This window comes from Corvus moneduloides, chromosome 12 (assembly GCF_009650955.1).
Source record: "Corvus moneduloides isolate bCorMon1 chromosome 12, bCorMon1.pri, whole genome shotgun sequence".
Classification (NCBI taxonomy): Eukaryota; Metazoa; Chordata; class Aves; order Passeriformes; family Corvidae; genus Corvus; species Corvus moneduloides.
This window is the reverse complement of record NC_045487.1, coordinates 4,784,657-4,914,363: the sequence shown is the minus strand read 5'-3', so window position 1 is coordinate 4,914,363 and position 129,707 is coordinate 4,784,657. Positions and strand designations below refer to the sequence as shown.

General features: G+C 40.2%; 6 protein-coding genes and 1 pseudogene across 17 annotated transcripts; 3 read left to right on the top strand and 4 right to left on the bottom strand.

Annotated features, from left to right (window-relative positions):
* Window positions 1–17,190: 17,190 nt before the first annotated feature.
* Window positions 17,191–32,101, bottom strand: CMC2 (C-X9-C motif containing 2). 6 transcript variants are annotated; one of them, XM_032121699.1, is made up of 4 exons: window positions 32,016–32,101; window positions 25,552–25,688; window positions 21,362–21,433; window positions 17,191–19,452 (listed from the first exon to the last, which is right to left on the bottom strand). In XM_032121699.1, the coding sequence occupies exons 2-4, from the start codon at window positions 25,630–25,632 to the stop codon at window positions 19,378–19,380; spliced, it is 228 nt and encodes a 75-aa protein (XP_031977590.1). In that variant the 5' UTR covers window positions 25,633–25,688; window positions 32,016–32,101; the 3' UTR covers window positions 17,191–19,377. The 6 variants fall into 6 exon arrangements, with proteins under 6 accessions (XP_031977590.1, XP_031977591.1, XP_031977588.1 ...); XM_032121700.1 differs by having other exon boundaries at window positions 31,955–32,045; XM_032121697.1 differs by having other exon boundaries at window positions 31,754–32,024.
* Window positions 32,102–32,237: 136 nt separating this feature from the next.
* CENPN (centromere protein N) lies at window positions 32,238–41,782 on the top strand. 2 transcript variants are annotated; one of them, XM_032121694.1, is made up of 11 exons: window positions 32,238–32,478; window positions 33,064–33,253; window positions 34,384–34,429; window positions 34,991–35,047; window positions 35,466–35,542; window positions 36,577–36,753; window positions 37,455–37,556; window positions 38,120–38,177; window positions 38,597–38,709; window positions 39,313–39,436; window positions 39,775–41,007. In XM_032121694.1, exons 2-11 carry the CDS (start codon window positions 33,083–33,085, stop codon window positions 39,888–39,890), a joined length of 1,041 nt encoding a protein of 346 aa, XP_031977585.1. In that variant the 5' UTR covers window positions 32,238–32,478; window positions 33,064–33,082; the 3' UTR covers window positions 39,891–41,007. The 2 variants fall into 2 exon arrangements, with proteins under 2 accessions (XP_031977585.1, XP_031977584.1); XM_032121693.1 differs by lacking the exon at window positions 39,775–41,007 and adding an exon at window positions 41,587–41,782 and having other exon boundaries at window positions 32,396–32,478.
* Window positions 41,783–42,572: 790 nt separating this feature from the next.
* Window positions 42,573–57,441, top strand: ATMIN (ATM interactor). Its single transcript, XM_032121691.1, has 4 exons — window positions 42,573–42,798; window positions 47,857–47,982; window positions 48,946–49,145; window positions 50,084–57,441. Exons 1-4 carry the CDS (start codon window positions 42,586–42,588, stop codon window positions 51,912–51,914), a joined length of 2,370 nt encoding a protein of 789 aa, XP_031977582.1. The 5' UTR covers window positions 42,573–42,585; the 3' UTR covers window positions 51,915–57,441.
* A 2,535-nt stretch (window positions 57,442–59,976) lies between these two features.
* Window positions 59,977–61,686, bottom strand: LOC116450111 (annotated as a pseudogene).
* On the top strand, window positions 61,388–74,907 carry PPP1R3E (protein phosphatase 1 regulatory subunit 3E). The gene has a single exon (XM_032121695.1). It carries the CDS (start codon window positions 67,298–67,300, stop codon window positions 68,249–68,251), a length of 954 nt encoding a protein of 317 aa, XP_031977586.1. The 5' UTR covers window positions 61,388–67,297; the 3' UTR covers window positions 68,252–74,907.
* Window positions 74,908–81,185: 6,278 nt separating this feature from the next.
* Window positions 81,186–88,675, bottom strand: GCSH (glycine cleavage system protein H). The gene is made up of 5 exons (XM_032121696.1): window positions 88,539–88,675; window positions 85,115–85,194; window positions 84,027–84,090; window positions 82,337–82,468; window positions 81,186–81,761 (listed from the first exon to the last, which is right to left on the bottom strand). Exons 1-5 carry the CDS (start codon window positions 88,657–88,659, stop codon window positions 81,664–81,666), a joined length of 495 nt encoding a protein of 164 aa, XP_031977587.1. The 5' UTR covers window positions 88,660–88,675; the 3' UTR covers window positions 81,186–81,663.
* A 198-nt stretch (window positions 88,676–88,873) lies between these two features.
* On the bottom strand, window positions 88,874–127,821 carry PKD1L2 (polycystin 1 like 2). Of its 6 annotated transcripts, XM_032121684.1 has the most exons (45): window positions 127,481–127,817; window positions 126,889–127,076; window positions 124,466–125,107; window positions 123,763–123,927; window positions 120,977–121,162; window positions 120,092–120,202; window positions 119,521–119,668; window positions 118,714–118,943; window positions 117,668–118,072; window positions 116,468–116,566; window positions 115,698–115,747; window positions 114,502–114,607; window positions 113,700–113,907; window positions 112,983–113,103; window positions 112,587–112,728; window positions 111,878–112,078; window positions 111,546–111,691; window positions 110,876–111,070; window positions 109,935–110,060; window positions 108,518–108,700; window positions 107,370–107,494; window positions 106,440–106,566; window positions 105,419–105,553; window positions 104,527–104,752; window positions 104,059–104,252; window positions 103,378–103,608; window positions 103,055–103,156; window positions 102,674–102,852; window positions 102,179–102,325; window positions 101,468–101,667; window positions 101,086–101,312; window positions 100,355–100,568; window positions 99,180–99,408; window positions 98,182–98,413; window positions 97,642–97,738; window positions 96,815–96,955; window positions 95,926–96,111; window positions 94,890–95,217; window positions 94,665–94,798; window positions 93,630–93,757; window positions 93,133–93,293; window positions 92,244–92,454; window positions 91,620–91,721; window positions 90,335–90,466; window positions 88,874–89,539 (listed from the first exon to the last, which is right to left on the bottom strand). In XM_032121684.1, exons 3-45 carry the CDS (start codon window positions 124,914–124,916, stop codon window positions 89,414–89,416), a joined length of 7,587 nt encoding a protein of 2,528 aa, XP_031977575.1. In that variant the 5' UTR covers window positions 124,917–125,107; window positions 126,889–127,076; window positions 127,481–127,817; the 3' UTR covers window positions 88,874–89,413. The 6 variants fall into 6 exon arrangements, with proteins under 6 accessions (XP_031977575.1, XP_031977577.1, XP_031977578.1 ...); XM_032121686.1 differs by having other exon boundaries at window positions 102,278–102,325; window positions 124,466–127,076; window positions 127,481–127,818; XM_032121687.1 differs by lacking the exon at window positions 95,926–96,111 and having other exon boundaries at window positions 124,466–127,076.
* Between the last annotated feature and the right edge of the window lie 1,886 nt (window positions 127,822–129,707).

Genomic DNA, 129,707 nt, shown 5'->3' with positions numbered 1-129,707 from the left:
ATATCCATTCAGCTGGGATATTGAACAGACATGGGGACCTTCCTCACAGACATACAGAAATAAAAGGCCTCTGTTTACTCCTTCAACAAGACCAAAATATGTATTAAAGGAGATTCAAAGCAAAAGTAAACTGTATTTCAGAAAAGCCTATGTGAATGGAAAATCAGGTACATTGTTTTAAGTATCACAGCCTTCTCTGTGACATGACGATGCTGGTGTGTCTGAGTTCTTCTGACTCACATCTTTTGTAATATGTCCCATACAGGCAAGTCACTGTCTTCCAGTCCCACTGTCTTTTACATGAATTCACAGGAATCTGATGACACAGAGAAGTCTGCAGCTGGTTTTGGTGGTAAACTCCCTCCCTGAACATCCATGTGCAACACTCCATGCACGTGCTCCTCAATACTGTGCACAGTGACCCTGCCCAAGGAGATTCAATCTAAAAGCTGTGTGGCAGAACAGTCATGGAGCGTGAAGGGAGACAGGAAATGTGGTTCATGCCAGCATTCAGTACTGCACCAAGTGGAAGCACTCACTTCAGCAGCCTATAGATTCACTGTAGTTAAATTTATAATATTTCAGTGCACAGGGCTTTCTGTTTTTTTCCTTTTTAAGGCTAGAAAATGAGGTTACTGTGGACAGCTCAGGTATCTTGTAGATGCTGCTGTGGGATTTGCAGTACCAATTAACTTTCCCAAGTAATGAGGTATAATTCCCCCTGAGAAAGCCTGTTTCATCTGTGATATACTCCCCACAGAAACATGGAAATCTCACAGCCAAGGCTCAGATTCATGAGATTTTGGTGGGTTTTTTCAATATTCTTTGAGAAGCTACAGGAATAAAAATTTGACATGGAAGCCCTTCTACTGTTTTCTCTTTGGGAAAAACACTATATAATCCTTGAAAAGTGTTTTAACAGTAAGAAAGGTAACAATATTTTATAATCAGTGCCCATATAAAACTAAGTGTATTAAAAAGTGCAGACAATCTCTGCAGAAAACAATGAAGATAAACAACAGTTGGGAATTAGTTTAGGGCTGCTCCTATAAGACGGCTCAGTTTCTCTCATATTAAAGGTAGTGAAATTAAAAATTTACTCTGGCTTTTATTCACTGCCACTGTAATAAAACACCCCAACAACTTGGCAGCAATATAAATGGTTTCCCATCAACATGAATAGTGTCAGTGTGTGGACCTCTATCTACTCTTACTTGAGCTCAAGTAAATCAGAAGTTAACCACTTCAATGTGAATTACAGTGATACAAGTTTAAGAAGGAAGGAATCAGACCCGGACATTGATTCTGCATGGCCTTTGCTAATGAAACCAGCTCTGTCATTGTTTATACCCTCACTGAATGCTCTCACAATCATTTGGATACAATAAACAGTTCTTGCAGATGGCTGACTGCTAAAGAGGAGGAAAAAAAAGAGGTGTATAATGGCCACACTAAAAGGCTTTGATAACAACACACCAACTTCATAAACTTTGTGTCCTACAGTAACACAAGTGAACATTCAGCCGACTACAAGAAACAAAGGAGAATGTGGATGACTTCATCAGCCATTAAGTCTGTTGTGCCCTGATCTAACAGCATGATTCAAAATTAAAATCAAGGAAATTTGTCAACAAGCATTTCCTCAGCTCAGAAGAATCCTCAATTGTTGTGGCTTTTCCTCTGCACCCATTTGGGAGTGTCACATAGACAATGAATGGGGAGGATTTGGAGCAGACCATCACTTTTTACCAATTCCAGATCAATAAAACCAGTCACTGAGGCAGAGGTTCAGCCTGTATTGGGTTTAATTTACTCTGGGGATACAGAAATACGCCATCACACTCCAGCAGTTCCATCTCTTCCTCCTGCACCGAGACATTCCAGGCTTGTTCAAACACAGCAGAGCAGCCTATGTGAGTCTAAGTCACAGCGGTCCTGAGAAGTGAAATCCAGAGTGGCTTTCTGTGGCTGTGGAAAGATGTTCTTCAGCAATGGGAGTTACGTGGAGAGTCAAGAACAGATTAGATGAATATTCATTATTCAAAGTAGGATTAAGAAGTAAATGGTGGTTTCAGGATGTAATTTATGAGGGAGAATGACACAATCCCATACCATTTAAAGAGTGCCTTCTCAAACTGCCCCCGTACTTTCACACCCACACTTTTTCCCTTCCCTTAAATGTTAAAGAGCTGGAGAAGAGGCCTCATGCACAGAAACTGCATATGGATACCTACCCATTTTTTCATATATTTGTGAAAAAAATCTGAGCTCTGGAACATGCAGGAAAAAAATGGCACACAGAACAAATTACTTCAAGGCCTATTTTACTCCTCTAGCCAATAAGTATTTCCAACTCATACACGTGGCAACATACTATTTTTCTGATCCAGAACCTTCTCATATAAATACCAAGCCAGTTTTCAATACCAGTAAGAGTATTTCATACACATCTTAACTGACTTCACATTTTGCTTATCAATGGATTCAGTCATTTTTCAGCAATTAACCTGTTGAAGTGTTATTTTTAAAACTTCTGCATTTAATCTGATGAACTGCAACATAAACTAAGATGTTTATTCTAGTTTCATCCTTAGAAATCTACTTTTTGGCAGGTGTTCAAGGCAGCAAGTGTTTCTATAAACTGCAAGTGCAAATATGTCTCACAGAATGCACTGCAAACAGAGGATTGAGGAGACATTTAAGAAAACACAACTGAACAAAACAATGACCTCGATTACAGGGGTAATTTGTTTTATACACCAGTATTTTTTATATGCCAGTATTTGTTTCTGAACAAAACTCTATTATTTCAGGGCACTCTGCTGAATAGTGTAACAGGGAGTTCTCCTTGTACTCCAAATTTTCTGGCTTTTAAGGATCTCAGTCTAACAGAAAATTTCAGGATTTAAAAATAAAATCAACAGAGAAGAGAAGAAAGAAACCAAATTAAAGCATGGAAAGTAACTCCAAGCACTTTACCCATGGCTGGTAATCTCCACTCTATAGACATGGGTAAAGCAAAGGAATGGAGTTAACCTGCCTAAACTCACAGCCCAAGTCACTAGGACAGTCAGGAACAGAACACTAATTCTCCCTCCTCACCTAAACTACAGCTCTTAGAAATGGGAAAAAATACTCACAAAAAGCCTATTCCTATAAAGAGAGCATAGGAGAGGACAGTCTCATTGAGGTAAATACTCTTTTGTGGAGATTACTGCTTGTCTCATCAATACCCCAGGGACCACCTTGTCTGCACCCATAATTAGGGCAAGCCCCTGTGTAACTGCATGAGGTCATGTTTTTCTTTCAAGCAGCAGTAAATTATCATGCTTGTTATCACTCCTCTATACAGATCCTCTCAAAAATTAAATTATCTCTAGGGCATCCCTTGCTATTTTGTCATTTTCAGTATCACTCTTAGTGTAGTAAGAAAAAAGGCCAAAAGATTCAGTATTTAGAGTGTGAGAAACAAAAATATTAATGCATTAAGGGGGGGAAAAGAGTGAAAGAAGTAGATCATCCTGGAACTGCCAATTTTCTGTATCCTTTGAGGATTAGATCCAAGCTTATAATTTCTGTGAGCAATTATCTAAATAGAAATGCTCTAATTGCACTAGGATTGTGTTTTCTCTGGAGTGTTATTTCTTTCAAGTATCCTGCTGTTTATTTATATTCAGCTAAATAAAAGGTGTGCTGAGTTACCCAGTGATTTACACTGCAGTAGGGATGTTACCAGTGGTACACAGGAGACAGATGGTGTAGCACAGAAAGCCCTCTAGGCTGTTCTAACTTACTAGAACTAAGCCCATTCCAGTCTCTGTCTTCTAAACTCACAGTTTAATAAAGAAAACAAAGCAATACTTCCTGGATGATTGCCAATGAGCTGCTTTTTTGCCTCTGGAATCACTGCCAGCTCAGGGAAAAGTAGGGAGAAAAGTAGGTATGATGCACAAGTACCCAAGGAAAACAGCTTACCTGGCTTGGCATCCCACATGTCTGGAAGTGTGTTAGAGGAGAGCCTGGCATGGAGGTACAACACAGCCAAACACATTGTGCCCTCAGCAGTGACAGCAGCTTACAGTGATCATTTCAATGTGCCTCCATGGCTGCTCTAATCAATATCAGATCACTGACAGAGGGAACAGCACCAAGGCAAACAGCCAAGACAAAAGACCCAACACTCTTTAGAGTTCCGTTCATAGAAGAACAGAGAGGTTACAAGGGCTGGCCTCTACCGTTCCGCATCATGCGCTCCATTGCCCAGGAAAAGTTCTGTCTGTCTTAAAGGTTATTAAACCTGTAAAATGTGCACACAGTGGAGGGGAACACAAAATATCTCCTTCACAGGGAATTGTGGTGGTTGTTTAAAAAGGGCTCCTAGTCCTCCTTCTCCAGAATCACAGCAAAATGTCAGAAGAAAAAGCAGCGAGGGGAACCTCACAGTTCACTGCTTTCAGCTTGAAAACCAAAATGGATCTCATTACCCTAGAAATCCTTAGTGACAACATCAGGAGTGGGATATAATCCTTAAAGGGTCAGGCAACAGAGGAAGTTTTCTATTGCACATATTCATATCAAACACTACTTACTATCTTAATTTGTGTTTATTTAGGTTTATACATAGTAATGGAGAAACAAAAAAAGCAGAAAGGACCAAAACTAAATGAGTTTAGAAAATTCAGGAGATTGCGTGAAAATTATAGTTTCGGGGGCTCTAAGTATCAAGTCAGGAATAATTCCCTAGAAATTTCATTGCTTTTTCCAAATTCCAGTCAAGAATAACTGCCTTATGTTAACTTAGTAAAGAAACAAACCAATCGCACATTCCTCCTTTTCTTAATGTGCCATCGTTAATGGACAACTCAACAGGAGGAGTAAGTGAAGAGGATCTCTATCTGGTTTTGTGCAGAATAAATTAATTTTAACTATTTGCAAACAGGACAACAACTTTTCGAACCACGGCTCTGTTCTCACTTCAAACCAAAAAAACATGACAAATGGGAGTTTGTGTAGAAGCCTAATTTTTGTACCAAATTTTACCATGCAAAACATGCACAGAGCACTTGTTGATGAGCCACAGGCATCTGTGAAACAGGTCCCAAGAATAAAACACAAAAATATGTTAACTAGCAACTAAACCCATAACAGCAAATACATTCCAATCCCTGTCAGGGACTGAAAAACATATATTTCAGAAATACACCTACTTAAAGCTAATTTTCTATGCTGCCATGAGCATTACCATCAGCGAAACAATATCTCCTTGCCTGTCCTTTAACAATGAGGAAAATGACTGTGAGTAAAATAAACATGATAATTTCTTGTCCAAAGCTGTCACTCAGATTGATGGAGCAATTTGGTTTTTCCACAGCTGAATTAAAGGAGAGACATATCTGATAATTTTATTGCTTTTCTCTGTTTCTTCAACTGAAGTGAGAACCTTCAGAGCCTAGGACATCCAACACCAGAACAGACAAGTCCTACTTATGCATATGCAAAATGTGAATTAGTGTCAAAAAAAGGGTCTGCTGAACAGACCAAATTCAGAACTACTCATCAGGGAAAAAAATTCTACTTTAACCAAATGGAAGTTTTTCTAGTTTATTGGGTTTCTACCCATGAAGTCCATGGTTCACTTCAGCTACTTAAGAAATATTTTTGCTTCACAATATCACAATATTTTCACAGAGAAAATTTTCTAAGTGCATTTTAATGACTAAGCCTTTGACACAAGAGGGATAGATAAGTCTTTACTTCCTTCTTGTTCAAGATTATTCCCTTTGAATTATGAGCTCAAGGACACAAAATCCCCATATGGAAGCAGAAATCCACAATATGAATTGAGGGGGTTTTTTTCCTCCCAGAAGGAAGAAAAAAACAGGAAAAAAAGCAATAAGACAAAGGGTCCTGGAGAGCAGAGCACTCAAGAATCCCAGACCAGTCTTCAGTTCTTCCATGCTTCATTTCAGCTGAAAGGGCAAGAACATGCCAATGAAGAGCTTGGTGTTTGGAACATCACACACCAGTTTTGGGATCAACCTTTTGCAAGTCCTGCCTGCTCACCATTGTTTTTCTTCTGGCTCCAGAGGACTTCCAAAATGGTATTCAAAGCCAGATCTTTCATGGCATTTTAATGACCTTGGGATCCCTAGTCCTTTGATGAAAACCCGATCTTCTATAGGCCGGAAAAGGTTTATGCACATCTCTCGTCAGGACGTTTTGCTATTTTTATACAGATATCACGATATTCAGTGGCAGAAAGAAAGCCTTTCTGAAACAAACTCATATTTTGCTTAGTCTTCCACCAAATAAAAATTTTACCACCTAGTTTGTGAAATGTGATTACACAATTGCTCTTGCCAAATTACAGCAATCATTCAAATTTCCAGAAAAACATGTCTATTCAGGAATACCAGATTTAGAATTGAAAACCTGGAGGATACACAGTAAACCAGTACTTTAAATTCCAAACATAGTTGGTAGCAAACCATAAAATTCTATCACGATTTTACTTCACTTACTCTTTATAGAATAGCATTGCATAAAAATTTGAAGTTTTCCATCTAGGATGGAAAATAATAGTAGAGATTCCTAATTTTAAGACAAAATAAGAAGAATAGTTTTCTCTGCAATTAATTTGGTATCAATTTTTACTAAACCATTCAAGGAAGAGCCAGTGTCGCAAAGGCTCTCAGTCTCCAAGATACTTAATGAACAGCCTCTGGATTCTGAAGGCACAGTTTGTATCTCAAGCTTAAATCCTACTTTATCTCTGCTTCATTATCTCCATCTCAGTGGCAGACAGTTCCATACTGTTTTCCATGTCATTGCTGGGTGCAGCAGCATTGTATTTCTATTTATTATTAGTGCAGTACTCTCTCATCACACATCCTCTTCTGGCTGCTTCAGTCCTGCCTTCTTAAACATATTCTTTGAACTGTGCTCCCAATTTCCTGTGAATAAGACTCTCTTATATGAAGATGTCTCCTATGATAGCCTTCTCTTTCTCATACACATTCAAATATCAAATGGGAACTGTATTTCTCCTGTATGTTAGTAATTTTTGCACATTCATTAAAAAAAATCAAGCAAACTGAAGCAGTGTTCCAGTCATAATTCTCACATATACCAGAAAAAGAGGATCAGCTGCCTTCCTGACGGAATTTCACCTCGAGTTTTATTTGATAATGCCGCCTGATACAACCTAAGGCACTGGTCCCTTTCCCAGGGAACAAACCCAATCTGTTCTGTCAGTGTCCAAGAAACAGGCAAGCTTGAACAGTTGTATCACCGTAAGAAATCATTCATCATCTACATTCCTAAATACTCTCTCTGCTTATGGAGAATATTTTCAATCCCATTGAAATGGCACTGGTGACCCAAAAATCCAGGGAAGTAAACTGTTTTCACACACTTTTTTCATTACTTCTCAGGACCTTTCATCCACAGCAGGCAGAGCACAGGTGTGCAAAAGCAACCAGTGGTCACATTCTATGCTCTAGCGCAATAGTAGCTTTTCATTTAATTAAGAGAAAATATTTAAAACCATCACTGCCTCCATGAACTGTTCTTCTCTAATACAAATGAAGGGAATTACCATGGTGTCTATGATCGACAAGTTTTTCATACTACTTTTCTCCTGTCTTAAACCACTCTCTAAGTGAAGATGTTTAATTGCAAATGCGGATGTAGCTATACTAAGATGGCACTGCAGGCTCCAGAAACATGGAAAGCACCAGCTTTGAAAACTTTACCAGTTTGAAACTGTTTAAAAGTTTAGGAAAACAAATGACAAAAAGTGATACTGAAATTAAATACACAGAAATAACTGCAAGGCTACACTAAATGTATGTGCTGTGTACCACAAAGCCAAGGGGACAGGATCAAATAGGCCTGCATTAAACAAGGGGGAGCAGGGTGGAAAAAAATACTTCAGGAAAACAGAACAATGGCATAATTTAGCATATTTGTACTTGGGTCAGATCCAGCTGATTGCTTTGGAAAGGATTCTTCTCAAAGTGAAAGGTAAATGGAGGAAGGGAGCTCAGGAAAGAGGCAGGTGTTTGTGTTTAAAATAAATTATTTGGAGAATGCAATGAACAGTGAATGTATTACGTTGCAGTAAACACTCCAAATACCTCAAAAATACTACAGCAGTGTCTTCATTGCCTTGGTTGTTATTAGGTAGATGGCAAACAAATGTTTCTTTGTGGAAAAAGAACTTGGAGCTCCGCCAGGAATGGTCATCACGTTAACACACATTATTTATGATTGCATAAAGTGCAAGAATATTAGTCACTTAATGAATAGCTGGAGGACGTCTGTTAAAAGACATGAAATGATCATAACTTGTTAAAGAAGGTTGAAAATGAGAATCCCTTCAGTCAGGAAGCTGCTGCGAGTCTCCGCCTCATGTCTACAGAAATGAAGTTTCAAGCTTCTGCCAAAACAGACATCAATGCTGACCTTTGTAAATTCAAGACTGAACATTTTCTTCTCCACATCTCTTACATACCCCCATTGACATCTTTGACATCACAAATTACCCATCTCTCCCTAAAACTTGCATTTGGTACACAGTTTATACTGTGGGCTTCCTCCTTGCCTTTCTTTTTAGAGCTCCATTCAGTGGTCTCGTCTTTCTCATCCTCCCTTCATACCCTGTGGACATTTTCCAAGGGGCTCTTCTAACCCACCCCTTTTTCATATTGTCTATTTTTACCCTTCTGTTGACCTCATTAACTCATATGGTCTCTCCTCAAGCAGGGGCCGACAGCCCTCAAATATTCCTCTTTTGCACATCTGTACCCTGCTACCTTTCTCTTGGCTCACAGATACTGCAATAGTAAATATAACAATAGAATTACACATTTATCCCACCTAGCCTTCTTCCAACCATCACCTTCCTCGCCAAAAGAAATCTTTTACCCAACTACACATGAAGGTTTTGAGACAGAGCAGTCATAAGATAGATGTTTTTCCTTTATGTATACCTCACTTTTTTCCACTTTATATTGTTTATTCTGCATATTAAAGAAGGAGAAAAAAAGAGCTGTCTGAGAAGGAGGAACTCTTTGGATTTATATTCAAACAAGGAGATGAAACAGGACAAGAAGAAACAATAGCTTTTTGTTGTTGTTCAGAAGATAACTGAAATTTCGTGAAATGCAGAGCTCTTTGTACCTGGAATCTAATTACATAAAGTGTTCTGTACCTCTGCCACTGAATGCTGTGGGTTAAAGGGTTTGTTGCTCAGGGGTTTTAAATTGTGCTTTTATATTATTTTGGCTCTTTTAAAGCAGCTCCCCATTTTCCTAAAGAATGGCTGTTTCCAGCCATCAGACTTTGCTACCTCTGCTACAACAACATGACCGTGCCTGGCTAAGTACTTGCTCAATCTATTTATTCAGCTTCCAGCACAGCTCAGCACCATGTATCACATACATTGTGCAAAAATTTCGCTCAAGCATAATCATGGTTCTTAAAACTCAAACTTTGCCACACAATGACAAGGTCTCCACATTACCAGAATTACTTTCCCTCCTCCTCCGCCCCCATCCAACTCCTCATCAGTCTCTAGCATGACTCAACCCTGTTGAAAAGCTGTAGGTTTACAAGTCATTTCATTTCTTTCAAGTGAGATACATCATATGGAGGAAATAAATAAAATGTTTTCAGTGCCTGGTCCCCAGTGGATAATAGGGTCTATCTGGTTTCATAAGCTGCTTCTAACTGACAATTTTTCTACATTAGTTTTGGCTTAACCAGAGTGAAATCCCAATTTTGAAGCCCACTCTCTGATGGCAGCAGAACCTCACCCAGTAGCACGTCAACATTTCCTTCTTGCTCTTTGGGCTGACCAACGTATTTTGGAACTGTTCCTGTTAAAATTCCCGCCTTATCTCCAAGACTGCGGGCAGGGTAAAAACTGCCTTTGGACAAATGCATTTTTCCTAAGGTCCTGTGCTTAGAGCCATCTTTTACTTGCCAAAACCCCAGACTTCAGCTACACTCTGAGGTTTTCAACACATTTTTAACTATTTCACTTCCAAGTCCTAGGCAGTTTATTGGCTACCCAGGAGATACTTGTGTATGTGTTCTTCTCTGTCTCCCTCTCAGTGGCCTGTGTTAAAATTTATACAAAATGGAGAGGCAGGGGGTGGGGGGTAGCAAATTACTATCATGTATCATCCTAAGGAAAATGAAGTTAAAGTATCTTATTTTCAGTAGTCATGAGGGATTAAAAGCAGAAGCAAACATTTATCTGGATCAACTGATAAATCATTATGATTGCAGCTGCTTTTCCTCCCCCCAAGAGCTTCATAGTGTTAAAATTTTGAGGATGAATTACGTCAAGTTTTGAGTATCCCCTGCTAGCTGCTACTTGCCCTTACTTTTAGTCAAATTACTTGAACTGCTCACTGTCAGCACCGTGCAGAATTAAAAGCCCCATTGGAAAAGCATCCCCAAACCTACAAAAATAATTGCAGAAGAATCAAAAGGGGCAGATGTGAAAAAAGAGCAATGAGGGCTAACAGAGGAGAGATGGTTCATTGAATTGAAAGGGGCCAGGTAGTAGCTGAAATTTCAGTATTATAAATAGGACATTATGTAGCTGAACTAAAAATAGGAGTTTTATTTTTACTTGATGTTCCTCACTGCTGGCTGCTGACCTAGAGAAAGAGGACTCAGAAAGGAGAATTAAACAATTCCCCACAACCATGCAAAACAAAACCACTAGCCAGGTGCCAGTGCCTATTTGTAAACTAAGAAGAACACAATTTTCTTAAACCAATTTCAGAAAATGTCTAATTGAAAGAATTCCCTAATACTGCTGAGAAAAGAATGTAATAGAATACAACAATTTCTGCAGAAAACCAACTGCAATTACAAATTCCCTGTCTACATACTTGCTCATAAGAGAAAACGGCTGGTGTATGTACTCTGATTCCTTCACCCACTCTGTACGTGTACAAGTGCTCTCTGTGCTGGAAGCACTCTCTGCACAGCAGTAATAGCACATTATCATTCCAGTACTCGGTTTCAAGTCAAGACTAAGGGGCCCAGCACAGGTCTGGAAGAAAATGCTCTGTCAACTTGCCACCTGCCAACTATCTCAGGACAGTATCTTTTGTTCTTCCCTTTCCTAAAGGCCAATTTTACAGTTAAACAGAGAATCCTAATTTAGGTCTGGTAAAATGGAAGCTTTTCTGGCCAGCTGCTGAGGTGGTTGTTCATACGTTGTTTCATTTTAAAAAGAAAAAAAAAAATTAGCACAAGCCTAAACCACCAAATCTGGATTTAAGTTTCAACCCCATGCATCTAATCCTCGGGACAAAGGAGACTTGAAACCATGGTTTTGGTTCTGCTTACAAAGATAAGAGGAAGTTGTAAAACAAAACCAGATCTGAATCTGAACTTAAGCTCACAGCTGTTTCAATCCGTGGCTTTCGGGGGAGCCCATCACTAGCTAAAATCTAAAGGACTCAATAGACTTGAGGTTTCCCTGGTCTGATTTTGGCTTTATCTGCTAAATACTGGCTCTTTGCAATGTACAACAGACCCCAAGGGGTTGTGCTCAAGTATTTATCCATCACCACTTCTGTAGAAAACTCAAATGAAGATGAAACGTGGTGATTTAATTTTGAAGAGTAAGCCATAATTACTTAAAAGATTTTATGGCATCAACAAAAATAACTTGCAGCACTTGCCGTTGCTGATCAAATTGAAATAAGAGTATTTATTATAAGAAATTATTGTAATTACTTAAGGAAAAACACTTAGCACTTAGTGTAGTCCATATCTAAAAAATAGTAGATCTAAATCTACTAGTCAGTCATCCTTTCCCACAGACTGAAAAATACCAAAATTCTTACTTGCTGTATTTGTACACCATTCACATCCGTCACTACATACAAATCAGTGATCTGATTTGTTTGAGAATGGTAAGACTCAGAACATAATTCTGCACTTAGCTTAAATAATTCTAAAATGCAGGTTAGCACAGAGGCAGATGATAATTCAAAACTTCTTGCTGCTGCTAAGATATTTTAGCTTCTCTCACTGTCAAAGCCAAGTCAAACACACCGAAATTAAAATGCCTATTTGCAGTGTCTCAAAAGACAACAGAAAGATTAACATATTTTGTTTTCACTCTTGATTTTTGGTAATATTTTTTCACTTCTCATATGTTGAATCAAAATCCCCAAATAAAAAAGTAAATGCCCTCACTAAGGCTGCACTGTTGTGTTACTGGTGGGTTTTGATCCATCAGACAGCTTGAGAGGAGAATAAGGACCAGAACACTTCCATACTGGAAATGCTGGCTAAATAGGCCATTTCCTTTCTTTCACCACTGTACTAATTTTTATACATTTATACATACACATACATACAGATATAGGTACACATATACACACACAACACTACTTCAAATCTAGTTTTAGATGCTACTAATAATTTTGACAACCCAACATTTGTGCCTTTACTTTTTCCCCTTCCCCTTCCTTAATAACTCACTTGCATAAAACAGACAAGGGTTGCTGGGCAACCTCTGGAACAGCAGCAAATGGAAGGAATACAACTAAGGAATGGACATAGCAGAGACCCAGGTTCACCTGACCCACACTTGCCAGGCACGACCTACATCTCTTAAGCACCATTTTTGGTGTAAGGGCACGAGGAAACTTCAACTTAGCAGCACCACAATACACTAAAACTGGCCTGATGATCCCTAACCATATCAAGTCACAAATAAAAGTCCTGATGATTAATGTCCCACGTTCTTCCTCAGATATTCAATCTATTAAAAGACATATTTTCATAAAAAGAGGTTCCCTTCCTGCTACTCTGATCAAAGGGAGAATTCTCACTTCCCTTGCAGGTATCTTCACTTTTCTGTTTCTGTACATGCAGTACACAACTTCTGTATGCAATATCTTCTAAAACACTGTAAGACCTAATAAACAACTAGAAATAAAATTACAACATCTTCAGTGAGTACTGGACACTGGAATTGGTTTCCACTCAATGCACCACTCCCTGCAGTAATATGCAACTTCCTAACCAGGAGATCTAGATCCACTACATAATTTTTGCCCTCACCTTGGACACAGCCCCAAGCATGGAAACAGAAGCCCATGAACACAAGCCCAGCACAAAAAAAATTCAAGGGAGAATGTCTAGCTCTTGTTATAACCAGATGATTTAAGAGTCTCCATTTTGAATATCAAGTAGCTCCAGAGGAAAGTGTCAGGTTTCCTTGTTGCTGCCCCTGTTCAGCCCTTACCATCTATTCTTGGCCATCCTGCAAACAGAACCAACAGCAGCACAGCTGCATCACACTGAGGACAAACTGGCTTTCTGAAGAAACTTCTAATATTTACATCTTCTCCTTGCAGGAAATATCATGACTCAAACGAGCCTCTTCTATTTTCCTAGTTCAAATAAACTCTCTTGTCACACAAAAAAAGGCATCTTGACACCCCTTCTCCACAGTTGTTCCCTCTCTTGCAGTGAACAGCCAAAAGGCTTTGGACTGTTTGCTGCCACACACCACACACTTGTACATCCACCTAAATGAAGCCACTGTGGACCAATTATGAAAGATCTGTTATTCCATTTGGAGTTACTCATTTGGGGGTTTGATTTTTGATTTGTTTTCCTCTGAGATTTTTTAGAAGCACTAGTGGGATGAAGTTTAAATTAAATTGGGACCATCAGCATCCCAAAGACAACTATTCAGTAGCACACATTTAATATTGATTTAATATGATTATGTGGGCTGTTTGCAACCGCAGCTGTCTAACTAATGCCACTTAGACACAAAGTACTTTATATATTCATTACCAGGAATGTTAGAATATGAACCAAACCAAAACACAACTAAATAAACCACACAAATATGTAGCTCTGAAAGCTAGAGGAAAGTTAACAATTAAAAGCTGCAGTTTTCAATTAACAGAGACAGCTGAGGTGGATTGTTTTGTGCATTGCATGAATGGTCTAAGGTACCACTGGATAAATAATTACAATATTACAGAATACCCAAAGCAAGTGACAAACCAACCATTATGCTACACAAAATGAATCACTAATAAATCAAAACTGCATCCATGCCAGTTGTCTTTGAGGATGACCTTTTATTCCTGGCTGCTTCCAGAGCCAGGTGAATCAACCAGTTCCAACATCCTGCTGAACTTTGGAAAACAGGAATGCCTGTATTAGGGCACAACATAGCTGTTTCTAAAATACATCTTACAGCTGTAGCTACCAACCCAGAGGGATAGAAGAGAGTGAGGTCTAGTCTTCTAATCCTACCAAACACCATAGAGAGGATTTTTGGTAATGTCAGCGCCGATCCCCCCTGTGGTTTGTGGCCACACGTGGGGCCCTGCGCCAGGGCCCTGCTCAGCACTGGACACAGCAAAGTCCAACCACATTTGCTTATTTCAACAGTGCTGTTCTGAGCACAACATGGACTTGATTTAAATAAATAAATAAAGTGGGTGATAAATAGAAGTATGATTGTGCAATAGAATTCAGCATCAACGAACGATCAATAGCATGCAGAGTATGTCAGAGCACGGGGGTCAGCTGCGACAACTCGTGCCCCATCAGGTAAGAGTGTGGATGTTGTTTTACCCGAGGCAGACACTGTGGTTGGGCTGCACAGAATCCAGTGGCGATGGCACCTCACCAGCACCCAGCACCCTGTTCTTACGAGGGCTAAGGCCATTCCTCAGCACAGCCCCAGCACCTGGGCAAAAACCAGCACCTCAACACCACAAGGCTGAGGGAGCACAAGCACCTAGTGCCCCGCCAAGATGGCGGCGCGGCCTGAGGGAGCCCCGCCCGCGCGGCGGAGATGCCGCCGCCTCCCGCGGGACGGAGCGGCCGCTGGGCGGCGCTGCCGAGCCCCGCGGCGCGGGGTGCGGGAACGGGATGCGGAATGAGGGGAACGGGATGGGGGAACGGGATGCGGGAGGCCGGGTCGTGGCCGCCGAGCCTGGCGACGTTCCCGGCTGCCAGGCGGCGAGTGGAGATGGCACTGCCGATCGCGGTGATCCCGCAGCGCCGAGCGCTGGCGGCTGGCCCCGGGAGGCAGCGGAGGCCGCCTTGTGCAGCTGCGAACCGGCCGCCGCCCCCGTCTGGGCACGGTCACGTCCGGCGTCTGTCGGCTGACAGCGAGCGGTTCTGCCAGCGCTCGGGAAGAATACCAAAACATTCCCAATGTTCTTCCTGGCAGTGTGTAACGAAGGGCTTCCCAGTGGCACCGCAGGGACGGAGCAGCAGTCACCGCCGGCATCGTGACACAGCCGGAGCGCGGTGATGCCAGCGCGGGGAGCAGCCGCCTCAGCCCAGGGCTGGAGGGGAAATCAGATTTACTTCAAGGCAAACTACTCAAGCCCCGGGCTGCTGGCAGCAAAGGTCAAGAATAGTTTTCAGTCAAAGGTTTTTGTAAAAATTAGACCTCTCATGTCATGCTAACAAAACAAGTCCCTTGCTCTCAGCACCTCAGTTTTGCGGATGACATGGTTACATCAGCGTTCCTGTAGCAACACATATCCATACTCTTTCAGGCACTTGACGCTTTTGCCAAGCTGAAACAAATCTCCAGGTTGTGGACGGCTGATGTCTGTACTGGGGATGAGCTCTGTCAAGCCATCAGTAACATTTTTCCAGGTAATGAATGTCCCAAAAGATTTTTCTGCTCACTTGTATCTTTGAAATGTATCTTGTTTTATCTAAGGGTCTACATTAAAATACCAATAAAAGTCTCACTGGTTAAAGCAAAAGCACCACATGAAAGTTCCCAGCCTTTAAAATGTCACCAAATAGTTCAAAAGAATAATTTTAAAGCATGATGGTTCCACAAGAACCATTTTCAGGCTAAATATATATTTTGTTCCCATTGATATATTTTTTGGTACACAGCAATTTAAGTAGGTTTGGGGAACCTGATGTGAATTTACTATTCACTTTCAAGTTTTTATTAGTAGACCTTCATGTACTGCAAGGCAGGTTCTGTTGAGGAGCAGCGTGGTTATCACTGAGCCTGTAAAATCATCTAATGGGACCACTAAGATTTGCTGATACTCCATTTTAGTTCATATTAATAAAACTCAACATGTAACATTAAGCTGCAGCACTAAAATCCATTATGTTGTCCAGGTAGAGAATCTCCTTTGCTTAAGCACTAATGTTAAAAATTCATTTTTAACTCAACTATCAGAATCTGGTATCAGTTTTCCAGTTGTTCAAATCCTTTTAGGTATTCCACAAAAGTGTGCTTTCACTTGTATCAGAAAGAATTTGTATCAGATATCATGAATTTTTTTAAAACATGGGCAGTGCCAAATTCAGGATTGCCTGACTGTTAAATACACTTTATACATGAGGTGTGGAGCTTCAGCAAAGTGTGTAACACATCGGAAATATTCGTTACAGTGATTTCCAATAACGGGGGGAATAACTAACTCACAGGACTAGTCCTCACCCAAACTGTACAGTCAGCTCAACTAAATCAAGGCTTTGCTTCAAGGTCTAGAAACCACACATTGTCCTTATCAGCAACAAAGAATATAATTTCTTGAGGATGTTACCAACTAAAGTTTACAGGGAAAGAGGAGCAGTACATTCATAATATATTAACACTCAGCACTGCAGCTTAACAGGAGCACCAGATTCAAGCCCTGTTGTATAAAGAACTTAACACCAGAGCAAGAACTCGCCCTGCTGTTCCTACACTATGCTGCTGCTATTCAGCAGAATATTTTTCCTTCTACTAAAAAATAAATTTTAAAAAAATTCAAAATAAGGCAAACAGAATGTCATTTAGTTTTCCAGCAAGAAAAAGTACACTATGAACAGTGTTACCAGGTATTTCTGGTAAAGCTGGAGGGATTTTCAACAGTTGTAATTCCCTTTACTCTGTCCTCCTCCTGTCCATGGATCCTAGACTTTTATGGCATTTCAGTATGGAAAATCCTTACCACTCTGGCCGGAGCTGCCATTTGCCCTCTCTGTTTCCCCCTTCTTCACTTTCCGATGTGAAACACCTATGAGCTTTTCACACACAACACGACAAAAAATTACATCAGATTTCTTTTTCTCTTCTCTCTCAAATATGCTCTTTCAGAAAGAACAATGGGAAAAATGCTCCTATAGACAAATGACATTACAATAAAGTGTCTTCAAAGTCTATAGAGATATATATTTATTTCTATAGAGATAAGGTTTATTTCACCCAAGCTTACTTTAGGAAACAAGAAAAAACCCCACATTTAGTATTTCATCCTTACCTCTTTCTCTGTCAGATAAATCATATGTATTATTACACCAGAGGTTTTCAGCTTCAAGATCAAACTAGCAACATGAATTCTGTCAAACAAAAGGAACAAAACCCACAGGAAACAATGGGCACTCTCATATCACACTACTAGTGGGCAATTAGCAAAGAGAAACAGAAGGATGACCATGATCAGACTTTCACTAGGTAAACAAAGCTGATCTCTAAAATACATTTATAAACAAATGTAGTTGAAAGTATCAATAGGAATTGTGTGTGCCATTTGGTCTTTCATTCACTAAGCACATTGATCTTTGCAAACATGATTGTGACTAATGAGCTGTGTTAAGTGGCTCTTGGTTTCTTATTTTGTTGCTGTGTGAAAGATCGGGACTCACAGAAGCTGATTAAAGAAACAAAAGCTTCAGTGCTTCTGCACTCAGATATCAGGTTCTCAACCTAATCTCTAGAACAATTCTCAATTTATTTATTTATTTACTTAAAGGCTACAATCCTATTTAAGAGCTTGCCTGAAGTAGGTTGTGTCCTCTCAAATGGAAGAAGTATCATGGATGCAGAGTTCCCAGATAGGGGAGTTCACTACAAAGTACTCCGAAAGTACTCCGAAAGTACCAATAAAGAGTGCACCACTTCCAACCATTCAAGTATGAATTCAAACAGTGCATCATTTACTTGTTCCAAAAGACAAACAGCATGTCAAGATGCAGAAACAATTGCTTCAGCTTTGCTTGGAGCTTTCATTGAAAACATTTGTGGTTAAGTTTTACTGATTTAATTGGGTCCATCCAGGTATTGAAAAATAAGTAAAATTATTCTATCTAATTCACCTTTCAAAACAGATCACAACACACAGTTTTATTCCAAAAATAGGGGCATGTACCAATTCCAAGACTGAGTATCAACAATGGTTCTTACAACAAACCATGTAATTCACTGTAGAATAGACACCTTTTTTTCAAAAGGTTTCTAGACACTTTGCGTATTTGGCTCAACAAAATTTATTTTTTAAAAAAGTATTTTGCTGCTAGGTAGAACAGAGGCATTATTTAAAAGGTGAATCCAGCAGGCACACAGAGAAGCAGCTCCATCACTGTACAAACCAGTGTATGTTTTGATATCAAATCTTCTGAATTCTGAGACTTGTTCTGGGCTTTCAGCAGTTTGATGGCAAATAAACACCTTTTATAGGCTAACAAGGCAACTTGGTAACACAATACATATTGACTTGCCTCAAAAGTTACACTTTTCTTGCACTTCAGTGTCAGCTTTGCTTCAACCTCAATAGTCATAACTTTACCTTTGTACCAGAGAAAATGGAAGAACTTTAGCTTGTATTTTTGGCAGCACTCCTCTTCAAAAATCACTCAGCACACATTGACTGTACTCAACAAAAATCAAGGCGAAGCTTTGTAAATCCCTGGAAATGTTCCATTCTGGATTTCTAAAGCCGCATGCTTTGGGTGTGATGAACAAATTGTCTTACAGCAGTCTACACTGTACATATGCTTGGCAGGGAGGATTTGTAATCTTCTCAGCTGAAGACAGTAGCTTCATCCTTTTAGCTCCAATAAAAATACTAGAACTCCAATTATTCCTTGATAGGCAATTTCCAATTTCAATCCACATCTGTTTAAAATTTCCTTTTCCTAATCCATTTACTAAGTGTTATCACAACACTACAAAAAGTGATGGAAAAAGTAATTTAGTGTTTTGCAATGAAAAACAAACAAAAAAACCCTAAAAAACCCAAGATATGTAAGAGAAACTGCTAAACACAAGGAAATAAATGCAACTCAGTAAAGTGGGAACACAGCAGCCTTGAATATATAGTACCTCACACACACCGATTCCTCATTACTTAATAATCATAAAACTGTGCCAGAACAAAGACTTGCCACAGTAGTTTTCTTTTAGAGGTCAAAAATTAAGTTAGGTTGTGAGTGACGCATTTATTTCGTCACCATTTCACAAACCAGAGGCTTGACATTGGTGATGAAACACAAGTATTCTGTCAGCTTCCAAGTGAATGTCCCTATGGAGCTGCAGCTGTCCAGCCACAGCACAGCTCACTTCTCTGAGGCTTTGTGAGCATTAATTATCCTCTGTCGTTTCTCCCGGTTTCTAAGCCTGTTTTCTTCATACTGGAAGACAGATACGGAAATTAATAGATCAGCTGTTATCATTAAATAGATATGTCAAATTTAAAACTGTAGAAAGCATTTTTTTTACCCAGGAACAGAAACAATATATTTGACTGATGCATTAGAAATACAGCTCTCGTTAATATATACATACAGGTTCATTTTTACTTTGAAATTAACATTTATTCCATTAAAATAGAGGTTTCTAAGTTTGAGGTTATTAAGCTAAAGAGTATTAGAACATTCTAATAAAGAAGATTCAGTTAATCTTAAGGAGGAACTTAATTATACAGAGATCTAACGTATGACAGCTACGCTTCACACGAACTAGGAAAAATAGTTGCTCTGGTGCTATTCTAGAGCACAGGTCAGGCTCTTTTCCTTTCACAAGATGCTGATTAATGTGTGTCTGCCTTCTGAAACATGAATTTGTCATCACAGACTTGGTCTATTTTTGATCCTGGTCATTAATTATATGCACAGATAAAGCAGGATACCAAGATGAAAGGAACAAAGGCAAATTTGGATTGAATGAGTGTAAGGCATGTGGGGATTTTTAATGGTTTAAACAAGAACCACATCAGAGGCAGGACTCCAGTGTAAAATGGAACCAAGAAAGCTTTCACAGTTAACATTCATGTATAAGACCACCATGCTTTCAAGTATGGCCCTGCACTAGCAGAAACTTGAAGAGCCTCTCTTTCATTGCAAACAAAAAGGAAACATTTTCATGGCTCAAATAAATGAAAAATTAAAAATCAATGCATCATCTGATCTGTATTTCACGAGAAGCAAATTATTCTTATCCTTAGGTTAGAGCACATATTTGTTCAATTTTTTAATAATTGGTATCAAGAATAAAACCGAAGTACGCCACAAATATTCAGTTCTCTATATAATGTAATAAACTACTAAAGAAATTGATTTTGAAATGGATTTGCAGTTTTTCATCCATTATACTGATTGGTCTATAACTGAAATAATGACCCGAAACATTACTTAACCTTTACAGAATGCTTAACTTTTTCCCTTGCCAATATTTAATTTTTCAATAACCCATCCATGTTTGTACGTAGAATGAGAACAATGGATCTTTAAAAGCTCTATCTTTACCTATTCAGTATTTCTGAACAACCTTTCAGGGGCTTCCTAGTAATGGCATATCAATATAGGCACATTTTAAGAAGGCAGACAAATATAATCATCAAGAACTCCTTTAATGTAAAGGCTTCAACGGAAGAAAAAAATAAAAAAATAAGATTATGTAGAAACTTTAGTATGGTGAAATTTATGTCAAAATTAGAAAGTACAATTTCAAGTTAAAAGGTGCGTGAAATGTTCATTTATATGTTCTGTCATGTAGGCACAACCACCATAAATATAAAGAACAGTTGACACTCTCCTGAAAATGCGCCTATTAAGACAGTTAATCCACTTGAACTCCCATAGTCTTCATTCCTTCATATCTGCAGATGTAATACAGCAATATTTTCATTTAGGGCCTAACTCAGCAACTCATTAAGTACTTTCCATCAGTAAAACTGACTTCAGCTTTAAGTGTTACTTATGCAGAAGTGACCATTACTGCTTTCTATTTAATTCTGTGCAAATATCACTACTAAAAAAAAATAGGAAAAAAGTCAGAAGCAATCTGTGAAGTGCCAGTTCCTATCTCCAATATTTGTTTCATTAAAATGTGTTTGCCTATTTTTGTATATCAAAAAATACACGCCATTTGTTGATGCCAGATTTTACTTGACAAATTTATCAAAAAAAGTTTAAATTTGGTCTCAAGTGCCCACACCAGAATGTGCTTACATTTATCGATTCGTACCATTTAGTAAAAAGCAACTCTAGTTCTCTCCCATTTTTTATTAAGCATTTAACTCACAGTAAATTTATTCCTTACCTCTTTTTTTAAGCACTTCCGCATCTCACGGTCAATATCATTGCAATGACCAAAAAACTTCAAAACATTGTGCTGATGAGTTAAGGAGAAAGAAAAAATTACAATTTAAAGGTTTCTTCCTCTGAAGCTCTAAATTTATTTCAATTCATTTGCATTTTTCAACATATACTGGTTTTCTTTTCCTCTCCCTTTCTTGTGAAAAGTGGTGTTTGGTAACTTTTTTTCCCCCAAGCAGGAAGAAGTTCGAGCAACTCCTAAAGCTCACTTGAGCCATCCCTACCTGGCTGAAAGTTGAAGGTACTCATCTTATATAACAAGACTAAAGGAGGACACCTAAGCTGAAGCGGTTGTCTAAACACAGAACATACATTTTATTGATCTAGAAGTCAGTCTCACAACTCTCACTCACACTAAATTAAATAGTGTACAAAAAATAAATATTCTGAACTCCAGCTTGTGGTACAGAGGCAACATCCTCCCAGCTTTAGCTTTCATTATTTCTTCGTGACCTAGAGAGGCAAAGGATTCACTGCTCCATTATCCCAGCCACATGAACAATGTGGTGTTGGTCCAGAAGATGCAGGCACTAGGTTTAATTGATTGGAACGTTAGAACCAGTATAAAAAATCTCTGTGGATCTTGAGGTTAATAAATAAGATGCATTTCTCATCTTTATGGCACAGGTCAACTGTGGGCCTTACGCAAATTTAAGTGTGCCTTAGTTTCTGAAAAACTGCACGCCTTGTCCTCATGAGGGCTCTCCACAGCTAACATGATGACATTCACCATAAAAATCTGTCCTCTTAGCCCACATGTCCTAAAGCAACTGCATTCTATCAAGCATTAAACCTCTCTCAGAATGCATGGTTTTAGAAGGACTGCTTTTTCAGGGGGATGCTTGTGCCATGCCACAGAATCTCATGGCAGAACCTGGCAGCAGAGCATCCAAGTGATTTAGAAGACCTGAAGGGGGGGGCAGGTTTAGTAGATATTTGCAGCTACACAATCAATGGAGATAACTTGGCCAATCTTGCAGACAACTAATGAACTTAAATAAAAAAGACTATGAAGAACAAAACAGATGCAAATGAAGACACTTCCATATTTCAGAGGGAAACCTATGTGCATTTCCATAGCTGACCAGCAGCCAGGTGGATTTATACAGGTGACAGAGGAAGACTATAAAAGATTCAAACAATGAACAAGATCTCAGCCAACAGAACACAACTGGAAGTAGGAGTGGGTTAATAAAGTTTATGACAAACACTTAACTATAGCAGTGCTATAATTAGCTTGTTTATACCTCTGTGATTTATAAAGGGCATCAGATGACTCTGAAGCAGTTGCATGGTGTAAGTGATCACTTTACTGCATGCTAATCTTGCTTTTACAACATTCTTATTTCAGCTAATACAGATTTAATTTTGTGTTCTACTCTCATACCTGCATATTAAATTTCAAGGTGAATGCTCACATTTCAAACTAACTCCACTCTGAATACAGTGGGTTTAATCTATGTTTATTTAGTCAGATTCCTAAAATGTCAACTTCTTGGCTGAGATTATGAGGGAAAAAAAGAATCAGTTTCTCAAAAACACCTATTACACCTATTACAGTGCTACAATTGCAAGACAATATACATTTCTTTGAGCTGTTACCTATAAAAATTAGTCTACTTATAGCACATACTTGGCATCAGAGTGGAGTTATTAAAAAAAAAGTGACATCAAATAGGAATCCCATTAACCTCTCTTCACTAGATACAAAACTTGATATACAGGGCAGGTTCTAGATTAGCGATAAAGTAAATCAAATTGACTGTTGTGAAAATGGACACCCAATTAAAAAATAATGCTTTTCATCCCTCAGGAACGGTGATTTAAATTATAGATGAAGGTTCTTAAGACATTTTGGCATTATAAGAAAACAGCAGTAGTCACCAATAACTCATTAAGATCACTGACTTCAGTTTCAGTGACTTCAATTTAAAAAGAATATTTCAGTACATTCCCCTGGAATTTCCAATGAAAAAGTATTGCTCCCTTTCAACTGAGTGTGAAAGAAGTCATCCTCACCCTTTCTGTTCTGAGACTGCCAGCACAAATATCCTCTCCCAGCTGAGCACAAGACTGACAAAAGTAATTCCTCTTCATGTAAAGATCAACTTCAAACACAACTAAGAGAATATAATTCTGTGCATGACTATTAGTGCTGCTCCTAGTCCCTTCATAAATCAGATTAACAATAGATTCCTTTGAATCACTTGCTGCCAAGAAGTTCAAGTGCACCTTCTAGTTCCAGTTCTCAAGGCAGTCTAACAAGCTATGTCATACAAGTCCAGGGTACTTCTGGACATTCATTTAAAACAAAAAAAACCAAACCACAAACAAAAAGCCAGACAACCATTACTTTCAAGTAGTAAATCACTACTGCTGCATTCCTACTGAAAGTATAGAAAGCCCAGCTTTGTATGTACCAAAAATCAGGACAAATCTGAATGTATTTTCTTTCCTGATTGGATTTGTTTTCATAATTATGAAAAAATAATTACAAAACTTTAATTTTATATTGCTTACACACTGCCTATTTTCCTCCTAAATGATGGTCATTTTATTTCACAATCTTTCCAATACTATTGTACTTAATGCACACAAAGTGTTCTCAGTTCTAGCTATTGAACACTTACCTACAACATTAAAGTTGCTGGGAAAAAAAAAAAAAACAAACAACTAAAAAAAGAAAGAAAGAAAGTCTCTACAATCTCTCAAATTACCGAAGCATTTTTAGGCAAATTAAGATTTCTGAACTCAGAAAAAAAAGCGTAACTTGTACATTTAATACAACTTTTAGTTTTAAAGCTTGGAGATGTTCTGTACAGGAGCACTGGAATGGGAAGTACCACCTATGGGATTGTATCAACAGACTGCAGTGTGCTTATGTTTCAAGATACTGCACTCCAAGTGCCAGCAAAAACAAATTGCATGTTGCTGAAGAAAACCAGTACAATATACTCACTGAAATGTATTTTAGTATTAAAAGTCTGCTCCCTTCATTGTTGTAATTTAGAAATCATAACAAAGTGTGGTGCAGAAAATGTTTTTAATGTTATTTTAGCTACTTTAAAACCTTGAAAAAATGTTGTTATCCCTCTTTCACTTAAAACGTCTTCTCTCACATTTTGTGAATTATCAGCCTTGTTTCTCATCCTGTTACGGCTTTTGAAAATAAAAATTTAGAATTCTGCTCAAAACAGTAAAGCTAACATTTGTATTGTCTTAGAATCTAACTAACTGCATTAGAAAAAAGTATCCATGTCACAACTGAACATGGAGGTGAAAATATTGTAGATTGCATATAGTGGTGTAAATCAGAGTTTTCACATTCATAGTGAATATTTAAATGTATTTTTATCTCAGTAGAAACTACGAAATTTAACTTTTTATGCACAAATACAGCAAGATTATCTCTACAGAACATCTCTTGAGAGTATACTAGGAAAATAATTAACAAAAACAACATTGCAATGATGCAGCAGAAAGCTTTCAATGCAGGGGGCAAATCTTGTACAGCTAGAGGTGCAGAAGACATAGACAAAGCAATTTTTAAAAAGGCCTTTAAACAAGTGAGATGACTATTCCATTATCCTGAAGCAATGAAGAGCCTGCAGAAGCCTGAAGACAATATCACATTTCATATCCTTGGGTAGGTGCCTATTTAAGAAGATGGAAGACAAGCAGTAATTCCCAATTAGCTCTCCAAACACTGAATGTCATGCATGAGGCTGTTGGGATCCCCATCAACACATCTCCTTATAACCACACTGACCAACTGCCCCAGGGACAGCTGGAATATGGAAATGCCATGAGCATACAAAAAGAGGGCATTTGGTGCTGATTTTATTATTGTTATTTGAGGGGCACACAGTACTAAGAGCTGCAGAAGTTATTTCAGTCCTTAAAATAGTTCCCTAAGTGCTAAGCTGTAGCACAGAAAATTTTAAGGTATGTTATATTTCCCAAATAAATCACTTTACATACAGTCATCAGATAGCTCTTCAGTGAAAATACACCAGCTATATTTCATGGCTGCTCTGCCTAGAGGAGGGTTTTCTCTTCACAACCATATAATATCACTAATTTATCTGACACAAATTTCCCCAACCCACCCACTCTTAGCTCAACACTCCTTACCTCCTTGTGACATTTCTTGAGCAGACTGATAATTAGGTTACACTCTTCAGTGTGCAGATGAGGAGACAGGTCTGGATGCATCTTTAGTTAGAGATGATCTTAGTAGCACAAGGACAAGAATCTGAGAAAATTTCCACCTGCCAACATTAAGACAGTGTAACTAGCAAGTCTGATTTAACACAAAAGGTATTATCACAGTATTATTTTAACAAAAAATATCTGAGATCAAAATGCAGTTTAATGCATATAATTTATATTACATGGTTACAGTCATTAAACCCAGTACATATCTGATCTTCTACACAACCCAAATGTTAACAGTCAACTAGAAGTTTATTATCTTGACTATCACAGATGTAAGCATGCAGCTGGGATTTTAATTTTCAGGGACACTCTGGCAGCATTAATCTTTCTTGAACTCCAGATTATCTTTTCACTTTCCTACTTCAATTTTCTGCTTTCTTGCTTTAAAAAGCTAAGTGTATGTGATTTTCTTTCTATCTTCTACAAAGATTACAACAGGAAGCACAATGCTATTGCATTACAGCACTCTGAGAACTGGCATTTTTTTTAGTTATCTACACGGTTTTAAAAAAATCCTAATCCAGACATTGGTGATGCTTTAAATACTGGTATTTAATCACTTCATCAGTAATGATATTTTTTTTTTAAATCACTCAGAATTGAAATGTCCCTTCTTGCAATTCCATGTTTTTGCCTCTTGCTCTTCTCTGTGCTCCTTTGAAAAGCAACTAGACTCGTCTTCTACATGAATCCCCCACTCTGTCAGATAGTGGCAGGAAGCACTTCGGCTTCCCTCAAGTTTTCTCTCTGGAACACTAAAAGGGAACACCCTTTCCTGCAGGGTTCTGTAGGAGGGAGCAAGTTCTTTAGCCGAAATGGACTGAAAGCATCATGTGACAGTGGCTGAAAGAAGTTGACATCTTTGTTCAGGAAGACCATCAGGAAGGGGAGGAGAAAAGTCCAGTTCATACCAGGACAAATGGGCTCATGTCGGCAAAATTTTATTTTTATGGCACATACTGCCACTGAATTAGAGAGATGCCTGTTTGTTTGTTTACTTAGTAACTTGTCATTTCCCCTTCTCCCAAAGGGATCACCTTTCCAGTTGCAATATATCAGGCAAACACCACTACAACTTGTATTAAGCAGCCATCACTGTCTTAACACTCCTACAAGACAGGCTGGACAAATAAAAGTAGCCAATGGTCAGATTTTACAATTGCAAAATCCCAAAAGTCAGCTCAAGTGCTGACAGCTATAATCTCCACTGCTATTCCTAAAATGCTCAAGGAATATGTTCGGCTTAAAGAGCCACATACATTCATATACCCAGTAGTTCCCATCATGTGTTCAGCTTAACAAGAGTTAGATTCCCACAAGCAAACTTAATTTTAAAAATCCAAACATTTAAAAGCCTCTTGAGAACCATGAGAATATGTTCCACATAGTGGTGTAGTGATTTTCTTCCAAAAACCTTCCCCCAGACTATCTGGAAGTCTAACGTTACACTACACTTACTCTTAGCACAGAAGTTGTTGGAAACTGTACAAGTTGCTTAAGCATTCTTTTCAACAAATTAACAAATGAACCTTTAGAAATATGACAGCAGGAGCACGGCTGTAACAGCAAAGTGATTAAGAACCCTGCTGTGTTATTGCTACCAGCTTTTGATTGCATGCCACACAAAGTCAATATGTTTTAAATTTATCAGTAGAGCTTTTCTGATAGCTCTGGAGTTAGCATTCCCCTGAGAGGGTGACCTGCTCAATGGCTGTGTGTTACTTTAACACGTGTGAACCCAGATGATTATTAAAGCTCTTCATCATTCAGCCTCTGCCCGCACTTCCTAAAACTGTCATCGGAGCTGGCAGTCTCAGAAGAAAGCAAGAGCAGTGTCCTAATGCAACAGGGAATGCACATCAGCACAGGCCAGGAAGTCAAATGGAGCATTTCAAGGAAAGATACATTATTTCTAAACTAAGATTAGTAGTCACTGCCATTGTTTACAATATTATTCTCAGATTATGGATGAAAGCCATCAATGCCACAAACAGAGGTGATGGTGTGTTTCATCAATTAAAAGCCTTCTAACAACTCCAAGGGACTTTTCCAATGGCACCTCTTGTAGAATAGATTCTACAAATCAAAGGTGTTAACTGTCACACCAGCTCATAGATCAGTACTCCTGACATTTTCAAATAATATTCTAGTTACCAACTAGCGTTAGTCAGCTAGTGTTAGAAAGTTTCAAGTTCAATTAATAGCACTCAGTTCAATGCAGGCAGCGATGGACAAAACATCTTTCTGAGCTTCCCTGGAGCCTTTAAGCACTTCTGAAGTTATGACAGAGCAGTGTTAGCAGTGCTAAATATTAAACTGATGTTTAGAAATGTCAGATTAGACAGTGATCTATAAATGAGCAGGGAAGGCTAATCTTATTGCTGGAGGGGAATGACTGATTTCAGTCGTTTCAAAGAGTTTCAAGAGAAACGACAATGTGTGTGAAGAAAGGACATTGGTTTCTTTCATTTCTTTTTAATAACATTCTAATGAAACATAAGAATTGCAAGTTGCCATCTTATCAGAATTTAAGTCCAAATGGACAGAATTTTGTATAGGTGGTAGCTCATAAGGAATTGAAGTATAAAAGAACATTGGGAAAACAAACAAAAAAAATCACGGGACAAAATAGTGAATAAGTAATATAAAATTTCTGTACAAGAAATAGTAGCAGTGAAGTAAAAGAACAACATTTAGAAAATACAGGAATTGCTTTAGGACTGCAAAATGCTAAGCAAATGTTAATATCTGAAATGAACATTTGGAGAGAAGTAAAGAAATTATCTCTTTACATAATGGCAATGACATATTTCACTGGTTTGCACAGAAATGTTCTTCCCTTTAATGTGTTTGATATGAGATTCAGTGCAATTTTTTCTTCCTTGTTAAAAATTGCATTAAAAATAGCTATCTCAATGATTTGGTTAAAATACCTTAAAAATGCAAATTTCTGTAAACTATTAGTCTCTGAACATAGAAGACATGGATAAAGATAATTAATCTTTCAACCTCCTAAACCAGTTTCTAAATCTATGCTATTCTTCTGGGGAAAAAAAAATTAAGAAATTGTCTCGTTCCAGTATTATATTCTGTCTGGTTTCTCCTTAAGTAGGGAAAACACAGAATATTCTAGCTTTATGATTTCCAACATAAACCAGATTTTTTTCTAAAAAATCAAAAGCCTAAAGCTGGAAATTCTCTAATCATGATACTGAACTTCCAATACTAGTATTTCTGTTTAGAAAAATAATGAGATAATTCCTTGCGTAAGCAATCTTGGGACACCAAGCAACTCAAATTTCCTAACAGCAATCAACATATAAATTATCAAGATTTGATACTCATCCCTAGTCTGAAAATTGATCTATACATATGTTCAACACATTAAATATTTAATATTAATTGCAAAAGATACCTACATGTACTACAAAATTCAAATAAAACTGCAGACACCCAGGAAGTAGGCAGAAACCAAAGGCTGACTCAAAAGAGCATGGGAGAACACTGTGGGCATTTCATATTTGCCACCAAAATTTAGGATAAAGTGCTCATTTCTCTCCATGTGCCGATTTCTCCTCCTGACCTCCTTATGGCAAAAGGCAGCAAAAGGGCCCAGCTGTGTGGAGAAACAAAGGGATTCGGTACATTCCCACTTCTTCCCAAAATCAAATGTGAGGTCAGCATGTCAGGAATCCACAAAAGTTCCCTTCTTTTCTCAGAATCTCCCATAAATATGAACTAACCAGTTCCCTGATGCAGCAGGATAACTAAATTAGGTTCCTTTAGTTTTGCTGATGAGCCTAATGCTTAATATTTCCACACTTGAGGGACAACAATGAAGGGAAGGTTTAAATCTAGGTAATTGCTTCCATAAGATGCTTCCTCCATATTTAATTAAAACATGTTAGAAGCCTACTTTTTAAACCAAGTTTTAGTATTTTCCATAAGAAAAGAACACAATCATATTTTTTCAACTTTCTAAAGTCAATGGTAAAAAATCCCCAAACCACATGAATTCGCACACTGTTCAGAAAAATGACCTCTTAAAGCAAAATGCAAATCCTTGCTTAGCAACCCTGATGATGAAAAGTTACATCTGAGCACCTACATTGCTAATGATGAAGCTCTTTAACAAGAACACAGAACTCTGCTTTCTACAGCGCCACAGAAGACAAACATTTGCTGCAAACACTCAACTAACACCCACAAGGCGGCAGCAGGACCGTGCAAACCACAACAGGGACTCACGGCAGGGAGGGGAACAAACCTGCAATTCCTCTGAAGCCACTCTACTCTCCATGTTTAACATTTATTTTTGCAGTTAATGTCACTGTCTAACCTGAGTAAGACAAAACACCTGGAGTTTCACAGTCTCAGTTACACAGTATTGTTCTGTTTGGTGTTTGGAAATAAATATTTATAATCCAAACAACTTTTTGTTTAGTCAAATCCTTTCTGTTTTCTCTAAGATTGTACAAATTTTTAGCAAAGAAAATGGATTCAGCTCCATACCTAACAGGCTGGTGTTACCTCAAGGTATCATTCATGCCACTTCAGCAGAACTCCTGCATTCCTAGTGTTATCTCTCATACACAAAGAATTTTGACAACAGCTTTGAGTACTCAGAGATCAGTGAAATGAGAAATTGCAGTTGATGCACATCATTTCAAAACCCAAGGGAACTCAAAACTCAGGACTTTGTCTCTACCTAACAATAATATCATCAACGTCTTCCAGACCAGGACATTAAAGTGTCACACTGTGCTGCTGTCCTTAAGGCTGTGATTAGGCACATTGACAATAACCCCAAACTTTCCAGCATCTCCAAGAAATTTTAAAATCCACTTTAATAAACCAAGCTTAGCTAAATCTTACTAAATTTACTCATAACCTCTTGAATTTTGGTCTCTGAAACTATGCACTGGTTTCCCAACATTACTTATTAGAATGGGGGGAAATAATTTAGAAACATATCTATGAAGACTAGAAAGGAAACTGAAAAAGGGTCAATTATGTCTACTTCTAGATCTTTTTCTTTATGTAGAATGCACTTACTTTGCCTGAACCTAAAGAACAATCTTTACAATTTCATAAGTAAGATTCATCCTGATTTTATCATTTTACATCACCATTTTGTCAACAGTTCAATGTCCCTCATGAATTCATCTGCTACTTTTACTAGTAAGTACCTGATGAAACTACATCATACCTGATCTCATACTTAGCAAAGCAAATTAAGGTGTTAGTCCTAAGAAACAGAGCAGGTTGAACACCAACTGAATATTGATTTCTACAGTTTTATTTAAAGTGATCGAGTAAATCACAAGAAGGCATTTTCACTTCCTGGCAATTATTTAAGGTCGTATTCCTACAAGAAACATCAGCAGAGTTTTGGGACATTTAGTGGGATATTTTTATTATAACATACTGCAAGTACCGTTGCACAATACAACACTATATCACAGATTATTGAACCAGCCTCTTCCTATTCCTGCTATGCCTTTTCAGTACATACAGTTAAGAATAAAAAGATCCAGACAGAAAAAGTAAAGCACTGTCTAGTGGAAGGTGTCCCTGCCCGTGGCAGGGGGTTGGAACGAGATGATCTTTGAGGTCCCTTCCAACCCAATCCATTCTACGATTACGTAAGGGCAAGGTGCTGTCACCAAATTCCTGTTCTGGCAGCTGCTCTTGTACTTCAAGAGCAAGTACATCAGCTCCATCCACCAGACCAGGTTTCATTCCATCTCATCTCCATTTCATTGATTTCCCAAAGAAGAACGTTATGAACCTAACAGAATCTTCTTGCTTACTGTAAAACAGCTTTTCCCCTTCAAAGAGAGCAAGAGGATCACATTTCCATGTTGGAAAAGACAGGCTCTGACCCCTCGAGCAGCCCGATCCCGTGACAAAAGGCAGGCAGCACTCGGCAGAAAGTAAACATTGTTTAGTAACACAGTTCTGCCATGGGGGGCGAGGGGCTGGCTGGGGCAGCTGCTGTTACCAGGTTAAGGCAGGGGGGTCCCACTGAACCAGCCCGCGCTGTCCGCAGCTCCTCACTACTCCGGGAGGCCTTAAAGAAGAGACGGGACACACAGACACAGGAAGAGCAGCTTACGGCAGCCACAACGGAGACACCCCTGATCCCGCTCAGAGCTGCCCTTCCAAAGCGCTTCGGAAGCCCAGGGGCCGATGCACGGTGAGCGGAAGGTCACAGAAACCGGACCCGAGCTCGGCTCGTCACGGCCCCCCAAGCCAGGCGGTGGGAATAGAAGAAGGCAGCAGGAGGAGGAGGGTCGGGGGGTGTTTCCCTACACACCCTCTTTTCCCCGAATTTTTCTCTTTCCCGCTGGCTCTGCCCGAGGCCGCCCGTCACTCACCCCGGTGCAGGGCGAGCGCGGTGACTCGGGCAGCCCCGGCCGGAAGCCGCCTCAGAGCGAAGAGCGCGAACGGCGCCGGCGCCGGGGCGGGGCGGGGCCGCAGGCGGAGAGCCGTGTGATTGGACGGGCGGGCACGGTGCGGGGTCTGATTGGTCGATTCGAAAGGCGGGCGGCGGGAGCAGCGGGAGGCGGCCGGGCCGGGCCGGGCCGGGCCGGGCCGAGCCGAGCCGAGCCGAGCCGAGCCGAGCCGAGCCGAGCCGAGCCGAGCCGAGCCGAGCCGAGCCGGGCTGGGCCGGGTCGGGTCCAGTCCAGTCCAGTCCAGTCCAGTCCAGACCAGTCCCGTCGGTCACGGAGTTCTGCGCGCTTGTGCCCGCTGTCTAAAGGCCCCGGGCACTCACGGACCGGACAAACAGCAACAGCCCTGGGCAGGACCCAGCGCCCCATCCGTCTGCACCAGGCCTCGGTCAGTAAGGGAAATTTCTAAGGGCGTGACGTGACTTGGTCTGTTCAGCTTGAAGAAGAGGAGATTGAGGGGGGAACTCATCGCAGTGTACAGCTTTCTCGTGAGGGGAAGTGGAGGGGCAGACAGTGACTTCTGACGACCAGTGACAGGATCCCAGGGAATGGCATGAAGCTGTGTCAGGGGAGGTTTAGGCTGGGTACCAGGAAAAGGTTCTTCATCCAAAGGGGGGCTTGGGCACTGGAACAGGATCTCTAGAGCAGTGGTCACAGCACCAAGCCTGACAGAGTTCAAGAAGTGTTTGGACAACACTTTCGGGCACCTGGTGGAATTACTGAGGTGTCCTGCGCAGGGCTGGGAGTTGGACTCAATGATCCTTGTGGATCCTTTCCAACTTAGGATATTCAGTGTCTATGTAAGTTATTGCACGTATTTTAACTTGCCGCTGTCTAAATCTGTGGTAGTGCTGCACTTAGGACTGACATCAATGTCAGCCAGTTGTGCCGAGGTGCAGCTCTGTACATCTTTGAAGGGAGCAAGTCCCCTGAGCTTGCCTGCAGCTTGGTCTTATCTTCTTTAACCTTTCAGCTTTCCAGGTGGTTCCATCATGGATGAAACTGTGGCTGAGTACATCCGAAGAACTGTGCTAAAAATCCCAAGGGATGAAATCAAGACGGTGCTAGAGAAATGGGGCTTTCTCTCTAAGGCACAACTGCAGACTCTAAATTTCCATCAGATAAAGGACAGCATTTCTCATGACGTTGTTCAACTCTGTGAGGTAAATCCTCTCCTTCAGAAACTGTTGGTGATGTATAGGATGCATATAGAAGCATCACAAAAAAAAAAAAACCCCAAACATTAATCTTTGGCCACAACCCAGCCTCAAATGGCACTTAGTGGTCTGGAAAATGTAAAGCTGTAAATGTAACACCACTGATTTTGTTTGATCTATAGACATGTAGAACAGACCCATACTAAATATGGAAATACATGGAAAACATGGAAATACATGTTTTGAGCTCTAAGTTACATATGGTAGATTAAAAGCTCAATGCGTTAAACCTTTAAAAATGGGTGTGTTTCTAAATTGTAAAATAAAGGCATTGATTGAGTTGTCTACTCATTACATAGTCCTGATTTAAATCTATTTAGTGTGGGTAATAACAGTAGTTTGTATCTGTTAGACTTTAAATATTTTGTTTTTAAGTTTCCTTGGCCAGAATTACTTCCATTCAGCATGCTGTAAGCAAAAAAATTATCCGATCTGATTTTGGTGTACCAGGAGTCTTTATATATAATATCATAACCTTGATAGATACAGTTATTACTGATATATCTTGAATTCTACAGCTTTTTGTATCATTCCCTTTAAATTTCTTACTCAAAGATTAATTACCTGTAGTGTAGATAAAACTTCAGGAGATAAACTATTAAGTTATTCTCATAAGATAGCAAATGTCGTATTTTAAAATAACATTTTTTTCTGAAATACTTGTATCTGTAACAAATTGTCATTCAGTTTCTTAAAAATCTTTTCATGCTGTAAAGCATAAAAAAAACAATAGCCAATTATGATAAAACTCTTGACAGTGAGATACTAGTCAGTGTTGCATTATGTCACAAATACCCATTAACTTTCTTTCTAATTGGTTGTACATCATAAGAACATATAAGGATTATGTTCCTCTTGCTGCCTCTGCAGAGGAACACTTAAACCTTGCTGAAATAGTTTTCATTATTGATTTCTCAAAACCTGGGATAAGGTGTGGTGCCTTTAAATAGAGTGTACATGCTATGGGCTTCAATGCAATATCCTTTAAACTACCAATACTGAGATTTTTCACTTGCTAAACAGTGTGATTGAGCATTCTGGACCTGTAGTTCACAATGCGCTCTTGTTCTTTCCAGGAAAATTCTGCAGACATAAAACAAGCAGCTGTTCTAGACATAATTTGTAAGTAAAAAGTGAATTTAAATGACATTTATTTTTTCTGAGTAGGTTGATAATGCCTGTAATTACACAGCAATTACCCTAGTGTGGTGCAGATGCATGTGGGGTAAGCACATCACGTTTTAGATTCATCTTTTTGGATGTGACCTCTTTTACAAAAAGCTCGAGATCAACAGAAGTATATAACTCTTAACTCCAATATTAATTCACAACTTGATTAGACAACACTGAAATCTCAAGGTTTCTTCTAACAGTCTACATGTCTTACATTTGAGTTTTGGGCAGTTTAGGTAAAACAATTCCTTAAACATTGAACCCCAGGGATGCCGTTTATTAGCTGCTCACTAAATTACTAAATAACTTTACATCTCTTTTAATAAAAAAACTATTTTGCTGTTATGATTGCTATGAGTGGTAGTTTAAGAATGTCAATACATTATATTGCATTATCAAAAATAATATTTTTTAAGGTAACCTGTAAGTAAAAGTGTTGTAAAATTCTTTGTTCCTTTAATTACTGTTTGATAATACACTGTGTTATTGAGCAATTCGTATTTTTCTTAGACAACCACATCTACCAAAACAAAAGAATGTGGAGTGTTTACCAGATGAAAAAATCAGGTAAAATGTCTTCCCTTGCTCTAATCCCATAATTCTCAGCAACTTAGTGTTGTGCTGCCTCATATCCTACATTTTAAACTCAAATGTAGTCTCATCTGGATTTTTTCTATACAGACATTAACATTTTACTGCAGCCTAGTATGAATTTTTCACTTGAGATGATCTCTAATGTTTTTAGAATACTTTCTATTAACTTCTCAAGCAAATACTAGATATTAGTAACTACTAATTAAATATTAACCTCTTCCCTGTATAGCAATAACAAGGGTCAGAATTAAAGTGCAGCTCTTTGTATAAGGTTATGCAGCTTCAACTTTTTCTGCTTAATTTTGTTTCAGCAAAACTAAAAACATCTCTAAACCTGCTTCTTGTAGACACAAATTTTATTTCTGCCTCGTTTTTTTGTCTCATGTAACAGGAGAAGAATTGGAATATTTTGACATAACAGATTTCAAAAAAAAGTTTAAAGGAAGACTTCGGTCAGCCTTGAAAAATGTAAGAATAAATCCATTCCAAATTTGCTTCACAGCTCTGGTGTCAATATGTTGTTTTCATAACTGTCCCTTACAGTTTGAGTCTAAACTTAAATGGAATTTTTCATTCGGGAATGATAGGAACTGCACGTGACATAGGAAAAATGTATTGCATGTCTGTTTTAGCAACTTCACAATTATGCTGGAAGGAAATAAAATGTAAGTTTGTCTTAAAATGTGACTGGCTTCATGGCAGCATGTTCATGGTTTTTTATCAAATCTTAGCCCAATCTGCAGGAGCCTTTAGTTGCTTTAGCTCACCAGCTTCATTTGGGCAAGGTAATAGAAAATGCCTCTGGCTGATTACTTGTGTCACTCCTTGACACCCAGTGGGTTCCCACTGACAACAGGAGAGGGCAACAAATACAAATCACACTCAGCCAATCAGCTGCAGTTCACATCACTCTTATAATGAAAAGTTTTGCAATATTTTTGGGGTTTCTGTTTGGTTTTTTTTCAAAGTCAGCCTTCTTAAATCAAGGCAAAAAGTAAACAAGGAGCAAATCAACAAGAATAGGAAAGGGAATGTTCAGACTTTTGGTTGTGTATTCTTGAGCACTGATAAATATTATATTCAGGTCTAAAATCACAAGTTGATAAAAAGTTTAGTTTCTCAAAAAATGGACATATTGGAATTATTGCTACTAGCCCTCCTTCTAAACAGACATCTTTGTGTTGTTTTCCCAAAAGAGAAATCAGTGCTTTTGTAATAAGCTGTTTTCTACCTTCAGAAGAAAATGTATACTGACAGGAAGAAAAGCAATATTAGAGTTTGAAAGGTGATTCTTCTTTTTATCCCAGTTTGTGAGGTTATTGTTTTTCTGTGGAAATTTTATTTAAATACAATTCTTACGACGCTAGTGGGTTTTTTTTCTTATTCAAGTAGTGGTACTATAAATTATGTTTGGGTCTTGTGAACACGGATGTTAAGAGATGAGAAAATCTTTATGGATACCTAAATGGGTTGGTAAAACAAAGCTTTTCTTTTTCTATCAGGTCACCATCACCTTTAAGGAATACGAGGATAATGCAATCTGGATTAGAGTTGCCTGGGGAACACCATATAAAAAACCAAACCAGTACAAACCCAGTTATGTTGTGTACCATTCACAGACTCCTTATGTCTTCATTTCTGCCTCAGTGCTGAAGAGCAACTTGCCTCTGCTGTGTCAGGTACAGAATAAAACTTAGACCCTGACTTCACCACAGTCATGTAGAGCTATAATTGGGTTAGCTTTTAAGAGGATGGGTAAAGACTCCTCACTTAACATAATTTGCTAAACTGCATCCTTTTTTTTTTTTTCTCCTTAGCCTATGATAAAAATGGGGCAAAACCCATACCTTTGGATTGGTGCACTGTGAATAAATTCAGTTTATTGGAATTTTTACTGCTCCTGAATTTAATTTCTTAACCAAGTCTTGGGCAGTATTCCATTAAATTGTCTCACAGAAGTTGAAGAATATTATATCAACACTGTTAACTTCAAGAACTAAGCATATGAGCTTGTCAGGGAATGCCTTTCATTTCTGTTAACTTGTGATCAGCTCTGGTAGTCTTTTTTCCTCTATTTAGAAATTTCCTCAAATTTCTGTAGTAGTAATTCAAATATTTTATGATTCTGTTTGTTTATTTTTCAGCTGATAAGACAATGGGATTTAGCTTGTTAATACTGGGAAGGCTTTTAAATATTAACCTGAGCTTAATAACAATCTCTGCAACATTTTTTCAGATATTTAAATTTTGCTAGTTAAAGGGCAGTTGCTTACCTTGAAACAAAGACATCACAATGTCTAGAGATGCTATGTTTTTTACATATTACAAACACAGTGATGATTAAGACTGATGTTAAAACAATTTCAATTTTTATTTAAAGGCCCTGATTGTTGCTTCCAATTACCATGACATCCGTGAAATGGAGCTTCGAAGTCATTCTTTAAACTCCCTTAAAGATATTGTGTTTAAGAGATATAGCCAGGTGAGCCACTTCACAAGTAAAGCCTAAGATAAGTCTTGCTTTTTGTTTCAGGCCTAGTTCTCACCCCCTAGCAAGGGGGAAAAATCACCTTTTCCAAGAGAGCATCAAGTTAAAATAATATTGAACTACTGAGGTCGACAGCCTTTCATGAAGGTAACATTGCAATGGGGATGTAATTATTTGGTGTCCCACATACTCTTTATTATTGTTATTCCTGATGGCTAAACTCAGACTAAAAATTATATGAACAATTCAGTCCTAAGTATTTTTAGCATCCTTTCATTAGGCTTCCTAGAGCCATGAGTTGAAGGCTGTTGGAATGGGTACTTAGCTTGCTCATCCACATAAAACTGGTAAATAGGGAAATGTTCACAAATATCCTAAGACAGGCTTTTTTTTTCAAAAGTAGGTTGGCTTTCAGCCTTCTGGTAATGGTCAAAATTTGGAAGATCATTCTTGCAGAATTAGAAATAAAAGGAAGTATATTAAAGTTCTTTTCAGCTAGAGGTTCTAAAAGTAGAACTGAACTAAAATCTTTTTTCTCTCTCTCTCTCTCCATTTAGAACTTCCAAACTTACTATGCAAAACCTCTGCAAGGAGGGAATGTAGAATCAGAAAGTGGTACGTATATTTGGAATGGAAAGGCTGTTTATATGTCATTCCTGCTGGCTTGTGAAATGAGACTGATAAAAGGAAATGTATATATGCTCCATTCCCATTATGTTATCCATCCCTGGTGCCTTAATACTGGCTGGCCCTGAGAGAGGTCAGTATTTCCCATGACTGGCATGGGACATGGAAAACAAAACCACTCAATGCCCAGTATCTCATATTAGCTTGTGTTTTTCTCTTGGTAAGAACTGAAGATATAAATAGTAGACACAACTGCCTTATCAAAAAAAAAAAGAGTGCACTGAATTCATTAAAACTATTACTTTCAAATTTTCATTGGAATAATCTGATCAGAAGAACAGTATTGCAGCAGCTGACAACACTGTCTTTCCCTACTGTTTTCTTTTCCCTACTCTTTTCCCCTGCAGCAGATATAAGGATAGTTCAAGAAAACAGAAGTGAGAAAGAAAGAATCCACAGACTGAACTGGGAAGTTTTTGGTGGTGGTCCTCAACCAAAACTCGAATTTGCACAATACAGGGTAGGAAAAGCAACCAATTTGATTAAGGGTTTTATAATTTTAATGTAGTGGTAGTCAGATTAAATTTCAAATTTAAGAAATCCTATGGGTTTTTTAAACTTTAAGGAGGACGTTTTAAAATAAATGAGTTAAAAGTCTCTGTAAGAAACAGATTGAAATTTGGTCAGAGTTTTCAGTTGTGTTTCAGTCTTTCAGCCTTGTGAACTCAGCATTTTGACCTGTTTTTGTTATAAAGGTAGACTTAGACCAGCAGTGTGTTGGAGCATGAGAAATTAGGGTTATTTTAAGTACATGCAAAGCTTATGCTATGTATAACACCATAACTGACTTCTCGATGATGCACAGGTTTTATTGCATGAACAGATAAATTGAAAATTCTAAGAGATACTTAATGTTTTACATTATTGAACAAGCTGCCTCTTGCTTTCAGCAGAAAACTCTTTGCCACATGGTGGCACCCTCAGATTTTGCTACAACATTTCTCCAGCTGGAATCATTACCAATTGGGAATGGTCTTATTTAAATGTTTAAATGTAATGTGTAATAACATATAAAAAAATATATTCATTGCTTATACTCACTGGTTAAATTTTGTGTTAACAGCTTGAGACAATGTTGAAAAGTGATCCTAAAATGGGTGTTTTGGATAAAAAAGAACCATTCAGATGTTTGGTCAAGTTTTCTAGTCCACATCTCTTAGAATCGCTGAAATCTTTGGCACCAGCGGGTGAGTGTTCTAACTCTATAAAATGGAGGGAAATTCCAGAGTTTTAAGTGTTTTTGTCATCCTACATTCTGCTTGTATCTTGCATAAGGGAGCAACTTCATAGTTTGTTTAGAAAAAGAAACGTAGTAGAATAAAAATGTTACCACTTTAAAAACTTATGTCTAAATATGTAACATTTTATTCTTAGAATTACTGGTTTGTACATGGATACTCAAGCTGTGGTTTTAGTTTTAGTGGTTTAGTTTTGCATTTCAGTTTTATAACAGTTATGAAAGGTAAATAATGGTGGAGTACAGCTGTAATTATCTGTCTCTCTCTCTCTCTCTCTCTCTCTCCAGGTGTGGCTGATGCACCAGTTTCACCACTCCTTACATGCATACCACATAAAGCTAGGAATTATTTTAAAATTAGAGAGAAAAAAGGTTTATTTCCAGAAAGTTTTGTAAGCCCTTAATTTAAAACTGATTCATAGAGAAATATGCAACTCATTTATTGCTGGTGATAATCTAAAACGATCATAAGCTTTTAAAAAATAACTTACTCTTTGTTAATACCTTAAAGTTTTTTCCAAATTATGGCTCGTCCTTGAATTATTTTTCCGCAGCTGTCTTTAACAGAAGTTAACCTTAACTAATAAAAAAAGCTAATTGGAAAGTTTAAACAGAGATGGTGGTTATTTTAAATTTAAATGTGATGACTGGTCTTAACTGTATTTTTAATAGTGTTTGTGTAGTTAGAGCTTCATAAAGACGCAATAATAACTGTAGCTACTCAGTTTGCTATCATAGCTGTAGATGGCTACGATATTGCAGGTGGCCTTTCTATTTTGGACAGAAGCTGCCCTGTTTGGAACAGGTGAATAGTCCCATTCAAATGGGTGGGGCTCCCTGGCTGCAGCTCAGGCATGTTTTTATCTAAGTAGATGGTCTGTATTCAAAGACTATTACAGGGCGTGGGGGTGAATGGACTTTTGGAATAGGGATGTCAATAATAAGCTTCCATCCAGCTTTAGGAGGTATTAATTCAGCTTCCAAAGTCTTTCTCACCAAGGGCAACAGCCAGTAACAAATACTTGAAAATCTGCCTATTGCTGTTAATGTCTTGTGAAACTTTTATCTTGGAAGAATACAGGGAAAGAGGCAATTTTTTCTTTTTAGGAAGGTACATGTTTTAGAGTATCTCAATTAATCAATTAATTTATCCTTCAGAAATCCTTGCCCATTGCCACTAGTTTTTTGCTTGGGGACAGAGGTTATAGAATCAAGATGGCAACAAGTAACAAATGCAAACAGCTTTGCACTGGAGTTCTCTAGAGCTAGTAAATGTTGGTAATTGTATAGATATTTGCTGCTTTGGTTTTTGGGATGAATTTGATCAGAAGATTCAGTTAAAATGTACAAGTGTTTCTTTTGAATTCTGTTATCGGGACTGTTTTGTGTGTAGTTGGTGTATATAGAATTCCAATATACTTTCAATATCTCAGTGTGCAGAAGCAGCCATATGTCCAGAGGTTGTATGGGCATGTTTTTGTTTTCAGACTGTAAATAAATGTGCAAATTAAGCCTTATAAACGTTTGTTTGGCCTGACTTTAAAACATTACTTGTCATGTACTGATTTTTGGTTTGGTTCAGGTTTCAGCACCTCTATAACTCACACATGAAAAGAGGTTTAGGACTATCTGCTAGCAGTATGGATTTTAGGAATTCCACCTGTGAGATTTAAATGTTGATTTGACAAAATACTTAACATAATGTCAGGATTCTGGAAGAATTCCAGGTTTGGTGTGATAGACATTAAGAGCTGGCTCTTAGCATGTCTGGCTCATACTTCCACGATTCAAATCCATTACGATTCCAACGTGCATTTCACTCTGTGCAACTTGTTCTTCATAATGCTCTCTCCCAAATAACCTAAATGCCTGAGCTGGCAGTGATTTACCATAAATGTAAAGTTCCCAAATGCTCTAGAACACTGTGAGTACCTGGACTACTGCCTCTTGTTTCTGGGAAAGGCAGTCTCCATCCCGTTTTCAACATCCCCTTTTTGGTATTTCTTATTTTCAGAGTTGTTTCATCTCTTAACTTCCTGTAAGCAGGGATATTCAAGGAACTATGCAGTATTTCCAGCTGTGTATTTATTAATTTTTCAGGAAATATCTTCAACTCTTGGGTTCCTTCTTGCTGAGCAGGTGTCCCCATCAAGGGAGATGAGGAGAAGGTAAGGCAAAAGGGAGAATGTGGGGACCAGACTTGTCATCCCCACTCCAGTTGGTCTCTTCCAGCAAGTTGGCAGTTTGGGGTTGGACTAGATGACTTTTAAAGGTCCCTTTCAACCCAAACTATTCTGTGCTAACCCCAAGCAGCAGAACGCAGGCAGCTGAGGGCACAGAGGCTGCAGGAGGAACACACATCCTGGGGCTACACCTATGGCATAACTCCTACCCAATAAATGGTGTTCATCTTTTCCCTTAACTTGACCTGCTATAGGGGAAAAGCCTCTGTGTTGTGTTGGTGATTCCAACATCCATAAATCTGAGTTGGAAGGGATCCATAAGGCTTGTCAAGTCCAGCTCCTGGCTCTGCACAGGGCACCCCAACAATCCCACCCTCTGCCTGAGAGCATTTTCCAAATTGCTCCTGGAGCTCTGTCAGCCTGCTGCTGTGACCACTTCCCAGGAAAATCTGTTCTAATGTCCAACTACGCTCTGGATGAAGAACCTTTCACTAATATCCAACCTCACCTTCCCGCCAGAGCTCCAGCCATTCCCTCGTGTCCTGTCGCTGATCAGCAGAGAAATCAGTGCCTGCCTCGCCACTGCCCGGTGCAACACAATAAACGCAGCCTCTCGGCCGTGCGGCGGAGCCGCCCGAGCGCGGTGTGCGTGGGGCCGGGTCCCGTACCCAGGCTGGCACTCGCGGTTCCCCCGCGTGTCCCGGTGCTCCCGGTGCTCCCGGTGCGCAATGTGCGGGTTCGTGCCGCGGGAGCGCGCACGGGCCCGCGCTCGGCCCTACCGCTCGCAGCCGCCGCCGCGGGGCGCTGGCGGGCGGGGGCGGGGCCGCGCCACGTGCCTCATGAATATTCAGCGCCGCTGCCGCCGATTGGCGGCCGCCCCCGGAAGCGGAGCGGGGGCCGAGCAGCTGACAGCAACATGGCGGCGGCGGCCGGGCGGCGTGGCGGGGGCTTGGGGCGGCCCCCTGCGCCCGTGAGGGACGTGCCGCCCGCCGGGGAGCTGGTGCGGCCCTCGGTGACAGAGCTGTCCCAAGTGCGGACCAACATCCTGTGCACCGTGCCCGGCTGCGGGAAGGTGCTGCCCAACAGCCCGGCCCTCAACATGCACCTCAGCAAGGCGCACCCGCTCCAGGTACCGCCGTGAGGCCGGGCCGGCCCCGCCGCCCCCTCCCGCTCGGCCCCTCACCGTGGTTACGCGGCTCTGTCGTGACGCAGCGCCGTGTTCCGCCCCGGGGCCTGCGGCCGGCTCGGGTCCGGGTCCGGGGGGCGGCTGCGGTGTTGGCTGTGCTGGGGTTTGGTTCGTAGTGAGATTGAGGAGGGGTGTGATTCCCCACCCTGAGAAGAACTAGGATTCTTCCGAGAGATTCTGAGAGAATTGGGATTGTTCAGCCTGGAAAGGAGAATGTTTTGGGGTGACCTAATTGAGGCCTTCTAGTAGCTGAAGGGAACTCACAGAAAGGATGGGGACAAGAGCCTGGAGTGGCAGGACAAGGGGGAATGGGTTCAAATTAAAAGGGAGTAGGTTTAGATTAGATATTAGGAAGAAGTTCTTCAGTGTGAGGGTGGGGAGGCCCTGGTACCCGCTGCCCAGAGAAGCTGTGGCTGCCCCATCCCTGGAAGTGTCCAAGGCCAGGTTGGACGGGGCTTGGAGCAGCCTGGGATAGGAGAAGGTGTCCCTGCCTGTGGTAGGAGGGTGGAACTCGATGATCTTTACGGTCCCTTCTAACCCAAACCGTTCTGTGATTCCAGATGAGAATAATGAAGTTTCTCGTTGTCTCTTGTTTAAGTTTCCCCTTGTGAAAGGCCTCTGCAGGTCCATGTATAACTACACAAGTGTGTGTGTACACAGGCTGACCAGTTGTGTTGAGGATTCCTCTAAAATTACTTACAGAAGATAACCAGTTTTGTACGTTTTTGTAAACATACTGCAGGCAGTTAAGAGTTCTTTGGGACTCAGCTTCTGTTGTTTTACTTGCTTATCAACTATCTTTCTGCAGTAAGACTTTAAAGCCCCACTTGTGAGGTGCTGTGCAAACATGCAGCATTTCCTAACCTTATCAGCTGGCAAACCATCTCCATCCCAACACCGAAGGCTGTTATGCTGGGGTTTTGTTTGTTTTTTTAAAAATGTCTGAGCTAAAAAAAACCCAAAACAGATGGATGCCATTTTGGAAACAAGCCCTCATTTCCATAATACTCCTGAGCTAAGTATGTGCTGGGGGGGAGGAGAATCACAGTTCAGCAGGCACACATTGAGAGTGGGCCTTTCCGAAAGATATCCTTGCTTTTCCCAAAACTGTAATGCCAAGTGTGCAAGGACAAATTGTATTCCTGGAAAACTTCAAGTGCAGCATTCATAGCTGCATTCTGAAAGTGCAGCCTCAGTGGGGGAACAATAAACATCCCTGTTTTGTGAAATGGCTACAGAGTCAAGTGTGGATCACACGTGCTTGTTGGTGAGGAACAAAAGGAAATAGTGTCGAGTGTACTTGCTGTCCCCTGTCTCTGGGATGTTTTAATTTCATTTCCTATATGAACTAACAACATAACCCACAGTAAAGTGTTAGATCTCATGTGTTCATGTGGGGGGAGGTACAGCAGAAGTTCAAAGTGTTCTTTCAGGTCAGCGAAGTCATTTTGGCTGTGAGCTGATGCTCTGAGCGTGCACTGCAGCTGGTGGGTTACATAACTCAGGGTATGATGGGTGAGGAAATGCTGCTTTCTCACCCAGCTTGCTGTTAACCATGAGTGCCTTGTAGAATTAGAGCATACTCCATACACCTAGTTACTGAATCTTGTGATAGCTGGGAATGAATACTAAACTACAGATGGATGCCGATTTTCAGAAACTTCTTGACGTGTTTCAAGGGCATTGCAATTGAGACTAAAACGTTGTTGAGGCTTAAGGGAGGCTCAATATTTTGGTATTGCTGTTCCCTTTTAAGAGATATCTGATTCCCCAGATAAAAAGAATTTAGTAGATTGCATTTCTTAGTGAAATATGAAACTAGTGAAGAGGCAGCTTGGCAGATGAGGTGGTAAGAAGCTATTGGGGAAGGAGAGAATGTAGTACTCCTGAAGAGAAGGGAGGATGACTTGGTTAATTTTCATTAATGAAAGTAACACCGATAGGATGTTTTGATACCAAAACCCTTAAGGGATTGCTGTGGCAGAGGAAGGACATTTATACAAGAAAGCAAGATTACCCTGTAGAAACAGAGTCAAGTGCAGGAGTACGAGGTTTTAATCTAGTGAAGTGATAACAAACAGTTTGATCAGCGCTGTTTTGTAACAGAAATAAGCTGATGTGGGAAACACTTGAGAAACAATTTGGTCATACCTGAATGAGCATTTAGGGTAATACTGCTGGGAGAAGGGCGATCCTAAAATATGGCGGAGGGATATTCTATGTCAGTGTAGGGTGAGAATCTGATTCAAATAAGTTAAAATGAACTCAGATGTGTAGAAAATAACTGCTAAGGGTGATGAATGGCAGGTGTTTCTGACAAAGGGAAATTAGAAGAATTTGCCTTCTTTGGCCTGATGAAGAAGATATGAAATATTGATACACTAATTTTTATATTTTGTCTCCTTGACAGAGGATAAGCCAATAAAAAAATGAGAGCAGTACATATAAACTGACACTTAATATATTGGGCTTAATTTAATTCTTTGGTCTTTTGGCTGTATTATTTTATGTAAAGAAGGGAGACTACTTCTGTGTAGTTTAAAATGAAGCTAGAAGAGTTCATGTAAAGGAGAGTTTTCTGCAGATTCCTGTGATAATAGGGAGGCTGTAGTCAGTGTGAACTGGAAAGGATAGCATACCCTTAGGATAGGTTACTCAAATACTGCACTACCACAATAGTTGTTATAATAAGAATAAATGCACTCTCTTCATGTCCTATTTAGTGAAGAAATGGCTGAGCTTCTGCTGCAAAAACCCCCATGTGTTAAATAGTTGACTATAGTCTACTGCAACATCATTTAAAATTAATCCTTTGGAGTAAGCCTTTCTGGGGCAGGAAAGCAAGATGTCACTAAATTCACCTTGACTAAGTCTGTAGCAAGGACTGTTAATTTCCCATTTTCCGAGTTGTTATCACAAGCCATATCCAGATTCCGTACATTGCAAGTGTCTGCTTTGGGGGAAGTTCATTGGATCAATATTTACCCATAATTATGGTGGGTGGATGTTGTAGAAACATGGGACATAAAATCAGATAGGTAAGGAAGAGAGCTGTGAGAATGTCTGAAATAGGACTGGCCAGGTGGGCTTTGAGAAGATGCAAGATTAACCATTTAAAGCCATGAGGACTTGGGATGGGTCAAAACAAGATTACTGTCCATATACGATATCTTACATGTGTAGAGTATCTCTCAACTTGTCACAGCTAATTTGTTGTGGTTTCTGCCACCAAAGGCTATGTTCCAGCTGTTAAAAAAAGCATTGTACAGGTGTTTATAAATCTTTTAAACGCTTGATACTATTCTATACCTTAGTATTTCAGTAGTTTTAAATAACCTGACTGTGGTTTACCTGTTAAGTGCCTGAACATGTTTCCCATATTGCCCTGCAGTTGTTGGGTTGTGATATTAAATATAACACACTTAATAACTTTTTATTTAGGAATTAGTGACTCCAGTTGCCAGTTACTCAGCATATTGGTTTCATCTGCCAATCTATCTATTGGTGGGAGAGGCCAAACATAGCTTTGACTTAAGGACAGATCTTCTTTTCTCCTGAGGACTTTGAGACTGACATCTGATGGAAGTGTCCTGTGAAAAGTCAGGGTTAAAAAGTGGAATTGGAACTGGAACAACTTGATTTCTTTGTGTCATGTTCCTGTTTGGGGTAGTGGCTCTAGGAGGTAGAACAATAGTCACAGTGATGATGCAGCAGATAGACCAGGCCTGTTTATGAATGGGCTGTCCACAGGAGAAACTGCTGTACATAAAGGTGTTTAGAAGGTTAAACTGTTGCATGAAAACATCCTTTTTAGAGAATTAGTCCAGGTTTTCTTGTTATGGAGCTGTGAGCAGTGAAGCCCTTTGGGCCCTGGCAGCTGAGATACATTCTTTGTTTGCTTCACGTGGGAGGACTGTTGTGCTTTGTGGATTCTCTGTGTTTGGGGTAACCTGTGTAAACACAACCAGCTGGACGTCTGCCCAAAGAGGTAGTTAGGGAGTGACTGGTGTGAAATCAACCTTCCACTACTAGCTGTGCTCACTGACCTTTTGCTGTCATGGACTACAGTAACTAGCTCTAGGGACTCTTTGGCCTCCTATTCAGTCTCAGGATGAAAGGAGACTCACAGCTACTCTGAGCATTAGATTTTAAATAGTTCACTTTTAACTTTTTGCATAGACACAGATGCCTGATGCTTCCACTGAGACCCTTTCAGATAGGGTATGTCTAGAGGTATATGTCTTGTCTGGTTTCCATGCCTGTGTCCTCAGTAGGAAGGGATTCTGTGTGGTTAAACAATCTGGACAATCCCATTAGTATGTCCTTCTTACATGTACTTTTGAGGTCCTCTTTGAGCAAGTAGTGTTTCTTTCTTCTGTGTACATGTGAGGGTCAGTGAGACAGCTCATATGGAAAACCTGGCTGGATAGATTGGTCACTTAGTGTTTGGAGGGTCAGAATTAGCATACCAGTTGTTTCACAGATTTAAGTGAGATTTGGTTTATGATCTGAATTAAGTGGCAGGGCATACTTGGCATTTTTCATTTCATTACAAGTAAACTCTAAATAGTGCTAACAGAATTCCAGCATCAAGGAAGTGTTGTGTTTCTGTGACTAATCTTAATGGAGCTTCACATACTGTGTCACTAACAAGTAAAACTACATTGATTCAGCAGTCTAGGATAGTGTCTGTATGGAAATTGTTTTTACCTCAAATAACACAAAACATGGGGCAGGGAGTGTCTTCGTAAAAATAAACAGTACAGTACCACTACTCCATAGAGCTTGTTGTAATTGCACCTGGTAATTTTGATGGGATATTTGCAAAGTGGCATCCACGTAGGGGAAAAGCTCCGTTTGAACTTTCAAGTCATGTAGGAAAGAGCCTTGAACTCATTGAGATGTGTAAACTCATTGAGCCATAGTTGACGTGTATTGTGAATATTGTCTTGAATATGCAAACCTATAGAATTGTCAACTTCTCAACTGGTTCTTTTTCAGGATGGAAAACTTAATGCACCAATAAGGAAGGGTTTGAAAACTTCACAGAAATTCTACTGCTGTCCTATTGAAGGCTGCCCTAGAGGACCAAACAGACCATTTTCCCAATTTTCTCTTGTAAAACAGGTATTCCTGTTTCCTGAAGTATTTTCACACTAATTTAGTCTTGTCTCTACTCCAGAGGGTATGCACTTTTGCATACAGGTATCAGCAAAACCTCTCAGCATATATCCAGAAGTTAGAGAACTGTATGCAGCAACTCCAACTGCACATATGATTCATGAGTTTGCATGTTTGCATGTTGATATTAGAGGACTTGAACATTTTGATCAGACAGATGCCAGTATGTTCTTCTAAACTAGATCAGAGCCCCTCTCCACAAATTAAATAGATGGAGAAAGATTAAAGAAGAGGGGAAAAAATCACAGTAGCAACTGATGAAGGTTTAAACTGTGGCTGATGCTTTTAATTGCTTTTTCAAGTGGTCAAGGATTAAGAGCTTTTCTCTGCTTTAATATCAAAATACATTTGTTTACTAGTTAACCAGTTTAAGAAAACATGTAAAACTTGTTCCTGCATTAGTGAGCAAAAAGAGCACTGTGCTGCAGTTGGTTACCTGTGCTGAGCCGGGGACCCTGTAGGGAGCTGAGTGGCTGGCACTTGGTGCCATAAATGAAAAGAAAAAATTGTGGTGTTTGCTCTGGTGTTGACCTGTATGACTTAAGATTATTTGCTCGGTTATAGATCTTCAGGAGTGTGCACATGTTGCAGCATAGACTTACTGTGCTCTTTTGGCAAGGTTGATCTATAAATTCATTTATGTCCTCAGGAAACCTTCAATGGCATTAGGATAGGTAAATGTTTATCTGTGTTCTCAAAATGCAGGTAACATCAGCAGATTTGCAAATTTCAGATTCTCTATTGACTTCTTTAAACTTATTTGTAGTAACACTTTAAAAAAAAAAAATTAATGCTACGCTTCAACACTACTTAGCAACTAAAAAATTGCAAATATTTTCTCCGATAACCATGATTTTCTTTTTTAATCTTCACTGAAAGCTAATGTTTGCTTTCCCTTGTGTATTCTAGCACTTTATGAAAATGCATGCTGAAAAGAAGCACAAATGTGATAAATGTAGTAACTCCTATGGCACAGAATGGTATTTGAAACGGCATATAGAGGTCTGTGGCAAGACTTTCCAGTGTACTTGTGGGTGCCCTTATGCCAGCAGAACAGCATTACTGTCTCACATTTACAGAACTGGCCATGAAATTCCTGCAGAACACAGGTAAAAGTGAAGCAGTGAAGTAATAACGCATTCATCACCAAGTTCTGTGTGTCTCATGTGCTGCCTTTTTGTCTCCTTTCTGTTGATTAAATAGGAAACAGGATCATGTTTTAGCTGCAAAACAGTATGCAGTTTCTTTGTTGCTTTTAGGAGTTTCTGTTTTGTTGAAGGCGGTAGTGATCATCTAATCAGTAAGATCTGGTTTCCCTATGCAGAAAACAAAAAGTACTGATGACACTGCAGTGCTTGGCATAAATGTTGGTGGTTCTTGTTGCATCTGCTTTTACAGTTCTCTGACAGTAGAGATGATTTGGTAGCTGGTAACCGAGATGTGGAATGCAGTTCAGGTTATTTTCTTGTACAGTCTAGTTATCGTTGCAATTGTTGGTGGATTTATTTTTTAATGCCTATCTCTGCATGTTTAGAATTATAGTTTTAACATGTACACATATTTTAAAGGGCAGTCTACTTTCTCGGGCTAGCCTGTCTGTCTTTGAGGTCCAGCTGCTGCAAAATTTAAGTTTTGTGTGAAGAATTGCTAATTTTATCTTCCATTTCCATGAGAGACCATTACCTGTACACTGATTTCAAGAGCTCTGTCCATTCAATGCTCAGTCTGAGTGTTAAAATAACACATTAAAAGTCTTCAAATCAGAGTGCTTAATGTACAAAGGGGAAGAAACCATCTAAACTTGCACCTCCATTTGGAAATAGGTCTCCATAAGAGGTAATCTTTATCCTTTTTTAAAATGAGAGTGAGGAATGACATTTAACAAAACTGAACTTCATGAAGTCTTTTTATGTTTAATCTGGATTGTCTTCTCATATCCAACCTCATCCATGACTTCAGTTGGTATTTCAATGCAATGACTTAAAAGAATGGAAGGCAGATGTTCTGTGTTTGAAAGAAGTATAAATTATTGATCTCATGTTCACAGGGATCCTCCTAGTAAGAAAAGGAAAATGGAATCCTCCGTACATAACCAGCAGTTGGCAGAGAAAGCAAATGAAGCATTCATCAATACACACAATACTGCTCCTGGCACTCAGGAATTGGAGTCCTCTGAAGTGAAAGTAGTGGCCTCTCTTGACGGCTCCTGCAGTTCTAACTTCACGAACCAAATGCAGCCAAAATGTGCACCAAAGATGCTTTTACCCAAGCCCAAGGTGGCTTTGGTTAAACTTCCAGTGATGCAGGTTGCTCATTTGCCTGTGTATGTATCTGCAACAGACTCTTCTGTCAAACCTGCTGTAGTGGCTGTTGATAATCAAGGTTCAGTTGTAAGTACTGTTCATTTATTGCCTCAATCTATAGGAATCCTGATTCCAGCCCTGGAGGCAGAAACACTTGTATTTAAAGATAGTATGCCTGTTTCAAAAGTAACAACTTCTGGTGATCGTGAGCCAGTAAGTACTGGTGTGCAAGTTGAATTGGACAAGGTTATATCAAATAACACAGGGCAAGAGCTGGGGAATGTTTGTCACAAGAACAAAATTTCTTCAATAAATATACAGACTGACTTATCTTATATCTCACAGAACTTTGTACCAGCTGCAGCCTGGACTCCCAATTCTTCTGTGTCCTCTTGCTCTCAGACAGATCTATCCTTCAGTTCCCAGGTTTCATTACCCATCAGTGTACAGACACAGACACTGCTGCCTGCTTCCAAACTGACTTCATCCATAGCTGCTCAGACTGATGCTTTCAGTCAGGGCTGTTTTCCAACGTGTGGCATTTCCAGAGAGACTCAAACCAGTAGGACACAGGACTGTATTGATGGAAGAGTACAGATGGACCAGGCTGTAATGTCCAGTGACATCTTTGATAATGTTCCTTCATCATATAACGTTTCTACTCACATTGAACTTCCAGAAAACAATTTAATGCCTGCAAATATAGATCAAACCTTGCTGCAAAGAAGTAGTTGCAAGAGCCTCAATCAGGATACGGTAAAGTCTGAATCCCTTATCAGCTTCAACACACAGACTAATATACTTCCACCTCAAAATACAACAGATAATCAAACCCAGACAATGGACCTGCTAAGTGATCTGGAAAACATCTTTTCAGGAAACATGTCTGGCCAGACACTGGATAATCGAGGCCTTTTGTCTGAGACAAGTTCTGGTGCTGACACACATCTTCCATCTGGTCCATCACAGAGCACAGGGATAGACTTTGACATTGAAGAGTTCTTTTCAGCATCCAACATCCAAACTCAGACTGAAGAGAGTGAGCTTGGTAACCTGAACTCTGAGCCAGTTTTGGAGTCCCTGGACATTGAAACTCAGACTGATTTCTTATTTTCAGATAGTGCCACTCAATCATATAACTGCCGAGGCAATTCTAACTTCTTAGGCTTGGAGATGTTTGATACACAGACACAGACAGACTTGAATTTCTTTTTGGACAGTACTACCCATCTACCTTTAGGAAGTATTCTGAAACAGTCCAGTTTCTCTATGAGCACTGACTCATCTGATACAGAAACCCAGACAGAAGTATATATGGCTACTAAAAATATACCTGTTCAGAATATTGAAAGCAAAGTCCAGCTCAGTAGTGCTGAGACACAGACTATGGATAGCTGCTTTGAGAATCTGGGGAGTTTATTCCTTACCAGCAATGAAACACAGACAGCAATGGATGACTTCCTTCTGGCTGACTTAGCCTGGAATACAATGGAGTCCCAGTTCAGTTCAGTAGAAACACAGACCTGTGAAGAGCTGTGCTCCTTGTTCCAGAGCTCTGACAAGCCCAGCCACTGAGTGCTACATAATATAACTGTGACCTGTGGTTTGAATTTAACTTATTGGAGTGGGACAGATGGCTTTACCAAGTGATCCACTTTGCATTATTGAATGTACTTGTCATGAGCAGTTGACCTAAGAGACTTTTCATGCTGAAGGTACTCTATTGAATATATAACTTTACGTAAACTATGTGTGTATAAATAGAGGGGAAAGGGGGGGCTGTAACGTGTTAATGTACATTTGAACCTTAAAAAATTATGTGGTGCCTATGTTTTTCCCTCAAACTTCTTTACAAAGCTGTTACTGGTTTCATCTAAGTGGGAGAACTTTTAAAGTTGTTCAATATATCTCTCTCTCTATTCCTGGCTTACATGCAGGGTTCCATTGTGCTGGACCAAAACCCTGACCTGTTCAATTGAGATGTTTCCCTGAACTTACGGGGGAGGATTCTATTAGTGTAAGCTACTTCTGTTTACTTTTTTTAGTAGCTTGTATTTTAAATCCGGCATGAACATAATCAGCCGTATTGTCTTCTTTCACTTTATGCCTTCACAGCTCTTTCTCCTGCATAAGCTGACATTTTCCAAATACCTGTCCAACACATTAGACACATAGAGATTCTTGAATTGTTGAAAATATTTATTATTAAAAACATGTGTAGAAAGCAGTATTTTTTTTTCCCTGAGTGGCACTGATGCTCTTTGAAGGGTAGGAAAAGAACTTGGAATTCGTAATTATAGGGGAAATTAGTATGTCATCCTTTTAGCTAGTGTAATAAATGGGACTAACATTTTTAGAGTCTTCAGAAGGGATTTGCTTAAATTATTTCTGTCTGTAAGATGCAAATGTTATAATGTGTGTGCCTCAGAGACTGGAATCATTAGGTTTTGCTGAAATTCTCCTAGCTTTATTGGGATATGAGTTGAGAAATGTTACAGTGGTTTATACCTCTACTACCTTAACAGAAATCTTTAAAAATGGGTAATTAAATTCCTTAAAACACTCACCTTGACTCCTGTTTTTGGACTTGCTGCTTCCAAAAACAATTGGAATCCATACAAGAGAGCTGGGAGAAGCCTTTCCAGAACAGTTCTATCTTGCTTTTGCATGTTGATCTGCAGCCCTCTGTTCCTGCAGCTTTTAGAGTTTCTGTGATTATAGTCAAACTCACACAAACTAATTTTTCAGAGAAGAAGCATATGACCTCTTGGCACCTTTTTTTTTAATGTTTGTGTTGCCCCGCATGCCACTCTTTGCAGTATTTTTCATTTTAATGAAAATACATTAAGCCAGTTGTGAATGTAGGTTGGAATTTGGCCTTAAGTAATTATTATCTCTTCCTATAATATCTGTGAAATATAGGCCTTTGGTTTTGTCCTGGACAGGTTTTAGTTTTGTAACCTTAAAGGAAAAGAGAAAACTCTGTGTCAAATTCCTGGGCCTATAACAGACTTTACTCCTCCATTGTTAGAGGAGAGGCATTGGCTGCATATTTACTGTGCAGCCCAGCAGCAAATGTATGTCCAAGCCTTAGGTTTTGAGGACTCCCTATGCTTTGTGCTGCATATTCTCAACTCAAGGATGTGGGAGTTAAGTTACTCATCCATTGCAGCCAGGTTGTTTTTGTTGAACATGGGTGACACCTTTCTTTTTTCCTATTTTTTTCTTTGTCTTTTCCTAATGCTCTTTAAATTGCCATGGTGAGTGTCTTCACCTTTACTGGAAAGAACCTCTTTAGATTAACCCTGAAACTTACATTTTCCTTTTGAAACCCCAGCTTTGTTGCCTGTTTGATTTTTCAGCATTTCTAGGTGTGATTTCAGGCACTTCCAGTCTGGCTGAAGAAACTGCAGAACAGAATCTTGCACTTCCCCAGGAGAACAGTAATTCTGGTGTGGGGAATAACCCCCAGGTTTCACAATGTCTGTAGAGTTCTCATCTGGTGGGTGGGATAAATTTAAAAAAGGAAGGCCTCACTTGTCATTTTGGTTTTTTCTGAATATATGACTGACTTCTATTTACCTGCCTACTTTGAAATAGGGAGATAACATAAAGAACAAAATTAGGTTGATTTATTCTATTACAATATCTTTCTAGTAATGTTGCAACTTCACATTTTAAAGTGTGTTTCCTGGCTGGGATACCAGATAACACTTCTTCATACGCCTGTTTTTGTGTTTCTCATGTGCAAGTTGTCTGTACTGACACATGATAGAGAGGCAGTTACTGTAAGCCTTGTTTGGAAAAGGGGTGTTTTCCACAGCTGTAGAAGCTGTTCATTACCTCTGAATTTAGAAAGTCAGTCTTTACTCTGCAAGAGAAGGAATCTTGGGTGCTGAGGAGCAGAATTACTGAAGGCTTTGCATTGTAGCTGAGAAACCAGTGAGGTTTAAAGTACTTTGAAACTAATTTACAAATTAGAGTGATAATTACCATGTTATTGTGTAAGCCAAAGCTCTTAGCATCATGGACTGTCAGGAAAAGACCCAAAAGTTTGTGTGGACGAAATCTTATAATGTAATCATTACCCAGTTATTGTACTTAGTAATTAAAAGTATTTCTGAGCTTTGTGTGTTTTATTAGAACATGCAAATCACAATCCTTTCACTCATTCCATTGGTTTAAAATATTTTGAGTTTTAATTAGGTGAACACAGTACTACAGCCTGAAGTCATTTATTGAAAGTGCACTATTAAGAAACTATTAAATGTCTGCACTGTCTTAGGGAAGTGGGTCATTCTGACCAAAATTAACTTCTTTCTTCACAAATTTGGTTCTCCATAAATTATTCATGAAAGTGAGAAACAGGTGTGGATCCTGTATTTCTGGCATATGTCACTCAGTTTGGATTTATTAAGTATTTTTGTGAAAATGTGGAGACTACAAACAGACTTCATAGTTTGGTGAATCCCACACTAAACTTCATGAAACATGATCTGAAACATTGTTGCTGAATATTGCGAATATTCACATTTGAACAAGTTCTTGAAAAAGGTTGATTTTCTGTTTCTGTCTTTATTATAAAATAAACTTCAGACAGAACTATTTCTGGGTAGAACTAAAATGATACTTATCTCCCTTCTTCTGCAGTTTGTCTCTGATTTGATTTTCAAGGCACTGTATTGTAAGTATTGGTCAGCAGTGACTTACCATCTTACTCTTTTTTTGTATCCTCTGTTGCCATTAGAGCTGCTGTAAAGTAACATCAGATTCTCTGTAGCCTCTTAGCACAATTTTTTATCTGGAAGTGACACTAATGTTACATGTACTTACCCTTTGTGTTTCCCACTTAATTCCGTTAAGCTGTGATTGCTGGATCTTGATTTGGGTGCCTGTGTAACACTATTATAAAATTGAATTAGTACTTTTGTAGTTTCATTTGTGCTTTTCTTTAATATATAAAGAGTAAAACAAAGGAAACGGCAGATTTGGGACTTGCATTCTATGAGAACGTAAGCACAAATAAGCTAAAAAATGAAAGGTCTGTCTTGTTGCCTTCTAATATTTGTCAGAATGCTAAAAGTTTGTATGACAGTAGATGTTTCTTCTTACAGCTTTATTTGTGTCTATTTCTGCTAATACACCTGTAAATACATTTTGCTGTGGGTAGGGAGGGAGTCCTCCCCCAACTCTTTGTGTCAGCCTAGAGAAATTGGTAGTTTTAAGTCAGAGTTTGCTAACACTACATATTCTTAGTTACGCAAAGCTGCTTGTGTCTAGAAAATTTTCACTTCCAAAGGATATGAAAGCATTTTTTAAAATGTATATAAACTTGCAGCTGTAAATGAAACAGCTGCAAAAGAAACCTTGTGAAACCTCGTCTAGTTTTGAACAACTCGATAAGTGTCTGTAACTTAATGTATGTAACTAACTCATTACAAATTTTTATTCCAAGGCACATACACATTTTTTTTTCTCTTGGAAGAGACTGAATTTCCCTGTTAGTCATATGGACCTCAGTTGTGTAGGGGCAACAGAACAAGGAACAATGGCTGCCTTCCACTGTTTTAAATCCTTATGCTGCTAATGTGTGAATTGATTTTTTTGGTGAGGTTAGGTAGAAACATAAGAGTTGGCAGGATTGGGGTCTTAGGGGGCTGGGGGGGGTTTAATAGCCTTTTAAATGTAGGGTAAGTCAATAGAACTCCTACTGAATCAACATAGGGTGCTCAACTTGCAAAAGAACATGTTCCTGAAATGGCAACTCAGAGGTGAACCAAATGTACTTGCCTTTATCATTAAGGTTGTACAGCTTTCTTTGCTTTAATATATTTCTGACATGTGCTGATTTTTTAAACATGATCTTAATGTACCATTTACTGTTCCAAATACATTCACACCAAAATGTTGGTAACGTTCTGGGCTTTGCAAGCTTTTTCATTCCTGTTTGGTTTAAGGTGCTGCTATGCTTGTGTCCTGGTGGGATGGGCCTCCTGTAAACAGGCTGCCACTGATAACAGGAACACTGTGAGGATACGGTTATTTAATGGTAGCAAACCAGTGCATGGTGCAATCATGCATCTTCTGTTTCTTTTGTTGTTGTTTTTTAAGAGTTGATGTGAATTTAAATGTGTGTGAGAAGGACTTGCTGCTTAGAACATGACTGAATTCTCTTGTTTCAAGTGCCATTGCTATGCAATGAACAGAACTCAGCTCTCAGCCCCGCAGTCAGGGTGAGGGAATGTTTGTATTTGTGTGTGTGTCTCTTCACTGAAAATGTAAGCGGACAGCCTGAAATAGTGGAACCTCCTCAAGGAACTGCTGAGTTAAATAACTGAAGTCCCTTTACTTGTGATCCTTTTTCATGTGCTGGCTTTACAGTACCTTCAACAACTAGCAATGGAATATAATAGATGACTTGTGGTGATGTCAGCTCTACATTTCACAACATCCAGTGCTTTACATGCTTCAAGCACCTGCATGCAGAGCTAGATTGACAGTACTTCTACCTACAGACATTTGCAAGTGCATCTGTGATAAAGCTAGATTTGAAAGATGGCCATATCTTTCCAGCTTAAAGACTTCAACACTTGATTACAATCTCATTTAAATTTGTAATTATTTGGAGTGAATGAGTAATAAATCTCATGGGTGAGTCTTTCCCAAAGCATGTGTGAGTTAATCTCAGCAAGGCTGAGAAATGTCCGTTAAATATTTTTCTTTTCATTACTGGTGGGATTTTTTTATTTAGTGGACAAATCTAGTTTTCAAAAGATGTTCATGTTTAATTCTTGCTATTTAAGCCAGTAAACTTGCTGTGAGCAGACAAAATCAAGCATTCATTTCTTAGACCTATTTTACAAGTGACAATCCCAAAGAAGGAATGTTGTCCTAGTAACTGTGAAACTTGTATTTACATTATTGCATGCAGAGAAAACCTTGTGCCAAAATACTGTTTCATATTTCCCTCTGTTGGAAACTGAAGTGTTACACAAAGCTACTAGTAAGTTATTCACAAGTATTGAAATGTTTTGTTCACAAATGAAGCACTTACTCAGTCCTGTAAATTATACATATTTTGGAATAAAGCTAACTTCAATCATTTTTTGCCTTCTGTTTTAATGGCCATGATCTCTGCCTGCAAAGGCCTGGGTGGGGGATTCAGTGCCTATTGGCAAGTACCACCCATTGCTCCTGAACATCTTAGTTTTAATTTACAAAATCTCTACCAAGTCAAAAGCTTCCAAAAGGTGTCTTACAATGTCAGTTCTTGATCTCTGGAGGTGCAAAAAGGTTCTCTGTCCCAAACTTCTCATCAGCATGTGCAAAATGTAATTTTTAATTACCTTTTACATGCAGTGGCATGAAAACCTCTGCAGTTTCAGCTCTGAGACAAATGCCTCACCTCTACAACAGACTCTCAGGACAGGATTCCTTTGCTTTCTTCTTCCTCAGCCTTACCATCCACCCCTCCTGTAGTTTTTAAGATCTCTACTGTCATAACACCAAGCAGAAATTCACCTGCATTATGATGGTTGGTTTTCAAAGTATCCTATTCTCTTTAACACCTTATTATTTTGTAATATATTTTATATAACTGAGAAAATATTTTTTGCTACTGTAAATATTTAAAAAACCCCAAACCCTAGAGTAGCTTGGTTTGAGTATGGGTTATAGTTGGTCCTTTTTCTTCCTGTATAGTTCCCATGATGCCACCATTTTCTGTAAGTTGGAGGATATAAAATGCAGATTTCTGTTACCTGTAAATCTTGCATGTGTGATTCAGAGGAGGTGAATGAGCAGAAGACTCCTGACTGAAGGTTCATCTGCACTGTTCCCTCAGCTGTAGTCCTGAATGAAGCATTCCCTGATGGACAGCAGGAGGCTGCTGTGTTCAGCCCCGTCATAGTCCGAGGTAAGCATTTGCAAACAGCAGCATTCCAATATTTCCAGAGGGGAGGATGTTGTAAATATCTAGAAACTAAATTTCTGTTCAGAGTGTTTAAAATCATGGAACAGTCAGATGTGTAAGATCCTTCTAGGAATAACAGTCATATTCCCGTCATAGTGATGGTTCTGCTTTAGATTAGGCTGTTATTTCAGGCTTTTCATCATGCAAAAGGGATTTGACTTACGGGCAAAAGTCAGGTATTTTGACAGACTGTACCTTTGGAAACTGACAAATGGTAGTCCAAAAGGCAGGATAAACTAACTCTTGATTGACAACACACTGAGAGGAAAGTGACAGTTCAGAGAGATAGGGAAGCCCCGTGTATTTTCAAACACATTCTTATGTGCTGTTGCTGAGAATTTTGCTGGCAGTGAAAGTGTTCCTGACTGGTTTGGGTTTAGTTCCTGAATTTCCTTCACTTGGAGAAACTGCATGCTGGCAAGCTGATTGTTTTCTGTCAGAACAATGCAGTTAGAGATTGATTTTCTTTCTGGCTCCAGGATTTGATAGTGAATCAGTCCTTTGGATGTTTGGACCTAAAACAATAGGAGAAGAATGTTGATTTAACTTTCAGGTGTTCCATCATAGCATTTTTGCATTGTTGTCAATAATTCACTTGTTTTGTTTTGGCACCTTTAATGCAGGAAGCACTTCTGGCTGATCCAGCCTGCAACTTTATTTCCTTTCCTTGAACAGGAATGGTGTTGTTCTTGAGAGAACTTAACACAAAAACAAGAAGCTGCTGTTTCCTCTGCTGGAAGAACCCAGTGTGTTCAAAGGCACATAACTTGATTAAGCTTGTGATGGCTGAAGTGTTGTGTATTTGTTTCTTTGTGCTCTAGGCCTTTAGTCAGCAGCTTTTCTGGCCTTCTGCTGCAGGTCTTGTAGAATAATCTGTGGTGTGGTCTTTGTTCTTATAGTAAAACCTGTCTAATCTGTCTGATTTGACAGTTTCAAAAAACATAGCAAAACTCTTACCTGGCGTGAAAAACTGGAAAGCATGGAAATAATGTTTATAGTTTTCCCTGCAAATTTTTTTTTATGTGGTCCTAAAAAACTGACTGTCTGCAGTGGCTGCAACTTAAAATTAATGTGACAAACATGTTTGGCTTTAGTTATTGTTGGTAGTGCATTAATGGTAATGCATTAATTTTTCAGCTTTCTCATTGAAGCAGCATGATTTTCAGTTGTCTGAATGGAAGAAATTATCTCCTTCTGGACTTCGAAAAATGTTTCTAGTTTCACAGATATATATATGTTTGCATTTTCTATTTAGTGGAAAACGGCAATGAAACAAGCATGTATGAATTTCTTTATCTTGGGGCTGCTTGTGAAGGATGTTTTGTAGAGCTTGCATGTTATATCTAAACATGGAAAACAGGATTAGAAAATATTTCACCATAGGGGGAAAGGTACAAAGAAGGGAAGAACATAGTCTATTAGAGGGATTTCTGTCTTGAGGGATTTATACTGCACTTGTGTAGCTGCAGCACCATGATCAAATAGAAGTTAGGACAAGTTACTACAGCAAAAACAGCCCCTGTTTCCTGCAAATTAAAAACCAAGACATAGAGCTTGACTCCAGACAGTCATTGGCTGAGATTTTCAGACAGAGTACTGAAAGAGATGAAAGTTGCATATTGTTCAAAGTATCAACAAATAAAGACCTAGTTTGTAAGTTTTTAATTGTTTCTTTATAACTTTCCCATTTGACTTGCAGCAAAATACCAAATAGGTACAAAAATTACTGCCATTTCAGATGGAAGTCTGTAGTTTGGGCCCTTTCTGGTGTAGGTGCTTACTTGGTTCACAGTTCAGTAGGTGACACTCCATTCCTCTCAAAGGGACTGTCTCTTGAAACTCAGATTTGCTGCCAGAAAAACGGTGGTTCTTTAGCTCTGATGTTGAGATACCTGAAGAGGAACACAATTAAGAAACTGATGCTAGAAAACTACTAAAAATTACATTTATGCACATATTTACTAATGAAATAAATCTAAAAAGACATTGAATTCCTCCATTTCTATGTTTTGCCAAATTAACAAGGAATGCATGGTAATGTTTATCTGAAGCTCAAGGGGATTTAGCAGTCTTTAAGATAAGAATATTGTTAAATGCCTTCTCAAGGTTGGGTGATCACATGGAGTAGGGCATGGATTTAGGAATATTCCTAAAGTAAGGCATTGCTTTGGTTCTCAGCAGCATCAAACACCTTGTTACCATACTAGGCCAGCCATAGTCATTCAGAGTGAATCTAAAGGAAGAGGTTGCTCTTCATCCCCAGAATAAGCTCTTTAAAGCTCTAATGAATCTATCTTATGGCCAGGAGGAAACTAAACCTATGTGGTGGGAGCTGGCATTCATCAGCTTATAACTCTATTAATAGCATCTTCAAAACTACAAATATCCACAGTGCTCAGAAGGAAATTTTATTGTTTTCCTCAGTCTAACGAGCTTTAAAACAGCATGAGATTACAATATAGAAATGCTAGGTCAGTGCAGACAGCACTGCAGCTCCCCAGCATGACTGACTGGTGAGGAAGGCCAGAAAGCAGTGGAACTTCCTGCATTTTTATTATTCCTGACATTATTGGTTAGAGAGCCTCGGATGTCATCGTGTTTAGTACACTGGTTTGGGTTTGTATGTGGAATCTGCACATGAGGACTGTTCTATTCAAAAGCAGTAGGATTAGAAACGGCTGCAGCACTTCCGTCTGGTGTGAGAGCACAGTGCCAGTGTAAGTGCTCGGGATCTTCTTGCAGGAGTGAGACCTTTGTGTGGCTTGAGATAAATGACAATTCATGAATTTCTATGTTGTGTCCCTTCACTTTATCATTCACAATGTCAGCTCCTTTTTCACCCTTCAGCTCTCTTGCTGTAGCCACAGGAAGCAATCTCAGCTAAAGTACTATTGAGCATCTTCTGAGAGATAATGGCTTTTGTGTTCTTCCAGGAAAGGTTTGAAGGATTCTTGGGAGTGCATCTCTCACATGTAGACATACTTGTGAAGACTTAGTTTCAGAATCATTTGGACCAAACAGGTCAACCCGATTAATCTCTTTATCCCTTATGGCTGCTGGATTTTTCACATCTTGAAGGTTCCACACTCACTGTTCTTTTTTGTTGGTACATTCCTTATTTCACCTGGGAATGTTTGAACAGTGTAACTTGTTGTGTATTTCCATTTTAGTCTGTGTGTTGTAAGATAACAGACTTGCTAAACTGGGTTGAAAATCTCTTCCTTTTCTGGAGCTGTATCAGCCTTCTGATTTTGATTGATTTCTTGTGGTCTTGGCTTCTTGACCTGTATGGTTGTCAGGGGATTGCGACATGTCTAAGCAGAACTGGCCATTGTGGGGTGTTTCATTTGTTTTTGCAGCTGGAAGCTGGCGAGTGGATCACTTTTATCCTGAGATGATCAGGTTAATCTGACCTCTGGTGTGCTCCCTACTCTTCACACCTTCTCTTCACCATGAGTGCAAAAGTGATTGTGAAAATATCCTCAAATCTCTGTACAAGGATTTTGGAGTAGTGAGAGGTGACCTTTGATGTTTGCTGCCTGAAAACCAGCCAATCACAGATTCTCCATATCCAATATGCATGGATATGGGAGAGCCTTGTATCTGGGAGCGGACACTGGGCTGAGGTGGTGGGAGCAGGAGAAGGAAGGGCTGTGAGGGAGCTCCCCAGAGAACAGGAATGGGAGAAATGACAGAACTGGGAGGCTTGGAGGCAAAAACGCGAGAGAGCTGAAAGGGGTGAGGGAAGGAGGGAGCCTGTGCAGAGGTGTAAAAAGATGAATAGGAAGAGAGTATTGCATTTGAGAAGAATGGATATGAAATGACCAAGTAGAAGGAAAAGCTGTGAGAAAGGTGAAGAAAGGAACAAATTAAAAAAAAAAAAAAAAGTGATAAGACAAATCATTCTTAAAATATAAGGAATCTAAATAGTCACAGTGAATCACTGCCTGACCAATAGAACTTTAACTATGAAAAAAAAATAAAATCAAGTATGCAACAAGCTTATTTTTGGGTCTAAAGTCATGAACTAGTGCTACTGAGAACCATTTGCAGTGGTTATAACATGGCATGAAGACTGAGTCACAAGGACTTTTACCAGAAGATGGGATTTGGGGACATCCCTAAGTGCATTTTTTCAGATATTTGTGTGAAGAGCTGTGTTAAAACTTCTAGGACTGAAAGAGTCCCAGACCTGCTTGCTGTTACTTAATCCTTGTTAAGAAAATTCAATCCTTCTAAAAAGTGCAGAATTATTTATATAAGAAAAAGAAATGCTCTTTATAATTTTCTCCATAAATGTGATATGTTAGGGTATTTTTTTCTTTTTCACTGCCTTAACTGAGCTTTTTTTTAAGCTTTTTTTGCTCTCTCCAAAAGTCTTAAGCCAATCACTTAAGAGTCAACAGACAGTTAATGCTTAATTAATAAAATTGTGTGTGAGCTTCATCATAGTCTAAGGCAGATTGACAAGGTCATGAACATAGGTAAACTCTTAAAATTCTATTTTCTTGTTAATGCCATATCTTCATTTGGATCCCAATATTTAAAAGGAAAAACAACAAAACCAAAACCCTAGAAACCAATACCGAACCACAAAACACCTTTTCCAAGTGTCACATCTCTTGTTTAGCAGAACTTTCAGCCTGTTGGAATTTACTCACTGATCTCTGTTTGACATCAAATATCCCTGATACAACTATGAATCAAAGAACTTTCACTTTAATAGATAAAGACTGCATAACCTGGTTGGGTAAAGATGATATTTGATACAGAAATCAATACCATTGTTCTTTAACAAAATACTTAATTTTATATATATATATATATATATATACACACCTCAAACATGCTATCTAATTCTAATCTGGCACTTCTTGAGATGTGACTAAGATATTTTCTTGGGGAAATAAATAAAGTCTGAGTTAATCATCAATGTGGGAAGGTATTTTTAAAGTAGAAGCGTGCAAAACAGCTGTATCACGCAAGGCTTACAGACTGCCACTGTAAATACCATTGTCACCTTCATGTAGTCACCTTCATAAGATCATTAAACTCAGGGGTGATATTCTCATGTAATACCTACATAGTTCATCAGCTTCAGAGGAGCTGCACAAATGAGAGTAGAAGTTGACCTTTATAATTCATGCACTGAGTCACAACTTCATCTCCAAAACTGCTGTAACCGTAATGCACTTCGCCTTTACATCCATTTTATCTGCCTGCAATTCTCATTACTAAATATAAACCTGTTCTGGAAAGTTAAAGTGGACATGTGACAGTGGCCACTTTGGATAAGCCCCAGCACTCAGACACTCTGCCCTATTAATGGTTCCATTGTAGTTCTGCCTAATGCTCCCCAGCGCCGGTGTTTGCTTTCTCCTAGATTACCTGAACTTGAGACAATCAATAAATGCAGCAGGAGAAAGCTCCCTGTTCACTTTCTGCTACAGTTCTGCCTTTTTCTTTGCAAATCCTGTAACAAAACAGGACCCAACATTTCTGTTCATTTAGCTGGAAATTCTCAAGCATCAGACGGATTTTAAATGCACTTTGGCACGGCGGAAATGTCAGGAGCACTCAGCTCATGTAGGCAAACAAGAGGCTGTCTTTAAAATTTTTGACGTCAGCTGGAAGATGCAGAGACAGGTCAACAAAGTGTTATTAGGACGATGTTAATTAGGACAAACCTTTATCCTGTGACCGTGCTATTTAAATCTGCAAAGGGAGAGGAATCTGGACAAATGAAAACAATGCCTGAGCACCATTTCCTAAGTCTGTTGACACTAATTGCAATGTGAGACCTTCTACTCTTCTTGCCCTATAATAGAGCAACCCTGTATAGCTCTAGAATTTACAGAGAATTTATCTCTGTTACTGCTGGCACCTTCAAAATTATCTTGTCATAAAAATACTACTTTCCAGCAAAAAAGTAATAGGTATTTCTTCAAAGAGTGTAGCTAGGTCAGTACTAATGATTTTTGTATCAGCTTGGTTTTGACAGTATTATTTAGAAAAGAGTCTTGAAAAATATCCTTACCATAGTGCTATAAAAGCAGAGACAGATTAGACTTTGAAACTTAAGTGTTCAAAATTTTGTGAACTAAATTAAGATCGAGAGGGGGTGGTGGATGGCTGCCTACTACTGAATACATTAAACCGTAGTTTCTCTGTGTGGTAGTGCTTACTCGCTCCTAAGGATTTCAGCATTTGCTGTGTACAAATATTTACAGTAGGCAAACCCAAAATTTCTTTCTAGATTTCCTTTTACAAATGGTACCTGATGCTTCCCATTTTTAACTCAAACCAGTTTCCACATCACAGAAGGATGCTCAAGGCTGCAGGTTATTTGAGGGGATGTCTGTGTGTATATTTGTTAAATTTCAATGCTTTAAACTTTCATTTACTGCACCTGTCTTAAAATTCATCAGAGGAGGAAGACAAGCCTGGTAGTAAGGACACCCTCAGAAGTGAAAGGCATGAGTAAGAGTTCCTACAATTCACTTGGCAAGTAAGCAAGAGTTAAAAGAAAGCAGCAGCATCCTCAGATTCAGTGAGACTTGTTGGGAATGTTTGGATTGAGAGAACAAAGTGAAAAATATCACTGTGAGGATTCTGGTGGTGTTTACATAATGACAGTGCTTGAGACAAGGCTGAGGTGCCCCTGTATGTCATGTTGCCTTGACCTGGCTGGTCCAAAGCTTATTGTGTTGGTTTGGGTTTGAGGTTTTTTTTTCTTTCTTTTCACTGTATTTTCATGGGTTTTATGCTAATTTTTGGTTTACTACCTTTGAAGAATCTGTATTTTCAACTCAGTTACATGAACTACCTCACCTTCAATCACCAGAGAAGAAGGAAGTTGGGGTTTTGGTTCCATGAAATACCATGGTTGTGGAAGGAAAGAGGAGACCTGAGAAAGCCAAAAAGCAGGAGTATTACACAAGTTTATGATAAGAAGAAGTTGGGCAAGTAACACTACCGGAAGAGGGGAAGTGAAATTTTACAAAGGCACCCCAATTCTGTAAAGTACAGCAGAAGCTAAATTACTCCAAAGTTGTGTTCCCAGGCATACCACAAAAACATCCAGACCTGACTGAATGTGTAATTTGGTTTAAACCAATTTATCTTATTAGTGCTGGTAGTTTCACAATGGTTTAAAAATGCAAGGACTTTGCGTATTAATGTAAAAAATAAAATTCTCTCTACTTGATTTAAAGTGAAATGAACATCAGCAAAACCAAGTGTTAGTTCATTCAAAAATGTTCATTATGACAGAGAGAAATTACTGAAAAAAATTCAAAAGGCTGTAGCCTTAAAACCTGTTTGAACAATTATTTGAGTCTGTTCTTGTTCTCCCCCAAATTAGCATGAGCAGACAAAAAACAGACATGAGTTCATGTTGTTTTACTGAAATACTCATTTCTGTGAGGGAGACACAGGAAAGAGACCTTAAAAATGTTTCTCATAGTGTGTGTTAAAGGACAAGTGAAATAATTTTAAGATCCTGGGCTAATGAATTCAGATGTACTTATTTATGTTGTTAGTATTTGATTTTTCAAAACCTGTAATCAGGCTGTGAATGTGAGACAGTGGCACAATGAAACATAATGGTGTCAAATTCAACACCGATGGACATAATTTTCCCTACTTATCTGTCATTAAAAAGATTTGGAAGCCAGCAGCAATAATCTAGGAATTATTTTCATGCTTATTAGTAAAGGAATTAAAGCTGATTGTTCTGATATGAGACAGCGGGTAACTTTTCCCTGTATTCTGGTGGCTTTTTTTTTTTACTCTTATCAGGTTTACTTGTCCCATTCTTAATCTTAGCAGCCGCATTTCCACTGCCTAGGCTGTCAAAGGAACACCAAGTGCTGCAGATAAAATGCTAGAGGTGTAAAAAGCTCCTGCTCAGAAGCTAAATCAGAATCACATGTCAACACAGTTTAGGCTCAGGCTCTGGCAGAATGGTAGGATCATTGTTTTTAATGCCATTTACTAATTAAAAACGAGTCCCAGATTACGGAAAGTCTGGAATGAAGCGGCTTACTAAAATGGTGGTTTAACTCCTTGAACTGGCTACACCAGAGTCTATCATTAAGCTGTAATTTATTTGAATATTGCTCAGCAGTTACCAAATGTTCTTCTGGCAAGAGGCAGCGCGGTTTGTGTTTCACACAATCATCCCCCCTTGTTTCGGCCGGAGCTGCTTTTACCCCTGATGGAGACGCGTGGCAGGACTGCGGCAGGTGTATTTTATTCGGCAGATGTACTGTAAACGCATTACAGCAGATTAGCTGGATTTCTTCCTTTAAATGTACACTGTGAGATCCAACTTGCAAGCCAGCTGTTTCTTACCGGCCCGTGTAATCTTCCCGAGCCCGGCTTTGCCTCTTGCTCTCGCAGCTATATCTGTAACGGGATCGGACGAGCGAGAGCGCCGCTATGAATTTTAATGCTTCCACTGGGGAATCCCTGCCGCCTCTTTTTGGATGAGATCCTCGAGGAAAGACCCAGAACAGAGCGAGGAGGAGGAGGCGGAGGAGGAGAAGGAGGCGGAGGAGAAGGGGAAGAAGAAGAAGAGGAGGGACAGCATAGAGGGAGAGAGCGGAAAGGGGGAGCCGCGGGGTTTAATTAGGGACCGTGGCGAGGCCGACACCGAGGCGGGCACTGGGGCGGGTGAGAGCCATGGGGAAGGAAGGATGGTTCTGGGCGTGTGTCGCTGCCTGACCGCGGCACGTCACCAGCGGCAGCAGCCGGAGCGCTGCGGTCCCGCCGCCGCCGCCCCCGCGCATATGCACCCGCCGGCATCCCCCGGGGCCGGCCGCGACCTGGACATCGCCGAGGGCATCCCGCTGGGTTCGGGCGAGAGACAGAGCCCGCGGACCGGGCGGTAATACCGCCTCGCTGTCCGCACGCCGCGGCCCGAGAGGAGGAGCCCCAGTGCCGCGACAGCCGCCGGCAGCGCCGCCGCTCCTGCCGGCGCCCCATGGATAAAGCGGGCTCGCTGCACAGCTCGGTGCCCGCGCCGCCGCCCCGGCTCTACCTGCCGCGCAACTTCAGCTGCAGCGCCTGCCTCTATGGCAGCCTGGCCGAGCAGTGCAGGGCGGGCTGCAGCCCCGACGGCGACGCCGCGCCCACGCCCGTGGTTCGGGAGGCGGCGGGCGAGAAGCCGCCGCCGAGCCGCGGCCGGGAGCCCACGCTGCCCGCCGTGCCCCCCAGCCCCACGCAGCGCCGCCGCGCCAAATCGCTGCCAACGCCCGGCGACCGCAGCCTGCGCCCCGCGCTGCAGCAGAGCCCGTCGCGCCGCAAGACCGTGCGGTTCGCCGACTCGCTGGGGCTGGAGCTCACCTCCGTGCACCTCTTCTGCGAGGCCGACCTGCCGCGGGTGCCGCTGCCCGCGCCGCCGACGCCGCGCCCCGCCGACCTCCTCAAGACCAGGAAGCCGCCGGCGCTGGGGGACCTGGAGCCGGTGCTGTTCGGGCCGCCGCCGCCGCTGCTGGAGCCGCTGTTCCCGCCGCATCCCGGCGCCAGTCCCGGCTTCGCGGAGCGGGTGCGGCAGCACAAGGTGAGGCTGGAGTGGGTGCGGGCAGAGCCGGTGGGGCTGCGCGGGGCCGTGCGCGTCCTCAACCTCGCCTACGAGAAGGTCGTGTCGGTGCGCTACACGCTCAATGGCTGGGCCAGCTGCGCCGAGGCTGCCGCCACGTACCAGCCGCCCGGGCCGGCCGACGGCATCACCGACCGCTTCGCCTTCCTGCTGCCCCTGGGTGCCGCCGCCGCCGAGACCACGCTGGAGTTCGCCGTCCGCTACCGCGTCGCCGGCGCCGAGTACTGGGACAACAACGAGGGCAAGAACTACCGGCTGCGGGGCCGGCAGCGCGTCCCGCCCGCCGACGGGCCCCCGCAGGACCCCGACAACTCCGCCTGGATCCACTTCATCTGAGGCGGGGGCAACGGGGAGCCCGCGCAGGGTCGGGGGGACCCGTCCCGGGGGAGCTCGGCGCCCTCCCCCCGGCTCCTCCCCGCGAGCCTCCCGGAGGAGTTTTCCCGAGTTCTGTTTACAAAGGGGTAATTTGTGTTTTCTGTGTCACTAGCGGTGACGGGGGGAATCCTGGCTCGCCTTCCAGGCGCTCACGGGGTGTGGGCACGGAGGCCGGGCGTGGGTTCTCCCTCAGTGTCCTGAGCACTGTGGCTTCCACCAAAGCAGTGGCTGCCGGCCGGGCTCCGGTGACAGGGGCCGAGGAATGTGCGAGGAATGTGCCGGTCAGGACCGGAATCCGCAGGTGAGTGCACATCCTCCCGGCCCCGGAGGTCAGGCTGAGCTGCTGTTACCTCAGCAGGTAACGCGGAGGGCACTGCCATAGGGCATCCCTCCGTCCTGTTTGCCTAATCCTGCTCAAGCAAAGCCCGGCTCCGGCGAGGGGCTGGATCCGCCCTCAGCGCCTCGCTGACCCACTCGTGTTAATTGTCCCGCGGGGTCAAGGGCCTGATAGTGCAGGCTAAGGGACAGGTTATGGTTTTGAACCCAAAAAGACAAGAGTACAGATGTCCCAAGGCACAGCTGTGTTTCATTGTGCGTGAAAATGTTCGTTTTAAAGCAAAGGTGGTTTTTTGGTTTTTTTTCATTTTGAACCCTCTTGCAGGTATTTAAACATAGTTAGAAAAAAACCAGTGTCACATCCTATTTGAAACACAACTCACCGGGAGATTTTAAAAAGAAAGTGTTTTGGTTTAGAATTCGCGTGGTACGTTGATGGAAAAGTTTGTCAGGATCTAGTGTTTGTTTCGGTAGGATTGGTCCCACAAAGCTGCTTGTGTTTAGGTCAACAGGAAAGTCGTGGAATTGCACCAAAGGAAGGAGAGACGGCAAGAGTTGAATCTGTAATTCTAGTCTGCATTACAAGTAACACCTTCATTTTTATTCCTGTTAAGAGTTTAATTAAACAGTATCAGTGCAGGAGCCAGATTTCTGAATTTCCTGCTCCAAATCCTTCATAATAATTTCAGTAAGTGATGGATTTCACAAAACTGGTGAGGTTTAATCAGACAAATCAAAGGAAGTTCTACCTTGCCATATAAAATATATCAATCAAAATTACACAGCATAGTGACTTCTGCCTTCAAAGGTGTGTTTTAAATTATAATAGCGCTAAACAGAGCATTTTCCTTTTTAAACTTGCTTTTTCAGGAGTTCAGCTGAATACAGGTTGTGCTGGTGCCAAATCTGGGTGCTAATTTTCCAGGATTGAGGCATGTGTGTGTTTGCTGGAAAGGGGCCTCTGCAAATATGACTTCTGAGAGTGGTAAAACCATGTCAGTGTGATTTTCTGGTTATGAAGGGCTGTAAGATCAGACCTTTAAGATCTTGGATTTTCTGTAGGTTGTTCTGGAATGAAATGTAAATTTTTACACTGCATTTTTATGTTTCTTGAAAGGGTTAAGCATCCCAAGCAGCTTGAGTAATGTCTGGAGTAATGAGTTCTCACAGAACCTTTTGACATCGGTGAGAATTGAGAGCAGTTTTGTCTCCTGAGGGTCTGATTCAGTCAGAATAATTAAACCCATACATTCTGGGGGGAAAAAAAGAGGTCTGGAAACTCGATGGGAAAGAGTATTTAATTTCATTTCTGTAGATTACTGGTTCTGATTTAATGGAAGTAGTAGCAAGGCTGCTTTCTGTAGTATTGGTAGCTTGGTTTTAATTTCCCAGTCAGTGTTCTAATCCCTGTGCTTTTAATGAAACAGAACTTAACCGAAATACACTGTCAGTATCTTCTACTGAGTATTTCACAATTTAGTATATTAAGGTCCCCATCTTGTAATACAGTAATCTTGTAAGTTGCTAGAACACATTTATAAAGCTAGAATAACACAACTAGGGTCTTAAAATGTTTGTGATTAAAACATATTAAGTGGTGTATTTCATAAAGAAAGCCCAAGTGTCTTTTAGTTGAATTTATGCTTTTTATAAGAGCCTTAATACTGGAGAGAAGGAAGAGGACTTGTCTCCATTTGAAAGCACTTTGAAATCTGCTAGAAGTATAGAAAACCATCATTTATTTATATGTTGTAGCTTTCCAAAAGCTTGGCCTTTTTAACCGACAGAGTGAACCAACAGCTGTTATGTGGACTGAAAATGCTTGGAGAAAAAAGTAGTTTCTATGCATTTTAGAGCAACTGATGCTGCAACTTTGCTTATGAAGTTTTAGCAAGATTTCCTGTTTATTGTTTCAATGGCTTTGAAAACACAGACAGTGCTAAAGAACATTTTTAACACTGAAAAATTCTAGAACTCCAAAATTATTTTCTAGTGATTGGCAGTTTTCATTAACATTTGATTTGTGCAGTTTCTGCAGGTTTCTAAAAATTCTCTAAAAGTCTCTAAAAAAGTTTTAAAATCTCCTTCTCGCACCTATGTCTTAAACACTTTCAATCTGGATTACCTAAATGGATGTACATGCATCAAGTGCTCAAGGAGGTTGTTGTATTACACTTTATTTTTTATCATAACTTAGGTGAACTTACTGTTGTTCTTGGCTGGAATTTTGCAGGCAGAATTGGGCTATGGCTTTGTAATACTGTTCAGATATTATTGTTCTTACATTTATGGCCACCTTTGCCAAGCACAAATCTGAGTATTAAACGTTTTGAAGTTGTAGCATACCAGGACAGTGTTTTGCACGACAGTTTCCTAAGCTTTCAAGCGGTTAATCCTGACCTCAACCTGAATTTTGTGAGTAACTTTATGGGCTTGATCAGAGATTATTGATGGTACATATGCAAGTCCAGTAAAAGACATAGTCTTCTGGAAGATTTAGAGACAAATCCATTGTAATGCCTGGAAAGGGAAGGCTGCACCCAGCCAGCTTTGACCTGGGAATGCTATTGATGAAGTCTGTGGAAGGAGATTGAGGTGTTTTCATAGAAATTATCAGTGGCATATGCCAAAGCTGCACTACTTTGATTACACATTTGCACTTCTGTCACATGAATTTATCTCCAAGAAAGGTTTATTCATATTTCCACACACATGTTCAGTTGCAATGGCTGTATTTTTCCACTGGCAGCATTCATGTAGTTTTCAATCCATTAGATTTCAATCTGATACCATCCATGCCATCTAATACTTGCTAGAAGCATTGTGATAAGTGGAAATGAAATAAAAACATCAAATTATGTTTGTATAATACATAAACAATGACTTTGAGGAGAAAAACCTGTGTTGAAGGGGGTCATTTTCAATTTGGCAGGACACCAATCATTTTATTGGGAGCATGAGCCAAACAACTTTTTAAAATTATATTTCTAAATAATATTGTTCAAGAAAAAGAAGTTTCACAAGCAAAGTTGAATATTTGAAAATTTTCAAGCCTATCTGTTTCTGGAAAAAATGTTTTCATTTGCAGGATTGGAGTTCATGCCACCTCACTTTCCAAGTGATACCAGAATGGTTTAGGCAAGGCAATAATCCAAGTGTACTTCACTTGTGAATGAATTATTCATTGCTTATGTCTCTGCAGATGTAAAAATGTGTCTGTCATTTATGGTGCAAAGTTGCAGCTTTATGAAATGTGCCATGTTATTTTATGTGCACTATAATGTGGATTTATACAGCGAGTCGAGTTGTACTGTATGTCTGATAGACATGGATGTTTGCTGCTTCACACTGGAACTGGCAGGGGTTTTGCATGTGATTCTATGCCTTCTATGGTAATATTTTGAAAATTTACCCTAATTATCAGAAATCCTAAAATGAATCAGAACTGTTAAGTGATTATAAATGGAATTTCAGCTAGCTAAACATATTATTTATTAGCATTAAATCAGTTACTGAAGCTGTTCTACTTATGTTCACTAAATGTATATAATTCCAGGTAAATTACGTTTTTTCTCCTTTTACCATTTGCAAGTAACTTTTTTGATGTGAATGTGTGTGCCTCACTATCTCAGTAAACAACAGAGTAAGTGCACACTGTTGTTTCAGCAGATGTGAAGGCAAATGTATCACTTGAATGAACAAATGTCTGTCCATGAATAAGCATCATCCCTTTACAGATACATGAAATGTTTTTCCATAATGCCAACAGGCAAGCAGCTGCTAATTTTAGTGTAAAGTAACCTGCAGAAATACTCAGAATCTGATTTTTTGAACAGCTTATATATTAAAATTTTTATGTGCCTTTCAGCATTTCCTAGAAATGAAGCTCACATGTTCCTTAGCTCTCCCACCAGAAGCCCAATAATTAATTTGTCATTAAAATGAAATTTTTTGCAAAAATATAATAATCTTAATTCCTGGCACATTTTTAGCTGTGCCAGAAATCCTGTATCTATAGCAGCCAGAGAAATCTGATAATATTTTCCCATATTACTGTGAAAAAAAAGTCAGAAATATGTCTCCTTGGTACACCTCTACATTTATGTAGTTAAGTAAAAAAGAAACCAATTGTGACTATAGTTAATATAACAGAATATATTTATTGTATATATTCACCTCTTGCACAAATATTCTAAATATATATTCTATCTGAAACCAGAAGTTCTAGTTTTCTATGAAATCTGTTTGTGGAGACCTGGCCTTTTCAAATTTTACTGTTATTTATCTGATGCTGCATAATGCACATCGTTAAAACTTTTGGATGGATTTAATCTGTCTGCAGAGTTTGTATCAGGAAACAAAAGTGCTCACCGCAAGGAATATCTGAAGTAAATTACTTTTACCTTCCAGCTATTCTGCATGACTTTTTGGCAAACCCTCAGTAATTCTGTTTCCTGTAGGTACTTCATGTGCACATGTTTGGAGTAAATGGAAGGATTACTTAATGGAATGGAAGTATTTTTGAGCACTGAAATTAAGGATTTTCCAACATAAATAGTTCAAGGCAAGAAGTAAATATAGTCAATATTGCTGTAAAACAAAGCCCACTGGCCTTATGTAGGGCTGATCAGTATTTTGTTTAAAACAGAAGATGATGGCGTATTTCAAAATTCAACATGTTCAGGGAAACACACCTGCTTCAATTTTCTCAAGTTCAGCCAATAGGAGAGAATTGCCCCAAAATAAAGAAGTGGTGAGAGTATTTCCTTACATCTGTGTATGGTCTTGAATGTAGGTCTTCCATGAGCAAAGTGGATACTGAGCTATAAACCACTGGCTATTGCTTGGAGTTTTTCTTTATCCAACTTATAAATACTATTTTAAAATTACTTCACAGAAAGGATTTTTGACCCTGGATTTCCCCGCCTGGTGTGAATATCCTCTTCATTCAGTCACTGGTTTTTGCTTGAGGCCTCTGTTGTTGAGGAAAGATTTGATTTTATTTTTATGCTACATAGGAAGATTATTTTACATTAGATTTTTGGAGGGGAAAGCAGGGAAATTTTTTCCTTGCGATTTTCATGTTCTAGTTATTAAACAATAGCATGAAGTATAAAAATTGCTTGAAATTACATATGCACTAGTGATTCCAAAGAGTATAGCTAAGAATAATGTCAAGTGTGAGATGTGCTTTTTAAAAAACATACATGCTTTGATCTAGAATGGCAGGGAGAAAGTCCTAGTCTCCAGTGCAAGCTATTAATGCCAGGGATTTCTTTCTATGCAATTCTATGGTGCACCTGTTTTTATAGGGATTAACTTGATTGGTGTCGTTCGTGTGTCACTGTGTTGTGTGTAGAATATTCAGTTTAAAGTGTCATTAAGGAAACTGTGTGTCTTAAATGGTGTTATAACTTCAGGCTCTTTTTGTCCAACCTGACTTCACTAAATCATAAGAAACTCCTCTGAATAATAATAACAAGACAATATTTCATAAAATTGCATAATCAAGTCTCACATGTTACACTTATCACCTTCTAGGACAAAAGTTGTGTTACTGTTGTGAGTTTTAAAATGTTTGTATTTCTGTATTTTAAAACAAAAAGCCAAATTGTACTAGACTTTTAACTCAAAGAGCTAATAAGGGTGTTTTTAAAGCTGATTGAAAGTAGACAAACTAAAATTGGCTGGGATTACTTGTGTGTCAAGTTTCTGAACTGTGGTATAACAAATGTTTGTGTACCTCCTTCATGGGGGGGCACCCTGGGTGCAAAACCTGCCAATATCTGGGCGCAAATCCATTTTGCACTGCAGGAAAATTGCCGTGACAGAGAATTGCTGTTCTTGGAGAGGTTTGAACAAACCAACTCCTCCCTTGCAGTGTTACACAAATTGAGGTTCTGTCTGTTGAAGAGAGTGTTCTTCAACATGCAGGTTTTTATTACTGTTTCTTTGATTTACTGTGACTTCGTTCTGAAAAAAAATTGTTACTTAACTCTGTACTTGACTAGTAAATTACTTTTGGTTGTAGCGTCTTCTGCAATGTTTATATTTCACCAAATAATGTTTGTTTCTAATGTTTGTAAAAGTTAATGTAATATCACCAAAAGTCAAAATCAACATTTTCTAATAATGCCTTGTAATTTACCTAGCCTTACAGTATTTCAGAAAGTTTTCCACCAAAACTGCATCTAGTCACTGCTTGTCACAATTATAAAAGAGATATATTTATAAACCTGTAGCTTCTAGCTGCCATTAAAGATTAATGAGACAAATCATGAGCATGTGGTGACTATAAAACTATTTTTTTTCTTAAACTGACAAACCATGATAGTTTTTTTTGTTGAGGATCTGAAGCAGTGATGTTTCAAAGCCTCCACTGTGCATGTTGTGATGTACCTGCAAATCTGAGACAAATACCTGATATTAGGGGCACTTTTCCCAGCCAGCCTGTCCCGAGGGTGTCTCTACTGAGTGTTCTCTGTGGACGTTGCTGGAGGACTTCTGCTGGGGGGATGGGATGGGATGGGATGGGATGGGATGGGATGGGATGGGATGGGATGGGATGATCAGTGGGTGTAAATGTATGTGGCTGTTTTTATTGTCTTGTTTCAATAGCACCATTTCAGCCCCGTTTTAGCATTCTGTGGTTGAGGAAGGGCTGCCTGAACTGCAGAGTTGAGGCTGTCCCAGTATCAGCTAAATGATCCCAAGTACTCTTCCAAATATTCTTTCTCTGTTCATTCCCAGCTTCAAAATATTTGTTTCTTGAATTGTTACAATGTGCTGCTGTTCAATATTTCAGTGTACTCAGCATCTTCTCTTGCAATGCTAAGAACAGTTTTCAATTTTTCTTTAACTAACACTTTTTAAGGCTTTTTAAAGAATACAGATAAAAGCCATATAGCCGCAAGGAGAAAAAATGTTCTGTGTTTGTTCTCATGTAATTGGTACAATTTATTTTTCTATTCTCTTTCAGAAACATCTGCTTAGCTGTCTCATTATTAATAATTCTTTTGTATGTATGTGTTTCGTTGGAAGAGCAAAGTAATTAATTAATATTAGCTCTAGATTTCTTTTTTTTTTTTTCTAGAGGGAATGTTTTGTGATTTACCATCTATCTAATCTTTCTGTTCAAGTAAAAATGAACTCTTAGTGCACATAAATTACAGAATCTAGAGCTGTTTTCTTAAGATACCATTATATAAAGAGTAGACCGCGTTAGTTAGAATCACAGAATGTAATTTAGATTTCTTTTTGGTAGGGAATATGCTTTGAATTCAAAACTGCTGTTATACTTGAGTGGTCCTGAAGTAATGAGATTACAGTTCTGAGTGATGATTATAATGAAGATTAGTTTTACACTGTTCTTTAGTCTTGGATTAATTTTTCATTATTTTCACTCTTACACAGGACAGTATACGACTATGGTAATTCATCTGTTGATTAGCCAGAACTAAATGTTGTAGATAGAAAGTCTTATGAATAACAGGAGTTAAAATAAGTGAAGTATCAGACAGTTATACTACTACTAATGATAATAATAATAATCCCTCTCTCTAAACGACCACATCTGGGAGTCTATCAATGATTTTTGGTCAAGAGTTGAATTGGCTCAGGGAATGAATGGAATCCTACAGCTCTCTCAAATGGGGGACTTGTCCCCACCAGAGCTGGCAGGAGTGTGGGGGGGGGTCAGGTACAGAGGGGAGGCAGAGGCCAAGGAGGAGGGACGGGGAGCAAGAGCCTGGTCCTTCAGTGTCAGGGAGCTTCTTGATCAGCTCAGGTTCTCCTGCAACATCATCCCCGTTCCTCTCGTGCTGTTGCCATGACTTAGAGCCATGGTCCTGACCTCTCCTTGACCTCTCCTTGAATCCCACTTCTTCCTTGCAGTGCTCCATGTGCACAGGGGCAGGGAGGAAGGAGAAACAGGACGTGGTTGTGCTGCCTCTAAGGAGGGGGTCTTTGCAAGACTCTCTTTGATTCCTTGTAGAAACACTCCTTCAGCTCACACAGAAGCAGGGACATGCCTAAAGGACCATGTTGTCCTTAAGCCTATGGAAGATGAGGGAAGTAGACAAAAAAGAGTCCTATCAAGGCTTTGAACAGCAGAATTTTCTTTTTTATTTAACATATTTACCAGGCCCATGCCCCATGGCCTAATAGAAAGTTCCCAAAATGTTCCAGTTGTGGATGAGGGTGATGCACTGCAGGAAAAAAGAGCTGTGCAATGGTGATATTACACCAGTTTTATCATTGGCTTTGCCTTACCAGTGGTGGCACAAGTGAGGGCTTCTCAGAACAGCCAGGAGTTGCCAAGAATGCTTAAATCTGTCATTTTCTCTTGATCTAGACCCATGAAGTGAAGAAGGGAGGCAGGTGATGGCAGAAAGCAGAAGTTCTCTTGTGTCCTGAGAAGTGCAGACTCATCCTTCTGTCCTGTGGATTGACTTTCATGGTCAGAGAAAGGTACAAGTGCTGTACCTCCATTTAAATGCTTCTCTAAGCAAACTACATTCAACAGCATGAATAATTAAACACTACAAAAAAACGACAAATAAAACAGCCTAATAGCAGAGGATGTAGGATACTTGTGCTGCATTAAAATAGATCAGGTCTGAAGTGACTGAATTATGCTTTGTCAGGAAGAGAGAGACATCAATATTGTGGGGCAAACTCTAAGCAATCCAGATACCACAGAGTCAATTCTCCTGCCCAGGAATGTTCTTAGACAAGAACAAGCTATTCAAAAACTGTTGAATATTAAAGCTATCAAACAACTGTTCTTAGACTGTGTCTCAATCGATGTGGGGAGAGTGGAGAAAATTACATTAAGGACACTACTAAGCTGCTCTCAAAATTTGCCTGTGCCATCTGCAGCATATCTTGGTGATGATTTGCAATGATTGGACGTTGCTCGAGAGTGTTTTAATATTGCCTTACAGCCATGAGGTCCTGTTCCCTGGAAATACCATCCCCAAGGATGCTGTTTTCCATCAGTTCAGTCACATCATGCTGGGTAAAATAAAACGAGGTTCAAGTTAATTCCTTTGTTACCTACAGTGCTGTGAGAAGTGTGTCTGTGTGTTTTGAACATTTTCAATGGAGCAGGATGTCTTCATGTTTTTTGCTGCTCTTACAGTTGCCCCGGGTGAGTGCGTGGCCCCGGAGCTGCGCTGAGCCCGCAGCGCTGGGAGCTGCAGGCCCGGCCACTGCCCTCTGCCCGGGCTTACACGTTCCGAGTGCCACCGTGTGGTGAATTTGTGCGATAATTCGGATTTTCAGTGGCAGTCGTTTCAGTCAGGTCACCGTTTGCGACCTGAAGCATTTTTTCCACGGGTGACCTGTGTTCACGAAAAAATTCTGCCATATTCTTAGATTTTCTTTCTCTTCTCCAGAATATTTAGTGCAGGTGGTGCAATTCCCTTTGCCTCTTTGCTGTGTGATCTCCCCACGTCACAGCAGAAAAGCCTCGTGTGCTCAGCGGTTGATTTATTGCTGCAGTACAGTTTATTCACTCGGCTGGGCTGAAGATGGATGTCGTGTCCTTTTTGCGTCAGTTCGGCAGATTAAAACCCTGTGCTGGGAACCATTACTACAGGGAGGTTTTAGATTCCCAATCTATCACTCCAAAGGAGAAGGAAAGAGAATCCTTAGCCATGGGACATCACCTGTCTGCAGACACCAGTTCAGGCAAACATTGGATACTGAGATTTGCTGCACTTCTAATCAGAGCTGCTTAACAGATTGTCTCACTGCTAATTTAATGAGAGTGAAGTTGACATTGCCCTTCTTTTATGCTCATCAAAACACTGCCCAGTGTTTTGACGTATTTTTGTCCTTTTATTTTAAAACATTTTTTTTCTCTCTCTAGTAACAATTACGTGATTTTTATTTATATAATGACAAGCCCAAGATTCACAGAGAGATGCAGCACTCCATTGGCTTAAAAACAGACAAAATGTAAGGTATGCAAGCTTTTGGGGACTGATGTTGATAGAAATCTTAGCAAATAAAATATGGATTGAAAAACTTAGGGAACTAAGTTTAGCTTCTGTAAGTCAGATAGATAACTGGGGAGAAAAAGGGGTTGGTACTTGTGGAGCAGTGAGGAAGTGTTGGCACAAAGAAAGGAGATGATATAATTAACCCCCAGGAGATACAGAGATGTAATTATTGGTTGTGGGATTATAATTTGCCATAAACTAAATCTCTCTATTGAATCTATAATGTATATAAATTATCCTGTAATTGTAACATTCTTCAGTTCAGGATCAAGACTTAAGAGGTCACAGATAAAGTGATTATTTTTGTAAGAAATCACCTCCTTTATTAATTTTCTGTAGGAGCACACACTGGTGAACAAGCCTGACATTTTTCCCAACGATTTATACAAAAGCATTTAAAATCGTGCCATAGACCAAAGGTAATGCACATTCACTCCATCTCTTTATGTTGATAAAGACATTAATTGTGGATTCATGTCAGCAAGTGCTGCATTCATACTCTTGCAGTCTGGCTTCTATCAGTGCCTGGTGGTCTACCTGAGGCTTCCTGCTGCTGCTGAACATAGTGAAGTTATGGGATGCTTGGAGCTCTGCTTGGGTAGCAAACATCAAACAAGAATACATTCTTTTGGCAGCATAATTCAGGTAGTTGAGCGAATTGTAGAAAGGTATAAAAATGTTTGGTCCAATAGACATCATTTGTCCTAAACAGCAGAACATCACAGCTCTTGGCATAAATCACATGGGGGAAAAAAAAAAAAAAAAGCACCTAAGTACTGCTGCTCCCATTTTAAGAGGAATAAGTCACTTTAAAGTTGTATAAAATTTTAAAAGGATTAGGGATAGACATGTTTTTGGTCCTCCTCTTTAAGCAACAGAACATCCATTTTCCATCTGTGCACCATGAAAGAGAGGTTGAATTCTGTTTCAGGTGCTTTTCCCAGACAGTTGTCATTTATCCACACCGATGTATGTACACTGCTACTACAGTTTAAATGGGCAAGTGGGTTTTTATTGTTCCCCAGGCTCCTTAGGGCATTACAGAAATTACTATTTTATTGATCAAAATTTAAAAATACAAACATTTTAAGGGGGAAATAGTATAAAAATGCGTTACAGTGCTCTGGGCTGACCTCTACAGAGATCCACAAGGGTCATGTATTACACGGCAAAGAATGAAGGGCCTGTTACCCTCAAGCCAAGTTGGAAAAAGATGGTGAAAGAAACAGTATCAAATAGTATCATTTTCCTGCATTCCTATCTCCGTTTTCCTGCACATACTGTATTTGAAACAAACTTTCCCTTCCAAAGTGCACAGGAGGTGAGAGACTGAAACTGATGCAGAGTCTGTAAGAGGCCAGGACCAAGCTCCCAGCTCTCTGGGCCCTGAATGTTGTCACAACAACTACTCCATGGAGCTGTGAATAATGGATAAGTACTGAGAGTTTTTGAAACATTTACTCTAGGTTTACAAGAGCCTTTTGTTTATCAACCACTGCCAAGTTAGAACTCCTGTGGAACAGTCAAACTCCCTCTTTCCTCTTATACATTTTGCAGTTTAACTCCTGTGGAGAAGATGAAACCATCTGAAATACACAGTGGATTCTCTCTTGGCAGGGCTTTGATGTGTGACTTGTGTAGCAAAAGTTTGCTCCTAGGATTTAAACCCAAAAACCACCAAGCCAATTACTTTGACATCCCTTCAGATCATAAAAGAAACCCTCTTTTTGTACATTAGAAAGGTTTCTGTATTACCAGCAATGTATTTCTGCCCTTTAGAAGGGCTGTGATTCATATCCCTTTAGAAAGAAGGAACTTTCAAAGGAACATGAATTTTGCTTTAGTCATCTTTCATGAATTAAGCATTCCTCTGCTTCCTCTTAGATCAACTTAAATCATTGGGGTTTGTTCCTGTTTTGTACTTAGCTGCTAATAACCATTTTAAAATTGTGGGGAATGGCTTTAGACCAAAACTCTGCTGTACTATTGCGTTTTCCTGAAGTGCAGGTGTGTACAACTCCACCTTACCCTTAGATGTCACATCAACTTTGAGAGCACATTTGTGGATTCATTAAATATTAAGGCTAATGGAATCAGCTGCTTTAGTTCACTGGTTTGCAAAGGGGAAGTTTTGGGTTCAGTCCTGCGATGTCATTAGGGCAGTTGCCCTAATTGATCTTAAATACAGACACACATGGATACATATGTCAAACTATTCCTGATCACACAATTTTCACAAGCCTCTGCTCTGCTGAAATCACAATTGCCAGGCACAAGATGTAAAATTAATTGCTTTATGAGTTGTGACTTAGGTAGTGTTTGCTAGACAAAAATACAGCCTAAATAAGCCACTGTAGAACCTGGATAAACAATCACTGCAGGAGCTTTGCACACTAAGAAAGCACAGAAAGGGGAAGGCAGGGCCCCCATCCCTCCTGCCTCACAGGCAGGACTATTTGATTACACAGTAAAAAAAAAAAAAAAAAAAAAAAAAAAGAAGGAAAACAAAGGATTAATAAATTCTATAAAGAAATAAAAATCACACAGAGAGGTAGTTGATATGGCTTCTCCTTTTTTGGTATCATCTTTACAACTAAGAAAGAAAAACATGAGGAGTTTAGGAAGACACTGCTTTTCAATGGTCTGGGAGCAATAGAAAAGTATCTCAGGGAAAACAGTAGTCCAGATTATGAGAACAGTCACGTGCCTATGACAAAACTGCCATTTTAAGGCTGTTGTTACTAAATTTGATGTCAAATGAATCTATGAAACTATGTATTTTAGCAAGTGAATTTTGTTTCCCAAAATATTATAGATAACATCTGGAGTTACATGAATCAGACAACAGAATAAAAAACCCTCTTGGGTACACAGATGTGAAACACTTTCATCACTGTAATTATTTATAGTCTTGTATATGTGATCTTAAGTGGTGCTTTTCAAGTTGCCAACACTGGATATTCAGTATTTCCTTGATTGATGACAAACTACACTGAAATATTTTGTATGAATTTATTTCATTATTCCAGCTCAGTCCTCAATGGATTTTATGTATTTCTCATAGGCATCTTCAGTCATCAGTTCATCAAGTTCAGCAGGGTTTGCCACAGTCATCTTGATAAGCCAACCTGTAGTCAGGAAATTAAAAAATAAAGGGTTGCTAACATCCTACAAGAAAGATGCATTCCTATTACTGCTTTAGGAAAGCACTCCCAGCAGGAACAACCAGCCTTGGAGCACTGGAGAATCAGCCAGGTTTTTGTGCAGGCAAAACAATGTTTCAGTATTTGAAAAAATGAACAACCAACCATCCCATCATAAGAAATGGCCTTTGGGGTCAGAGCAGTTGTGTAATTTAGTGCTGGCTCTGACAGTGGCATAGGGAGATACTGTCTGGAAAGAATAAAGGAGCCTGAGCTCAGTATCATGAACTCTTACAAGATCCAAAACTAGAAATGGAGTCAAGGGAAGTAGATTTAAATTCAACCACAGTGTATATCTGAAAATAAGATGTAAAACCACTGTTCAAAGATAAGACTGTTATAATGCTTTAATGTTAAATTTTATTGGGCTTGAACTACATTCAGTATATTCCATTTAAGTCTCCACAACATTGAACTGGAAGAACAGGAATTGCAGAGCCATTTGTAGTAGCAAGAATCCACATAGTATTCATTATTGAAAGATAAAAATGACATCTTACCATCTTGATAACAAGATTTATTGACAAGCCCTGGATTATCTGCAAGGGCAGCATTAATCTCAGTCACTTCTCCTGAGAGAGGGGAGTAGAGTTCACTAGCAGCTTTCACGCTTTCCAAAGCTCCAAACTCATCTGAAACAGAGAATATGATGGAATGTTTCTAAGGGGAAAACACGAAGCACTGCATTTTTTCAGTCAGACATCCTGGTGATGACCCAACCAGTGAAGAAATGTCTACATCTTGAGCAAGAAGACAGACTGAAGTCACCCACTTTATGACAAGGATCAGCATTATTAAATTTGATGTTTATGGTCTTGAATTCTGGGGAACTTGTGCTAGCTGGCTACTACAGAAGGGACAGGAATTCCTTACATTTGGTTAATCCTTTGCCTAAAGCCCCACAGCACATGATATATTAACTTAGAAGGAACAACACCCAGCTCTTGCTGCAAGAGGTTTAAATGTGCCTTTTATCTACAATTTAAACCTTTTTATTCATAATTTGGTTACAAAATCAACACAGCCACAATTTCAGCAATCCCATTTTTCCTTCAGAAATGCTATCAAGTGTTATATTTGCATTCACTGGAAAACACACATTAGTATTCAGAAGCACCACACTGGAAGCACCCAGCAGCTCTTCCCTTTTTCCTGTTTTGGAGGGAGTTATGGAAATGGTGCCTGGAGCAATGTTAGTGCAGAGCAGTTCTCAGCCACAAGCAAACAAGACAGAGGCTGAAGGAACAGGGACCTGTCAGAAGAGTAGATAGGCACCAGCACAAGGGATCTGAGAACAACTTGTTCTGGGAAAGCTTGGAATTAGACTGAGGCCAGAATGGGCAGAAAAGAGAAGAACTTAAACGGAAATGAAATTCCTTCAAATAAAGCAAAACTACAAGTTGGTTAATTAAAATCCTACACAGAGAGACCTTTTGTCTAACAGTCAGCATTCAATGTAACACATTTGGCCAAAACAGTTTGATAGGGAGCTATTCCACAGTAAGGATGGCAGAAGAAAGGCCTTCTCCTTTACCTCATAAACCCACATTTCTTTTTAAAAAATTGTCTAAAGATAATGACAAGCTTTTCCTCATATACTACCCAGACAGCTCTCAATGTTAATACAGGAAAAGGCCTTTCATTTCTACCTGTTTATGTTCACTTTCTTTAACAAGAAAAGTTACATAATTGAATGATGAAGAATGTAACAATTTGTACATCACTAATAAGCAAAAACCTGTGATTACATTTAATACCCCAAAATTACTGAGTCCTATATTTGTAGAAAAGTTAGACCTTGATATCAATTAGAAGTTTCACCTCATGCAATTCACAAAGTGTATAACTGGAGAATTACAAATAAACACTTGCAAGTTCAGACCAAAGCACAAATATTTGAAAAACAAAATATAGATAAAATCATTACAAAAAATATTTTAAATACTGTCTCTTTGAATAAATTTCTTCACAGTTTAAAAAGCAGGTATTTTCTGCTGCTAAGCACAGTCTTGACAGTGAGAATTTCAAATTAAAGCTGTCTCTTGTAGAAATACCTGAATTTATTTTGCATACAGAAACTTCATAGTGATATTAATGACCATAAATATTATTTCAGAAAATGCGTCTTTGCAAAGGACGAGTGGGATGAGTAGAATAATCACTTCAGGAGCAACTAGAATTGAAACTTACCGTGTTTACTCAATTTTGTCCCAACTTCTGGAAGACTACAGTAAACAACGTCTCCTAATGCTTCCTTAAAAGCAAAACAAAAGCATCAGAGCATACATTAACAAAACTATGCATAGAAGAGAACTGATACAGTAACTCTAGAATCTGCATATCAGTAGTCTCTGTCTCTAAATGTTGTTCTCATTCTTTAAGGATTGAGTATTTTTCACTTTTTCTTAGCAAATGCTTAATATGAATAAACTGTTTTGTTATCATAGCCCAAATACCAAATTATTGTTTCTCTATTACAGTGCTAATAACCCTCAGGCTCAAGTTCTATGGAGATTTCTTCTGGCAGAATGAGGAATAACATCTGCTGATCTTAGCATCAGCTACAGAGAGCTGTTAGCACAAAATTTGTCCTTAGTAACTTAACTAAGACCTGTATCACCATAAGAATTGGCTCAACTCTTCCCTGACACATGTATCCTATCTCAAAAAAGACCAGAGATCTCACAGAGTGTTAGAGTTATTGACAGAAAACTGAGATTAAAGGAGATGCTGCTTGTCCTAAGAAACATTAGTTCCGTTTATTGCTGGCTTGTCCCATTCATTTTTCTTACGTTTCACATACAGCGAATCTCTGCCCAGAATTTGCCTGTGACTATTCCAAATCAACTACCTGCATGAGAACAAAAAACCCAAAGGAATTGAGTAAGAAATATATGCCATGCTGTAAATCTGTTCACAACTGTTCTTTAGCCAGAGGGATTTCACCATATTTGTGTTCAAGGGAAATTTGACCTAAAAAAGTATGTGATGTCCTCTTCACAGCCATGAACTGCTCAGGCTTAGAGCTGAACACTGAAGTTTCTCACCAAGTTCAGCTCTCCACAAGTTCAATCTGAAGCTATTAAGACCTTATCAGAATGCTGAGATAGCACAAATATCACAAATAATGTGATAGACCTAAGTCCAGAAAATCATGCTCAGTGTGTCGCATACGCAATTAAAACAATAAAAAACCTGTAAATGTCCAAAGAGCAAGGACAGAGCAGATAGGCATAAATAAATATTGCAGACTTGGAGAAGGGGGGACGGATCAATACCTGTGCAAAATTGCTGATTCCTACTGTTCCAATGCCATTTTCCACAGATACCCATTCGTGCTTGTCTGTGAATTTGCGGGCTAAAAGGAAACAAACTTGGTATTTCAGAAAGAAGTGACATGTTGCTCACTTAAATACACATTTGCAGCTTAAACCGTGGGGCTTTTCACTGAGTTTGTTCATTTTTCTTGGAAAATATTTTAAACAGCCCATGCAATTTACAGAAGCACCTTGTTCTGCTCAGGACATAGTGACAGGGGCAGGACTGGGTGTCCTACTCAGAGTATTATCAGCTCCTGTGCAACCATCTGGAGACTGATAAAGTACAGGACTAAAAGGACCAGCTCTCCTTCAAACAGAAGTGCAAATCTAAAGCTTATATGTGTATTTTACCCGTAGTTATACATTTCTATGATAGCACAGTGACTTTTCAAACATATTTAGTGTTTATTTCTGATAACTTCTTTATTATGGCTGGGAAGGCCAGTGTTAGTGACTCTAAAAAACATTACAGCATCTCATTCAAAGTGCACAGCTGGCACAGATCTATGTAAAATTAAGGCAAATTAATACAGGACAATTAATAAGGTGACTTACACAGACAACTGCTACCTAACAGAATTTGCTCTCTGTTAATATTGCTACTGTGAGAAGAACACAGTAGTTATTCTGTATCATGTTAAAAATAAGCCTGTTTAAAACATTGTTAAGTCTTTTCACAGCAAGGTTACAATTCTCCTTACATTTCAAATCTGTAAGATTCAAGACAGCTTTATTAGAGCAATTGTTTTTATAAAGTCATATGGAGAAACTTCAAAAGAAGTAACTGAAACAGGCAATATTTTTCTTGCTAACATTTTTCCTGGAACTTTTCTTACTCTGAGCATTTTCAGCCTGCCTTGTCTGTTTTCTCACTTCTATATAATTTCCCTGCAGATACCTTCCTACTTTTTTTTAATCATTATTTTAATTAATTTATTTTTATTTTCCACTTGCAGCACCCATCCAGTCAGGTAAGGGATGTTGCAGAAGCTGAAAAAAATAACTTCTGAAACAGCTCCCTGAGTGATGAGTGCCATAGTACAGCTGCACATTCCTTTTGAGTTCAAGATTCTCCTGTCGAGCTCATCCTGTGGGCTGGACTCTTTATGGCAAACACCAGAGAAACTACACTTCTGCAAGTCCCTGTACATTTTCTAAAATTGTATGTGAAGGAAAACAGAAGTTCTCACTGTAGACCTGCTAAAATATTTCCAGTCATATTTTAAGCTGCTTCAATTGCAGTGATCCTCTTATTTGTGTTTGAAAAGTTCAAGAGTAGCAAGTCTCAGGTTAAATGGTTTGTCTTAGAATAGGGCCCAGGTTTTATAGAGCTCAGTAGAGCAATACGTGGTTTTGCAAGTATAGTACACAAACAAATATGAATAAATTGTAAATATAAAGTATTTTCCCATGGCTTACCAGTCAAAAATCCACAGAGAATTTCATCTAGCATTACTTATAACTACAAAAAATCTCATGACACACTCTAATGAACAGAATCTTAAATGTCTCAAATAATTTCAGGTCAAGATGTTAAACCCATGGGAATTCTATTGGAAATGAGTAATGAACTGTAAGAATGGAGAATGACAGTTGACAAATCTCAAACCCAAGCTGAACATGTCAAAAAGAAGCCAACCAGCACATTTTTATTTAGAATAATAATATTGTATAGAATCTGTTTATAAAGCAAGGCTAATAAAAAACCAGAAGATTTTCACACCAGTTTGGAATACAGCAGGAAAATGTCCTGAACAGTTAGAAGAGCATCTAACTTTCTTGCAGGCAAAAAAAAAAAAAAAAAAAAAAAAAAAAAAAAAAAATTGAAAAATTAAAATTCTGAGCATGCAACAAAAACCACTGCAAATAAAGTAAAGGTCAAATTAAAAACAGTTAATAAGTAATCTCAGAATCTGAACTTTGAGCTGATGTGGTCAGCCCATTAAATAAATCAACCTAAAGGAATATGAAATGTCAATCTCTCTGCATTCTTTTTCAGAAGAGCAGCTGAATTTACTCTAGCTTCATTCATTTCAACAGGACTTTGGTTTCAGCTTAAGTAGCACACTCTGAACTCAGGCCTTCATTTAGTGTAACCTGCCTCTGTTAAATATTTATATATACCTGAAGAGCGAACTCACACCGCCACAGAGAGGCGTACAAAACTTTTCCTCTCTGCCTAAAACAAAAGCACTGTTTGTTACTCCTTCAAGTGATGTGTATAGAAAAACAATGGGTACATTGAATAGTGAAAAAAAGCTTAGATCTTGACTCAGTTTGCAAGTAATGACCAATAAATGTTATTTCTTTCACTTGCAGCAGAAGGCAATTAAACAGGTAGGTTTAAGATTATCTGGAAAGAAATGGATGAGCTCTTCTTAGTGGCAGTCATTACTTTTAAAGCATATTCTCCTCTTCTCGCCTACTTTTTAAACATTTCTGTTTGCTAGAGTACCACTGATCCTGTTTTTCAGACTTTCATGGGTAACTTCCATTCAAAAAGAGCTTTGACTGCAGTAGACGCTTTCAGAATGAACTACCCCAAATGCAAAATCACAGCAAGCACTGATGCCCGAGCCCATCCCCGGCCGTGCCACTCGTGCAGCTGTGGCTGCACAGGAGCCAGAACCAAACTCCTGCAGCCCAGAGCGGCTCAAGGCCCTGCCAGCCTGGCTGGGGCTCCCTGGCTGCCCACGCCAGTCCCTGCTGCGGCTCTGCCTCCACCGGACACCCACCCTTGGCCCTTTCTTGTGCTGCTGATGCTCCTTGGAGCCAACATCAAGCTGTTTACGAGCGGCAATCCCGGGAAAAGCGATCCGCTTTTTTGGGCAAGCTGGTGTACTCCCCGCTCGGCCCACTCTGCGAAACCTGCACGGGTCCAGAGGGGGACTGAGCCGCTTTGCTAAAAACTGCAGTGTGGAGATGCCGATAAAAGTTTCTGGCCAACTAACGGAGGTGAACCTGCTCGTGTGGGAGCGGGATCGGGAGTGCCAGCAGCAGGACCGGGGGCAGGTGAGGGGCCCTCCGAGGCTTCAGCCATCTTGCGAGGTTCTCCGGCCCCGCCGACACCGGGGGGCTCCGGGCGGCTGCAGCATCGCGCTCCGAGGGGCCGCCGGGAGGCAGGGAAGGAGGGAGGGATAGAGGGACATAGGGATAGAAGGATAGACGGCGGCTGCCGCCCGGGGCCGCCGGCGGGACCCGCGCTCCGGCCACTCCGCGCACCCAGCCCCGGCTGGCGGGGGCTACCCCGCGGGCTGGGCCGGGGCGAGCTCCCGCAGCCCACCCTGCCCACCCTGCCGGGCAGAGGCACCGCCTCTCCGCAGCACCGGGCCGCTGTCCCGCCTGCCCGCCGCTCACCTCCCTCCCTCGGGCCGCCACTCACCGGACAGCAGCAGCGAGCTGGTGCCCAGCCTGCGGGCCGCAGGCCCCCGCTGCGGCAGCGGGAGGCGCGGGCAGCGCGGCGCCAGCACCGACCCGACCCGCCGCAGCGCTCGCCACGCCATCTTTGCCGGGGGCGGGCGGGGGCGGCACCGGCGGGAGGTGGCGATGGCGGCGGGGCGGGGCCGGGGCCGGGGCCGGGGCGGGCGGCGGTGGCCGGGGGGACGCGCGGGCCCTGAGAAGCGGCGGCTCGGAGTCGGCTGCGCGCTCCGCTGGCAGCGGGCACCGGGGCGGCCTGAGGGGGCCGCCATGTTCCGTGCGCCGCCTCGGAGGAGAGGATTTAGCCAAACAATGCAACAGCCGCTCGGTGTTTATTTAATAAATACAGGTGCCAAGTCTACAACAAGTGCACGTGGGACGTTGCGTCTTAGGGTTAGCGCTATTTCTTAGCTATTACTCCAGAATAACACGCCGGCAGCACTTTGAGGGTGAACACCGCACCATTTTCCCAGAATCACGGAATAGGCTGAGTTGGAAGGGACCCACAAGGATCAAAGTCCAGCTCCTGGCCCTACAGAGGCACCCCAAAAACCCCATATGTGCCCGAGAGCGTTGTCCAAACGCTTTCTGAGCTCTCTCAGGTTTGGGGCCGTGACCATTCCCTGGGGAGCCTGTTCAGTGCCCGACCACCCTCTGGGTGAAGAACCTTTTCCTAATATCCAACACAAACCTCCCCTGACACAGCTCAAGCCGTTCCCTTGGGTGAGCCCGTTTTAGTCACAAGCTGTAATAATGTAAGCCTAACTCTAACCACTGCAGCTGGTAGCAAGCAAGTAAATACTTTGCCCACAAGCAAAGTGACTTCAACGCGGTCTTCGTTCACTCGCTGACAGGTTGTTCCGGTTGTCCATTGGTGACTGGCTTCTCTTCCTTCTTGCATTTAATCCCAAAGAAACTGAAGAGTTTCATTAGCATTAGATCAACAATCTCCTCTTCTTCTGAAGCCTGAAATAACAACGAATAAGTTACGAAGAGTTGCACATCCAAAGTGGATTCAGTGTCTGCTGAAGCCAGAGCAAGTTGCAAGACAAAATCTCTACCTGAGGTGAAATAAGCCAACTTTCAGCAGAGCACGAGTGGCTGACAAGCAAAACATCATGCCAATATTTTTATTCAGACAGAAGCCCCAGATGAGTATGGACGCTATAGAAATTTTAGTTGTCAAATCCCATGGAAATCTCTACAGGAGCCTAGAGTGCACTTGCCAGCTCCTATACAGCTCATGGTATACTCAATGAGACACCCACCATTTCTACATGAAGTAAATGAGAAAAACTCAATATATCTTGTCTTCTATCAATCGTATTCTTTGTTTTCATGTCCCTTGACTTTATGTAAAATGTAGAAGAATTCTGGTCAGTACTGGAATGTTAAGCTGGATTTCACACTATCAGTAGCTTGAATGGGTCAGGCACTCACAGTGAGAGTTTTAAAAGGAGCTGTAAAGCCTCAGGCACTTCACTAGCAGTTTTGGCACTGATTTCAGTATAGCTGAGCACAAGCCTAAGAGTTTATTGCTGGATTTAGTATGTGAACAGAAGGCTACAATTCAGATCTGAACAAGGACTCATATGAACAGGAATGGACAGTGTAAATCTGCAAAATCTGAAGTGCACTTTCTGAACAAATGTTGCCTTTTAAAGAGTTGGACTGAATTTACATGGTTTTCGTCCATGGTTGAATACCTGAGTAAGCACTGAACAAAAAATGTTAAAAGCAGGAGAGCTTAGATGAACAAACCTGGTAGTGCTTCTGCTCCTCACTAAAAGCAACCAGAATCACCGAAATGAATAGATTCAGTACCACAAATGTCATAAAAATTATGCAGGATCCAATTAAGAAGGAGCCTAAAACTGGATTATAGTCCAAGACCTGTGTAATGCATAAGGTAAGACATCATATTGTGATTGTGATAACAAACAAACAAAAAACCATACATACAGACATACAGATATACATATACACTTACATACAAGCAGTTAAGACCCAATAATAAGTTTGTTACTTTGAAAATCTTGTATGTAATCAATTATGTCATATGTATTATACATATATACAAAATTTCTCCTTTAGTCACTGTCCTGTGCTGATACAATATAGTACAAAGACAAGAGAATATTTATATATATGTGTGTGTGTGTGTGAATATGGACAATTTTGGGGGTTTTTTTAAGCATTTGCATTTGATTGTAATGGTATGACAGTTGCACATGAAAGTTGACAAGGCTGAGATCTGCTTATCCACAGAACAGCTGAAGCTTCCTCCTGCCTCAGCTTTCAAAATAGATGAAATCTCGGTATGCATTTACTTTATTGTACTGGATGCTTTACAAAGAAGCACAGTCTGACTGTCAGAGACACTTATAAACCAAGGGTTGTGAAAAATCCGAACCCTAATCTTCATATAAGCTACGGTACAGGAATGTATTTTCAAGATTAACATGAATGGGAGAGGTGGAAAAGTCTATGCCCGATTACTGATCTTCAAAGCCACCCATATCCTATTGGGTCCATGGTCTAAAGACATCCACCAAGGAGGACTTCACAGTCAGAGATGCCCAAGAATTAATCCACAAAGAAATGTTCAAAGGATATTGAAATATTTAAAAGATTTTACTGAAGAACATGAAGTTCCCTTGTGGAAGGCCTTGCCTTTCTTGGAAAGACAGAGGGGGTGTTCAGGACAAACACAGGGCTTTGTTCACATTTCTATACATAGCTTTCTAAGGAAATTGCTCAAAACCTTCAATCAATTAGTAACATCTCTAGCTGAAATGTGAGCAGGTTTCTTAATGAAAGGTTCGTTATGAGCCTCCTCATGGTCAAAACAGGACATGAAAGAGATTTCACTTGGCGTCTTTTTCTTGCTCAGAAAAGGTGGCTGCTTTAGGAAGCTGTGGAGCTTGCAAAATTACATTAATGTTTAACACTAACTGAAAGTCCTTCTATTTGCTGGGTTAAAGCATATTTGATAGCTGAGATGCCAACTGTATGGTTGTAAACTTCTCAAAATTAGATATGGTACCTCCTCATAGTTGAAGATTCCCAGCTGAAGACTGACCATGGTCTCTGCCGAATCAAAGAGAGTTTTGTAAGAGTAGAGCTTCCATCCAAATATCAGGTTTGCCTGCAGAGGACAGAAGCCACGTCTTGTGTCGTGATCAGAGTCCTTGCTGCAAAATGTGTTTAGCTGTAAAACCTTTTATCATAGGTATGAGAATGTGTCTTACATCTGCTGAGCTTGCCACTGGATATGTAAAAAAGGTACTTATATCCCACTTATGAACTAGCCAAATGGAAAATGGCACTTTCTGAACCCTCCACGATTTAAGTTTTGTCCAGAAAATCTTTTTTTCTGTACTTTGTTCTTTGTCACATCTATTACACATAACAAATCCTTATTTTTCAGCTCAGTGTTTGATTTTTCACTAAATTTCAGTTTGCAAAGAACAGACAAGTGGATGTTTTAGCTTCACTTTCACTCATACAGGAGACTTGGGCTCCAAGCTGCTAACCTAAGATTTAGACAGGCAGCTTATTCCATTTTACATGGTAAAGTTATGTTGCTTTTAGCATTCAGAAACAGTTGATTTAGCCTGACAGTACCTGGAAGCAGACTGCAGAACACAGAAAGCACTGTCATACTCACAGCAATGGAATAGGCGAGGAACATGATTGCAATAACAGTGATGAATCCAGAGATATCACCCCATGCCCTCCTTAGTGCTGAAGTGATCATGTTCAGTTTAGGGTTGAGCCTCAGCAGATGCCACAGTTTCACTGTGGAGAGAAGCACCAGGAATGCAATCAGGTAGCCAAGAACTGCATCAGCTCTCGCTGTTTCACTGAAGCTTACAGAGCTGTTAGGAAAAAAAGAAAATACGTAATATATCATGCACACGGAATCCTTTGAAGTGCATAAATGGGTATGCTGGAAACGCCATTTACTCTGTCCTTGGTTTCAGTGGAGGCCTAATGAATTCCTCCTTGCGTGTTCCCACCTGCACTTCCTACTGTGTGCACACAAAAAGCTCAGTTGTGCATGGCTAAGTTTTTTTTTTTTTAAGGAGAGGAGGTCTAGGCTGTAGCCCAAATTCTGCTCATTATCCTGTGATTCTACCACCTCTTTCCTATGTGACCATTTTAAAAAAGATGTTACAATTTTCCATTCTGTACGAAAGAACCCATTATTGTCCTCTAACCAATGGCTTTTTACAACAAAGAACAAGGCAGATTATGTGCTTTCTGGGTGGATGTCCCATAGCAGAAAGGCTTGTTGGTTCACAAGAGAGGAAATTAGGGGCTAAAAAAGGGAGCTTGGTGCTCAAGCCTGCTGGATTTTACTAGAGCAGTATCAAAAGAAAATCCTATTGCTGGCACAAATCTAAGCACTGACACACTCACAGGCTTCATGAATATAACCATCTAGGACAGCAATATCTAGCACAGACAAAGTGCTGTCTGGGAAGAGGAAAAACAGATTTATTTCTGCATAAGCAGCAACAACAAAGGATGCACTAAATAGCATTAGTACTTACTCCTCCTTGTGTTCCTGGTAGTAGCTGATGTCTCGGGTCCCAAGGACTGTCCGTTTCACAAACACTGACAGAGCACTCCAGCTAATCAGTATAATGGCCAGCTCCAGGAGATTCCACTTGCTATGGAAATATCTCCATCTCAGACTCTTCATCAGCTTGCCCTGTGAGGAGTTTTACTGTTTCAGTCTCATCACTCCATATCATACAGTCCACCTCTGAAGATTAGGGCAATGCCCTCCACAATTAAGCGGACTACTCTGCATTAATAAAACTACAGCTTGCACTAAGTTCTCATTATCTTTCTCAAAAGAATCATTCCAGCCAAATACAGTTTTGCTTTCCTATTATTTAATACTGACACTGTATCTAATTCAATCTTCCATTGGTGTAGCAGCACCAGCACTACTAAAATCAAGTACAGCCCTAAAGCTTTTGTGAGTGAAATCAACAGCAGGCACAAGGAAATGCTCTCAGCCAAACTTTCCATTGGACCTCACCTGTACTATCATGTAGTACACAATGAAGAGGAAAAAAATGACTTCTGCTGCAACCACAAAGATGTGGAGGCTGTTGGTGTAGGGGTAGAGCCGGACACTTTGCAGCTCCGTGCTTGTGAAGAAGGCCCCTAAAAAACAATCAGAGGTCACCTCAAGGCTCTGATAATGACACCTTTCTGCTTTCATTCAAACAACTCAGTTCACCAGTAAGACTTCTGTACTCACTTTCACATCAATGTGAGGCTGAATCCAACCACTGAACTGAGATTTAGACTTGACTATGTGAGTAACCCTCTAAGTATTTGAAATTTCCTCAAACAGGAATTTCAGAGTCAAGGCTTTTACAGTGGTAGTGCTGTCTGTGTGATAGCACAATAGTAATCCCAATAGGGCTCAGTTTGGATTGGACTGCAAATGCAGAAATACAGCAGGAGAACTTGGAATTTTTTAAAAAGCTGAATCTCATTCTAAACCCAAAATTAGCTTAGTTTTGTGGTCAGTTTGGGCATTTTCTGATACTTGGACACACCAAGAGAGGCTGCTGCTCAGACCAAATGTTTTCCTATAGCCTTTAAACCAGAATTTGGTTTCACTATTCTGTTTTATCCACATTATGTATTACATATTTACATAGCTATATATTAGAAGTCATCTGGAAGAAAAAAGACAGACTGTTATTTGTATTTTTTGTCTTAATATTGTATTGATTAGCTGCAGTGATTAGGAAACAGAATTTTTCTTGTTCCTGATGTGTAAATTCTGGAGATCAAGTTTCAATAGTGTGTTTTCTTCATCAGTAGATGACCACAGCATAAGCAAACATAAGATATTCCATTATGGTCTATATTACTGTGATGCTGCGTTTTTCCTAAATGGTTTGTAAAATTTGCATTGATTCTCTCATGATTAGATTTATTAAAACACTTGTCTTTACTAAAGAAAAAACTAGGAAAACACTGGCAGTGTGTAAATCTACCTTCTCTAGGTGCACTGCTTGCTCTTTTCATAAATGTGTAACTTAGGAAAGGTTCTCACCTAAAGCATTGCTTTCAAACATCAGGCTTATAATGCAGAACAGGTTCACGTTGGCATTGTAGACTGTAAATTCAACAAACACTGCTCTTGTGAACGTGTCAAGCCAGACATTTTTGAAAAGGTACTGGAGAATTCTGTCAAAAGAATTGCAGCCAGTGATCTAACTCATACAGGAATGTATCACATGGAGGATGCACTGATAATTTACAAGAATACAAGTGGTACCTGGAGGCATTTTTAGGGTCAGTTCCCAGGTGAATCACATATCCCCCTCCGCTGTAGATGGCAAATTTGCCCCAGATGGGGTGCCCTCTCAGTTTGGACTGACTCTGATACTGCCATGCTGAGCTCAAGTCAGAGGAGTTATCAAAGGCTGAGGTATTCCAGTGTTCCCCATAAGCTGATGTATCTTCTGTTTGTAGGGAGTATGGAGCGTGGCATTCCTCAGCTACGTGCTGGAGTCTGGGAGAAATGGGGCAGGTGCCTCCTCTCACTCTTACTTGGCGAATTCGGGCACTACCCACCAGCTTGGAATTGCCATCTGTAATGAATCCTAAACAGGAGATGGAAAAGAGCAGCACTGGCAATATGACAAAATTAATAATATTAATTTCTTTTATGAGTCAGTGATGCCTTAATATTTTGCCATATATTCTTTTCTTGGAAACACTGTAAGCAAAATAGTCATGAAAATGAAACCCTCATGTTGATTTGAACTGAGTTCTTAAATACAATTCACACTAACAGAGTTCTGTGTCACTCCCCATCTGTATTTTATACAGAAGAAAAGTGGGGCCTGGGGGAGAAAAGTGACTTTATACAGTGTTCATGTGGCCTGTCATGCCCAAAGAACAACTATGCTAATATATTTCAACATTTACCATTAAATGTGAGCTGGAAAATGAGTCATATTTTACTGGATATGGCTAGATAGAAACATGGTGATATTGCATAATTTGCCTTCACATTGACCCAAGTCCTGATGCAAACAGCTCTCCTGAGGAAAAGCTTTATGGTGCCACCTGTCTGCCATTCTTTTTTTTTTATTATTATTATGGAAAGAAAGTTGTGTAAAACTGAGGATATATCTGGAGTAAGTAATGTAAAATGTGAAAAATTTAACATTGCAGTGCAGAACTTTTGGGTTGTATTAAACATAAGGAAAATATCAGGGGACGTTTAACGTGGGGCCAAGCTGTAGGGTTTTGTTATCCACTAGTATTCCTATTGTAAGCTGAAGGGAAACAATGTGAATCTTCACCTTTATATGATCCATAAAGGTTTTTGAGTAAGGTAGTGTTTGCCCACATGAAAAAATCCTGGTAACTGTAGACATCATGGAATCCATCTGTAAAGCTGTCCTCAATGTGTTTGTTTAAATAGTAGGAATTGGGATCTCTCTGCCCATAGGCAATCAGTAACAGCATCCATAAAAACCCCAGATAGGCTGGAAAAAAAAACAGAAAGAGACAGCACATGTGAGCTCTGAGTTAACAATGCTGTTCAAAATAAATTGTGTGAATGATTTCTTCTGTCAGCACTTATTAGGCCACAGAGGTGCTTTATAGACTTAGTGACCAGTGCCAATGAATGCACCCAAGCTGCTTCAATGTGCTGCAGTTTAAGTGTTTCACATTTGGAATATGAGCAGCAGTCAAGAAAATAAGTGGGAAGGCTAAAGAGAAGTAGTCATGGCAGCTGTAAATAAAATGAGCAGTCTGACTTTGTTCCAAGTGAAGTTGAGGTATTTTTGCCATTGAGTTTAGAGGAAATAAAACAGGGGCATAAATCATTATCTATAGATACTATCTGCTTTTAGAAAGATGGCCTCCATCTGCTCTTTGATTTCAGCTTCATTTAACTATTGACTTCCTCCTTTTATCCTTTCTACTTTTCTTTAACCTCTCATGTGTGTGATGTGTTTCTTTACCGTAAAATGAAGCCTTAGCCACACTTTTATCTCCAGCTAACATTCCCACCTCCTTGCAGCTCCAGCTGCCATGGAACAGCCTGTCTCTACATCATAACGTCTGGCAGAAAGCTGAAGATATGCCAAAACTTTGTCACCCAAGAGAACAATATTTTCACTGATGTAAAATTACTGATGAGTATTACTGAATAAAACAAGATAATCTACATGTGGATAATACCCAGGATTTCCCTGATGAGGGCAAAAGCTTTCTTCTCCTTCATGCAGCTGATTTTCATTTTCTCCACATTAGCAGCAGGAGGTGGCCGGTAAATATTGCTTCTGCTGTCTCTTTGGGCTCCAAAGAGAGGATGTGAATCACCTGTGAGGGAGAGCAGTGAACCTTGGAATTAGTCAACAGATTATCCATGTCCTGCTTTTTCTTCCTTTGGACATTCTAAGGAAACATTTCTATTTAATGCTTTCCCTTATTAAGACAGAGGATGTGATTTTAACCATTACTATAGCAAGGCAAACAGCGGGGAAGGAAGGAGCTCACAAAAACTGTGTTGGGTTTAGGACCAGGTGTAGCCCAGGTGTCTCTAGGCTGAGCATCTCAGAAGGTGGTGTATTTGTAGCCTGAGGCTGAGCAGGGAGGAAGCTGTAGATCAGATAACTTTGATGTGCCCTAGGATTCCTGTCTGCTAGTCAAGGCTTTATTTAGATATGATTATGACTGCAGAAGCCACTGTTCAGTTTAGGGGAATAATACAGATAACTGTGGTTGTGGAAAAGTATGTAACCTGGGAACCTTTATATAGGCCTTAAAGGATGTGGGAAATTTCTTTGTGAGAGGTTTTATTTATGCTTGTCAGATAAAGAGCTACCAGTCTACATGAAGGTTGTGTTTTGCATTGGGTCACTTATTTATTTTCCCTAAGTTGTGGAATAGTTACAGGTTTTGTTGCAAGGCAGTTGAGCTGAGTCACGTATTCAAGCATAAAGCACACCAAAAGCTAGGAGAAGACTGCACTTTCTTTAATAATTTCTCGCTTTACAGGCAGTTACCTGGTGCAGATAAAGGCTCATCAATAGCTGTGTTTTCTTCATCCTCATGTTCCACTTTCTTCAGAACCAGAGCAAAAAAAGCAGCAAATCCCAGCACCTGGAAAGAATCAGCTATAGACTCACCATATGCCCATTTCATATAAAGAAGCTCAGGCTTTGACCTGGATCCCTTTGGATCCAGGCACTGCAGGAACACAACTGTGCTTTGGGCTTGTTGAACCCATGCAGCTGAAGCCCATAAAAAAGAGAACAGTGCACAGTGCTGGGGTTTGCCCAGCTGAACTGATTTTGTGACACACCCTTCCTATTGAGAAACCTCATTCAACCCTGACAAAGCAGGGGAGATGAAACTAATGGAGTTAATGTCAGCAAAAGCCAGCAGAACTCTGTAAACCAACTGCTTCCTCTTGTTTTAAGGGCGAAGACTTCTCATTTTATATCTTAAATCCTGTAGCTCTTTAGAACATGTTACATTGTCTTTCTGCAATCGCAGCAGATGAGGTTCATCTTGGCCAGTGGTTGTATTTCTGAGGCTCTCACCTTTAAGGGCTGTGTGATGAAAAGACTTTCCAGGAAGGAGATGACCATGGAGATCAGCCACTTGATGGAGTTCTCCTTGCCATAATGGAGTCCGTAGAGCATGGTAAAGAACCCGGACACACCGCTGGTGGCTGCCACAAGGAACCAAGCGATGAACACAAACCACCAGGGCAGCCCACTGTGGGAAAAACTTTTCTTGTCATCATTGGAGAAGTTTGGAGTATGGGACCACCTTGAGAGTCAACCAGAAGAGAAAAAAATCAGTCTGAGATGGAATAGGAACCAAAATCACAGTCATAAGGTTTACTGGTAATAGGCAACAACTAATGATATAAAATCAAAATATTCTAAGTTCTTTTAATTAATGTAGTTATATAGGTATATGGATAGCAAAAAGTACAGTGAGAAAAAATAATGAGGAGGCATGCAGAGATCAGCTAAAACCAAAATAAATGTGATGGGCTTATTTACTCCTCAGTTCATGCATAATTGAATCTCCAGTAGAACTATTGACAAACCTATGAGTGCATTTAAGCTGCCGAATGCATCTCTTGTGATCGCCATGAAGGCCAAGTGACGTAATTAGTGCAATTGTTTCCAATACTTCCAACTTAATTATCATATTTCACTGAACTATTTTTGTCTGCTTATTAATTTTTCTTTATCCATACATTTTAAGAGTCTTCTGTGACTTTGGAGCTCAGTGATTATCCCAGTCCTTTACTATCACATGGCATTGTACTGTAACTTTCCACTTTGGAGGCAAAAATGATAAACAACAATGATGGGTCATTATTGCCTTTGTGTGCAGTTCACAGTGCATGGAAATTTCTTTGTAGCTCCTGCAGTGGTATAATAGTAAGACTTATTTTTACAGATATAATGATAGTTATCTAGCACATATTAAGCAGTAATTATTTGGGCTCTGTCATCCTGTCCAATTTTGAATTAATGACCTGAATTTACTTATACTGAGAATGAGATGAGAACTGGGTTACCCCTCACTGATGGATGCTGATGAGCAGATTTGGTTCTCCAGGAGGTTCTTCAAATGCTGAACCTGACAAACAGCTTGTGTGTAACTCTGAGGCATCTGAAATTTATGGGGCCCCAGCAATTCCAGCTCCATCTCTACATGCTGGAGTTGCATGTACAAGCAGCGATGGTAATCACTGTATTTCAGCTGCTCACAAATTCTCTTCTCTGGAGTTGGACTTCTTGCTTTTTCTGCAGGCAAAGAATTATTCATTGATTTATTGAGAAAATAGATATTCCTAGATTAAAATATTGTTCAATACAAAGGGTGGCAGAACTGGAGCTAAAGATCATGAGTGTGATGAAGTGAAGAGTAACATTTGAAGGGATGTGTAAAAGCAGCTTTAGTACTAGAGCATAATGCTCTTGTGCTGGAATGGCTTGGAATTTTTTCCAGAAGGCAACTTAGTTAAACAGCAGTCCTAAAAGCTTAATAGACAGGTCAGATCAGATCAACTGTTAATTTGTTCTTGGGTGCCTGTGCAATTAGTAGCTTGGAAGACTCACTGGAAAAGCCAAATGTGAGCCTTAATGAAATCACTGATATTGTTTACTCATACATTCTTGTTTAGTTGAGAGCCAGACTGAAAGGAACAACAGCACAAGGCCAAGAAGAAATAAAAGGACAGGTCAAAAAGACTGTGAAACAACTGATATTTGTGAGTCTTTTCATTGGTAGATGCTGATCCTGCTCCCAAGCCAGACTGGTAGCAAACATTTGATTCTACAGCATAAGAAACAGATTTCACAGTTGTCTTTACTTAGTTGTGCACTCAGTGGTGCAGTGAAAGAACAAGAGGCAATGGGCACACCTCAAAACATGCAAAATTTCTGAACATAAGAAAAAACTTATGTATTGGACACTGTAGCAGGTTGCTCAAATAATTTGTGGAGTCCTCATCCTTGGGGAGACATTCAGCATCTGACTGGATTTGATCTTGGACAATTCTGCTCCTGCTGACTCTGCTCTGAGCAGCATGGTAGGATCCAGAGATCCCTTCTAAGACCTCAGCTATTCTGTGATTCTGTAGTTGCCTTTGAGTCAGAAAATGTAAGAAGAGCTTGGGTCATGACATCCAGTGCTATAATAATTTTCACTGCAAAGGTTTCAGCAGGCATTTCACAGTGTGTTATTTACCTTGGATATCCACAGCACCTAATGTGACGCTTATAGGACCATCCTTCTTGCTCTCATGATAAAGCCCTTGCCCAGCTCTGTTCTGCTGACAGATGATGTCCGCAACCAATGACAAAAGTGTGTTGATGTTAGTTGATTTTTCAAGGTCTGGCGCTGAGGTGAGAGATGGAGTCTTCAGGGCTTTAAAGAGTGAGTTGGCAATTCTTCTTATGTCCTAGGAAAGACAGCAGCAACACAGCAGTGACTCTGGCTGCAGTGGCTTATGCTGATGTGATCTGACAGCACCACTGGCTGGGATCTGCACCAATTGCTAAAATATCCAGAATGGATAAGAATAGCACATCCTACAGTGCTGAGTGTGACAGACAGATTTCAGTGAGTTCAGGAAGGCAGCTTTCAGGGTTTGAAAGGGCAGAGTACCTTCCTGAGGACCTAAGCTGAAAAAGATGTGGTCCATGATACCTTCTATCTTCACTGTCTTGCTTAGCATTTGCTTTAACTCCTGAACACAGTGATTTGGTCACACACAATAACTGTGCAAGGGCTGGGATGTACAAAGACAACCTTAATGAAGGATTGCATTTAGGTGGGCAAATGCGTGCTTTGCACCAGTGGTAACTGTCTTTTCTCTTCAGACAGGCTGAAGTGCATCAGACAGGGATCGTTTGTGGCGCTGGGGAAGCCGGTAGTGCGTGGCAGCAGAGGGCAGTACAGGACTCATTGGGACTTGCCTTTGTCGCAGCCTCTGGAGTGAGAGAGGCAGCCTGGGCGGCCCGTGGGGTGGGAGGCAGGCGTGGGGATACACGACCATTTTTTCCCGGCTTCTTCTCTCTCCCCTGCTGGGCTGGCCGGGGTCGTATGTTCCTGAAGATTTGCACAATGAGCAGGTTGATGGGGAACATGAGGAGGGAGCTCTCAAAGCCAATCATCACTTCCTGCCATGTGAACTCGATCTTACCTGTCAAGGTCAAACAGAGGGGAGAAGGAAAAATAAACCCAGGCAAGATAAACCACCAAGTCTCTTTCTTGTGAGAAAGCCCATTTATTCAACTTTTGCTTCCAGATTCTGCTGTCTCTCTATTTGCTTGCCCAAGCAATGTTGAGGATTGTTACCCAAATCCATCTTCTGCTCAGCAGGATCCTTTGGCACACCCCAGAACATGATGCTGGTCAGCATGGTGCAGAGGAGCAGTGAGAAGCAACAGGACACGCGCTGGGCTCGTGTGAAGGAGCTTCGTGGGGAGCGGTTGAAAACCGAGTACCAGATGTGCCCATCCTGGAAACCCTGGGAGGTCTTCATGAAAAACAGATTGCTGGGAAGGACAAGAGGGAAATCAAATGGATTCATAAAAAGGAGAGGGAAGAACAAAACTCTAGTTCAGGGTCCTAACCTGTCCATGCTTCTAGGCACTATCAGAAGAAATAATAACTAGGAGAAATTATCAAATATCATTGCTTGATTTGCATGGAATGGTCATAGCTACTTATGTCCTATACTTCTGGCTACAGCATGGAGGGAAGGTGAATAGTTCCTACCTAAATTGTTAAGAAAATTACACATAAGAGAAGATGTTTGGGTTTCTCTAGGTCCTGTCAGGCTATCCTTCTTTAGCACCAATATTTTCAGTATGGTAGTACTGTTAGGGTAATGATTAGATTTACTTAACCATCCTTCTTTTTTCTCTTGTTCAGAGCCCTTTAAGGGCAGTGGAAAAACCTGCCTTGTTTTCATGTTTTTCTAGGGCTTTGGTCTGTTTTTTCCATGCTTGCTTTTCTAGACTGACTGCTATCAAGAGGAAAAAAAACCTGTGAAATAGGGGGTACCTGAACTGCTTCAGGTCCTGTTCTGTTGCTACCGGGAACATTTTATCTAGGACACATTCTCCAATATCAATGGCTAGCCAAGAGTTACAGAGGAAGTACCATTTCTGATCCCGTGCCAGATCATGGACTGATACTCGATTCACATACCTGTTGGAGAAACACACAGGGCACAGTCATATGTCACTGAGTGTGTTAAATTCAGAACTCAACAAGACTGTGGAGGACAAACTCTGGCCTTTGGCTTCTTAGGGCGACTAACCTGTAAGGCACAGAACACATCCCATCCTGTACTGGACCTGGGATATGGGAAGCACTCCTGGTCCTCCGGTTTAGACTATGATTTGGTCTATTCATCTGCAAAAACTAGGATCTAACACTTCTTTTCTTTCTAGAACTGCACAAAGTTTTTTCAAGTGCTAGAAAAGGAAAGCTGCTGTCATTATAAAAAATTATTTGTGGATCTTTACTTACCAGGATCTCCAGACCTCCACTTACCAGGACGGACTGTCCCCTGAATTATCATGCCACAATCTAATACTCTGCAGTTCCCCAAGAGGCAAGAAGGTACAGAGGAGGAAAACATCCACTCCTCCACGTTCAAAAACTCGTGTATCAGGATCATTTAGATGGTGGGGCTCACTCTGTCCGTCCAGTCCATAGAGGGTGAGAGTCACCTGGAAAATAAGAAGGTAAAATGAAGATTTGCACATCTTGTGTGTTTATTTCTCTAGCATACTCTTCCAGTTTTCATCAAACCTAAGGGCTTTCTGGCTCAAACAGTGCATTTGAGCTGTCTTATTAATAGCCTCAGGTGCTCCATTATTCATCCAGTTCCCTAGACAAATAAACTCTCTTCCCACACAGTGGCACTGATACCTTGGAGGTTGTGGCTGCACCACGGCGGTGTCCTGTGAAAACTGTCACAAGGTAACGATACTGAGCAAACAGGTCATTGTCTTCCAGGACTGTGATTTTCACCTGCAGAGTGACACAGCACAAGCAGTGTGTTAGCAGTCCTGTAAGTACAGATTCCTGAAAGCTGTGAGTAGGAATTTGTCATCTTGTGAACAATGTTTACTTACCAGTAAACAGAGTGTTACAGGGAAAGGAGTAGGATTGGTTAAAGACTTCCTATTAGAGCAGGCTAGGCTTAGTGGGCATTGGCCTGAATACATTGACTTTATTAGCTGGAGACTTACTTTGGCATCATCCTGGAGGTCTTTCCTTCGAGCCCAAATAACTACAAGCACATATATCAGAAAGATGAATCCTACAGTTGTCACCACCACAGGATTGTCCACAAATGTACCAAAGAGCTGTGCTGTTTTGCTGACATCTATGGCATTGGGTATGACAAAGAAGGAGCTCCCAAAGAAGGTCAGATGGTTGCAGAGGCACTGTGTGCTGCTAGGATTTGTTTTTGGTCCTACCTGAAACCCAGAAAAGATTGCTGATAAAACATCTGGCTTCAAAGTATTAGGTGACTTACCAAGCAAAGGAAAAGACAGTGCTGAGATGGAAAAGACAGTGCTGAGATTGGTAAGTTAGTGTAGAGAGCTGCTGTACACAGAATTGTTCAAGTTCCAATAAGGAATATTAATTCTAACACCTAACCAGTAAGGGGCATTACAATATATCATGGAGTTGTCAGAATGGTTCCATTTCTTCTTATGTAGAAGTTCATCCCATGAAATAGAAATGGAAATGTTGTTTGAAGCTTAGTTCAATATGACTAAACTTCTTGAGTTTATTAAAACATCTCAAAATGATCTTGTTTTGTGGTGTCAGTTCAGTGCTATCATTTTACTACACGATGGTAGTGTATGAGGGATGGCTTTGAAGTATAGAATAGACACATTGTTTTGTTTTGCTCTACTTACATGACATCCATAGCTGTTCCAGCCTCCCTGGTGCTCATCCCAAAACACACAGTGGGATGCAAAGCAGGTGGCGTTTATGGTTAGCCCATCATAGACTGTGGAATCCATTCCCATATCTTGTAAAACTATGAAATAGTAGGTTCCCTCTCCAAAAATGAGTTCTTCTGGGCTGAGAACCCAGCTGTTTGTCTCACCTTGAACATAAATATTTTAGTTTCAATGTATATATAGAAAGGCTAATTCAGAAGTATGCAGCTGTATTGCATGTAACAAATAAACCAAAGAAACAGGTGTGAAATCACTCTTAGCAACTCATTGTTCAAAGCATCCCAATCTTTGCTCCTGTTAGTGAACAGTTTATTCTACAGATAGGAACCTTGAAGCATGAGGTTTCTTTCCAGCTAGACACCTGAACTCATGGCCAAGGCTCATTCTGCAAGTTCATGGGTTACTAACCACTTATCTTACCTCCAGAAGTTTTCTTACAGAACAGATGATTTTTCATATCATAGTTGGTCTCATTTGGGTGATACCCATAGCCCAAGTAAAGTATTAGTGGAATGTCATGTTCAGATTCCAGGTGGATCACTATAGATGTGTTTCCTGAGGTAACATTTACTTGAAAAGTACTATAATTGCCCAGATTCAACAGAATCTTATCTTCCTGTGTTGCTGAAAGCCTTGGTAACATGATCTGTTTTTAAACAGAAAGACATAGGTATAAATACAGAAAAGCATTTTTCTTCTTAGCATGCAGCCACATGCTAGATTTTATTTTTTCATAACATCAGGAAAGCATGGCCAGCAAAAATATCACTTTCAAAGTAGTTTTCTTGATAATATCAACTAACCTCTGAAAAGTTAATTTGAAACCTGTGTAGACTCATCACAAAGCCTATGACCATTAGTGCATTTCTGAACTGAGAACTGTGATTATGACTGAGACATTGGCTATGTGGAGCACATGTATGAATGATTTAGATGTCAGTTTATACATGGACTAGGAAGCCAAAGAGTAGTACAATAAATACAGAGGTTGGATGATGAAATCAGACTTCACATTGTGCTTTGGGATGACTGTAATCTGGAGTCTGTTTCCACAACCATTAGCATTCTTACATTCATTTAAATGAAGAATAAAATGCCTCCTTTTTAAGAAAAGACAGAAATATTATTTCATTCATCACATCACACAAATCCTTCCATCACAAATGCAGACAGCATCATCCCATTATCTGACATAATGAACACTACCAGCATCTGCGTTCACCTCACAAATGATAATACAAATGACAGTTCATTAATGGAGAAAGGAAAAAAATATGAAAAGAGGGTGAGGGTTAGAAAATGTTGGATTTACCTCAATGTTCTCTTTGAGGTTGCTGACTGGTATGGTCAAACCATCCAGATCAGTTAGACTTAGACCTCCCACTGTTCCACTGATGTCAAAACTGATGTCACTGGAGAAAAAGGGATTCATGGCAAAGCTCACCATCTGTTAGAAGACATTAACTATCAGACAACTGAGCTATTGTCAATATTTCATTATATTCACATTCTGAATTGCTGAGCAGTGGGAGCTTGAGCTCAGACCCAAACAGGAGCTGACCTCCAAAAAGCCTGCATCCAGATTTAAATAAGACTGTACTGTATCTCTAAGGTGGGTCTACAAACCTTGAAAGTGATTTTCATTCTGAAATGTGTACAACAATCTTTATTGTTTCCATGCACTGTGACACAATTTTTTAGCAGAGTTGGAAAAGGTGCAAAGAAAACAAAATGTTTTCAGGTGGTCTCCTGAGAGGGTCAAATCAACTAGAGAAATCCTTAGGAAATTTCTTATGAAAATATGACAATTACATGCAGTCTATTGTTCTGAGGGAAAAACCACCATTTCCTGATTCAGATGAGGGATGTAGGGATGTGCTACCATCAGCACATTTGTCTCCTGCAGGATCTGAGTGCCCCACACTCATGTATTTCTTCCTGAGATGAAAGAAAGCTGCTGTAGGTTAGTTTGAATGTAGTAATGGACTCTGAGCTGTTGCATCTTCCTCAGAGCATAAGATGTAAACAAACAGCGAATAGATTTGTAGGTATTGACTCATTCCATTGCCTGCTCCTGCCATGCAGGTGTGAATCAAAGTGTATGTAAGGGACTGATGGGATGGGGAATTTAAGCTTTCAGTCCTCCTAAACAGCCTCATGCAATTAAGATAAATTAGGCTTCTTTGACCAAAAAGATTCCAAATTATTTTCTTGACATGACAGGAGGGATGACATGTGCTTGTCTGTTCATTGTAAAAGGATAAACTATTGTAAAACCATTAGATCAGGAATGCAAGCTGGATATGAGATAGAGTTAGATAAAAGCTATTTACCCTTATATCCACTGTTTCATCATCAACTCCTGAAACATTGAGAGAGGAAGCAGGTGGGAGAGTAAAGCTGGCAGAGTTGGAATTGGAGATGTTAATGGATGTGCTCTCCATCTTTTCTGTTTGTATTCTGTCCAGTTAGGGTTGGGCATAAGCAAAGCAGAATAAAAGAGAAAAAAAAATAATAGAAGGGAAAAAAACACAAAGAAAAACCCAAACATCAATAGCATGGACTTCATATCTACAGAGAAAGCTTTCTCAGTTTGTAAGTGTAACTTAGGTACAAAACTATTTCTAACTCTGCCAGTAAATACTTTGTACACGAACCTGTCCCTGTTCTGTTCCACAGAACACTATCATAGAATCATTAGCAAAGGGGTGGAATTGGCATATCTGGAGAGGAAGTTGTACCAAGATGTACTTATTTGAAAGACTTGGTTTATGTGTGAACATGCTCTTGATTTGCATGCACAGTTTGATGTGGATGAAAACCAGGCTCTCGGGGAACAATTTAGGGATGATTATAAGTAATGGAGAACGCTCATCAGGCTCCTCAGGATTATATTTGCTTCTGCCAAGCTGGTTGCAGTTCCATATAACATGTCATTATTGGCTACTTGGAAAAGATAAAAACTCTTAACTGGCATGAGATGAGTTTTCTACATAATTTCGAAAGGAATGGACTGCTGCCTCATTCAGGAAATTGTAGTAAATTCTTGGCTGGTTAAAGAAGACACACCATGGGCGTTTCTAAGGTGGTGTTCCTGGAGTCCAAGCTGTTCTTACTATCAGGCACTAACAACAGCCTTGTTGCACTATTGAAATTGTCATTATGCTACAACATTTAGTTGGTTCCAAACATTCTGTTTAAGCACAATGGAATTGATATTTGTAGCTCTCAGAAGCTTCAGTGGGAGACACTGCAGCTGTTACCTGTGCATATACATTGTGGCAGAAGGAGAGGTGAGGACTGTTGGCTCATCACCTGGTACCTTCCCAAACAGAAGGGCACTCTGTAGATTTTCAACTGTACTTAGGAGCTGGTGTGACACTGAACTCTGGAAAAGGATTAGAGGAGGAAACTTACAACAAAGGTGCTCAGGGTCACCAAGCTGCACATTATTTGTCATTGCTTCATTTTAATTTTGGTGTCTTACTAAGCTGAAAAACTTGGTAATGGGATCCTTAATCTCAGAGAAGGTTATTCTATTGCAATTCAATTTCTGTAATTCTCACTGAAGCATTGCAGACAGCACATAAATGTCTTACAGATTTTACATTTATATTGTAGTATTTATAACTTCTACACATCGAAATTACAAGCATGAAATCAATCCATATATTAGTGTACTTTTGTGTATTAATGCCCTTTAGCTGCACACTTCAGTGTTTAGTTACTTGGAAAAGCAGGACCTAATTGCAGATCAATTGTGTATTACGAGTGTGTTATTGTTGAGGGACTTGTCCAGTTCATAATCTTTTCTCTCAGGTTAGATTTATTTCATCCCCACTCTCTCGCTGTGATGAAATTAAAGTATTTATATAAATTTCTGTTCAGCCCAGGAAACTCACAGAGTCAGCTGTGAAAATTCACATATAGATAGGAAGGGGAGGACAAAATAAAGATGTTGCATGTTTCTGAACAGGTAATCAGAGCTTTCTGCCCAAGTTTAAGCAGCAACCAGAGCTGGATCAAGCTGTGAAGTAGTGGTGGCAATCGTGAATATTGAATACCTGTGGCTTCCTTGAATTAAGGGGCAAAAGGAGGCAAATCTGAAAAAAAATCACAATGTGCTTGTCATCGATTAGAGGTCAGAGCTGATGCTGTGTTCTCCAGTGCTCTGTCCTGTTCAGCTTTCAATGTAACAAGAGGCTTCTATCATCTTCATTAACAGGCATTCAGTCTAACATGTCTAACTGGAGAGAAGTTCTCTCTGATATTCAAGTCCATCATGGTATCACAATGAACAGTTCCCACTGCCAATTTAAAAATATGAGAGGCAGCAGAGCTCTTAAAAACCTCCCAAAGCAAACAAATATTCACACATAGTACAGTACAAACTGGACCAAATCTAAATTACCTGTTCTGCCTCTGGCACCGAGTTGTTCCCAGCTCTGATTTCTACAGAAGCTTTAAGAACATTGCTCACTGCATTAAACAGATAGTTGGCTGCTTCCTTTAACTCCTGACCATCTCTGCTGTGCTCTGTGTTTACAGCGAGCAAGGAGGCACTGACGTGTTTCAGAGTGTGGCTGGCTTCCACCTGCATGAGAAACACAGGGAGCAGTTTATATGTGCTGGCACTGCAAATGACAGAAGTGACACTTGTGTCATTTACTGAATATTGCAACATTAGTAATCTCTTGTGACTATTAGTGGCTAACACTGTTTTTACTATAATTATTTGTGCTGGGGTAACACTTCAAATGCTAATAAAGGTGATATACTAGATGGTACACCAAAATGGAATACAGGCATGAAAAATGCAGCCTGCTTCTACAGATGCAATCCATAAAAAGATTAATAACATCTGTCTGTCGAACTCTGGGCAAGGATAGCTTTTAGATGTACAGTAATGTAGCAAATTAGGTTGTACATTTCTGTCTTTGTGCCAAAGAAGAATGAGTTTTACGATTTTTATTTTGTGCCTGGATGCAGCTTTGTGACTGTGAAACCACTAGCCAGATTTTAGCCCAGGATGGTGAAGGGGCCAAGCAAATTCATTGCAAGCTTGGACACATCCATTCCCACAGCCTGTGAATGCTGAACAGCCTTTCTGTAGGGTGAGGGCTGGACCTGAGCTATGTTCTTGTCTTGCCAAAGTTAATCACATCCTGCTGAAATCCTCCCAAGCCATTGTCTGGCTCCAACTCTATAATACATCAGAAATCAGGACAGCTGTTTTTATTGCCTGCATATTTGGGAAACTTCCCCCAGTGACAGTTTGTTCTGTCCTGCCATATGTTCACCCCATAAGCATAAATAGCATCATCTACTAATAATGTGATGTTGCTGGGTAAGATTCAAGAGACACTTTTGTGAGACCAACCTGCACATTTGTGCCCAGTTCCTCTGGGTGCTGACATGTTCCTTGACAACCTACCTATGTGCATTTTGTGGAGTGCCTGGATCAGGGATGAACAAGTGTGGGCAATTCTAGAAAAACCCTCTTGGGGCAGTTGTTCTTCAGGGTTCTAAAAGTGCTTTACAAGAGAAAACATTTCTGACTAAAAGTTAGGAATTCTATCTCAAAAATGTGTGATAAATGTAATGCTTATAGCCTGGATTGCAGAGATTGCTGAGACAATATCTGAGACTTGAATTTACTTACTCTGAACTGAGTCAAAATACTGATGGTCAAAATGCACATTCTGGTACAATTGAAAAAAATGGGTAAGACCAGATAATTATAAGGCACTGAAGCTCTTCCAAGGTCAGTGGGATAATTAGAGTTTCTACTATAAGTGTGAGGAGATAGAAGATGAATTTGTTCTTACCTGTGCTGAGACAGACAGCTCTTCACTCCTGTAAGTGATTTCTTTCAATACCTCTGACATCTTCAGAGCAGTCTGCATTGATGTTATGTTAACAACAGAGAGAGTTGTCAGCATCAGCCCTCGGAGCTTGGGATGAAAAGGGATAATTAGGCAAAGGAACAAGATGCTAATTAGGACTGTAAAAGTAGTGCTGTGTATTGACAGCCAGGCATGCCGCAAGTTATGCGGTGGAATAAGGCTCCACAACAAGGATCATTTGAGCTGATATTAGCTCTACTGACAAGATGCCACTTGCCCCAGTAATTATATAATCATGAGTTTTGTGTTACCTCCCAGCACAGAGAATTTATACACTTAACATCCATTAAGAGCAAGGAGAGTTACTTGCGAGAATTTGTACTAATGTATGTGAATTACTGTGTAAATGCCACTTCCAGAGAAAGCAGAGCCATGTGTGATTGATATTATTCAAATAATGAATCCTAATTGAAGGATACATTGCATTTCTCTAGATCTCTTCATCTGAGGCACTCAAAGCACTGTACAAATGACTGAAACATCAACTGGTGGCTAAAATGGACAAAAGAAAATTACCTGCCATCTAATGCTTTTGGGGGAAATTAGATGGGATATTTATCCCACTGGAGAGGCCATTTTATCTAAATTGTTTTGGAAAATCAGGTTTAGATTAACTAGTTTAAATTAATGAAATAACAATTGAGAATTAACTGTTTTACTGATGAGTGATAAAACAATTTACATAGGCAAATAGTGAAAACTAGCTGAAGCCTGTGCCAAACACTGAGACACATGCTAGAAACTTGAAACCTTCATTGATTTCAAGTGGTGATATGTGAGCTTTTTATTATTTAAGAGCTGTCAAAGATATGATGGATCCATTATATGGCATTGTACTGCAAGAAAGCAAGTGTTTCTCTGACCTCTTTTCGTGTATTTGTCTGTAAAGACATGTTAAAACTTTCCTCTTGGATCTGCTGATTAAGGACAGATGTCACTGACTTGTACAGCTGGAAAAGACTCATACTGTTGTTCCCATCTTTTAGGATGGTGTTTGCCTTCTCAGATATGACAGCCTGCAGGGTCAGGTTCCCATCCATCATATCTGCAGGTCCAACCTGATGAAGAAATCAGATATGCTCTCAACATTGCCAATGCTGTTATAATTTTCTTTGAAAAGCTTCCATGATCATCTTAATGACAGCCTAGATAGAGTGGGACATAAAGTTTTGTGTCTCCCATTTTAAATGTTTTATTTTTAATGGCCTAATGAGGATCTCCTCACTGGGGCACTGGAGAAGAAACACGAGGCTTTTGGGGCCTACACAGAGCAGTTCCAAACTCAGTAAACATGCTTACACTGCTTGATCAATGTCCAAACAATTCTTTTAAACTTCTGTTCTAGAAAAAAGGGCAATGGAAGATCTTTTGACCTTGAGCATACAGAGAATAGTCTCTGTTAGACAGGAAAATTGTGATTATGGCACTTTCAGAAGGAAGTAATATATCTAAAACGGGAAGAAGCTCCAAAAGTCAGTTGTGGGTTACTTATCAACTTGAGAGTTCTTCAAATAAATGAATTCTACCGTGTACCTTCACTGAAGCATTTGTTTGAACAGTATCACCAAAGTTATTGCTGACAATAATTGTCACATGTAAAATAAAATTATTTTCCTCTTCTCCAAGTGGAAGATAAACTGGGAAGAGTCCAGGATCCGGGCTACAGTCCAGGAGAGAATCTGAAACAAGAAAGAAGGGGTCATCGACCGGACACCACAGAGACGCCTCCTGCTCTCTGAGAGCAGGGGACTCAGGGCTTGCTCTGTGCAGGCGTGGTTCACTCATGATCAGTCTCCCTCCAGAGCAGGGCAGGTTGTGCCTTTGCTCTTATTAGAAGAAACCCGACAGTTCACCTGGGGACTTACTTGGTGTCACATAGAAGCAATATGTGAGCTGCCTGCTGGGACTGGACTGGCCCGAATCCTCCAAGCTGGGAGCACTGCAGGAGACTCTGAAGGCGGTGAGCACCGATCCATGCTCGGGTGACACGGCACAGCCGGGGGCTTCGGGTGCGGGCACGGTGCTCACCAGGAACCATCCCTCCCCGTAGCCTCGCTGAGTCAGTGCTGGGAGGGGAGGGAGCAGAGCGTCAGCCAGAACCGTGCCCCAGCAGCACCAGTCTGCAGGCGCTCATCTCACCTGCCGAGCAATGGGGCTGTCTGCTCAGGCACCACACTCAGCAGGGTGGGCCTAATGAGACGTGGAATGCTGCTACTGAGTAAACCATAAGAGGAAAAGAATTATTTCAAATATGTTAAAGTTTGCATTATAAAACCAAGCTCTAATATTTGATCAAGCATTTAACGTAACTTCATTTCCGATGAGCCTTAACAAAGTTATTAACAGCCTGGAGTAAGATAACTGAATTTCTCCTGCTGTGTGACACCCCAGAACAAACTTATCTCTTCATTATTTTAAAGAACCCACATATAAAGTAACACCTTTCAACTTGTAGACTAATTTACCTTCAGATTTGTCAGTGAGGCTATGCATGAGTGACGTCAATGTGATGTCATGTCAGCAGAGACTATCTCAAAGGAGTCTGAAAAACCCTAAAACCTTGTTAGCCCCTACCTGTTATTTTAATCTGAAAAGCTTCTCCCTGTGTCTGCAAGAAGGAGCTGGTCATTCTCAACACGGATGTGTTGCTTTGAAGCAAATTCAAAGAGTTCTGCTGGAAACCGGTCAGACCACAGGCTAGAGGGAGAGTTGTAGACTGGAAAAGCAGACAGAAGAGAACACATGGTAGTAAGAGGCCCTTTGCTGTGCTTTCTATTGTGATTTATCAGGAGCAGAGTGGCAGTTTGGTGCCCTTTATTATAACCCCTCCCAAACCAGGCACCCCATTGACTTGGTCTTCACTAGTATTTTTAAGGCATCTGCTTGACAAAATATCCCTCTGAGGCCATATGGCTTTGTGGATATTTATTTTTGTGTGTGCAGTATTTCTGACAAATCTGGTGCTCTCACCTTGTTTTGGAACGTGTTATCTAAATACCAGTTATAATATATGGCCTGGGAGTCCTCCTGTCCAGAGACACTCAGAACAACATCATCACTAACATTCACTGGTTTGCAGTTTGCCTCACATCTGTAAGGGAGTAAGATGGGGATTATACACAGTATGAGATGTCTAGGAGAAATTTCAGACATATCTTATGACATTTATTGCCGTTGTTTCAATGAGGCTAGCATATTGAAATCTCCAACCCTGGAAGGATATATTGGGGTCAAAAACCCTAAATGGTTTCCAGAAGAATATTACTCAGTTTAGGAAAGGTTTGTGTTCAGGAACATGGACTAAAATTTCAGCAAGGCTCATTTGGTCAATAAATTTTATAATGGTAAAGTGTAAATGGATTTAGAAAAATAAGTTTTCTTTACTGTGAGGGTGCTGAGGCCCTGGCACAAGTTGCCCAGAGAAGCTGTGGATGCCACATCCCTGGAAGTGTTCAAGGCCAGGCTGGATGGAGCTCTGAGTAACTTGATCTAGTGGACAGTGTCCCTGCCCATGACTGAGGAGTGGAACAAGATCATCTTTAAGGTCCCTTCCAACCCAAACCATTCTGTGATTCTATGATTCTAAAAGTACAATATCACTTTATTATCATTATTATTGGTAACTGTGGCCTTGTACTATGCTTGTGCAATAATATTAACCAGTGAATACTAGGTTTAAAACCAGACCTGATTTCCAGTTGCAGTTCTTGTTTTGCAGTCACATAGAGACATTGCTCATCGTGCCTCTCTCCATTGCCGTGGTTTCGGATGGTAATCCTGACAGTCACTGCTGATTTCGGAGGAGGAAGGCAGGAAGGTGGGATTTGCACCTCACTTTGGTTGATTAGGATTGTCTGTTGCTTCACACATTCATTCCAGGCAGGCCAGCAAGCTCCTGCACAAACATATCCTTTATAGTTAGAACAGCATCTTATTAAGGACTTTCCTGCCATAAATTTCAAAGAGCTTTATAGACAAGTTTCTTGAACACAATTTAGAGTCGGTAATCTGGATTCAGAGTACAGGCTTTTTCAAAGTCGTGTATGAGGTCAGGGATAATTATGAGGACAGAACACAGATGGCCTGAATCCCAATCCCATTTTCAGCCAGAAATGTTTTTGCATCATGTTTAATGTTAATTATTGCTGTTTTATTGAGACACATGTACCTTGCAAATGCCTAACTGTGGAAGTCACTTGGGACTAGTCATTGGCTATGAGGGTGAAGCTTAGGACAGGTAGATCTTGAAAAATCGAAACCTTTGGGAGAAGACAAAATGGAGTACTATGCCATATTATATACCATAATTAGTTTGATGCCAAAAACAGGGTTAGGTAGCAGACATTCTTTATGTACAGTGAGTGGCAAACTTTAAAGCCAGAAAATAAAGCATCCTTTAGTCAGATTTTCAACACTTGATCTGACATGACAGTGAATTTGTTGCTCATCAAATACAAGTTGGTGAAAAAAGTTCAGGAAATGTACAAACCACAGGTCCAGAGAAAACTGGAATTATTGTTGTTGTCTGGCCAGCCAAGTGTAACAGTTGTGAAAGGATCCACATGGCGACTCGGTTTAATATGTATTTTGTGATCCTAAATAAGAAGTAAATGTATGTAAGAACAGGAGCATGTATTAACACACACATACATTGCTTCTTTATAATGAAAAAGGTCTGAAATTTTAGACCCCAAATCACTGGATGCAAATCTGTAGTTTAAACGATCTTTCCCAGCTCAGAGGTAGTATGGAAGTAGAAGCTATGGGAATAGAAGCAGATGGCACAGAAAAATTTTGTGGCAATGTTCTCCCAAATACAGAATTGGTTTAGGAGTGTAGCTCCCATTTTCAAAACTAAGTACTTAGGAAACTAATTCCTGTTAATTCTTCCCATCTGGACCAAGACTTCTTGCCCTCAAACAACCATTTGTCTTCTAGTACATCCCCTTTTTATCTGAATTTGATACATTGCAGCTACAAACAAAGAGAAGAAGGGGTAGCTGAGTTTGTCTTTCTGTGCAACAAACTGTGATAAACTTGGGTTTGGATTAGATTTATGTTCCTCTGATGCAATATACTCCTACAGGCAATTTGTAAACATGATGGCTTCTTGTGAAGCAGTATATCTCCCATAGCAGATGTCTGTCTGCTAGCGTTAAAAACTAGGCCTTTGAGATGATAAAATATTCTATCTGGCATTTTTATTATTTAAATTTGGACAGCTTCTAGCCATTGGTGTATCATTAACTTCTTAGTTTGTCATAAACTGGAAAAATTTTCATTGCAAAGTAATTTAAACACTCCAATACAGAAGTAGAAAACACTTGGTAACAATATGAAATATATTAAACTCTTCTTGAAGGATCACCCTTCAGAGAGAGGTTTGCATTAGTCAAGTAGACGAATTAAAAATTCATCTAAACACATTTTAACTTCCAAAACTGAATTGTTATGAAAAGTTCATCTTCTTTAATCTTTTTTATGAATTATAGATGGAATGCCTGTAAACACATTTGTCTCCAAGACTTTTGGTGTAGATTTTGTGTTAAGCCATATGGTGAACAGAACATCTAGTCCATAATTTACTATGCTACAAATACTTTTTTTCAATGTCTTATATGGCACTTTCACTGGTAAGAAAAATTTCTAAGCAATTTTAAAGAAAGATCCTTAAATAATACTTACATTTTTCTTTTGGGTATTTGTTTTGTAGCTGCCTTCTTTCTTAGCAGAATCTGTTTAATGCAAAAAAGAACAGAATATTTTAGTGCTACCTGTAAAGCTTTCAGACATCTTCAGTGAATATGACTTAAATCCACAGGATTTGACTACTGACAGTGTGAAAGATGGGGCTGTAAGGATCAGACCCTAGAGGTGTGATAAATAGCCCAATTAAATAGGTAAAATGGTAACAACAGGCTTATCACAGACTGTAAAGGAGATGATCCTGATTCTTCAAAATAATGGTATAAATCAGAATATATTCACAGGAGGTGATGGAGTTTCACTGATGTACAAAGGAAAATTGATGGAAAGCACTGGAAAAGTTTCAATACAATTAGTGCTAAGGTTATTTTATTTCTGGTATAATCTGCTCTTGTAAATGTAAGGAGGAGCCATCTAGAAGCCATTACTGACAGCAATTTATGAGACTGCTGTGATGCAAATATTTTCTGGTTTCAAAGCTATGTCCTGAGCCATAAACTTCACTAATTATTTCTAGGACAAACAGCAAATGTGCAATGTATTACATATACAGAGTGATGCTAATTTATGACTACTTCAAAGTCAGGGAATCTGCCTTCATCAGGAACAAGCCTCCACAAAAGTTTTCAACACTGTTGCTGGAAGGAAAGTGATTACTAGATGCAAACCATAAACACTCTGTGAAATGCTCTGATTGCAAAAAGACACTTGTGTGGTCAAAACCAGCATTGTCAGATTAATGCAATTACCTTTTCTATGGGAACTATTTGCCAACACAGTGATGAATCCAAGATCCAGACTCATGTTTGAGAAGGCATTCATGGCCACCACTTTCACTAGAAAAGTACCTAGAGAAGGCAAAGGGTCAGTTAAAAGTAGCAGTGGGGCCAGTCCAACAGATTTGAGGTATAATGTCCAATTTGTAAAGAAAATTCCATTCTTTTCTGTTAAGAGTTTTCAGGGGGGTTTATGATGGGTGTCCACTGCTGAAAGGCTTGTCCAGGAATATTTTTTCCTTCTATCTCAACTTTTTAATAACTCAGCTGCCCTTTTCCTAGCCCTTGTCATGCTACTCTTTGTCAGCTGACTATGATACTATCACACAGGAAACTAGAGGTGTACAAACACTGGAGGCCAAATGAGTTTAGGCATCTTGAGCGAGCAGCTATTTTGTTTGGAAATTTCTGCCTATGGATGTTCAAATGGGTACAGGGAGAACAAATAAAACTTTAATATTGCATAATTAAAAAATATGAAATGAAATCATAATTAGCTTCTACTCGTCACACTTTGGCATGGGATTGGAATCGCTCATTAGGGGTGGAAACTTTTTTGTCTTCCGCCACTGTTAATTAACTCTTAAGCACAATCTCCCTAATTCCACATTTTAAAGGTTTTGACTATGTAATAATGGAAAGATAATATTACTAAAAAGTTTATTCATAATTATCTCCAACAAAAGTCATGTGTTGGAAACGGACACACAGAAAATTCCCCTTTTTTTTGTCATCTCTACTGAGAACTCCTCAGATTATGAATTACTTCAGTGTAAAATTCAGAGCAGTCTAAACTTGAAACATTATGAACAAACACGAGGAAAACACTTTGGTATTCAACAAAATGTCCTCATTTGTGCTTCAATCAGATGGTGCTATGAAAAAATAAACCCTATGTCTTTTCACTATGTCTCTTCCATTGCCAGAATGAGGTGAAGCCTTGCTTTCAGTCTGCATATGCAGACCCATTTGTCAGTTCTGTTTTGTAGCTCACTTACAAGTCAATACGCCCGTGCTGTTCATCCTGTTCTGCAGACTAAGTTTGAGCAGTAAGAAAAGCTACCAAATTCTGCTGTACATTACTGTCCCCTAGCCCAGGATGCTGTGACTCTTTATGTGAACTGTACTCATCTGTGATGTCCTGGCAGCACAGGAGGTGTCAGTGTGCTGTACCTTCTGAGGGCACGGGAACACTGTATGTCCGCAGCTCCCCACGAGGGCCGTCTGCTTTGTGACAGTGGGTTTTGTTGGATCCAGTCACCTCAAACATCAGCTTCTCTGGGGCACCATGGGACACAGAGACATTCACCTCCAAATCCTCCCCCAGCTGCAGAGTGTGGGAAGCTACTGCAGCTTGAATTCCAGATACTGGCTCAATTAAATGAACAGCAATACTCTCGGAGATCTCTGACACCGTCGTGTTCCTGGATGCTCGGATTTCCAGCTGATGTATCCCTGGGCCTAGCAGCTCTTGAGAGGCACTGTTGAGTGTCAGGTTATAAGGGACAATACCTTCCCTTGCACTGGATTCAGTCAGCGTCATGTTATCTGCTAACATACTGTAGGTTACCCCATTGCCTGCAAAAACACAGATGAAAATTTCTTACAGCTTCTGCAATAGACCAACCAATTCCAGCTGCTTTGTGCAGCATTCCAATGTTTATACCGGAGTCACAAGAACCCTGCAGCAATGCAGTAATTTTTAATAAAGTCATTTAAGGTGACTTAATGAAATAATGTGTTTTCCGCTGGGAATGTTTTGAGAATTCAAACACACATTTCTGAATTTTATTTTTTCCAGCATATATGTGGCTTCCAGGAACTTGAAGTGAGAAAGAAATGTACACCAGCAAATGTGTCCAGCTCGGAGTGGAATCCTCTTACCCTAATCAGAGGAGCATTTCCGTGAATCTCTAACTTCAAATACAGAAATATTCTGACTGGCATCATGTGGATTTGTGTGACTAAAGTTATGCTCTTGCTGTCAGCTTTGTGAATAGGCAAAAATGGTTTATACTTATGTTTTAGGTGGTGAAATATCTCTGAGAAAGAACCCCTCCAATGGAACTGAGAGAATTCAGTTGCAGGAATACAACAATTAGAGGGAAAGCCTTCACTAAAATGAAGGATTCTTTTGCATAATAAAAGTCCTGCTTCTATCCCATGGATGGCAAAATTTTTGTCCTTCCCTTTAAATCACGCAGAGAAATTATCCTCACCTCCACTGAGCTGAACTTGGATCCACAGCACCTCCCCATACAGCGTACGGCAGTGGGAGCTGTTCCCAGTTTCATACTGGCTGTAGCACCCAGTAATGCTGAGCTGATCCATCTTATCTTGAACAGTCACCTGCCTCTGTGCCATCACGTGCCATTCGCTGGTGGTGCACTCCACAAAAACAGTAAACTCCCCAGGAGAGGAGTACCTGTATGAGATGTTGCTGACCAGTCTAGAATAGAAAGAAAACAACTTCTTGTTGTGGAAGAGCACCCTGGGAAGTCCTTTGCCTTACATGGTAACGCTGGTCACATCCCCAGATTTCATTCATTCAAATGTCATTCCTACCACTAAGACAAAATCTGATTTTTAAATCCAGCAGAAAAATGTTTGATCTTTTAAAGACAGGATTTTTATGCAATTAAAACAAAAGAAAAACTACAGAATTGCCTTGTTATATTTCAATTGTTATCAAAAAACACTCTTTAAACTTAAGGAAATAATATTTGCTTGTTCTTTGGCAATTACTGCCATGTTTTCAGTAATTTTGAGTCTTAAGATCTGGAATAAATACTCTTAGAAATAGGAAACACTAGTATAATAGAAGAAAGATTGTGGTTGGTAGCTTAATATAAAATTTTGTATTGATTTCAAAACAGGTTTTTGCAAAATCCAAGTCTCTTGTATGTATGGTCTATTATTAAGATATCTAGTTTTTAACATCTCATTTGTGAGACTTGGAACATTCAATAAAGTGCAAGCAATGAAATGTACTGTTTGTCTGAAGGGAAATGAAGGCTATATCTTACTTTAGAGGGTAGTAAGGATCAATAATGTGACCATCTCCAGTGCTAATGGTACAGGAAAGATTCCCAGAGTATGGTGAGAGCAGCCAGTTCAAAGTGACCGTGATACTTTCAAAGACAAAACATGTGTCTGTCATAACCAGCTGCAGACCTGAAAAACAGAATGATAGAATTTAGTGCAAGTGTTGCCTACTTTTCTTACAAAATTCAATTAATTTTCAGGCATTGAGAGCCAGCCTGCTCCAAAACAGAGCTGGTATTGCTGCCAATTTGTGTGCATTAGTGGTGTGACAGGGAGCTGATTCTTTTTCATATCTACTGGTCAAGATTCTTGTTAGAACACAATTTCATTTAAGTGTATTTTATGGGTCTGAACTTCCAGATTTTGTATTCTACCCAAAACCCTCAGTTAGGATAGGGAATCTATGTTTTTGTGCCTATTTTTAGTGGTCACCACTCTTCCAGTTTCTTCCCTGAGGACGGAACAGTGATTTTTAAGATAAATATCAGTGGCCACAGTGTTACAGAAAAGAACAGGACAGAGTTTTGGTGTTGACAGCCCCCTCCCTCTTACCTTCCTTGCAGTGGTATTGAATAGACAAATAGCTTCCCAAAGCTGGACAAGGATCTCCGAAGAAAGTGCCATCTGCAGCCACCTGGCAGGCCTGGAGACCGTGACATTGGCCTGGAAAGAAGGAGTGTTTCAGATCAGCTAATGGCTTTTGCCTTTACTGTCACAACAGCTCGGATGAAAGATGACTGAGAAACAAAAAAGGCAGGAGGAGCAGTACCATGTCACTGATTTCTAGAAAAATTTCCATATCCCTTTGACTTTAGTGTGTTGCTTTCTGTGTGGCATTTCTTAGCACCATTTCATTTTATTGGAACAAAGCTGAATTTGAAAAGGTACCAAAAAAAAGACTTCTGTGTCTTGTTTAATTTGGGCTGGAAGCCCTAAGAATCATGCTGGGGACAGGCCACAGTCAGTGTTTAACCTCCAAGCCCTTGGCTCCAGCAGGGTGGGTGCTCGACACGACAGGCAGCAGCAGGTCCTTCCTGCCCTCATGTCCCTGTGGGTGCCAGCCTTTTCACCCCTCCTGGTTTGGAGTTAGGTTTGTCTGGATGTGTTGCCTTCCATCTCTGTCAAACCTTGTGTGTCTGAATTTGTCAAGGAATCAGGGTGTCCACATATTTTCCTCATACAGTGAGAGGAGCCAGGCACACCCTTATCCTTCATTTGCTCCTCCCCACCTTTGAATCTTTGCTCCTTACAAAACCTCTCCTTTCCATCCAGCCTCCTGTAGCAACCCCCTCCCTGTCAGAAGGTCTCTGCTATTCCCTTCATTTTAGGAATAATCCACTTTTCCATTCACTAACTCTACTGCAATACAAGATAAAGCATTTGAGGGACAGGGAACTTCACTCTGTGTTTCCGACAAGCAGTGCTGTAAGATACCACCTGCTACTTCATCTTTGACACTGATCCAGCTGCAGCCTTCATCTCTTTCATCCTGGAGAGAAGTCTCTGACACACAGTAGTGAGGGGTCTTCCGCCCATAGAAGCTGTCTTCAATTTGAATAACTTCTCCTGATCCACACTGTACAGTGGCATTGTATTTATCACAAGCAATGCTCTGGCCAGATTCTAGTAGGAGAAAAAAAAAACCCCATATATTACCTTTTTGAATTTCTGAAAAATCCTGCTACAATTCTACTGCATGTCCCTTTTGTTTTGTTTTTCTTTCTTCTCTTTTCTCCCTTTTAAGCTAAACAGTTAACAAAATTCAAGAAAATTACAAAAGAATTAAACGTTTTTATTTTTAAAGAGTCAAAACTAATGATTTGTGGTTTTACTGCCTTAAAACATTGAGGATATTTTCAATAAGCAAAAATATTTTAATTATAAAAATAAATAGTATTTTTGTGGAAAACTCTTAGCATGTTTGACTTGAAATACTGGAAGGTTTAAAGTTACTCCTTACTTCCGAAACAGATTCATGGATTGCATAATATTCAGGTAATTGCTTTGAAGAATAGTTTGCATATTAAGTATGGGAGCTGATCCCATTTCTGCTACAGAGACTCCTTTGTTCCTGTGTGATATTTGACTGACTTCATTCGGCAGGACTGCTCACATGAGTAAGGTCATAGCTCTAAATGCATACACCTCATTCTTTGATTAATCTGGGACAGTTAATTATCTTTCAGAATTTTTAGTATCATGTAATAATCAGGATACTTAATACCCTGAAGAGGAGGATGCGAGTAACTGCTCTCATATGAGAATGTTGCAAAAGAATGTTTTTATTTTGGCTGTCCCAGGTTTAAATACGCTGTCCTCCAGTTGCTGTTTGGATCATTCCCCTCAAGTCCCTTGATTAACAGCACCAATGTGTGCACACTGCAATAATTGTGTGCTATTGTTATCTAAAGGGTAAAGCTAAGCCTGGCTGTAACTATAGCAACATGATCAGTTTACAGATTAGAGCTCTCTAAATAAGCTTGAAAAATAACTCGCTGTTAAATTCTAGTATGGAGTGTTCTCTCATGCATTTTTTTGTTCTCTATATGAAGATTTCTCACAGTATTTGCTGTCTCAACAACTTTTACATGGAGACATGTACAAAACTTGGTCTGTGTTCCTATGTACAAACCCTGATTCAGTACATATATATTTACTACAATAAACTACTAATCTACGGAACACCAATGGTGGAATTGCCTCGATCTGGTCTTGGTTTCCTGGGTAGTGGAATGATGAATGTAGTGTAGGATCTTGTTGTTCTTTGAATTTAAGGGGCTCTCAGTTAGACCCTATGGTAACAGATGATAGTTTCCTCACAAACAGACAGTTGTCTACCATGATTGTAATGGAAAAATAATTTTAGTCTGCTTTTGCAAGGAAAATAAGCTTAAGGGATTGTGCTGTCTGCCAATTTCCTCTCCCCCAGTTATTTTTAATGTTAGTCATCTTCAGCCGAATTTGATATATAGATATAGACCTCCAACCACCCTAAAATTTCATGAAATGCAGTATCTAGGGAGAAGAGAAAGAGTTACATCAATGCCTCTGTGAGGAGTGGGGATTATAACCCTACATTTACCTATTCTGTCATGTGGGATTCAACTGGCTGGCACACACAGCTGGAGCTCTGGAGCAGCTGCAGGGGAGAGAGCTGAGGGAGTGAAAAGTGGTGGAGGTCCCAGAGGTGGGACGTGCTGGAGATATGGGAGTGAACTGGGAGTGCTGAGGAGGAGGGCAGGGAGGGGATGTGGAACAGAAAATCAGGATAGGAAACAAAACTTTATTACCTTTGTTTATTGCAGAACAACTTGTTATTTATGTCAGTAGCAGTAGAGTGCTGGACAGGGCAGTAGCAGTTCTAGGGCTTGTGGAAACCTGTACTTGATTCCAAGCCTTTTTGTATTAGTGAGCCTATGGCCAAGCTATCCTTCCAGGGCTTGTGACACCAGTTCTAGCTGCAGTTTAAAGTACTCTTGTGCAAAGCATGAGGAACACAAATTCCCCTCATGTTGAAAGGGATGATATTGTCATCTGTTTGTTCCAAGTCACAATTTAAGGGACACAATGTCTGTGGATTTTCTGCCTGAGCACAGGAAGTACAGGTTCCTGTCTGCTTCCTTAACCTGGGGAAAAGCTTGAACTTCACCTGATGGAGGGTCTGAGAAGAAACAAGAAAAACTTGCTCTCTCTTTTGCTCACTCCAAGCTGCAAGGAGGTGGTGCCTCTGGAAGCCTGACTGTATTTTTGCTTCAGTTACAAATGGAAATTATTCTGGCACACATTAATGAGTGTTTTTGCAGGGCAGCCATACAGGTCCCACCTAGCCCAGGTGCTGTGGTGTTGTGGGAATTTATTCTTGCAGCCATGCTTTAATGGAGCCAGCTTATGTCCACTGAAGGTGTGGACAGCTACACATTAGATTCACACGCAGATCCATTCTTATTTTATCAGCCCTCTGCTGGAACCCTGGTCCTTAATGTCTGGTTGCTGAGCACCTACATCTCTCAGATGTATTTGTGGGTTCTTCCTTCATTGGATTAGGTCTTACTTCAGCACACTGCAAAAAGAGCACCCGCTGGGGTTGTACAGCTTGTTGCTTGTTCACATTTAGTAAGATTCATTAAGTTATTTCCCAGCTACTTTGAAAGCAACAGGGCAATTTATGCCCCATTGTGATCATGGCACACTCATTTCACTGTTCCAGCTGTTGTGTATCTTACCAAACTCGCAAATGAAGTCGAATTCCTGGCTGCAATTTTCAGTCACACCCCACTGATACTTGGCATTCTTCAGGATGTACCCACATGTGGATGAGAAGGGAGATGGCTGATCCTTGTACCAGTTACTGTAGCTTATATTTGAAGTGTCCAGCCAAATTACTGGCCCTGTGAAAAAAGATATTGTGTCCTGAATGTTTATTTTCCTCAGCAATACAATTAGAGTCAGAGCCTGCAGCACAGGACTGTAGCCCTGCTCCTATTGAAGCAAAGATGGTTTAGTCTGGGTAAGGATCTTCAATTACATTTTATATTTAACCTGATACAATCATGAAACAGACACTGCCACTTCTACCTGCGTTCCCAGCCTAAAGATTTCACCATTTCCCTTGCATCAGACCTTGCAGCATTTCCTAGTGGGATGAATTGGCTTCCACTGGAGACCTAAGCCAGCACATTTGTTTCACTGGGTCAGCAAGCTGGTCTCATTCACCATGTATTCACAGGATCCAAAGGAAAGGGTGATAACATGCAACTAGGAAGTGAAGCAGGCAATTCAAACATCTTAGTTTAAATGTGAAGTTACAGCAACAAAAGACACAGGCTTTTCAGCAGATATCTACAAAGAGACACTGCATTTTCTACAATGTTAAAAAAGCATCACGTGCTGACACAATTTTAAGGACATGATTTTAAATCCACCTACCATCAGTAGTTTCATTCAGCAAGGAGTTTGAGATCAGTCCTATCCACCATTCCTGATCCTCGGCAATATGTTTTTGCAAGAACTCTTGCGTTTCCTCATTTTGAATAAAGACAAGGTGCCCTCCTCCTCTCTCACACCAGCTCTGGGCACTTGTGAAGGTTTGCTGGAGTCTAACAAACTCGTAGCATGAATGGTTGAAAGCTTGCTGGTACTTCGAACAAGGTATTCCTTCATCAGTTGCTTCCTCCCCAGCCAAGCCCACAGCAAGAGAAATCAGAACTGTGACTCCCTGCCACATTCTCAGCTCAGTGCCCTGCATCGCACTCGTCTTGCTTACCAGGGCACCACTCTTTTTGCTGCCTTCTTCAAAAGCTTGAGATATCATCCTTGTCATGTCATCAGCATTTCTCCTTCCTCTTTGCAGCTTGCCACAACAGCAGCAATAGAGCATGGAACAGAACAGAACTTCTAATATATAATTGTGATTGCGTCTGAGGGGTGTTGCGCTGATGCTAAGCCCATGCACTGGCCCTTTTGGGCTCTATTGTATAAATGTCACATCCCATGTAAGATCAGTTCAAAGAGAAGACATTAAATCATTGCTTTCCTCATGAGCAGGGAAGATAAAGTTGATATATGTTGCTGTTGGACACATGGAAAAGTGAGATAAAGCTCCTCCATCAAAGGCTTCGTTGTGTGAACATTAAAGTTGGAGGTCTTTACAACAGCAAAGAGATACAAAGTGAGAATGAGAGGAGAATGAGAAAAATGAGAAACACAAGGAGTTATGGGATTGGAAAACACACTGCTTCTCTAGATACATTTAATTGGTCTGGATTGCTTTATTTTTAATAATTATTGTTGGAGGTGCTTCTTTTGCATGCGAATGCAATGTCTATAATTATTGTATCATATCCATCCTGCCCACCTGTTTACGCATGTGCAGATTCATCTCAGCTGTTCCAAGTAAGTTTCATTTTGAACTGTTGTGTCTGCTTAGAATTCTACACCCCAAGCAAAATGCTCCCATCATCCCTTAAAAGATAAGCTGCTCAACTATTTAGAGCTACAGTATTTATACCTGCTGGGAGGCAGAAGAGAAGACCATAAGTTAAAACAATGATTTAGGAAAGATGAAAATATTGCCTTAATCAGCAGAACTACTTGGGAGCCCTATGTGTACATTCCAAGAGCTGCTGATGGACTTTGGGAAGCAAGCCCAGTAACATTTTGGAGCTGAAATCTCTAAATACATCTCAACTTCCTTATAAAAGATATTCATCAGGTTTACAAAGCTACCAGCTTAGTAGAAGCACAGTACAAATAAGAATTTTAGCTATTGTGATCCTCCTGTCCTTGGCATTAGCTCCATTGAGTTTGATGCCATTATTATTAATTTATAGCTCCATAGCCTGGAACTGAGAGAACCTGCACTTATATTTAGACATGGATCAGTGAGCCAGTTACCACAGCACAGAGGAATCAGCGCTGCGTGATGGATTCCTGCCCTGCAGAAATGCCTCCTGCATTGCACTGCTGGGCTGAAGGCAGTGCCCATCACTGCAGAGTGCCAGTCCAGCTCCAGCTCCAAGGCTTTCTGCCAAAGTCAAGTACATCCACTGCATCCAGTCAACATGTAAGAGTGAACTTCAATCCCAAGACCTTTCTGGACCTCCAGTCATCTTGCCCAGCTGGAAAAAGCAGGACTGTGATCAGGGTTTTCAAGATAAAGTTAATAGGGAAGTGTTTAATGGGTAGGAAAATTGTGGAGGATGAGATGAAAGGAGAAGAAAATACCCTAGGCTAGATGTCTTCCTTCTCACCACACCTATAAATCAAGACGTCAGCTATGGAACCCTTGGAGCAGATCCCACATGAATTTCTGACTGATTAATGGGGAGAGCTTATGGAGCAGCTGAGATGTGAGTATTCGGACTGGATTTCCCAGCTCTCGAGAAGGCAAATCAATATTCCAATTAGCTAATTGGCCCGGATACCCGTCCCCTTCCTGGATGAGACCATGTAACTATGATTATCAGCTGCTTCTGTGACAGTGATGTCACAGGTGATGTCTGCAAATCAGGAGTCCTTTAAGGCCCCATACAAAACTTCACAGGCTTCAGTTTGGGAACGCCCAATCCAACTATTTTATATTCAAGCTGTTACAGCAGTCAGAGCTGAGGGCAGCTGCTCTTCAGTCAGTTGGCCACTGTATATTTGCATGATGCTTTCTCCAGACTCCCTGCTTCTTCTTGGGTCCTGCTGGCTTGCCAGACTTTGCAGCAGCTGGCAGCCAGCCCTCCCACTTTGTCCTTCTAGATATGAGAAACACAGCCTGTTTTTGAAAGCACAGGTGTGATGGAGGAGACTGTACTTAAATGTACAGGTGATACAGACATTTCCAGGAGGAGACTTTGACTCACTTTTGTGATGAATGTATTCTGTAGCATCATCCAGTTCTTTCTCTGCTACTGGAAATCCAACTACATGAACATACTGCTAAAAATGCCAGGGCTGAGGGTGCCACAGGCTCTCCCCTGTGAATCTGCTCCAAAGTGATTGAAATTAATGGAAGTCTTGTCTCTAGCTTTGAAGGATTTTGAAATAGGCTCTGAAAAAGAACAAATAATGTTTGGAAATGTCTACAAATAAAGCCAAGCTCTCCAAGTGAGTCTACTGTTAGCAATTTCTAAAGCAATGTGCATTTTTTTCCTAATCTACGGTTGCTATAAGTTACTCTTCAGCTGCCTGCAGCAGATGGAAAGTAGAAGAAAGACAATTTCCCTCTTTGGCAGTTTGTTGACTTTATATACTTTAGTGCCAGGAAAGCATTCTGTCAGTTTATTCTGTTTACCACAAGAACGAGAAAAGCATTTACATGAAAAGAAAATACCGCTTTTAAAGCATCAAAATTAGCAACTAGGGTCTTCAGGAAGACAGAAACTTCCGAAAACCCTTTCCACTCACAAGAGAGAACTCATTTGATGTTGAGTAAACAACACTCCTTGAACTTACCTTCTTGTGGGAAACATCTCTTTTGCATTCTTCCTCAACAGAAAGACAATTTTTTTAAAAATAGTTTTCTTATGCCAGAAGTCATTGACTTTGGGGTGGTCCTGATCTGTACCCCAGTGCAGATCACAGCTGCATTGTGACAGCCTGAGAACATCCTGTGATTCAAACTGCAGCACTGCAGAATAGCTTGACAATCCATAATAGAGACCAGAAAGTGCTAGATCTGAAGAATTAAGGAAGTGAAGAACTGCTAAAGAGAAGGAATAAATCACACCCCTGTTCATTTTGGCTGTTGTTCATTTGCCTTGAGGAAGAGCAAGTAAATTTACTCTCTATAGGAGGATATTACCATCTTTACATTCCTGAATATTACTGAATGTAATACACAGATTTTTATCAGGAATATAAACATCTTTGTGTTCTATTAATTGAATAAACATAAAAATGGAAAACTGATTTCTATTACTTTGACTTTGAGGTAGAAAAAAGATTATTTTCAGGTATCATTAACTTGAGACAAGATTATGAGTAGTCCATTTTACTGTGTCGTGTAAACTACTGCAGAGTGAAGAACATTTTTACCCTGATAGGTAGGAAGTACTGAGTCCTGAACAGACTCTACACCTACACGTACACCTTCCCTCTCTTCAGCTGGATTAAAAATTCCCATTTGCCAATTAGCTTAAGAAAGTGATCACAATCACACTTCCTTCCTTGCTCCTCTCCTGTGCTGCTTGTCCTGATGGTGAGACCCAGTTATTGCTGACTGAAAAGGGCTTGGTCTTGTTGCTTCTACTGACTGATTTTCCATGAGGCAACACACTGAACTTACCAGTGATTCCCGCCAAGTTGCAATTTTGATGTTATCTTGTTTATAAAAACAGGGAAAACATTTCTTATCTGTACAGGGTGCAATAATTAAATTAGGCTATTTATTAGTTCATGCCTGGTGTGATGGGGTCAGGATAAAGATAAGTAGGATTACGTTCAGGAGCTGTTGGGTTGAACATAATTTCTGTTTATAAAATGTGTATGGCTACCTGGGTAAGTCACCTGGAGAAGTCCCTGAGGATCTTCTCATAGGAGCTGTCCCTTTGGAAGTGTCTGGCATTGCCTTTAGGCTCATGCCTGGCCTTTCCTCACTGCCTTACAGTTCATGCCTCAATCCCTGCCTCTTCCCCAGCTAGTTCCCCTGTGTTATTGCCTTTCAGAGCAGAACTTTGACTGTTAGGAAGAAGGGGATGAGTGTGCCCCATAAGAATGTTTGTTGAGCTGGAGTTATTGATGGCCACATTGAGCCCCAAGTTCAGACAGAAAGGAGCAGAACTATCTCAAGAACCTGATGACCCCTCATGTGCCCTTGTGATCATGTTTGAATAAGTGGCACAGTTTAGATCTGCCTATTAAGATATTAATATTGCCTTTATATCTTAATCACAGAACTGTCCAAAGCATTAAAGGTGCCCTCCTTGGGTAAAACATTAACTGATAGATACAAATGGACTGAACTTTGCCCAGCACACATAGACGTAAAATAAATTGCTTGGATCTGAATTTACAGCCATTACAGTGTCATCATCTGGTGTCTCTGCAGTGTCTCCAGATTTCCACAAGTGTAAAACTGGCCAGACTTCTAAGGTGTTTCAGTTTCCACCTCTTGTTTGTTTTATTTAATTTGGTTGCATATTTTTCTTCTGCCTATTATGAGCTATTTCAGAGCTTACAGGCCATGGAAAGAGAGAGAAAAAAGCTCTATTGCAAGCTGTTTTCATTGATAATGTCTCTTATGAGTAGATATCCAACACTTTACAAAAGAGATCATCTTCACAATTCCCATAATGAGAGGACTGAAGGTCCAGCAGCCTCTGTTCAGGACCACTGTTTTTATGTTAAGCCCTCTACACTCAGGTGCCCTTTACTAAAACCAGAAAGCAGTTCTTTTGAGTTTTTATTTATGTTCCCCCAAAGATGTACTGCAGGCTACCAGGTAGGATAGAGTGCAGCAACATTAACTTCTGTCACTGTACACATTTGTGACCCCATTTCCACACCTTCAGTCATGGAAGTGAATGCCAACCTTCACGCTGTCATTTTGCCCACTTGAAAACACATGACTGAATTGTATAATTTACATATTGAAACATGTAAATAGGGATGTTGAAAGGTGCAGATAAGGTTATAGAAGTCTTACAGTGAGGAAGTTTATGTGGATGCTGTTTATTTGTTT

Excerpts from the sequence above, each read along its gene's own strand:
- CMC2 (XM_032121699.1), bottom strand. The coding sequence starts at position 25,632 with ATGCATCCAGACCTGTCTCCTCATCTGCACACTGAAGAGTGTAACCTA. Across the intron at positions 21,434-25,551 it reads TCAAGAAATGTCACAAGGAG|CACAATGTTTTGAAGTTTTT; the intron begins GTAAGGAGTGTT and ends TTAACTCATCAG. Across the intron at positions 19,453-21,361 it reads GGAAGTGCTTAAAAAAAGAG|TATGAAGAAAACAGGCTTAG; the intron begins GTAAGGAATAAA and ends TCTGTCTTCCAG.
- CENPN (XM_032121694.1), top strand. The coding sequence starts at position 33,083 with ATGGATGAAACTGTGGCTGAGTACATCCGAAGAACTGTGCTAAAAATC. Across the intron at positions 34,430-34,990 it reads AGCTGTTCTAGACATAATTT|ACAACCACATCTACCAAAAC; the intron begins GTAAGTAAAAAG and ends TATTTTTCTTAG. Across the intron at positions 37,557-38,119 it reads TGTTTAAGAGATATAGCCAG|AACTTCCAAACTTACTATGC; the intron begins GTGAGCCACTTC and ends CTCTCCATTTAG.
- ATMIN (XM_032121691.1), top strand. The coding sequence starts at position 42,586 with ATGGCGGCGGCGGCCGGGCGGCGTGGCGGGGGCTTGGGGCGGCCCCCT. Across the intron at positions 47,983-48,945 it reads AATTTTCTCTTGTAAAACAG|CACTTTATGAAAATGCATGC; the intron begins GTATTCCTGTTT and ends TGTGTATTCTAG. Across the intron at positions 49,146-50,083 it reads GAAATTCCTGCAGAACACAG|GGATCCTCCTAGTAAGAAAA; the intron begins GTAAAAGTGAAG and ends TCATGTTCACAG.
- PPP1R3E (XM_032121695.1), top strand. The coding sequence starts at position 67,298 with ATGGATAAAGCGGGCTCGCTGCACAGCTCGGTGCCCGCGCCGCCGCCC.
- GCSH (XM_032121696.1), bottom strand. The coding sequence starts at position 88,659 with ATGGCGTGGCGAGCGCTGCGGCGGGTCGGGTCGGTGCTGGCGCCGCGC. Across the intron at positions 85,195-88,538 it reads CAGCTCGCTGCTGCTGTCCG|CCCGCAAATTCACAGACAAG; the intron begins GTGAGTGGCGGC and ends GTTTCCTTTTAG. Across the intron at positions 81,762-82,336 it reads TAAATCTTGTTATCAAGATG|GTTGGCTTATCAAGATGACT; the intron begins GTAAGATGTCAT and ends TCCTGACTACAG.
- PKD1L2 (XM_032121684.1), bottom strand. The coding sequence starts at position 124,916 with ATGCTCTATTGCTGCTGTTGTGGCAAGCTGCAAAGAGGAAGGAGAAAT. Across the intron at positions 106,567-107,369 it reads GCCACAATGTATATGCACAG|AATACAAACAGAAAAGATGG; the intron begins GTAACAGCTGCA and ends CTAACTGGACAG. Across the intron at positions 101,668-102,178 it reads CAGGACCTGAAGCAGTTCAG|CAATCTGTTTTTCATGAAGA; the intron begins GTACCCCCTATT and ends TGTCCTTCCCAG.